This window comes from Panthera tigris, chromosome D3 (genome assembly GCF_018350195.1).
Source record: "Panthera tigris isolate Pti1 chromosome D3, P.tigris_Pti1_mat1.1, whole genome shotgun sequence".
Taxonomy (NCBI): Eukaryota; Metazoa; Chordata; class Mammalia; order Carnivora; family Felidae; genus Panthera; species Panthera tigris.
The window spans coordinates 5,173,813-5,312,389 of NC_056671.1; the positions used below are offsets into that span (position 1 = coordinate 5,173,813).

At 57.4% G+C, this 138,577-nt stretch overlaps 1 protein-coding gene and 3 long non-coding RNA genes across 11 annotated transcripts; 3 read left to right on the top strand and 1 right to left on the bottom strand.

Moving 5' to 3' along the window:
• Nucleotides 1-1,293: 1,293 nt before the first annotated feature.
• Nucleotides 1,294-6,860, top strand: LOC107181032. Of its 2 annotated transcripts, none has more exons than XR_006210128.1 (3): nt 1,294-1,496; nt 5,021-5,104; nt 6,288-6,860. It is a non-coding gene; the product is annotated as an uncharacterized LOC107181032 (long non-coding RNA). The 2 variants fall into 2 exon arrangements; XR_006210127.1 differs by lacking the exon at nt 6,288-6,860 and adding an exon at nt 6,149-6,280.
• A 6,394-nt stretch (nt 6,861-13,254) lies between these two features.
• On the top strand, nt 13,255-82,046 carry SCARB1 (scavenger receptor class B member 1). Of its 6 annotated transcripts, XM_042963041.1 has the most exons (13): nt 18,660-18,874; nt 51,864-52,021; nt 53,695-53,836; nt 56,034-56,237; nt 57,815-57,910; nt 59,368-59,483; nt 61,775-61,941; nt 66,991-67,109; nt 70,080-70,153; nt 73,213-73,264; nt 74,382-74,528; nt 77,181-77,309; nt 81,136-81,234. In XM_042963041.1, the coding sequence occupies exons 1-12, from the start codon at nt 18,749-18,751 to the stop codon at nt 77,307-77,309; spliced, it is 1,530 nt and encodes a 509-aa protein (XP_042818975.1). In that variant the 5' UTR covers nt 18,660-18,748; the 3' UTR covers nt 81,136-81,234. The 6 variants fall into 6 exon arrangements, with proteins under 6 accessions (XP_042818976.1, XP_042818978.1, XP_042818980.1 ...); XM_042963042.1 differs by lacking the exons at nt 18,660-18,874; nt 77,181-77,309 and adding an exon at nt 13,255-13,933 and having other exon boundaries at nt 81,136-82,046; XM_042963044.1 differs by lacking the exons at nt 18,660-18,874; nt 77,181-77,309 and adding an exon at nt 14,496-14,541 and having other exon boundaries at nt 81,136-82,046.
• On the bottom strand, nt 14,953-18,215 carry LOC122232793. Of its 2 annotated transcripts, XR_006210194.1 has the most exons (3): nt 18,112-18,215; nt 17,428-17,987; nt 14,953-16,397 (listed from the first exon to the last, which is right to left on the bottom strand). It is a non-coding gene; the product is annotated as an uncharacterized LOC122232793 (long non-coding RNA). The 2 variants fall into 2 exon arrangements; XR_006210193.1 differs by lacking the exon at nt 18,112-18,215 and having other exon boundaries at nt 17,428-18,032.
• An 18,573-nt stretch (nt 82,047-100,619) lies between the features above and the next one.
• Nucleotides 100,620-102,064, top strand: LOC122232743. Its single transcript, XR_006210132.1, has 3 exons — nt 100,620-100,932; nt 101,181-101,348; nt 101,778-102,064. It is a non-coding gene; the product is annotated as an uncharacterized LOC122232743 (long non-coding RNA).
• The last annotated feature ends 36,513 nt before the right edge of the window (nt 102,065-138,577 follow it).

Here is a 138,577-nt window from a genome sequence, read left to right on the forward strand (position 1 = left end):
TTAAGTCCTTTTTTAATGTTTATTTATTTTTCAGAGAGAGTGTGAGTGGGGTAGGAGCAGAGGGAGAGGGAGACGCAGAATCAGAAGCCGGCTCCAGGCTCTGAGCGGTCAGCACAAGGCTGGTGTGGGGTTTGAACTTGAGAGCTGTGAGACCATGATCTGAGCCGAAGTCAAGAGTCAGACATTTAACCAACCGAGACACCCAGGTGCCCCTAAGATTTTATTTTTTTAAGAAATTTCTAACATCCAACATGAGGCTTGAACTCCGGACCCTGGGATCAAGAATTGCACGTTTGGGGGGTGCCTGGGTGGCTGTCTGTTAAGCATCCGACTTCGGCTCAGGTCATATTCTCACGGTTCGCAGGTTGGAGCCCCACATCGGGCTCTGTGCTGAGGGCTCAGAGCCTGGAGCCTGCTTCGGATTCGGTGACCCCCCCCCCCCCCCCCCCCGCCTCTCTCCCACTCAAGCTCCGTGTCTCTTTCTCTCCCAAAAATAAATAAACATTAATTTTTTTTTTTTTTTTTTTTTAAAGAATTGCACGCTCTACCTACTGAGCCAACCAGGTGCCCCTCCACCGTTCTTTAAAAGCAAGGGCCTCAGGGTGCCTGGGGGGCTCAGTCGCTTAAGTCTCCAACCTTGACTTCCGCTGAGGTCACGATCTCATGGTTTTTGGTTTTGAGCCCCGCACTGGGCCCTGCCCTGAGAGTCCGGAGCCTGCTTGGGATTCTCTTTCTCTCTCTCTCTGCCCCTCCCCTGTCTGTGTGTGCTCTCACTTTCTCAAAATCAGTAAATAAACTTAAAAAATAAAAATAAAAGCAGGAGCCTCACCTGCCTTTTCGTTGCCGTATCTCCGGGGCCACAAACAGGGCTTGGCGATAGTAGTCACTCAATAAAAGTCTGTGAAATAAGTTGGTTCCAACTTGGGGAGACATTCTTACTACAACTTCAAGCCTTTTTTTAAAAAGTTTTTATTTATTTAATTCGAGAGAGAGAGAGCATACGAGCAGGAGAGGGGCAGAGAGAGGGGGAGAGAGAATCCCAAGCAGGCTCTGCACCGTCAGCGCCTGACACGGGGCTCGAACTCCCCAACCGCGAGATCAGGACCTGAGCCCAAATCAAGAGTTGGATACTTAACCGACCGAGCCACCCAGGTGTCCCTACAAGTTTGAGTCTTGTTATCATCCTGAAATACAGTTCCTCATTTCAAAAAATTCTTTATTAGTTATTAGAATAACGGGCATGGTACTGGACAGAGGCGTCGGTCAGTAATAATGTATTTTTTTAAAGGTCTTATTTTTAAATAATCTCCATACCTGATGTGGAGCTCACACTCAGGACCCCAAGATCAGGAGTCACCTGCTCTACTGCGCAGCCAACCGGGCGCCCCGATACTGCATTTCCCAAACAAGCAGAGACAGTACGGCCACATGATGCCTGATCTAATTTATATGAAATGTCCAGAATCGGCAAATCCATCCGGACAGGAAGTAGCCTGGTGGGTGCCAGGGTCTGGGGTGGGGTGGGGTGGGGTGGGGGTGGGGGTGGAGCAGGCAGTAACGTTAATGGGGGCGGGGTTTGATCTGGGGTGATGAAAAGTCTCGGAAATAGACAGAAATGGGGTTGCACAGCGTCGTGGAAGGACTGGATGCCCCCGAACTGTTCGTAGGAAAATGTTACTTTTCTGTCACTTCACCTCAATTGAAAGAAAGAAGCCAGTCACCAAAGGCAACTACCGCCTGATTCCACTTATATGAAGTGTCTAAAGTAGCCGAACTCACTGAAACAGAAAGCAGGGTGGCGGTTGCCAGGGGCTGGGGAAGGGAGGAAGCGGGGGATGTTGTTTATGGGGACAGAGCTTTACTTTTGTGAGATGCAGAAGTTCTGGACCTCTGGGTCCAGCCACGTGAATGTAGTTAACAGCACTGAACTGCGCGCTTAAAAAGAGTTAAGATGTTAAATTTATGTCTTTTTTTTCTTGGTACCATTTTCAAAAAAAAACAAGCAGAAAGAAATACGTCACAATACGAAGACTTATCAGGTCTGGGTGCTAGGTACCCGGTGTGCATGATGCTATACTATATAGCATACTTTTAAGATATTTCACAATCAGGAAAAAAAAATCTGAAAGTATTTCCTTGAGATACAGGGGCAAAAACCGATCTAGAATTTTTTTTTGAGCTTTTGTGCAAATCTTTAGACTTGAACAGCAGCCGTAGGGCTTTACTTATCCTTTAAATTATATTTTTAAACGCTGATCTTTTTTTAAGTTTATTTATTTCATTTTGGAAGAGAGAGAGAGAGAGAGAGAGAGAGAGCATGCGTGGGAGAGGGGCAGAGAGGGAGGGAGAGAGTCCCAACAGGCTCAGTGCTGAGCTGTCAGGTTTGGAGCCCAACGCGGGGCTCGAACTCACAAACACTGAGATCGTGACCTGAGGCAAAATCAAGAGTCGGATGCTTGACCGATGGAACCAACCAGGCGCCCCCGTAAAAGATGGCCCTTTAATTCTCTTTATGAGGTATTAAAAGCATACCTAATATACACACATAATGAAAATGATTCCGCAGGATTGCTTAGTTATCTGTCGCTGCTTAATAAACCGTTCCGGACTTAGGGGCAGGACATCACGCCGTCCAACGATTGTGTGGCTCGGCTCTGGGGGTGACCGGGCTCAGCAGGGCGGTCCCTGCGCAGCTTTGTCAGGTGCTTGGGTCAGAAGTGGCTGCGGAAACCAAGAAGCTCCCTCCCTCGCACGGCTGGCAGTTGGTGCTGGTTTGGGCTGGGTCCTCGGTGGCGGTTGTTGGCTAGAACACAGCACAGAGCATCGGCACTTGGTCCGGGGTCCAAGAGCGAGCAGCCCGTGAGAGCCAGGCGGACCTCATCGCCTGTGCCACATCCTGTTCATTAGAAGCGAGCACAGCTAGAAGGTGCAGGGTTAAGGCTATCTAGAACTTTTTCATCTTGGAAAACAGAAGCTCATTAAACATGAACTTCTCGCTCCCGCTCCCCCAGACCCTGGCGCCCCATCCCCCCAGACTGTAAATCTGCTCACGTAACGGGAATCCGTATTTGACTTTTGTGACTGGCCTGTTTCACTTAGCATAATGTTCTCGAGGTTCGTTCCTGTTGTAGGAGGTGACGGAATTTTATTCCCAACTTTTAAAAAATGTTTTATTTATTTCGGAGAGAGAGAGAGAGACAGGGCGCTAGCGGGGCTCGAACCCATGAACCGCGAGATCGTGACCTGGGCCGAAGTCGGCCGCTTAACCGACTGAGCCCCCCCGGGCGCCCCATTCCAAATTTCCAAGGCTGGATGATATTCCACTGTATGGCTGGAACACATCGTGTTGAGCCATTCGTCCGTCAGCGGGCACTGGGGTTGCTCCCACCTGTCAGCTATTGTGAATAACGCTGCTGTGGACACGCGTGTGTGACTCTCTCTTTGAGATCCTGCTCTGAGTTCTTCGGGGTGTATACCTAGAAGTGGGATTGCTGGATTCCCAATTTCTCCACGCCCTTGGCCGTGCTGGTTGTTTTCTGTCTTTTGGGTGGTAGCCATTCTGATGGGTGTGAGGTCAGATCTCACTGATTGGCATCTCGCCGATAATTAGCGATCCTTCTATGTGCTTGTCGACCCACTTGTACATCATTTTTGGAGAAATTCCTACTCAAGTCCTTTGTTCATTTTTTTTTTTTTCAACTTTTTTTTTTTTTTTTTTTTGGGACAGAGAGAGACAGAGCATGAACGGGGGAGGGGCAGAGAGAGAGAGGGAGACACAGAATCCGAAGCAGGCTCCAGGCTCCGAGCGGTCAGCACAGAGCCCCATGCGGGGCTCGAGCCCACGGACCGCGAGATTGTGACCTGAGCCGAAGTTGGCCGCTTAACCGACTGCGCCACCCAGGCGCCCCCTTTGTTCATTTTTTGACCGGGTTCTTTGATTTGTTGTTGTTGAGTTGCAGGAGCTTTGTATATATTCTAGATATTAACCCCTTATCTGACACACGACTTGCAAATATTTTCTTCCATTCTGTTAGGTTGCCTTTTCACCCTGTTGACTATGTCCTTTCACACAAAATAGGCTTCGCTTTTTCTGGAGAACTGCCACAGGCTGCAGAGATACGTGCTAAAGCCACACAAGTATAAACAGGTCTGGGCAGAAAATAAGTCTTGCCCTGCCCTGGCTGCCCCCCTCGAAGGCAGCGTCTAGTACCAGGTTCTTCTGTGGCTTTCCAGAAGCTTTCCTTGAGGCTTTGAGATGTAAAATTACCATAGGGATTGTACAGGGCTCATATTCAGACGAACTGCAAAGTTGACCTTTCCTCATAGGGTTTGGAGAGCTTGTGTTCTTGGCTTGAAAGGTGCTTGCTTTCTTTTTTTCTTTTTTCTTTTGTTTGTTTTTAATGTTTATTTATTTTTGAGAGACAGAGAGACAGAGCATGAGTGGGGGAGGGGCAGAGAGAGACCAACAGACAGACACAGAATCCCAAGCGGGCTCCAGGCTCCGAGCTGTCAGCACAGAGCCCGACGCGGGGCTCAAACCCACGAACTGTGACATCATGACCTGAGCCAAAGTGGGATGATTTAACTGACCGAGCCCCGCCCCCCCCCCCCCCCGCCCGGCGTCCCAAAAGGTGCTTTCTTTTTTTTTTTTTTTTTCAACATTTATTTATTTTTGGGACAGAGAGAGACAGAGCATGAACGGGGGAGGGGCAGAGAGAGAGGGAGACACAGAATCGGAAACAGGCTCCAGGCTCCGAGCCATCAGCCCAGAGCCTGACGCGGGGCTCGAACTCACGGACCGCGAGATCGTGACCTGGCTGAAGTCGGACGCCCAACCGACTGCGCCACCCAGGCGCCCCCCAAAAGGTGCTTTCTTAAAGGAGAGAGTGTTTGCTCTGAACAGCGTCTGAGTTACTGTTCTGCAGGAAGATAAGAGTTTGTGTTTTGTTTTACTCGAACTCAGTTCCTCTTGTCAGTCCTGTGCTGGGGAAAACTCTCACTTCGGTTCTTTGTTTTTCAGAAATTCCAAGGAACATGAAACGTGCCAACAGGAAGACAGCAAAAGTGCTGACCTTCCCCCAGATTCTTCTTCAATCAGAAACTGGTAGGATATCAGCCATTGGGGCAGGTGGGCAGAAGGGAATATAACGCGGGGAGATGAAGAATTAGCCTCCGGTTACCGTTTGCCGCTTTCCCTTTGAGCTTTGGAGACACCTGAGTTTCAGGGGGCATCTGGCTGTCCAGCTAGAGCTGATGTGTCACAACAGAAATGATTCCGTGTCTCTGGGGGCCAGAAGTGGGTAATCAAGGTGAGGGCAGGGCGGGTGCTGCTGGGGGCGGGGGGGAATACCCAATTCTGAAACCACCGCAGATGGAGAGAAATCAAAGAATTCAAGACCTATCCGTGCAGGAGAAATCTTAGATTCGATGGGGAGGGGCCGTGGAAGGAGAAGGAAGAGAAAAAGAGCTCGACTCCCTGCTGTCCCCCCCGCAGCAAAGCTCAGAGGGTGCGGGTGTCTTGTTTCTTTCCGTGGAGGCTCCTGAGGATTGAGTTTCAGGAGCTGGATTCCCATATGGTGGTAAACACGTTGCCGAAATAAACACCTTCCTACCTGACAACTTTCTCCCTTTCCGGTGCGGGGGCAGGGCCGGGACAGGGGAGCTGGAAGCAAAATGCACTTTTCCCACGGAGCCAGATTGCACTAACCGCGGCTCGGGGCGGGGGCCCTTGGGAGCCAACACCAAGTGCAGAATCAGGTGCCCGGCCGCCTTAGATCTCAGCCGCCTCAAGGAGAGGGTGGAAAGGGAGACAGCCTCGGGCTTGTCTCAGTGAGAAGGAGCTGGAGAATAGGTCAGCGTGGGAGTCCCTCCTGACATTTGGGCTTCTGGAAGGTCCTTCTCACCCCTCCCATGGCCTATCTGGAGTGTTCGTCAGAAGCCTCTGGAAGGCATGTGAAAACACAGATCCCTGGACCTTGCTCGGCATGCCTGAGAGCCCCCGGGATTCTGGTGTTAAGCCAGATTTGAGGTTAACAGCCCGGTTCCTCCTTGTCTATCAGAGGGCGACCCAGAAAGCCTTCCCTGACCTCTCCCGCTGGGGTCAGGTCCCCTATTCACTCACTCACTCACTCATTCATTCATTCCACAGACCATCACACCCCTCGCACGCTGTGGGCCCTGGTGTGAGGACAGGCATACTGGTGAAGGAGACAGACAGAATCAGGCCGGACGATATCTGGGTGTCGCGGAAATAAAACAGGATGATGTGATAAGGAGTGTTTCTTTAGATGCGCCGGCCAGGGGAAGCCTCTCTGAGGAGGTGACATTGGAGCTGGACCTCGAAGGAGCTGCTGTGGAGACCAGTGATGAGTGTTTAAAGCGGTGAGCCCAGCACGTGCCAAGGTCCTGTGGTGGGTGCAAGCCGGGCACATCAGAAGATCCACCAGAGGCTTAGGGTGGCTGCAGCTCAGGGAGTGAGGGGTGGGGAGAGGTGGAGGAGGGAGGTGGCCCAGGCCCAGGGCCTTGTGGGCCCCAGGGAGGGCTGGAGGCTTTATGCCCGGGCAATGGGCACCGACGGGAAACCAGGACGGGGTTTAGGCAGGAAGTAATTCGATCCTGCTTGCTTTGACAAAGGGCCACTCTGTCACCTCTGTAATACACCCTCACTGAAGCGGACTCCTTTCCCTGAGAGCGTTTTTCTTAGGTGCCAGTATAGACTCACCGGTGTGAGAGTAATATCTTTGTCCCTACGGGTCTGGAACCTGTACGAGGCCGCAGCTGATGGGCCCCGTGTCTCCCTTGCCCGTAAGAAATGCTCAGTAGACACAGTTAAACCGACGGTCCTGTGAATGTCCAGCGGTGCCCCCGCCCCTGCTGCCCCCGGGCCCTCTCCCCTCCCCCCTCCTCTCCCCTCCCCCCTCCTCTCCCCCCTCCCCCCTCCTCTCCCCTCCCCCCTCCTCTCCCCTCCCCCCCCCTCTCCTCCCCCCGCCCCCCCCCCCCCCCCAGCCCCGGCCTCTCTCTCCTCCCCCCCTCCGCCCACCAGCACCACCCTGTCCCTGGCAAAAAGCAGTTTCGGATGCTGGCAGTTGTGTCCGGAACGGTGTTGCCATCCCTCGCTTGCTAGATCATATTTTTGGAAGCTGCTTCTACCTAGGTTCCAGCCGCCTCCGACATACAGTCTGGTGGCCAAGGACAGTCTCCCCCTCGGGGAAGAAACAGGCAACTTTGCTGTTCTACGGTTGAGCGAATTTTTAAAGCAGGCGGCGGGCTTTTCCTGTCCCAAAGGATTCTCTGTCCCGACACTGGCCTGCTGTGCCTGGCTGCCCAGGGACCGTCGTCTTGCCCTGATGCTGCGGGACGTGTCCCCGTGCCTCAGCGGGCCCCGGGGCAGAGGAGGGCAGGCTGCTGCCCTTTTCTGGGCGGGGCAGAAAATGTTGCTCCGGCAGGACAGACAGCGAGACAGACAAACAGACGGGGGCTGGGTGCAAATGAGCTGTTCAGTCAGGCCGAAGCACGAAAACTTGGCGATCGTTTAACAAGCCAGTGTGGGGTCAGGCCCCCCCCGACGGTGAGAGGTTAAGTGGTTCTCTTGAGTTAAAAAGAGAAGCCTGAAAACTCAGCCCAGAGTGTAACAAACCGGCGCTCATACGCTTTGGGCCTGGGAACAAAAGCCCTAAGAAAGAGGGACAGGGAGAGAGAGAGGGAGAGAGAGAGAGAGAGAGAAGGAGGGGGCAGAGGGAGACTTGGACTGCGGGCCTTTGGAGCACTTCCAGATACTTCCCCGAAAGCTGCTACCACAACCACGCCAGCCTCACGTTGCGCCTTTCAGGTCCTTGGACACACGAAGTTCACTCTCACCTCAGGGCCTTTGCACCTGCTGTGCTCGCTTGCCTGGAACCCTTTCCCTGGGTCTTCACGTGGCTGGCTCTTCTCTATGCCGTTCTTTGCTCCCATGTTACCCTCTCGGAGAAGCCCTACCCTCACTCTCTCTATCAAACTGCTCGATGCTGTCTCTTTCTGCGCCTTTAGCATTGTCCGAAATGATGCTGTTTGCTCATTCGTGGACTTGCTTTTGTGTCTGCCCCCACCCGCTGGAATGCACCTCGAGGAGAGGAAGGACCTCTCCCATGAGCTCTCCAGTGCCCAGGACTGTTCTGCCACATAGAGGGCACTCAGTAAACATTCCCCGAACGAATCAATCAATAACGCTGTTGATTGTGGCTGCTGGCTGCTTGCCAGAGGGTTTCATATCTGTATCCATTGAGATGCTTTTTGCTTTTTGCTACTAGAAAGCACCAACCCAAACAGTCGGACAATCAAGGCATTTATTATTTCCGGAGGGGGAGAGTCCTCTGATAGGGCCGCTTTGGGGTTCTCAGTCTCAGTGGCCAAGGACGGGTGTCGCTGAGGACCCAGGCTCTTGCCATCTCCCTGCTCCGGCATTTGCTACACGGCAAGATGACGGTCACCCCCCCAGACGTCTGTCCCACTCAGATGGGATAACACCCGCCACCCTCTTGTCTCATTGGCCAGAATTTGGTCATGTGTCCGTCTTGTCTCTAAGCCAGTCATAGCGAGGCGAATAGTATTCTCCAGACCGGCTCGGCACAATCGGGATCCCCTCCTAGGGGGGCGTGGGGTCCCCCTTTTTGAGCCTCGTGGCCACCCGGAAGAAGGTGGGCACTCTGCATTCAGCAGAGAGGGGGGTGGAGAGGAGTTTGGGGAAGGCGGCCAATGGTGCCTATCACACGCAAGTTTAATGTTCCATTTCATTGTCACAAAGATCGTGTCAGCAATTGACCCCTGAGTGCACCATTTTTTAACACCCCACCCTTTAAACGACAATTATTTTCAGTAAGAATAATTATTTTCCGGATTCCTTCTTTAGTTTCTTTCTTTTTTTAAAGATTTAATTGAAAAAAATTTTAATGTTTATTTTAGAGAGAGAGAGAGAGAGAGAGAGAGAGAACGCAAGCAGGGGAGGGGCAGAGAGAGAAGGAGACACAGAATCCGAAACAAGCTCCAGGCTCTGAGCGGTCAGCACAGAGCCCGACTCGGGGATTAAACTCGCAAACCATGAGATCATGGCCTGAGCCAAAACCTAGGTGCCCCAACTAACTAGAACTTAAAGAAAAATTTGGAAAAGAAAAAAAGAGTTGCATGCTCCACAGACTGAGCCAGCCAGGTACCTTCCTTTTTTAGTTTTAGACAAACAGAAAGAAGAATACATTTCTATTTTAAAGATGTTTATTAAAATATTGTGTGTGTGTGTGTGTGTGTGTGTGTGTGTGTGGCACCTGAAGTTCTCTGAACTAAATTCTGTATAGAATACCGTACTTATTAAAGGGCAAATTGGGGCTCCTGGGTGGCTCAATCAGTTAAGTGTCTGACTTTGGCTCTGGTCATGATCGCACGGTTCACGAGTTCAAGCCCCGCGTCGGGCTCTGTGCTGACAGCTCGGAGCCTGGAGCCTGCTGCGGATTCTGTGTCTCCCTCTCTCTCTGCATGTGCTCTGTCTCTCTCTCTCTCTCTCCCCAAAATAAATTTAAACAAAGAAGTAAAGGGCAAGTAACACAAGGATGCTAATTTGAAGCTTCCGCAGATATTGTTAAAACTCAGCAGCAAGGTAGCAATTGTTCAGCATGGGAATTGGTAAGCTTTTTCTGCAAAGGGCCAGAAGGTAAATATTGCAGGCTTTTTGGGCCATAGCGTTTCTGTCACAACTCAACTCTGCCATTGAAGCAAGACAGCAGCGGTCAGTGACATGTAGTGAATGGGCTTGGCTGTGTTCCAATAAAACTTCATTTACAAAAACAGGCTGGGGGTCAGATTCGGCTTGTCGTTTGACAATTCCTGGTTTAGAAAACTTAAAGGGTTTTTTTTTCAGGGGCAATATTTTATCACTGACTTTCTTAGAGTTACTGTTGTGCGGTGATAATAAGCAGACTGAAGGGACGCCTGGGCGGCTCAGTTGGTTGAGCGTCCGACTCTTGATTTCAGCTCAGGTCATGATCCCGGGGTCGTGGGATCGAGCCCTGTGTTGGGCTTTGTGCTGAGCATGGAACCTACTTAAGATTCTTTCTCTCTCTCTCTCTCTCTCTCTCTCTCTCTCTCTCTCTCTCTCTCTTCCTGCTCCTCCCCTGCTCGCACATGCTGTCTCTCTAAAAAAAACGAAAAGAAAAGAAAAAGCTTGGGGCTCCTGGGTCCAACTCTTGATTTGGGCTCAGCTCACGATCTCAGGGGTCGAGCCCCGATCAGGCTCTGTGTTGACAGGGCAGAGCTTACTTGGGATCCTCTCTCTCTCAAATTAATAAATAAACTTAAAAAAAGAAAAGAAGCAGGCCGAGTGGGTTTTATTATTGTTTTTAAATTATCTAGAAGCAATGCATTGTGGGGGACTGGATCCATGGTCTCAGCCTCGTCTTACAGAGGGGGCACTCGGGTCTTAGAGGGGCGTCCCGGGCTTAGGGGGGGGAAATGCCTGGAAAGCAGCGAGCCCCCATAGCCGGCACGTGTCCCCTTCCTGCCCCCCTGCGTGGCAGGGTCCTCTTTCTGGCACGGTCGCTCAGGGGAGCTAGCGGGCTGCCCCCTCACACTTTGCGGGACTTCCCTCTCTGGCCCAGGACGGGCCCAGGAGGGAGGCGGTCCCTCCAGGGTGGGCTTGGTGACAGTTGGGAGGCCCACGGCCCCTCACTCCCCTGGCCTGGAGGCTGCGGAGAACCTCCCCCCGCCTCCCCCCTGCTCCAAGCCCTTCCCACCATATCTTATCTGCCACCTCCCTCCCCAGTTCTTGATCAAAGATCGACTCTCGGGTCCCTCTTTACAGCTCAGTTTCCTGCCAGCCTCCTAGGACGCTCGGCAAAGCTCTAGGCCACAAGCCCTGCGCGTCGTGGGGGCTCCTTCTCCTTCCCTGTGCGGCTCAGACGTTTACCATCGTGTAGATATGTAGATATCATCGTGTAGATATCACGCGGGGTCCTCGGCGGTGAGTACGCTCACGTGTCTGTGCAGCGCCACCTCCGTCCACCTCCAGGGCTTTCTCATCCTCCTGATCGGAGACTCCGTGGCCCTGAAACACTGACCCCCCGGTCCCCTCCCCCAGCCCCTGGGGCCCACCACCCCCCCTTGCCGTCTCTGCGGACGCGACTCCCCCGGGCGCCTCACACCCGTGGGATCATCCCGTATCTGTCCTTGGGCGGCCGGCGCCTTTCATCACGCAGCACACACGTCCTCAAGTTGCGTCCCGGGCGTAGCGGGGTCGGCGCTGCCCTTGTTTTGAAGGCCGAATCATCTCCCACTGCACGTTGGTCCTTCCTCTGTCGACCCCTTGGCTCTCGATGCCGTGGACACGGGTGGGCGAGGGTCTCTTCTCTCCGAGCCCCAGCTCTCAGTTCCTCGGGGGATAGGCTCGGAAGGGGAGTTGCCGGGTCAGGTTTAATTTTCCGGAGGAGCCACTACGTTTTTTTCCCCATAGCGGCTGCAGCGTGCACAGTGGTCCCATTTTCTCCGTATCTTCTTTAATACTTATTTCCTGTTTTGCCTTATTTGTTTGTTTGTTTGTTTGTTTGTTTATTTACTTACATTTTCCACGTAGGCTCCACGCCCGATGTGGGGCTTGAACCCACACCCCCGAGATCGAGACTCCCATGCTCTACGGACTGAGCCAGGCAGGCGCCCCGTGCCTCACCTTTTTAGAGCCTTGTCCTGGTCAGGGGCCATCCTCTTGTCTGCGGCAGGCAGCAAACTACGGGAGGCTTCTGTCCCCTTGTGCGCTGGCAGAAATGGAGCAGAGTTCTTAGCTCACGGCTGCTGGCCCGGTTCTCCCCACGCGCTTCCTTCCACCTTTGTCCTGGAAAGTGGTTTTGTGTTGGAGAATTAGCCCTTGTCAGAGAGGCACTATCTCAAGTCCTGAGAACCAGGGGCAAAGGTACTATTCAGCTGCCAGCTTTTAGAGAAGGAAGGTGGCTGGCGACTGGCAAAGTGTTGAGTGATTCTGCAGGAAGCCGGGATTGCCTGGGGCTGGGCTAAGTCTCCAAGGGGAGGACTGGGCGTTCTGGGGACCTCCACGAATATTTACAAGATTGTAGGGGCATTTTTGCCCATTGACGAGAAACAGCTCTTCAGAAGTCATTTGCATCAGTATGAGAAATTGGCATTTTCATTAAAATCTATCCAGGAACCCTTCTGCCTCAGGGCCTTTGCACTGGCTCTTCCCTCTGGGAAGCCCTTCCTTAGAAATCTGCATGGCTCCTTCCTGTGCCTCCTTTAAGTCTTCGCTCAAATGCCACCTTCTCACAGACGCCCTCCCAATCACCCCATTTAAATGCATTGCCCCCTCCTTACTGGGGGCACTTACGCTGCTCTCTTACCCACCCCCCCACCCCCAAGCACAGATCGTTCATTAACACAGTGCTGTTCAACAGAAATGCAATGGGAGACAAATCTGCAATTTCAAAGTTTTTAGTAGCTGCTTTTGTTTCTTTTAAAGATTTTATTTTTAAATAGTCTCTACAGTCAATGTGGGGCTCGAACTCCCAACCGTGAGATCAAGAGTTGCACACTCCTCTGACTGAGCCGGCCAGGTGCCCCTGCCTATGTTTTAAAAGGTGAAAAGAGGCCCACCCGGGTGGTTCAGTCGGTTAAGCGTCTGACTTCGGCTGCGGTCATGACCTCACGGTTTGTGGGTTCGAGCCCCGCGTCGGGCCCTGTGCGGACAGCTCGGAGCCTGCTTCGGATTCTGTGTCTCCCCCTCCCCTGATCACACTCTGCCTCTTTCTCTCTGTCAGAAATACAATAAAGAACAAAAAGAAACAGGTGACATTCGTTTTAATTGTGTATTTTATTTAACCCAACGTATCTGAATGTTTTCATTGCAACGTGTCATCAATATAAAGACATTGAGATAGTTTATGTTCTCTCCTTCTACCGAGTCTTTGCAACCCGGCATGTTTATGACACATCTCGCTTGGGCTGAGCCCGTCTTGGGCGCCCGGGAGCCCATGTGGCCAGCGGCTACCGTAGGGGACCGCACTGCTCTGACGCGTTATACAATTTACCAATGATTATGTTTATCGTTTATCAGTCTTTTTTTTTTTTATTTTATTTTTTTAACATTTATTTATTTTTGAGACGGAGAGAGACAGAGCATGAGCAGGGGAGGGTCAGAGAGAGAGGGAGACACAGAATCCGAAACAGGCTCCGGGCTCCGAGCTGTCAGCACAGAGCCCGACACGGGGCTCGAACTCACGAACCACGAGATCGTGACCTGAGCCAAGTCGGACGCCCAACCGACTGAGCCACCCGGGCGCCCCTCGTTTATCAGTCTTGCTTGTCTGCTGGAACAGTTGTGCAAGGCCGGCGAGCTTTGTCACGTACGCTGCTGGGTCCCCGGCGCCCAGCAGAGCGCCCAGCACAGAGCAGGTGCCCAGTCAGCAGGGAGAAAGCAGATGTGATCTCTGGTTCCGCCCTCGCCCTCGCCCTCGCCTGGCAGCTGTGGCCAAACACGACTGCTTCCCCTTCCTCAGGAGATTTTTCCTTTTCTCCCGCCCTTGCCCTCACCCCTGTCTTCTCTCCGGCCGGCTGCCTCTCTTTTCCCTTCCTCCGCGTGTTCCTCTCCCTCAGCTAAGAGTCTCGTCCGTTATGCATCCCTCGGGGGCTCGGGAGGCGAGTGCCTCTGGTTCAGCCCCTGCTCCACTGGAAACCAGGACTCTTTGAAACCAAGGCCTTTCTTTCCACGCGATCCGGTTAGTGCTCTTGAGGAGAACGCCGAGACTTCCCGGGCTGGGGTGGGGCAGACGGCATGTGGCTGCTTGCACAGAGCGATGATTCCATCTGACGCGGGCACCTTGCTGAGTGTGTAATCAGGATGAACTCATTTCAAGCTCATGACCACCCCCCGGAGGTGGGCGCGGTTGAGCTCATCGCTATCCCACAGGTAAGGGGGCCAGGGTGCAGCGAGGATCGACGGCTTGCCCGAGGCCACCCAGCTACGCAGCCTGGCTGCACACGTGGATTTTGAACCACCGGGCTCTGGTAGCTAGCGTTCATCAACACATATTGATTGAAAAAAATTTTTTTTAATGTTTATTATTGAGAAACCGAGCGTGAGCAGGGGAGGGGCGGAGACAGAGGGAGACGCAGAATCCAAAGCAGGCTCCAGGCTCCGAGCTGTCCGCACAGAGCCCGACGCGGGGCTCGAACCCACGAACCGCGAGATCATGACCTGAGCCGAAGTCGGACGCTTAACCGACTGAGCCACCGACTGTGGGCCAGGCGCTGTTGTAGGAGTTGGAGACACGGTCACGGGCAGAACAGACAGATTCCTGCCCTTATGAAGTCTGCATTATGTAGTGTGTTGGAGATGATAAGTGCAGAAGTAAAGCAGGGAAGGGAGATAGGGAGCATTGTGGGGTGTGGTTTGTAATTTAAAGAGAGTGGATAGGAAGGAAGTGCTTGCAGCGATGACATTTGAGCAAGAACTCGAAGGGAGAGAGGGTGAGCTCTGTGGGGGTTTGAGAGAAGAGCAATCCAGGAAAGGGACCGGTAAGTGCAAAGGCCCTGAGGCAGAAGCAAGGTGGCAGGTTTGAGGAACACCGGGAGGTCCAGCAGGTGGGCCAGGGGTGGGGGGGGAGGGGGAACACGAGGTCAGGGAGATGATGGTGACCTTGTGGGCTGTCATGTGAACTTCGGCTTTTATTTTTCTTTTTCTTAATGTTTATTTATTTTTGAGACAGAGAGAGACAGAACATGAAGGTGGAGGGGCAGAGAGAGAGGGAGACACAGAATCGGAAACAGGCTCCAGGCTCCCAGCTGTCAGCACAGAGCCTGACGCGGGGCTCGAACTCACGGACCGCGAGATCATGACCTGAGCCGAAGTCGGACGCTTAACCGACTGCGCCACCCAGGCGCCCCAGGACTTTGGCTTTTAATCTGACTGAGGTGGGGGCCGCGGGAAATGTTTGATTTTTTTTTAATGACAGCTAGCTCATGTAGCATACAATGCACTCATTTGATGGGCACAACCCACCAGATTTTAGTCTATTGCACGGGGTCGTGCAAACACCACCACAGTCAATTTTAGGACATTGTCATCATCCCAAAGATATCATCATCCCCCCCCCCCCCCCAATCCCAGACCACCACGAATCTGCTTTCTGCCTGGTGGAGTTGCCCCTTCTGGACATTTCCTGTGAACGGAACCCAACACTATGTGGTGTTTTGTTAACACGCTTCTTTCACTTGGCATCGTGTTTTCAAAGTTCACCCGCACTGCGGCCCATAGCAGCACTGTTTTCCTTTTCGTGCCAAATAACGTCCCGTGGGGTGATACCGCCCCTCTCATTTACCTATTCGTCAGCTGAGGGACGCGGGGGCCACCTCCACCTTGGGGCTGTCGCGGGCAGCGCTGTAAGGGCCACTGGGGCACGGGTGTTTGTGTGGACGCGGATCTCATTTCTCTTGTGTGTGCCCCAGACTGGAACAGCCGGGTCTTAAGGTGAGTCTGTGTCCAGCCTTCTGAGGGATGGCTTCCCCGGGGGCCGAACCATGTTACACCCCCCTCCCCCAGCAGTGTCTGAGGCCACCAGCGTCCCCGCCTCTTTGCCAACACTCACTCTCCGTCTTTCGGTCACGGGAGACTGTGGAGCGGAGCACGAACGTCATCTGACTTGGTTTTCACGGGATCCCTCCGGCATCCACGGTGAAAACATTTTACTCCTTTTCATCCTTCTTTCTCTTCTGCGTTTTTGCTGCCTTTCTTCATCCTGGCAAGGTCTTTCTCTCAAGTGCGATGAAGCTTTTTCTCCTGCTTCTTAGGTCGCCTTAGGTCACCCCCACAAACCTGCCCCCGGCCACCCCCCCCCACCGGAAGTGACTCCCCTCGGGCGAGATCACGGGTCACGGGTCTCAGACAGCCTTTCATCTCCTCTGCCTCTGGTCAGGTGACAGCCAGCCGTGACGCAAGGTCACTCCCACCATGTCCTTGGGCCTGTCTTGGGTAAGCATCACGCACATTTGGACCTTGAGGAGTTCGTAATAAATGCAAGTTAGATCGGGTGAGATGGTCAAGGCGAATGAGCCTCTTTGAGGGAGGAGGGGTGTCAAGGAAGTGGGTGGGGGCATCCGGCCAGGGCAGACCCCAGGTTTTAGTTAACTGGTCAGTTGCCAAGAACCACAAAGTCAATAGAAATAAGACAGTCCCCAAAGCTGATGGCTGTTGAAGACCTTTGGGAATTCGACGAAGTATATTCATTCCTCCATGAGAGACTTGATTAATTACTTAATGCTGTAGCGAGCAAGTTGATTACTTCGTCTTTAGTGCCTATGAAGTACGTGCGGGACACTGTCCCAGTGCTGGGGGTGCATCCGTTAGCAAGAACAGAAGGGCTTCTGCTCTAGAGCTGGGGGAGACAAAGGAAATAGAAAAACGAAGACAACAATTTCAGATAAAACGGGGTGACTTGGTAGAGCGACTGGTGGCTTGGTGTTCCCATTTTGGATATTTAACAGTAAAGGCCCCTCTGAGGAGTGGACTTTGAGCTGAAGCCTGGAGGAGGAGTGAGCCCCAGAAGGATCTGAGGGAAGAGTGTTGTAGGCCTGAGGTACCGCAGGTGCAAAGGCCCTGTGGCAGAAGAAAGCTGAGGCCGTTCAAGGAACAGAAAGCAAGCCCAGGAGGCTGGGAGTAGCGTGAACATGGGGAGAGGCTGGGAGATGGGGACAGAAACGCGGACGGGAGCCAGGTGGGGCAGAGCGAGGGACGCACAGGGCTTATAGCTGTGTTCACGCCTCCTGGGAGCTGGCATGAAGTGCCACCAGTTTTCCAAATCACTGAATCCTCACAACAGCCCTTGGAGAGAGGCTCTTATCCCATGTGACAAACGAGCAAACTGAGGCCCAGAGAGGGCCAAGCCACTTGCCCCCAGGACTCTGCCGTGGGGAACCCCGGAGCACGGGTTTCCCTGGACCTGCTCCCATGGGACAACACAGCCTTGCCCTGGCACCCCTCCTGCACGCACCCTGGACAAGGGCAGGTCTCCAGGCAAGGCTGTCTGGCCGGTATGCAGTGGGTGCCCAATAAATACGGGCTCAGGCCAGGCCACGCTGCTTCAGGATGGGCCTGGGATAAGGCCGCTTCCCTCCAGGGTCAAGTGGCGGTTTCAGAAGGCCCCTTTCTGAGCCATCAGGGGCTGGCTTGCCTTAGCCGGGTGCTGAGGACACTGCCTCCCATCCCGTGTAACCCCTGCCCGGCCCTTGCCCTCTCTGCAGCCCAGTCGGGGAATGAGGGGCTCGGCCTACGTCAGGGCTCCGGAACCCAGTGTGAGGTGGGGGCTGGGGGTCGCAGGCACCCGGAGGCAGGCCAGGCCGGGTGGGGGGCTGCGGAGGACTGCCGGGGAGCCCATGGCCACCTGTTCATTTCCTCCAACTCGTTACCTGCGATTATCCATCGTTCACTCGCTCATCATGTCTCCGTCCTCGTTAGAAAAGCACGAACGTGGATCTGTTGACTTGACCTCTCCGGGCGCCTTTCCGATCTGGGAAATGGAGCCCCGTGTGTCAGGCCCTTAGCACAGCACCCAGCCTCCGTTCATTCTCAAGTGCTTGCTGAGAGCAACCATCACCTGCCAGGCAGTGGGGCAGGACGGGGCAGAGAGACAAAGCGTCCACCCCACAGCATCCCAGCTGGGGCGCAGGGGGGTGGGGGTGTGTGTGTGTGGGGGGGGGCTCAGAACGCAAAGAACAAATGAACGTGTTGCAGGCCAGGTGGTGCTCCGCGATAAGGGGGAGCGCGGCCCGGGAGAGCCGGCGCTATTTCATTTTGCACAAGGTGGCGGGGGAAGGCCTTTCTGATAAGGTGGCGGGGCAGTCGTGAAGGAAGGAGCCCGGCAGATACCCGGGGGAACAGAAATGCCAAGCGAGGGGGGGTGGGGCGCTGTACCGGGCACTGAGCACTGAGGCGGGAGTCTGCGAGGCTGGTTCCGGGAAGAGCGAGGCTAAAATAGAAGGTGTGCGTGGTGGGGACTTGGGGGATAGGACGGGGCGGGGGGGGGGGACTCGGGGACAGAGGCGGGGGTGGCGGTGGGTTCTGGTGTTTCTGGTGAGTTGGGAAACTCCTACCCAATGTGACCAAAGACGTGGGCCGTGACAGAGGAAGTGGGAGAGGAGGACCGGCAGGGGCGCGGGATGGGGGAAGGAGCAGCAGGGGGAGGGGAGCAGGGGGAGGCGGGGGAGACAGAGGAGGAGAAGGAGCAGGTCAAGGGGGGAGGAGGAGCAGGGAAAGGGAGGTGCGGGGCGGAGAGGGGAAGGGGAGCGAGCGGGGGAGCCGGGCAGCGCCGACGCCCCTGCACGCGGACGGCGGAACTGCCCCGCCGCCACCCGCGGAAACGGAAGCGAGGGCGTGGGGCGCGAGACTCCCCCCACCCCACGGCGGGGCGTGTCCTCCAGACCGTCCGATCCGCGCCCCGCCCCGGCCCCGCCCCCCTGGCCGCGCGGGCCCCGCCCCTCCGCCCCCGCCCGTGGGCGCGCGCCCGAATCCCGGTGCCCCGGGCGGCCCGGGGGGCGGTCCAGCGGCGCCGGCGATGGCTCATAAGACCGCGGGCCACCTGCCGGGCCGCTCCTCCGCGCGCCGCGCTCCGGGCCCCGCCGTGCCGCTGCGGGCCGCGTCCCCGGAGTCGGCGCCTCTGTCGCCTCGGTCCCCGTCCCCACCCAGGCGCGGAGCAGCGCGGGCTCCGGGCGGGCGCCAGGGCGCGCAGACATGGGCAGCCGCGCCAGAGCGCGCCGGGCGGCCGCGATGCTGGGCTTCCTCGGGCTGCTGTGCGCCGTGCTGGGCGCCGTCATGATCGTGATGGTGCCCACGCTCATCAAGCAGCAGGTGCTCAAGGTGGGTGAGGGGCGCCGGCCGGGGCCCGCGCCGGGTCGGGGGCTGGAGGGCGCGCAGCCGGAGGCCCGGCGAGCTGCGGCCGGGATTGGCGCCCTGGTTCCGGGCCCCCGAGCACGGCGGAGCCCAGAGCACATCGCCAGGGGCAGCTGGCCGCCTCCCCAGTACCCTCCGCGACCCAGGCCGAGGTGCGGGGCAAAGGAGGCTTCCAGGGACTTTCCCGGAGGCGCGGGCCAGGGTCCGGAAGGCCAGAATGAGAGACCACCCGGAGCCTGACCTCACCCTAAGGGGGTCGGGGGCCCAGGACGGGCCTGGAGTCTGGCCACATTATGGTGCTACCCTCCCGCCTCTTTAGTACAGCAGCCTGAGGCCGCGTCTACTAAAATTAGGGCCGCACTTTGCCTGTTTCCTGTGCGCCCAAGAGGACAGGAACCCTCCATTCATGTGCTGCTGTGACACTCACATGGGCGCCCCGGTCTCCCATTACGGTGCTCAGTAGAGCATTCTCTGCTGTCCAGAATCCACACAGAAAGGCCTTCTCAGGGGCCGAATGCTCTGTCCTCCGCCAGCATCGCCTTCCCGATGCGGATTGGAAGCGATAAGCCGCTTTCTCCCCAGATTGACACAGAGGCAGCCACAAGCCCAAGGCTGCAGACGCAGAGGGTTTTCCTCTGTTCATAACCTTAGGTACGATTGCCCTTTCAACCGTGGAGACAAATGAGCTAGCCTGGGACTAGACTCTGCCCTGGGTGTCTGGACAGCCTGTTTGAATGAGCTGGAGTTAAGGAAGGCCAGGGACACTGCAGAGAGGATCGCAGCTGAGCTAAAAGTGTTTCAGGGCTTCGAAGCCAGAGACAGCACCTGCAGTGTGGGGAGGGGAGACTGAGGCTTGCTTTGCCCAGACACTGAGCGGGGATACAGATGTGGATAATGTCACTGGCTCGTTGATTTCTCTTTTCCCCCTTCGCTGGCTATTTTAAGTGGGTTTCTTAAGAATGAGACTTGTCCTTAGGGCAGCTGGGTGGCTCAGTGGGTTAAGTGTCCCACTTGGGCTCAGGTCATGGCCTCGTGGTCCACGAGTTCAAGCCCCGAGTCGGGCTCTGTGCTGACAGCTCAGAGCCTGGAGCCTGCTTCAGAGTCTGTGTCTCCCTTTCTCTCTGGCCCTCCCCCGCTTGCACTCTGTCTGTCTCTCTCAAAAATTAAAAAAAAAAAAGAATGAGACTTGTCCACATTTCGTGTGTGTGTGCCCCATGCCCAGCACAGGATGCCTGGGAATGAATGAATCTGTGGATGAATGAAGGCTACAATCCGCCTACACCTGCCTGTCCCTTCTTGGGACCTGGCCATCTTCAAACATGCTGCAACGTTTGGCTTTTACCACGGTCTCTGGGGAAGTAGTTGTCTGAGTTATACTGGCCACACTGTGTTTTTCGTTTTTGTTTTCTTTAGTTTTCAGATCTTTTCCCCTTAAGCCCCGTAGCCTGATTCCAAGGAGATCCTGGCTGACGGTGGCACTGAACACCGAGTTCCTCTTCGTGTTTTTTGGCCTCTGGGGATGGCAGGAGAAGCTCCCCTCGAAGCATTAAAATTGCTTTGTTCTCTCCCGCAGTGGCCAAGGGGCTACGCTTTCCAGAGTAGCCGTGAGAGCTTTATCCCAGCGCGAGCCTTCCGTAGACGCCCGCCGATGTTACGGTTCCCGTACGGTGTGCATCCTGGAGACGCTGTCACCCCGGTGGTGGAGGGGGGAGTGTGAGGGCGGGTGGGGTTTAGAGCTGATGAAGAACCTCACCGGCCCCGTCCTTCTCGGACCGGACTTCGGGGTGATTTCCGTCTGTGGACGTTGGTCAGGTTCGGGATGTCGGTTCCACGTGTATCAGCTCACACGCGTGTGCCTCCTAATTCCCGACTCGAACGCTAGGCTTCCGAAGCGGAGAGTGACATCGTCCTCCCTTGTCCCGCAGCTAGAATTTCCGGGCTCAAAGTTGAGCGAGAGCCACCCAGCACCCTATGTGACTCTCCCAAAGGCGATTGGTTTGGGACTGAGTGGCGTGAGGGCAGGAAGGCAACGCCTGGCCCGTGAGAGCCACTTCTTGGGCAGCCCCGGCTGAGCCCTGGCCAAGTGCCTCCCGTGGAAGAAGACTGTCTGTGTTCAGGGGACCTGGCGGGTGGGACCCCAGGAGAGGGAGGAACTTCCTGCCCGCCGGTGTTTTCTTTGGCTGCACAGGCCCCTGGACAGCTTGAATGGCGGGCCTTGTGCTTTTGATTTCCATTTTTTTATGCTTTTTGGTTCACTGAAGAAGTCCGCATGTCAAAGGCATGAGCCCTTGCTTGCACAAAAAAAAAAAAAAAAAAAAAAAAAAAACAAAACCCATTCAAATGGAGGAAAAAAGTTCCCTCCACTTTATTCCCTTCCTCAGATAATACCACCGTCATTGGCCTGTGTCTTTCTAGACTTTCATCAGTGCACGCATCGTGAGCACGTATTTGTACACGTTGGTACATACTTGTTACGTATAGTGAGCTAAGCTATGTGTAAATATTCTGCCGTTTGCTTTTCAGTTCCTGCGTACCTCTTGGAAAACGTTTCCATATCAGAACAGATAGATCTCTCCGGTCTTTGCTGTTGGTTTCACTGCTGCGTGGCTTTCCTTCCAGTGGCTTTGCACTTCATTATTTCCCTGCTTCTCTATTGACGGCTGATTTTCTCTGTCGCGGAGTAACCGAACAGTGAATGTCCTGGCACGTGCCTCTCGGCGTCCAGGCACCAACGCCTCCGCCGGGTGGATTTTCAGGATAGAAGCCTCTAGACCGCGAAGTCCGTTCAGCTTGAGTTTTGACAGTTACCGCCGAATTGCCTTTCTGAAAAGCTCTAGCATTCACACAGCCACCAACAGCATGACAGTGCCCACTCCCCCCACATCCATGCCAATTGATTGTCGTGTTTTGTTGTTGTTAATCTGATGGGTTTGATTTACATGTCTCAGGCTGCCGATGGGGTTGAGTTCGCGATGCGATGCATTTTGAAACCTGTGACGGTTTCCGGAGCCCGGGGGTTGTAGACCCGGGCTCTGCCATTTGCTGGCTGGGGACCTCGCGCGTTACTTCACCTCTGAGTCAGGGGTCAGATGTAGTTTGCCTCCTGGCACGATCACAAAGCGCAAAGGTGATTACATGTGTGTGGAAATACCCTGGATGTGCCTGGTTTCTTACTTGAATCTGACCACTGCCTTGAGAAACAGGCTGAGACCGTGCTTTTGTTCCCACAGATAAGGAAACGGAGGCACAGCAAAGATCGGCAACTTGCCGGGGTTTACACGGCTTGTGGCCGTGGTGGGCCGGCACCCCAGCCTCGAGTTGGGGTATCCACTTCTGGAGGGGCATAGGACATCGAGTGGGAGCCCTCCATCCCATCCGATGTGGGGATCGAACTCACGAACCGTGAGATCGTGACCTGAGCCGAAGTCGGACACTCAGCCGACTGAGCCTCCCAGGCGCCCCAACTTTTTCTTTTTTTTTAACAAAGAGAATATTCGTGTATTATGTGTTTAATTAAACATTAGTGACGAACCCACAACTTTCCCCAGAGAATGGCCCAATGAATTAGACACAAATGGCAGAGGAGCCCTGTGGATTGAGGTCGCTGGGAGAGGTCCAGGGAAGGAAGCGAGACTCGTCCCTTCTTCCCCGCGGCAGGCAGGAGTGGACAAGAGGCATTCGGCCAGACGGCGTGATCATGAATTACCGAGTGCCGGGCAGTATTCAGGCCATCTTTGTAAATGTCCTCTTGTTTGGTCCTGGGGAATTCTGTGACACTTCTCGTTCTCATCACCAACAGTTAGGGAAACAAGCTTCGGAGAGTCATTTGCCCCAGCTGACCCTGCCTGGTGCGTGTGTGTGTGTGTGTGTGCGTGCGTGTGCATGCACGCGTGTGAAAATGTTCTGGAAGAAAACGCCAGGAGAATGGGGACACTTGTATCCACTGCCTAGAACTGATCCTGGCATGCGCGGTCGTCCCAAGTTTGAATGGGTGAGGAATGCACGGTCAAGGTCCCTAAGGGTACATTTCCGGGTGTCTCTGGTCCAACGGCAAAGGCCCAGCGGTGGGAAGGGCTCGTCTGCTGGGCCACCGTGTGTGTTGCTGGGCCCCTTAGCCTTCTTCACATCCCAGAGGGGAGCTGAGTCCCCTCTGCTGTCTTTAAGTTGGTTTTCTGGTTGGGATCAGTCTCAGGTGCTTTGTGCACGAATTTTTCCAGCTGAGGCTGAAGGCTTCCCCCGTGTGTATTTCCATCTCGGGAAATGACGCCTCCATCTCCCCGAGCGCAGAGCTGAAGATCTTGGGTCATGCCCGATATGGTCTATCAGCAGATGCTATTGGCTTTATCTTCAAAACCTAGCTGTGTTTCAACTCCTCAACATCACCCCGAAAGCCTTCTCCAACCGCTGCTTGGACTGGTGCAGTAGTCTTCTCTCTGGTCTCCGTAGACAGCCAGAGGGATCCTGATGAAACACTCAGCAGACCATACGTCCCCTCGCTGACAACCCTGCAAGGTTCCCTGTGTTACTCTGAGTGAAGACCGAGGTCCTCTCGGTGGCCCAGAGGCCCCTGCAGTCTGGCCCTCCTTCCCTCTCTCACCTCACCCGCTCTTGGCCCCGCAGCTCACCTGCCATGCACATCTCCTGGATGTCCTCGAGCCTGCCGAGCCTGGTGCCACCACAGAGCCTCTGGCTCGCGCTCCTCTCTGTCCGGAAGGCTCACTCTGAGATATCTGTGTAGCTCGCCCCGCACGTCCCTGAAGGTAGCCTCCGTTATGCTGTATGTTTATTTGTGTGTCCTCTTTCGCCCTCATGAGCGTGGACGTCTGCTGGGGCAGGGGCCGCGTTGTCGCTCCCACGGCAGCGTCCCCGAGGGCCAGAGCAGCGGGGGGTTCGTGGTACGGTGGGTGACGGAGAGGTGGTCAGGGCCGTGAGGTTGGGGTGTTTCCTCGCCCTCTCCCCTCGCCCGGGACTTGGACCCAGACTCTAGTTTGCTCCTTCTGCCCTCAGCGAGAGCCACCCGGAGAGCCTCAGGAACGCCGTGCCCTGCCCCTGGGTGGCCTTGTGCCCTTTGGCAAATGTCCTCTGCCCATCAGTTAAAAGGTGGGGGCGGAGATGACGGGCAGTGAGTGTATTCGGCAGATGCCGTTTGAAGTGTCGTGCACGTATTACATCATTTCGTTTCGCGTCCGAACAGCGACTGTTGCCTCTCTTTCCTGAGGGAAAGAGAAGCACAGGGCCGTGAAGTCCCTTGCCCCAGGTCACACGGCTGAAATGGCAGAACCAGGATTTCAGTCCAGAGGGCCTCCGGCCCCGAGGCCCGGCCTCCCTGCTGTCTGTATTGACTGCTGTCAATATTTCGCGGTAGGGCGGGCCCCTCCCGGATTCCCCGCTTGGGTCGACCTCGCCTTTGCCTGCGCGGCCGGTGGGCAGCGGGGTCCGCTCCGGCCTTTCCTCCTTATCGGCACCTCCCCCGAACTGTCGGTACAGCGCGCCTCGTGGCTATCTCGCTGGCGGGCCGGTCTGATGGAGCGGGCTGTGTTCTAGAATCACAGATGCCCAGGCCAGCTGGGGAGGGCCGCCCGTCTCGTGCCCGCCGTCGCAGCAACCCTCAGGGTGGGCTCGTGCCTCTGCCCCGGGGTCTGCTGGGCCAGCCCCGCCCGCCGGCCAGCGCCCCCTCCGGAGCTCCGGGAGGCCGCCGGTCAATCTTGGAGGGCATCGTGGTGTCACAGGCTGATCGCTCCTGGGCTGTTTTCTGCAGGCCCCCCTGTGCACCTGGCCGCGTGTGGCAAAGCGGGGAATTGATCTGTGGTGGCCGATGGCGGGCGCCCCCCCCCTCCCCCCCGGGGTGGCTGGGATCGCAGGTGCGCGCTGGGTCTGTCCTGTTTTGCTTCCTCTTTCCCGCGGCGGAACTCGGTTTCTCTCCCTGCGCACGAGAGACCTTCTTACTCCATGGTGACAGCTGGAGACCGGGGGCAATTTTGAGTCTCCCGGAGTCTGTTTTATTTTTGTTTTCGGCTCTGGCTTCACGAGGGTGTGTGTGTGTGTGTGTGTGTGTGTGTGCACGCGCAAATGCTGGCGTGTGCGTGCGCTGATGGCACACGCGTGACTGGTGATGCGCGAACACGCGTTGGCATGTGCAGCCCGTCCCGGAGCACGTGGGTCAACAGGGATCGCGGTGTCCCGTGTTGGCGTAGAGGTGCGCGCGTGTGTTGACGTGTGCGCGCATGGGGAGGCGTGGCACGCGCGGCCCTCACGCATCCGCACGTGCGCACGTCGTCGCGGTCGCGTCGTGCGTATCGCGACGCGTGCGGACACCCTCGCGCACGCATGTTAACGCGTGTCCGCGCGTGCTGGGTGCACGCGTCCGCGTGTGGCCGCGCGTGCCGCCGCAGTCCGGCCTCCCCTCGGCCTGGCACCAGGGGCATGTTCCGCGGGCCTCGCTCTTCCCGTTCCGTGAAATGTTCCCCGTCCCTTCCTGGAATGACTGACACCTGCCAATACCTGCACCCAGTGAGTCAGTGTGATTAGCCAGAACGTGGTTACGTGCAGTTACCCGGAACCGCCTTGTGCCGGCCTTCGTCGGGCACAGCAAACGAGGCAGAGGCCAGTCCCGAGTGGGCGTCGAAGGCGTGCTCCGTCACGTCTCCCTGGGGCACGTCCTGGTCGCCCCGGAGACCCCGCACGAGCGCGTCTGCTCCATCAAAGTCTGTGGGTCGACCCGGTGTCCTGGGTCAGCGGCAGAGAGGCCCCTGGCTCTTCGGCCACCCCCAGGGCTGGTTTCCGGCACGAGGCTGCCGCGGACAGGCTTCGGGTTCCCAGTCGTGGAGGAGTTGGTGCCCCTGCCCTTTGCCACAAAGATCTAGTGGCTTTGGCCCCGTAAACATGTTTATGGTGCAGAGAATTCAGTTGTACGGTTAGGGCCAAAATAAAAAAAAAACACAAAAAACACCCGAGAAACAAAAGGAGTTCTTTCCCGTACCTCGTTTTCCCTTGTCAAACGTGACCTTGGCCTCCACTGGCCCTGGGAATGGCTGGCAGGGGCAGAAACGCAAAGAGGAACAAAACAGTCCGTTCTTGGCTTTGGAGCTTTACAGGGCTCAGCAGCTGGCGATCACGGGGCGTCCCGGATGCTTCTGGTCCTGACGTGAAGCTGCTCGGTCTGCCCAGAACCTCCCTGAACCCAGAGGTCCGGGACCCTGGTGGTCCGAGGCCTGGCTGTCAGTCTCTTGCCCCTTCCCCTCCCCCGCCCCATGTCTTCCTGTCCCTGCTGGGGAGGGGGAAGGAACAGGAGTGGCCCGACCCTTGTTTGCTTCCTGGCATTTTGGGCGAAGTTCCTTCCACCTTTTCTGGAAGCTCCCAGAAGGACTCTTAAGACACTTGAAATATCTGTTCCCTTACCTCCTGGCCAGCTGCTCCTTTGTCTTACGTGTTGGGGCCTCGGCCAGTCTCAAGCAGTGAGGGGCGTCTTTGTCCTGGCCGCTGATACCCCACGCCCAGACCTTTCTCCCGAATTACAGCCTCCGGCAGCCAGGGGCCAACCGCGGATCTCAGTTCAGGCGGCCAGAGGCTGCTTGCACTACCCCGGTGGGGGGGTGCCCGACCCCTCATCGCTGCCCCCCCCCCCCCCCCCCCCCCCCCCCCCCCGCCTCAGGCCTCCGGCCGTACCCCCGTCTCTGTCGGTGGTTTTTCTCTCCCACGGCCGTCCAGGCCGAGAGCCTGAGCCCCAGCCTGGCTTCCCCCTTCTCTCTCTTACTTCCTACATTGAACCAGCGGGACGGTTATAGTTTTCATCTTCACAGTACGTCCGGGATCCCACCGCTTCTCGCCGTGCCTGTGGCCACCGCCCCGGTCCAAGGCTGCATCGCGTCTCCCTGTCTCTGCCTTTGCTCCCCGGCCGGGTTTGCTCCACGCAGCGGCCACACGGAGCCTCTGAAATCTGCAGCCGGACCACCATTCTCTGTTCCAAACCCCCCCCCCCCCCCGCAGGGGGCCTGGCTCATCCCCCCCCCCACCCCCACCTCCCTTGTTTGAATTTGCCAGCCCCCTCCCCATCCCCTGTGCTCCCGTCCCTCCTTCCCCTGCGGTCACTTCTGGAGCCCTGTCACCCCGTGAGATGCCGCATCTCTCACCTGTGTGCGTCCTGTGTGGTGTTTATTGTCTGTGTCTCCCCAGGAAACCATGGGGCCCGTGAGGGCAGGGACCTTGGTTTTGTTTTTTGCTGTGTCCCCAGCACCTGGAATGATGCCTAGCACGTAATCACAGGTTCTCAAGTATTTACTGAATGGGGGTTTAGAAGACAAGGGTGGTTCACAGGGAGGTTTGCGACCAGTGGCGGGTGGTGCTCCCGGGCGGGGACGTGGGGTCGGCTGCCCTTCCCCCCTGCACGGCCCCTGCTGTAGCCCGAGCTGCCCCTGCCTCCTCACCGTGCCGCCCGCCCCTGCCTGTCTGTCCACCCTGCGGGCAGCTCTTTCTGCTGCGGCCAGAATGCTCTTCGGAAAATGCAAGTTGGATCATTTCACTGCCCTGATTAAAAACAAAACTTCCCCGGGGTGGTAGGAAGCCTGTCTGTCCCCACGGTGGCGCTTCTTCAGGGCCCCTGCCTGCTCCGACTCTCAGATTTCTTGCCCTTGCTCTAGCCCCACAGGCTTTGCTTTTCCTGCAGGGCACTGTGTTCTTTCCTGCCCCTGGGCCTTTGCATGTGCTTTTGTGTTTCAGCTCCAATGTGACCTCTCGAAGAAGATACCCCCTGACCACCAGCCCTCCCCGTGAGCCCCACTCCCACCGTGTCCCCCGTCTGCGTTAGAGCCACCCGTGTCATTCCCTTCCGGGCCTCTGCCATTCTCCCAAGTTACGGCGTTCGTTTGCTTGAGGTTCCGTGAGGCAGGGACCTCGTCTGTCTTGTTCTTGACCGTATCCCACGGTTGGGGACCCTGGTCCAGGGCGGGGACCTGGCTGGCATGGGACTTCGGGCTGAGTCAGGGAAGGGATCCTACTGGGGATCCTCAAAAGCCTGGGCTTTGGAGCCTGACTCCTTAGATTCCGGTACCTTCTCCTCCACTCCTTTCTGCGCGACCGTGGCGAGTGACTTAACCTTGCGGTCCCTCACTTTCCCCAGGCCCGCCTCTGAGGGCCGTGCCACAGACAGTGCTGTGGAAGAGCCCGTATTAGCACAGTGCCTGGCACAGAGGAGCCCCGAGGAGCCACCGGGAGCCTGGTCTCTGAGATGCGTTCGTGGATTCAGGCGGGGGCCCTGGGACTTCTCTCTCATTCCAGTGACTGGGTGTTTCCCTTGGCCGATGTCTTCTGATTGACCCCTTCTCCGTCCCAACACGACGACGGAGTGGCCAGGAGGGACACAGATTTACAAAGAGGTCCTCAGGGCCGTCTGTGAGCGGCGGGTAACCACGCGGCACCTGTCCCGGCATCGTGGCCCCAGCGGGCGGCTCGCTTGGGGGGAGGGGGCTCCCTTCCTGCTGCATTTAAGCAGAAGTTGAGCGTTAAAGTGGAACCATTTGTGTGTCGTCTCGGGTCCTCACCCGCAGAAACTGTGTGAGGCGGGAGGGGAAGCAGCAGGCCCGTTCTGCTGCTCATTTTACTCTGAAGGGACCGGAGGCGCGGCTCACGGGCACGGTCACTGTCGTGCAGTCACGTGCCTGCACCCGGTGAGCCACCTGAGGGCGCAGGGAGAGGGCAGGGAGGGAAGCTTTGCTGGCCCTACCCTTCTTCCTGCGGGTCCCACAACGCAGCACCTGGTAGGCTGCACGCAGTCCCAGAGTTCAAGGTGAATGTCTTTGCTGTGTGAATCCCTATCACTCACCAGCAGCTTTGTCTGGGGCTCGGGATTGGTCTCCTGCACTATGGGGGGGGGGCTGGAGTGGGGGAGAGCGGCTGCTTTGCAGAGGTCTCCCAAGGGAACCTTGTGGAGGGACCTTTAAGGGTAACTAGAGAATTTTCCCGGTGGCTTGGATCACATGTGCATCCCTGGAGCTGGGGAAGGAGTTTCCTTTTTCCCCAAACCGCAGGGAGTGGGGTGGGCAGGTGGTGCCCTAAATGAAAAGGAGGCTGGGTACGGAGTAGGGGGCATGGAAGATGGGGACGCGCTAGCAGAAGGAGGAAAAGGAGACAGGCAGCAAGAAATGGTTGAAGGGCCCTTTGCCCCAGAATAGCCCCCCCTGCCCCCGCTTCATCTCGTTGCCTCAGTGACATTGGCCGTTACAGTGCTAGAGATTATTTTGTTTGGCTCCACCTAAGACCTCTTGAGGAGGCGGTCGCTTATCAGCTAATTGTTTGTATCGGGGAAGGTTTCATAATCTCCCGGATCGTTAGATCTGGAACTTGGGTTTTACTCAATTGCACTTTTTTTTATTTCTCCTTCGGGGAAAACCAAATCCAGAGGGAGCACGGATTTACGTAAAGCCACGGAGCAAAGTGGCAGCGAGGGCTGCCGGCGGGGCCGATGGCCCCCGGTGAGCCGAGGAGGGGGATGCCGGGTGGAGGCCAGCTGGGCCGGGGGAGGCCGGACGGTTGCAGGAGCAAGGCCTTATAAACTGGGAGAGACGTCAGAGCTGGAATGTGCCAAAGTTCAGACGGCCTGCCCCACGGGTGGGCGACTCCCCGGGCGTGGCGAGCGAGGGGTGAGCCCGGGACCCTGTGGCCTGTATCACCGTCTGCCCGCGTCCGTCAGAGGGGTGGTTGGGGTGAAAGCCGTGTAGCCGGCAGGTACATTCCGCAGGGTGGCCGAGCACATCTGTCAGCAGCAGCATCCAGGGGCACAGCCTTCTTGAGCCAGGACAGTGTGGGGGTGTGCGTGGGAGGGGCCTGCCTGGGCGGCCAGGCCCGGGGGGGGCCAACGGGAGCATCTCTGACGGAGTGCCGCGCGTGCCCACACGGTCACCTTCCATCTGGGTGAGAGGCCGAGTGCGGTGTGGGGGCTGGGAGGTGGTACCCGGGCCGCCAAGGTCAGTCAAGGTCAGTTCTCAAATGCCCAGCCCTTGGCCAGGGTTGTGGCGTCCAGGAGCTTAGGTGGACCCAAGAGCGTGGAGTCTGGAGCCAGACGGTCCGGGTTCAGATCCTGCCTTTCCCCCAGCTGTGTGCCTTTGGGCAAGCGACTCGACCGCTCTGTGCCCTACTTCCTCCTCTGTGAAGCGGAGTCTAAAGTGTCTTCTCTCTGGGGCTCTTCAACACTGGAGGAGCACTTAGGATAACAGCTTAGCAAGTGTTACATAAGTGTTTGCTCTTGCCTCCCTCTAAACCTCATAGACACGTGCCTAGAGGATCAGGCTGCCTTCATTTCCCCTGAGTGGGGCCGTGCCGTTTTCCTGCGTCTTGCCGTTCTCACCCCGTCGTCGCTCTCTTTTCCAAACCTCCCCGGCTCGCCTGGGTCGCTCTCGCCGGTCTGTCTGGCGGACTGGGAAGGTTCCGGAGCGTGGACGTCCCAGCGGGCCCCACAAAGGGGCCGTTCGGCCTCGTGAAACAACCACACCGCGGTCCGTGCGCCCTGTTCCCGACCGAGGTTTTGCTTGGAGAAACTGCCAGGACCGTGCGGGCGACGGGCCTGAGCCCTGTCCCCAGCTCCCCTGGAGGCTTACAGTTTGTCCGCGAGGGGACCAGGCCAGGATTTTTGACAGCTTGCCCCTCGGTTTGGATTTGTCTGATCGTTTCCTCATGAGCGCGCATTCTCTTCCGACAGATTTTGTCGTGTAGCAACACAAAAGCGGCCTTGTGTGAATCAGATGGGAGTAGGGCTCTTCTGGCCGAGTTGGGATGGGTGTCTCGACCCCCCCCCCCCACCTCCGGATTAACCCCAGTACTGCGGACGGGTGACTGCCCGCGGGACGGCCGGATGGTCGCCTCCTCCTGTTCTGGGCTGGAGAGCTGGACGCTGGGGTGGTGGATGGGGGCTCCCCTCTGTTCTGGAGCCCCCCCTCCCCCAGCCCTCTGAGTCCTGCAGGAATCTCGTGCCCCGTCAGCCCGGCCCCATCTGGCCTGTTGGCCGGCGGTGGAGGTCATGGGCGTTACTCGGCAGAGAGCCGACTGCAGCCGGAATCCCTTGGCAGCTTCGAGAGCCTCTCCGGTCCCCGGGACTTCCTTCGACTGCGCGTTCCCAGCCTTCGTGGATTCCACCCATCAGAGCCTCCTGCTTCCTCGTGTCAGCCCCGGAGACTTTGATTTCTTTCTGCTGTGAAATATCGTGCACTTCAAGGAAACTGCCGGAGACACACGCGGTTAAATAGACACCGAAGACGAACACCTGTGTGATCACCCCCAGACGGAGAAGCGGGACCTCGGACGCCCTCCAGAAGCCCCGGCGGACGAAACTGGGCTCGTTCCCGGCCTGCCGTGCTTTTTATTCTGCTCCCCTGAGCACGACGCTCGGTTTCCTCTGATTCCGAACTCTACTTGAAATCAGTCATACTGCCGAGGTCTGAATGTCTGTTTTCCCCAAACTCCTGGGTCGCAAACCCCGCGCCCAGAATGCTGGTGGGAGCGGGGGCCTCTGGGAGGTGACCGGAGGTGAGGGTGGGGCCCTTAGGAAAGTGTTAGTGCCCTTGTCAAAGAGTCCCCGGAGAGCTCACTCGCCACTTCGGCCACGCGAGGACACAGCAGAAAGCCCACGACCCAGGGGAGGGCTCTCGCCTGCCCACGCCGGCACCCGGATCTCAGACTTGCAGCCTCCAGACGGTGAGAGACGCGTGTCCGTCGTTCGTCGGCTGGGGCATTGAGTCCTCGCAGCCCGGATGGACTAAGGCAGAAACGGTACCCGGAGTGGGTTGCTGCTGTATAAACACGCCTACGACCGGGGAAGCGGCTTTGGAACTGGGTGGCGAGCAGAGTCCGGGAGAGTTTGGGGTGCACGCCGGAGGGAGCCCCCACTGCCACGAACGGACGGTTGCGGTCGGTGCTGGTGAGGGCTCAGAAGGAGAAGAGGGGAGGGAGCCCCCATCTTTTTGCCCAGCTCCCCCCCCCGCCATGGTCGCCAGCGGAGTGTGGTCGCGGGCCGAAACGGGGGCCTGCTTCGAAGCTGGAGGAAGGGCGATCCTTGGTCTAAAGCAGCTGCGTTGTGTTTGCGTCCTCGTGTCGTGTGGAAGGTGGAGCTGGCGGGCGAGAAAACTGGGTACCTGGGGGGGCCGGGGCGGGGGGGGGGCTCCGTAAGCGCAGCGTGGAAGGCGTGGCTTGTGTGAGCCCTTACAGGGGAGCGAGCGCAGAGGAATGACACAGGGACCGTTCCTCAAAGGGAAGTAGAAGGTAAACATTTGGAAACGTCTCAGCCTCCCCGTGCTGGAAACGAGAGAGCCGAGGAGGAGAAGGCCACGGGTGTGGCCAGTGACCGTTTGATAAGGAGATACGTGTGGGTGTGAACCCCAGTTTGTTCGCCCCGTGGGAAGGTAGCCAGCCCGACCCGAAAGGGAAGGACGGGGCAGTGGGGGAAGGCGGCCGGCACCCTTAGGATTTAGGGCCCTGCGGGGGCACGCGCGTCGATCCTTTGGACAAGGGAAGGACCCCAGGAAGGACCGGAGGTCCTCGGGGCTCCCTCCTCGGGGCGGGGCGCCACCTGGGTTTCAGCAGGCCCGGCTGGCTTCTGCCCCAGGAGCTGTGGGCGCGCACCTTGGGCAGAGGGCGGCCGCCAGGCGAGGCGGCCGCCCACGCCCTGTTGGGGTGACGCCCGGCAGAGCCGTGGGGACGGGGCAGCCCCGGACCCCAGGCGGGTGGAGCCAGGGTTGCGCGTCTCGACCCGGGAGAACCGCCGAGTGGGCCGTGCCCGGCGAGCGTGGGGGGACCCCGACCCCAGCCACAGTGGGTCGGGGAGGCAGGACGGCGGCCGAGGGGGCCTCTTCTTGAGGCTCGGGGCTCAGGGTTCTTTGCCGCGTTGGGTTTTGGGTTCCCCTTCGACCTGTTCCCCCTTTTCCCCCTTTCGGAACGGGAGTGTCACATGGGATGTCACAAGCCCTAGACGGTTGTGATTTCACAGGCGCACAGCTGGAGTCTCACTCATGCCTGATTTCGATACGTAATTGTTTTTAAATTTTTAATTATTTTTTTGAGAGAGAGAGAGAGAGAGAGCAGGGGAAGGAGAGAGAGAGAGAGAGAGAGAGAGAGAGGAAGAGGGAGAAGCCCAAGCAGGCTCCACACCCAGCACAGAGCCGGACGTGGGGCTCGATCCCACAACCGTGAGATCGTGACCTGGGTCGAAATCAAGAGTCGGACGCTCAACCGACTGAACCACCCAGGCGCCCCCCTGATTCAGATACTTAGATGGGGCTTTGGGCTCAGACTGGTGGGCGGATGCCACGTGAGAAGGGCGTAGATTGGGGGGGCCAGGGTGGCAATGCTGTGGTCGGCATGTTTGTGGCCCCCCTCCCCCCTCCCCCCTCCCCTGCCAAATTCCTGCATTGAAGACGGTGCTGGAGGTGATTTGATCACGAGGGCAGAGCCATGAGGCGCCACGGATGGGAGACCCCAGGGAGTTCCCTGCCGCTTCAGAGGGGGGCTCTTCCCCGACCACAGTGACGCCCTCAGACTTCCAGGCTCCCAGCTCTGAGAAGCGAGTGTCTGTTGTTTATAAGCCACCCTGGCTGTGACGTTTTATGACAGCAGCCTCGCCCAGGCGGACTGAGACACACATAGGTATTTTTTTTTTTTTTTTTTTTTTGGTCTGTTTTTCTTCTCATTATGTTTGTGAGATCTGGCCTTTTTTTTTTTTTTTTCTTTTTTTAAAAAATTTTTTATTTATTCTCGAGACAGAGAGACAGAGCATGAGCGGGGGAGGAGCAGTGAGAGAGAGGGAGACACAGACTCCGAAGCAGGCTCCAGGCTCCGAGCCGTCAGCCCAGAGCCCGACGCGGGGCTCGAACTCACGAGCCGTGAGAGCGTGACCTGGGCCGAAGTCGGACGCTCAACGGGCTGAGCCCCCCGGGCGCCCCGGGATATGCCCTTGTGGTTGCAAGAAGCCACACCTCCTTTTTCGCGGCCGTGTAATATTCCACGGGGCCATCCTGGGGTGTCGGTCTACTCATGACGGCCGTGAGTCCCTGCGGTGCTGGGTCGTGCACGCTCGCGGCCCCCGCCCCCAGGCTGTACACACCGAGGTCGCTGAGGGTCCAGGTGTGTGCAGCCTCAGTTTTGCCCGGACGTGCCGCGCTCGTTTCCGGAGCGATTGCACCAGCTCTCGCCCCCTCGTTAATTTTTTACTTAATAATTTATGGAGGCGAAATTCACATAACATATAATTAGTCACTTCATTTATTAAAAAATTTTTTTTTTAATTTGAGAGACAGAGAGAGGGAGAGAGCGAGCATGTGCACAGGAAGAGAGGTACAGAAGGAGAGAGAGAGCATTCCAAGCAGGCTACGTGCTTAGTGCAGAGCCGGACACGGGGCTGAATCCCACGACCCTGGGATCATGACCCTGGGATCCCATGACCCTGGGATCGTGCGCAGCAATCAAGAGTCGGACGTTCAAGCGACTGAGCCACCCAGACGCCCCCGACTAGTCGCTTTAAAGTGATCCATTCGGTGGCATTTAGTACCTTCACGGAGTTGTGCGGCCGTGACCTCTGTTCTAGAACATTTCCGTCCCTCCAAAGTGAAGCCTGCTCCCCCTGGGCCGTCACTCCCCATTCTCTCCCCCCAGCCCCTACACAGTCACGCGTAGCGCTGGGCGTCCGCCCACACGGCAGGGGTCAGGAGCACGCTTCTGGAGCCAGGCAGGAGGTGTGGGTTCAAATCCTGGCTCTGCCTCCGGTTCTCGGGGCCTCTGCCGGGACGTGCGGGGTCGTGGGGCGACGGGAGCCAGCTTCCTTAGCTGTGCCTCGCGGTCCCTCCCGCGGCCACGCCAGCGCCCCATCCCTTCAGGCCTTCCCCGGTGGCTGTGGTTGCAATGGCTGCTGTTTTGATTCGCCTCTGTGACTTGCAAGGTTGACTTGCCTTGCTTTTGTGCGTCAGTGGGCGTGCAGAGTCCGAGGCTCAGAGTTTGAGGGGCCTGTTGGGGAGGGGGGTCACGCAGCAAACTGGGGCTCGGGCTCGGTTTAATCACAAGTCTGGGGCCCCTGGGGGCGCCCGGGTGGCTCGCTGGGTTAAGCGCCTGACTCTGGGTTTCGGCTCGGGTCGTGACCTCGCGTTTTCGTGAGTTCGAGCCCCGCGTCGGGCTCTGCGCTGACAGCGAGGAGCCTGCTGGTGATTCTCCCTCTCTCTCTGCCCCTCCCCTGCTTGCGCGCTCTCTGTCGCTGTCAAAATAAATCAACAACAACAACAAAAGAGTCTCGGGCCCCTGATGAGTAAGGGCAGCTAACCCTGGAGTGGCAGAGAACGTGAGGTTCTTCTCCGGTGGGAGCCCTGAGTGCGAGGTCGGCGTGTATCCAGGACGGGGAGAGAATGTGGGTGACCCCCCCCCTTACCCCCCCATTCCCCACCCCCCCCCCGCCTCCCCAAACCAGCTTGGGCGTTCCTTGCCTGCTGACAATGCTGTGCACCTGTGTATGGGTGTATTTATTTTCTAGCGCCTTTGTTCCTACACGGCCATCCCCTCCGTGTGTCTGTGTCCTTTCCTTTTCTTTCAAAGGCACCTGTCATTGGATTTAGGGCCCCCCCCCGCCAGTCCAGGACGACCTCATCTCCAGACCCTCAACTTGATTCCACCTGCAAAGACGCTGTTTCCAAAGAAGGTCACGTTCTGGGGTTCCGGACGGACGTGAATGCGGGGGGCGGGGGGAACACTGTTTACCCCACCGCAGTGTGTGTGTGCCCGATGCCTCAGACCTGCAGATGCCCAGTTCACAGCCAGCCCCTGGGTCTCGGGTTCTCTGGGAACTCGATTTTCCCCTGAAAGCCACTTTCCACCCGTGCGGTGGGGGTGATTTTGTCAGCTCGCGTGGCCCCCGACGGTCATGTTCCTCGCGACAGCTGGACTGGCCGTGCCCTGCAGGGCCCACGCTTGCCCTGAAAGCCCCTGCTGGCATCGGAAAGAAGGTAGAGAAAGAAGCGAATTTAAAAAGAAGGGGACGATTAAAAACGAAGCGAAAGCGTACAAAACACCGGCACAGCCTCAAAACGAAGGCACAACGTGCAAACCGCCGCTCCCAGGGCCGACGGTGGGTCCTCGCTGCCGCGGGTCCTCGCTGACTCGGGCCAGTAGTTGCTTCCTGAAAAACAATGTTTGTGTCCCCAGGGACCGGCACATCCTCCCTCCTCTCTCTCTGCCCCTCCCCTGCTCGTGCTCTGTCTCTGTCTCTCTCTCAAAAGTAAATAAACATTAAAAAAAATAAAGCAACAGAAATACATTCTCTCACAGCTCTGGAGGCCGGAAGCCTGAAACCAACGTGTTGGCTGGACCGCCTTCCATCCCGAGGCTCTCGGGGAGGAGCCTGCCTCTTTCTTCTGGTGGCTCTGGGTGGCCCTTGGCTGGTGGCCATATCACTCCAGTCTTTGGCTACCTTTCCACACGGCCCTTTTTTGTAACTTCTCTTCTGTGACAAGGACGCTCGCCATTGGATTTAGGACCCACCCGCGTGAGCCAGGGTAATCTCATTTTAAGATCCGTGATTGCCTCTGCAAAGACCTTTTCTTCCAAATAGGGTCACGTTAAGGTTCCAGGTGGACAGGTCTTCGGAGGGGCCCCCGTTCAAGTGGCTGCAGGGAGCCCGACGTTAACGGCAGCGGCGTCGATGGGGTGTCCCCTGTGAGCCTGGCTCCAAAGCCGCACAACAGCTTGTCACATCCTCACGGCCCCTCAGGGGTGCGGTGATGCGTGTTTTCCAGGTGGAGGCACAGGGGCTCAGAGAGGTTGCCGGACCTGCCTGAGGTCACACAGCTGGTGGTGGGAATGGGCCGTCTACTTTTGTCCCAGGTCGTAGCCCAGCTGCTCACGGACCCGGACCCGGCTGGAGAGGTGTTTTATGGGGCCCACACGACAGTTAAAAAACAATTACTTAAATAAATTGGTCGTCAGCATTTAAAGACGGGCAGGTTTATACGGAGCTCCAGGTTTCTGGACACTCGTGGTAGTTAGTTGACGTCTGTTCTAGAAGCAGCCTCACCTCGCCAGGACGATGCTTTCCGGCCGTGTGGCCGCGGGCGAGTGACTTGGCTTCTCTGGGCCTCGGTTTCCTCATCCGTAAAATGGGGCTAGCAGTAGGCCTGGCCACGCAGGTGTTGCTTCGAGGGATAAACAGGTTGGTAAATAGGGCGCGGGTTTGCCCTGCCCCGTGCATGTGCAACTGAGCAGTGACATCGTTGTGATCAATTCCCAGGCTCTTTCTGGAATAAATTCAGAGGCCACCGGGGTCCCGGGTGATGCAAGGGTGCCCAGAGGACATCCGGGCCATCGGCAGCCGCTGGGGGTTCTGATGCCGCCTGAGGTCTTAGGCGTGAGCCCCCTGCCTCAGTTTCCTCATCTGGGACAGCACCTTTCTGTCTCCCTGGGCAAGTTGGGGGGATTCAGAAGGTGGCCCCAATTCCTGGCCGTATGTGGGCAGTGACCTCAGATCCTCCTCGAGCCTCAGTTTCCCCAGCTGTGAGGTGGGGGATGTGAGCTGTCGTGAGGTCGGAGAGGTGGGGAGCAAAGTGCCCCTGGCGGGAGCCCGGGGATGGTGATGGGAGAGGCTGGCGATGCAGGGCGTGTCCACACGGCCCCGGGGGGTGGGAGCGGAGGGGCGGGGGCGGGGGGCCGGGAGGCTGTCCTTGGGGGGCAGCCTGGCCCTCAGCAGCCTCTCCCGCAAGACGCAAGGACTGACATTGCTGACCTCCACGCTCCCTTGTGGCCGGGGAGCGGAGATAAGTGTGGTGGGGCTGTCGGCCGTCACGGCCACTTGTGTCCCGGTCGGAAAGGAAGGAAGGCCGGGGTCTGGGACAGAGTCCAGCTGAGGCCCGAGGCGTCCTTCAACCCTGGGGGTCAGTGCCGGGAGGGGCCTCTTGAACCCTCTCGATGGTTTTGGACGTGACACCAAGCAGCTTTGCGTTTCCGCAGCATCTCTGACTTTTCGGGGAGTTCCCACACCTGTGGTCTGGTTGACCCGCCGCGGGACAGGCTGGGAAAGTTCCGGGTGTCTCTGCCACGTGGTCAGGAGCGGCAGAGGGCCCCCTCCTCCAGCCGGGGGTGGGGGATGCTTTGCAATTCATCACCGGCTGCTTGCTTAGACACCCCGAAGGATTCGGGTGGTTGCAGTCCCCGTGGGCACGTGGGACAGGCGGGTGGAGAATCGGCTCCGGGCAGCCCGGCCCGAGGGAGCGGTACCGACGGGAGGGGGCCGGGCTCCCGGGTGGCCAGGAAGGTTGCTCGTTCCTTCAGCATGCACCGTGTGCGGGGTGCTGTGCGGTGTGGGGGCTGCGGTTGTGGACGGAGCTGACCGGGCCCTACTCTCAACGTCTGACGTCGTGGCGGGAGGGGTGGCCCGTGAGTAAGCAAACAGAGACGCTCACGAAAGGCGTCCGAAGGGAGCAAGGTGGGGGAGTTGACATCGGAGACTGCCCGGGTGGTCGGGCGGGCTTTTCCGAGGAGGAAGGAGTCGGGTGCTGGAGTGGCTTCCCAGGAAGAGGGCACGGCACGTGCAAAGGCCCAGAGATGGGAAGTTGCTTCCTTAGTGGTGGGACAGCAAACAGGCCAGTGGGGCTGGGGCACGGTGGGGGGACGGGGAAGGGGGCGGTGATGAGGCAGGCTGGGGCTTTGTAGGACATGGTGAGGGGTTTAGATTTGGTTCTCAGTTCATTGCGATGCCTTTGGAAGACAGAAACAGATTGGAGATTTCTTCTGCAGGGAGAGCCACTGGGTTGTGCCGACGGGCTGTTCTAGGCGTGTGAGGGGAGGAGTCCAGGATAGCTCTCAGACTTTTCTGTGGGAGGGACTGTGAGTGCGGGGCTGTCTTCCAAAACGGAAAGACTGGGTTGGGGGGGTCGGGGCAACCAAGACCAGATGGAGAGCGTCGGCCTTCAATCCGGCCTCAAGTTCCTGGTGGAACAAAAATTAAATAAAATGGGCCAAGGACTTAATAGAGATTTCTCCGGAAAAAGCATACAAATGACCAAAAGCTCGGCATCACTGATCCCTAGGGGAATGCACATCAAAACCACAGAGATCCCACCTCCCGCCCATCGGGACGTGCCACCAAAAAAGCAGAGAATAGCCAGTGATGACGAGGATGCGGGGAAATCGGAACCCTGTGCCCTGTTGGTGGGGACGTGAAATGGTGCAGCCGCCGTGGAAAACGGTGCGGAGGCCCCTGAGAGAACTGAAGACGGCATTGCCCTGTGACCCAGCACCTCTGCCTGTGGGCCTATCCCCCGAGGAACTGAGAGCTGGGGCTCGGAGAGAAGAGACCCTCGCCCACCCGTGTCCACGGCATCGAGAGCCAAGGGGTGGGAACGCTCCGAGCGTCCGTCGACAGAGGAAGGACCAACGTGCAGTGGGAGATGATTCGGCCTTCAAAACAAGGGCAGCGCCGACCCTGCTACGCCCGGGACGCAACTTGAGGACGTGTGTGCTGCGTGATGAAAGGCGCCGGCCGCCCAAGGACAGATACGGGATGATCCCACGGGTGTGAGGCGCCCGGGGGAGTCGCGTCCGCAGAGACGGCAAGGGGGGGTGGTGGGCCCCAGGGGCTGGGGGAGGGGACCGGGAGGGTCAGTGTTTCAGGGCCACGGAGTCTCCGATCAGGAGGATGAGAAAGCCCTGGAGGTGGACGGTGGGCCTGGTTACGCAACGACGTGAATGCTCTTCACGTCACTGAGACTCGCACCCTTCAACGTGGCTGAAATGGTAACTTTTATGCTGTTCACGCAAAAATTCGTGGTGGGGTTTAACCCGAGGGGGAGCGGGTTTGTAGCTGTGGCCAGATCGCCCAGCCCACCGGCCGTGGTCAGATTACAACATGCTGAGCCTCTTGCAACAGCTGGAGCCTTTGAAGGAGGCAGCCCTGAGCTCCTGATTCCTGCAGACTCAAACCACTGTTACCCCATTTGATGAGGCCTTGGCAAGTCTCACCATGTGTGCTTGAATCGCGGCCAAGGCGGGCCGAAGGAAGGCTCATTTAGTAATAGTCCTTGGGACGCGTTCACACCTGGCTGCCTTCTCCAGAGCACGTCCCGGGTCACTTTATTCTCTCTGCACACTGCCAGCTCCAAGGAAGCGGGAGGAGGGATCCCTGTGGCCGGGGAGGGGGCCGGGGTGGGGAGGACGGGGCTCGGCAGGCCAAACAGGTCCTGTGTCAACCCCCGGCCTGCCACTGGGGCTCAGAAGCCGTCACCAGGGATGGCCCGCCCCTGAGCGGGTGAGGCCGCCGCGTGCATGAAGCTTTATTTGCGGGCCTGAGATGGGGATTTTATGTAAATTTCATGCGTCCTGAAACAGGGTTCTTTCTGCTTCTTTTCTTTTCTTTCTTTCTTTCTTTCTTTCTTTCTTTCTTTCTTTCTTTCTTTCTTTTTCTTCCTTCCTTCCTTCCTTCCTTCCTTCCTTCCTTCCTTCCTTCCTTTTTCTTTCTTTCTTTCTTTTCTTTCTTTCTTTCCTCCTCCAAACACCCAAACATTATTAGGAAATGTAAAAGCATCGTTAGCTCCTGGGATGCGTGGAAGGAGGCATCGGGACAGATTGGACTCTTGGGCCGCAGTTTACTTGAAAACACCCTGCTTTGTTATGGGAGTGAAGTTAAGCAATGGAAGGAATCGTTGTCCTCTGCCTGACTCGGTGGAAAAGCGGGGCCCTGGGCTGGTCTGTGCCTGCCAGAAAGAGTGTGGATGGGACTGCCAGATTCCAGCATGGCGGCGGAATTAGGGGGCCCGGATGAGGTCATGGGAAGTGGGATTGGGCTCGATCTCCCCCCCCCCCCATCCCAGGGACGGGGGTCAGGACGGTGTGTGCCTCCCAGCAGTGTCCCCACTCAGCTGTGATCCTTACTCCCCCACACCTGGAGGGGGGGAGCCTGCCCTGAGGGCAGTGGGTGTAGTGGTCAGACCACAGGCTTTCAGGCGGACTGGAGTTCAAGACCCCTTGCCGCTGCTGGGTTTGTGCCCTTGGGCAACTAAGTAGCTTAAAAAAAAAATCTTACTGTGCCCCAGTTTCCTCATTCATAAGTCAGAACATGTAATGGTATCTACCTCACAGACCAGTTGTCAGGTTTAAATGAAAGAGTGTTGATTCAGATGGGATGCCCTGGCCTGTAGCAACATCGAACCTGCTTCCGAGTGGCCGGTGTAATACAGATGTTTGTTATTGTGCTTCGTATGAGACTAGAGATGGTAGGTGTTTCTAGATGTGTTTGGCAGTTCAGTAATGTCAGGGCACTAGGTCAGTGTCTGTGTGATTTCTTAAACGTTGACCTCATGGTCTCACAATGGCTGCCACAGCACCATACATCACGCAGGTACCTACGTCACTCAGAGCCAGAAGGAGGGATGGGGCAGTGGCAGGGTTCTGTTCTTTTATTGGGAGTGGGATTTTTTCCCCAGAAGGCCCCCTTTCTTTCTCATTGACTAGCATAAGGTCATGGGCCCAGACCAGAGCTGGACCCACCTTCCTGAAATTCAGGGCCGTGTACCCCAAACTGGAAGCAAGTCAGAGTTCTCTTAGTTGAGGGAGGGGAGAGAGGTGGGCTTTGGGTGAGCAGTAACACGCTCTTATTTAGCACATGGCCCAGCACCCAGATCAAGAAACAGCAGCACCCAGAATCCCCCCGTGTTTCCCCTCTAGTCGCCACCCACCCCAAGCGTGACCACCACCCTGATTTCTTAGAGCGTCGATTGGTTTTGTACTTTATCAGAATGAAATCACCCAGCAGACAATCCTGCCCGCTGGCTTCTTTTCTTCCCTGTTTTTTTTTTTTTCATTTTAACGTTTTAATGTTTATTTTTGAGAGCGAGAGCACGAGCTGGGGCAGAGAGAGGGCGAGACACATTCGGAAGCAGGCGCCAGGCTCTGAGCTGGCAGCACGGAGCCCGACGCGTAGGGAGCGACGTTCGAGGACCCTGAGCTCCTCGGACTGACTGCCTGAGCCCTTTCTGATTGGCAGACCTTCTCTCTCACTTTGTGCTCGGCTCCTGATTGATGAATGTTCCCCCCCCCATAACTAAGCACCAGCTTTGAGCACGTGAGACGCTCAGACGGGGTCGGAGCGAGCGAACGAATGAATGAACGAAGGAAGGCTGTTTTGTCATCCGCTGCTGCTGTGTATAGGACGGGGATTGTGGGTAGATTCAGATCCCCACGGGAGCCCTGCAGGTACCAGAAGCAGGGGTGGGGGGGGTGCGGGGACAGCCTGGCATGAACTGATTTGGGAGCCGCGGGCCTGTGGCCGCGGGAGCGCAAACCCGTCTGAGGAGTTCCGTCCCGACGGGCCGCCGCCTCGTAGGGATACAGGCGCCGTGCTGGCCCATCTCCCAGGTTGTCAGAAGGTGCCAGAAGTCCAGAACTTACCTTGCCATTCAAAAAACACTGTTGACACATTCACACGTTTGAAATCCCGCGTGATGATCCGAAAGGCAGCCTCTGGCCGAAGCTGGCCCGTGGGTGGACAGCTGGCTTCGGGAAGACAGCTGTGGGGCCAGGCTGTGGGGTGTTTTGGGGGTGGGGAGGGGGTGGGAGAGGGCAGTTAAGACATTTGGGGCGATTTTAACTTTTTTTTACTTATTTTATTTATTAACGAAGTTTTTTCATGTTTAGTTTTTGAGAGATGCAGAGACACAGAGTGTGAGCAAAGGAGGGGCAGAGAGAGAGAGGGAGGCACAGCACAGAGCCCGACGCGGGGCTCGAACCCACGAACCGTGAGATCGTGACCTGAGCGGAAATCAAGAGTCGCACGCTCCACCGACGGAGCCGCTGTGGGTGAATTTTTACTCGGGTCTGCACACTTGCCGAGCTCGCCCAGCACCCGCGGGAGGTTCTCCTGCACCCTCTGTGTCCGCACCCCCCTCCCCGCGGTGCCCCCGCCTCTGTCACCGGAGCTCAGCGTTGCACGTCCGCCAGAACGTCGCCGACGCGGGCTCCCAGGGCACTCCTCCTGCGTGTTGAGCTTCTGCCGGCCGGCGCTGTGTTTGTGGTTCATCTGTGTCGTCGTGGGCACCCAGCGTCCGCTCCTTTTCCCCGGCGGGTGGCATCCCACTGTGTGAACCTGCCCCCTCTTGTCATCCTTTCCCTCGTTTGTGGACGTCTGTGTTTCCAGTTTGGGGCTTTTCTGAGAGACGCTGCTGTGAGCGCTTGCCGATGCTCATTCGTGTGCGGACGGACGTAGGTTTTCGTTTCTCTGGGGGAAAGCTCTAGAGTGGGTCGCTGTATCGGGGGGTACGAGTCTGTTCCGCGTTAGCAGATGATGCCACCCGTGTCCCAGCGACGGTCGGCCGTGCCTGTTAGACTTCCCCCAGCGGGGTGTGAGCGTTCTGGGTGCTCCGGTCCTCATCAGCGTTGTTATCGCCGTCTTATTTGTGTTAGCCGTTCTGGGGGAGGCTGTCGGACCTCACCGTGAGGCTAATGGGTACCTTCTCTGATGACCAGGCTGCCCGGGACTGGTGGGGTGCCTCCATGAAGTCGTGGGGATCTAGTCTCCCATCTTTCCACTCCGCCGTCCTTTGTTTGTGGCTTCCATCCTCAGGGCAGCCTCACGATCCAAGGTGGCTGCTCTGGCTCCATCCCTCACGACTGCAGTCCAGGCAGCAGGGGGACTTGTCACCAAATACAGGGGAATTTCTGACGTCGATAACGCCAGGAAGGCAAAACGGGGTGATGGATAGAATGTGACTATGTTAGAAAGGATGGCCTTCTTCTCCTTTTCATTCACTGCTATATAGTCCCCAGACTTAGAACAGAACCTGACATGTGGTGGGGGAGCTCAGTAAATATTGTTGAGGGGATGTAGAGCCCTCAGGGAAGGTTGCACGGAGAGCGTGAGTTTAGACCTGAGAAGCGAGGGGGTCACCAGGGAAGCCGTGGAAGGGAAGGAGCAAGCAGTCTGTGCAAAGGCCCTGTGGCAGAAGCTTGCCCGGTCGGCCGAGGAACAGCGAGGCCAGTGTGGCTGGAGGGAGTTGATGAAGGGATAGCTGCGGGGAGCCCGGTTGCTCGAGATCTCGTAGGTTAGGGTTAGGGTTCTTGTTCCGGGGTAAACCGGAGGCCACTTGGAGGCGGCCGCAGCCGACCTGTCTTTTAGGAGCCGAACTCTGAGCCCGTGGGGAGAGCCGAGCAGCGGCAAGAGCTGAGGCAGGAGAGCCGCTGACCAAGTGAGTGCGGCCGTCCCGACGGTCCGTCCGTGCCGGGCGCGGGGTGGTGTTGGGGAGAAGCGGAGGGTCTCCGGGGGGGCGCGTCGCGGGGCGAGCGCGGCCGAGATACGCTGGCGCCGGGGCGTTGGGTGGGAGGGAAGCGGACGCGTCGGCCAGAGATGGCTCGACTTCCCGGCTGAAGAAACCCGTCCGCGGTCTTAGCAAACCGCTCGGCTTTCCTACGAAAAGCACCTTGAGAAGCAAAGGAGGTCGGAACCCGAGCCAAGGGCGCGGCGTTCCCAGGTTCCGCGCTGACTCAGCCTGCGCCGGGGTCCTCCCCGAGCCCCCGGGCCGCCTGGGGCAGGGCGCGCCTGCGAGCCCGGGGTGCAGAAGGTGGCAAGAGGCCCGCCGGCCGATCCGGGGCGTGCAGGGGCCGGTCCCGTCGCGGGACTGGGCTCGGAGGTGTGTTTCCTCCGGAGCCTGTTTCCTCCTCTCTTCTCGCCGGGGGAGGGATTCGGTTTTGCAACTCGGGGGCCAGGTCAGGTTAATGGTTATTCTGCAGGGCTGCCCGGAGCCCAGTGGGTGAGAAGGTGTAAGGGTGCCGCGGGGATGTGATTAAGGGCCCCGCGGCCGATGGGTCTCCCCCGCTCCCTGGGACTTCGGGGACGCGCTCGGCCTCCCCGCCTCGGTGTCTGTGTGTGTTAAGTGAGCCTTCGAGAACGTAACGAGGTGAAGCAGGCAGAAGGCCGTTGTTACCCGGATGGGGCCGTACGGGGAGGGTCGATACGATTCGCCTGCTCTCCGCTTGTCCCCCGCCTCCTCGGGGGCAGCGCGGGGTGGGTGGTTGTGCACAGGTGGCACCTAGGGAGCGGGGTTTTGGACTTGGGTGGCAAGGGCATCCTGGGCACCGGGGCAAGGGCCGTGGGAGGCGGTGAGCTGATCTGCCTTCCCGGAGTGCACTCGTGTGTGGGAGAACACGGCGAGGCCTCGAGTGCCAAGGGCGGGAATTCGTATCTGAAGGTGGACCCAGCGACGGTCACGCTCACGCTGAGCGCCTCCCATATGCGCTTGCCGTGCACCGGGTCTAAATCTCATCCGCGGCTCTGCCCAGGAGGGGCTGTTAACTGTTCCCATTGGACAGCTGAGCGAGCCGAGGCACCGAGATGTCGCTGGAGGCCGCACGGCTAGGAAGCGATGGACGTGGGGTCCAGCGAGGTCCGTCCACACCAGCGCTGCCTGTAAAAAGCGCAAATCATGAATGTGAACGCCCTGTGTGATTTGAAATTTTCTAGGAGCCACGTTAAAAAAGAGCCACCTGGGGCGCCTGGGTGGCTCAGTCGGTGAAGCGTCCGACTTCGGCCCAGGTCATGATCTCACGGTCGGTGGGTTCGAGCCCCGCGTCGGGCTCTGTGCTGACGGCTCAGAGCCTGGAGCCTGCTTCCGATTCTGTGTCTCCCTCTCTCTCTGCCCCTCCCCTGCTCGTGCTCGATCTCTCTCTCTCTTTCAAAGATAAATAAACATTAAAAAAAAATTTTTTTTCTTAACACATCAGGTGCTTCTGGAGACTGTAATTTCTCCTTCAGAGGAAGGAGAATATGGCCTCCTCCGAGAGGCCTTCCTGGACTGCCCTGTTTGACGCGACGGCCCTGTCACTCTCCACCTGGCTTTATTTTTCCCCAGTAAGCGTCAGGGCCTGAAGCATTTCCTGCAAGGATTTGTTTGTCTGGTGCTCACCAGTGGCCTCTGCCCCGGGGCCATCACCTCCGCCAGTGCGGGGACCTTGCTGGCTTATTCTCTGCGCTCAGGATGCCGAGGGGCCCCGCAGGTGCCCCGGGAGTTTTGGGGGGTGCTGGTGAATGGTTGGGGCGCGTGGTGCATCTTTCCACGATCGTCCGGGAGCCCCGACGTCGAGCCTGAGGAGCGCCGTGGGGTCCGGTGGGTGTGCCGAGGGGCGCGGAGGTGGGCCCACAGCCTCCCTGCCGGATGCTGTCCCCGTTCTCCCTGGTGCCAGGGGACCGAGGACGTGAGCTTTGGGCCAGGATGCCATCCTGGCTGGGTGTGGGTTCCGGTGACACTCTGGTCACTTAGCTTGGCCTTGGCCCCTGTATTGGGCTCCGTAAGTGTCCCCCACCCCGCCCCCCCACCAAAGACGTGTGAGTTCTAACCCCAGTTACCTGTGAATGTGACCTTATTTGAAAATAGGATTTTTGCCGATGAAATTAAGGTAAGGACCAGATGGGCCCTAAATCCAACGCGAGTTTTTTTTTTTTTTAAGAGGAGGGGGCACACAGGAAAGCGAGGTGACAATGGAGGCAGAGTTTGGAGGATCGCGGCCGCCGGAGGCCGGGGAGCAAGTCGGGACCCCCCTTCCAGATTCCAGAGCGATCAGGGGCAGCATGGCCCTGCCCACACCTTGGGGTCAGACTTTGGCCACCCCCCTCCACCTGTGAGAGAACAAATGTGTGTTGCTTCAAGTCCCCCTCCCGCCCCAGGAGTGACTTCGTCCGAGCAGCCGGGTCGGGGGGAGAGGGGCCAGCTGAGGCTTCCGGAGTGTGGTTTCGCCTGGGGTCTTGGATTCCCTGGCTCTTGGGATCTGGCGAGCGATGCTTTTCCGGCCTCTGGACTGAGGTCCCGAGCTTTCGCCACCGCCGGCCAAGGGTGACGGTGAAGTCCCCGGGAGCCGTGGGGCCCTCTCGGCCTCTGCCCACTCCTCAGCTCAGAGCTCATCCCGGCCGCGCGCTCGAGGCCAGGCTGGAGGTCTGAGGCCCTGGAGCAACAGCCATGTGGCCCCTGGCCTCTTCCTGCCTTCCTTGGGCCTCCGGTGAAGCGCGGGGCTGGCCCAGGGCCCCCCATCTCCCAGGCCCCTCTGGTGAAGCGCGGGGCTGGCCCAGGGCCCCCCACCTCCCAGGCCCCTCTGGTGATGCCCGGGGCTGGCCCAGGGCCCCCCACCTCCCAGGCCCCTCTGGTGATGCCCGGGGCTGGCCCAGGGCCCCCCACCTCCCAGGCCTCTCTGGTGAAGCGCGGGGCTGGCCCAGGGCCCCCCACCTCCCAGGCCCCTCTGGTGATGCCCGGGGCTGGCCCAGGGCCCCCCACCTCCCAGGCCCCTCTGGTGATGCCCGGGGCTGGCCCAGGGCCCCCCACCTCCCAGGCCTCTCTGTGAAACGTGGGGCTGGCCCAGGACCCCCCAGCCCATCCCCCGCCCGGCTGTCCCTCCCTGGGCAGCGTCTGAAGCACCTCCCCTCCTGGCCTGGGGAGGCGATGGGGGACAATGGAGGAGCCCGTGGAGACCACCCTCGCGGTCTGTGACATCCATGTGTGACCTCCATCGGTCTCGGTCCCGGCGCTGCGGCCTGGCCCGTGAGGTGGCGGCTGGCTAAGCCTCAGAATGCGATCACGACTGATTTTACAGATTGACTTCACCGAAACAGAGACCGATAGCCGAAAGTTAGCGTGAACGAAACGTTCATTTTTGCCATCCCGCGTCCCCTGGGCCGCTGTCCCGGCCCAAGCTGGGCCCCAAGGAGGCCGTGCTGTGTACTTTAAAAAAAAAAAAAATCTCGCTTAAGTAGGAGCTATTTGAAATATATACAAAGGAGGGGCGCCTGGCTGGCTCAGTCCGTTAAGGATCTGACTCTTGATCTCGGCTCTGGTCGTGATCTCACGCTTCGTGGGATCGAGCCGCGCCTCGGGCTGTGCGCTGACAGCTCAGAGCCTGCTTGGGATTTTCTCTCTCCCTCTCTCTATGCCCCCTCTCCTTCAAAATAAATAAATAAACTTAAAAAAAATAGGTGTACATACAAAGGAGGAAGCAGATAGCCGCTCTCTGGTAGACGTTTCCATGTTCCAGGGCTCATGTTGCTTGTTGACTCAGCAAAAATTTGCTGAGTGTCCGCTGGGTGCCAAGCACTGTCCTAGGCCCTGGGGATACGTCAGTGAATCCATGAACAGAGCAGATGAGGATCCTGTCCTTGTGAGTTCATGACCTAGCAGGGGAGACAGAGAAAGAACAGTGGACATAGAGTATGCTGGAAGGCGACAAGGGCCATGGGAAACACAGTTTCAGGGAGATCAGGTGAGAGATCTGACTATGTGGTCACCTTAGGAAGAACATTAGAGGTAGAATAACCAGTGCAAAGGCCCTGGGGCAGAAGTGTCTGCCAGCCGGCCAGCATGACAGGGTTGAGTAAATGACAGGGACAGGACAGGACGTGAGTCCTGGAGAGGCCACAGGGGCCAGACCAGGTGGAGGGACTTGCCGGCTGGGGTGAAGACGACAGCTTTTATGTTCATTGTATTTTCAAGAAATAAAAGCTTACACAGTATGTTGTACGTTTGACAAATCGCTGTGAAAAGGTCCCAACCGACTGTATCTTTCTGCGGCTCGTCTTTTTTTCCCAAGTCGATCTGTTCGTGCTCTGTCTCTCAAAGATAAGCAAACATTAAAAAAATTAAAGAAAAATACGTTTTAAAAACATATTCGCTGTCGATGGACGTTCAGGTAAGCCGTGGTCCTCAAGGCGTCCTGCCTGTACACGGGCTGCGTCCTCTGCTGGGAATGCCCTCTCCCGTCTTCCTTTCCCGGCAAAGCCCAGCTCACTCTTTCGGTACTGGGCTCACGTGTCCCCTGTTCCGGGCGGCCTCTCTGACCGTCCAGGAATGGGCTCCTGGCGGGTCTGGTTCGGTGAGCGGCGGTGGTGCCTGGCAAGGGCTCACCTTGGCCCTCTCTCCCAAGTCTTTGTGTTCCGGGCTGTGATCTTTGACCTTGGGAGGAGGGGGAGGGGGAGGGGGCTAGACTCTGTCATATCAGGCAAAAGGCCGTGAGCTTGGCTAGCGCTGCTGTCCAGATGCCTCTGTCCCGATGCCGATCAAAACCAGTGCAAAGTCTGCCCCCTCCTGAGGGTGGGGGGTGGGGCAGCGACAGTGCCGGGGAGGAAGAAGGGTCGGTCACTTCATGCCGGGTGACTGCTTGGCTGACCTTCCGGATGCCCCGGGCTCTGCCATACCCTGTTCTGAGCACTCTACCTCTACAGACGCACGTAAGCCTCACCCCAGCTCTGCGAGGTGGACCCTACCCTCGTGCCCATTGTATGGATGTGGAGGTTGAGGGTTCGCAGAGGAGCGATGACTTACCCACCGTCACCCAGCCAGAAGGCAGAGCTGGGTCATCGAACGTTCCCTGTGAGTGAGCGGGTGAATGGGGTGGAACCCCAGAACTAGAAGCCCCTTCTGCTGGAGAGAGAGAGGGAGGGACACGTGGCTTTGCCTGGAGGTTCATTTCTTGGGTCGTGATTTGTCCCCAGGGCAGGGTGAGCTGGACAGCGGACGAGGAACGTGGGGTGGGCTTCTGGGATGCTGGAGTTCCCAGGGCTTCTCCGGGTCCGGCTGAGAAACAGGGCTGGGGAGGGAGGGGAGGCAGGAAGCGGAAACACTCTTCGTTTTTTAAAACCCCTCGCTTGAGGTATGATTGACGTTCTAAAGAGCTGTACGTACGTATTCAGCACGTACAACTCGAGGAGTTTGCGGGAAGTGTTCGCCCTCCAGCCCGTCGCCGCGCTGTGTGTGGAAAGACCCCCCCTCCACAACTTTGCTGCTGTTTTCGTTTCGCAAGCCCAGCAAGCCCGGCAAGCCCGGCGATCTCCCACACGCCACAGCGTTTCCAGTTAAGAGGACTGCGTCCTCTCCTTAAATATTTGCTAAGAGGGCAGATCTGCTGTTACATGTTTTTATCACACACACACAGGAGGAAGGAGCTGGGACCGACGTCGCGTTCTCTCCTGGCGGAAGCCAGGACAGGCAGGGACCCCTGGTCACTAGCCCCGTGTGTGTCTTTTCCGTTGGGGGAGGCGATGGCTGAGACGGCCGCGTCGGGACTCCCTCCCTGTGGGCCTGTTGCAGATTTGAGGATTTCCACGCTGGGCGACCCCCCGCTCCCCCCCAGCAGCCTCTCGCCCAGCCCGCGCCCACAGGAGCTGTGGGGCCGCCCTCCTCCAGACGGTGCCCCGGCGGGCGTGGCACAGGGGTGGCCCGGGAGCCAGCGGTGGCCCGAGGTGTGTGATTTGGCTCCCAGGAGCGTTTGATTTTGAAAAAGAAATTGTCGCTGTGGAAGCAGTTCGGAGATGCCACGGAATCCTTCGCTCAGATCACATTTGTGAGTCAGCGCTATTTGCGTGTATCACGGGTCGCGTCATAAACATGGTCCCTGTGGCTTCCGTGGCTGGTAGGGAAGATGTGTTTGTCAACAGGTGATTACGACAGCCTGAAATCCAGATTTTGTGGTCAGTCTTCCGGTTTTTTATTCTTGGCAATGAATTCAACCCGTCTTCATTTCATTGCCATGTCGGTCAAACGAGACACAGCTGAGTCACTGGCGCCCATTGTACAGATGGGAAAACCGAGGCTCAGAGATGACCGTCTTGCCCGCGTGGTCCTGGGATCCGGCTGCCTTCAAATCCGCTCCTCTCCCGAGTCTGCCTGTTGGGGACAGAGGGCGGGGCCTGGCTGGCCAACTCCCGCCTTCTGCCTCCTGGACCCGAACGTGCGGCTGTAGCCTCTGCCTGTTGGTTCTGGCTGTTTGGGCACAGATGGGGGGTGGCTGTCCTTGTTCTGGAAGGCCATGTTCAAAGGAACGTGGAAGGTGACACATGCCGTGTTGTACCTAACTTTGTGACATTGGGCATCTGTCTCATGGGCTGGCTCCCTGTGACAGACCCAGGCTCTGAGCCTTCAGGGGCCCGTGATGTGGCCGGGCCACGTTGGGGGGTGGGTTGGGTGGTCCCGGGGGGACCTCCCTGTGACACTAGAGCAGGGCTTGCAGAGCTGAGGAGGGAGGCAGGGATTAGAGGCCAGTGCATCTGACAGACAGACTGCAGACCTGTTTTCTTCGGCTCTGTCTCAGCACCTCCCTGCCTCAGGGCCTTTGCACTGGGCATTGCATCTGTGTGCCGTCCTCCTCCCACCAAATCCACGCGTTCCCCTCGCTGCCCTTTGTTTTTATTCTGTGTTTGTTTTTGTTCTATCTTTGCTGGCGTTTCACCTGTCTGCTCCGTTTAAAGTTGCAATCCCCTTCCCTATCGCCGCCTCTCACACGGCCCGCCTTTTACCCTCGTGCGCGATACCTGCCTTTCCCCGGCTAGGTCAAAGAGGCCACGACGCTGGGCATTGGGGTCTGTCTTGTTCTCTCTGGTATCCCCAGCTCTTAGAAGAGTGGCTGGTGTGTAGCAGGTGCTCAGGAAAAGTTTGTTGAATGAATGAATGATGCCTTTGGCCCCATGGAGCCCACGAGTCTGCAGTCCAGCAGCAGGCCCCTCCTGGCCTGTTACTAAAACACACATGGAAAATACCAGCAGGGGCTTCCTGGGGGGCTCAGTCGGTTAAGCCTCCGACTTCGGCTCAGGTCACGATCTTAACGGTTCATGGGTTCGAGCCCCGCGTCGGGCTCTGTGCGGACAGCTCGGAGCCTGGAGCCTGCTTCGGATTCTGTGTGTGTGTGTGTGTGTGTCTCTCTCTCTCTCTCTCTCGCTCGCTCGCTGTGCCCTTCCCCCACTTGTGCTTGCTCTTTCTGTCTCTCAAAAACAAATAAGTAAACGTTAAAAAAAAAATCTTTAAAAAAGGCAAAAACAACAGTAGGAGTATCTCGCCGATGAACGAACACTCCAGAGCAGTGGTGCCCGGGTGCGGCCCGGCGGTGGGTGCAGCCTGGCTCCGGGCCGCTGTTCTAGCCGCCCGGTGGGGTGGGCACCTGTGGGGACCCGGGTCACGCTCCTCACGGACGTGTTCGTTTTGCCCCCCAGAATGTGCGCATCGACCCCAGCAGCCTGTCCTTCAACATGTGGAAGGAGATCCCCGTCCCCTTCTACCTGTCCGTCTACTTCTTCGACGTGGTCAACCCCAGCGCCGTCCTCTTGGGCGAGAAGCCGCAGGTGCGGGAGCGCGGGCCCTACGTGTACAGGTGAGGACGGAGGGGACTGGGGGGGGGGTTCCGGGTCGTCACCCCATTTGACAGTTGAGGAAACCGAGGCCCCCGGGAGCGGAGAGGCTTGCTTAAGGTCGGTCTGGCTTTCTCCAGTCCAGTGCCCGAGTGGTTGGGACCGTGCACTCTGGGGAGACACCTCCCGGGTTTAAAAACTGGCTTTCTGATTGCAGGACGGGGCGGTCTTTCCTCGTGCCTCAGTTTTGCCGTCTGTAAGTTGACGGTAACCGTTTCCACCCTGGGGTGGCTGTGAGGTTTTGAGGACCGGACGAGATCGCGGGGGGGCCCTTCGGACGGCGTCTGCCCAGTAAACGTTAGCTGCTGGCGTATTATTACGGTTGCTGCGTGACCCTCTTCGATGGGTCATGGTCTTTGGGAGAGCGCGGCTCGTTGAATCGGCCGGAGCGGTTTTCCGAGAGACGAGGGAGGGCTGTTCCAGCGTGAGACCCGGTTCCCGGCTCCTGCCCGTTCTGCCTTCTGGGACGAGTCACGTCGCAGAACTGCCGACCGGGCTGGTCCGTGAAAGGCTTCGGGGCCGAGCCCGCTTTGCCAAAGTTCCTACTGATTTCTTCCTTCCGGAAGCATTTATTGAGCAGCCCCTGCGTGCTGGGCACCGTGCCAGTCGCTGTGAGAGGCAGACCCAAGCCCCTGCCTCGCAGAGCTGACGTCCAACGAGAGTAAACATGCGGGCCAATCAGGTGGCCGTAAGTGTGGTGAGAGCCACGCAGGGGAAGCCTGGAGAAGTGCTGGAGGGATGGGTGTGGGCGGGGTTGGCCTAACTGGAGGGTCACGGGGGGGGGGACCTCTACCAGTGGAGCGCTTCCCGAGGCCTGGGTGGTGAGAAGGGGGTGCCGCTATCTGAAGATCTGGGGGGAGGAGGGCCCCAAGCAGAGGCGGCGGCAGGTGCAAAGGCCCTGAGGCAGGCAGAGTCTGGTAGTCCGGGAAGGAGAAGGCCTGTGTGGCTGGCCTGGTGTGAGTGAGCGGGGGAGAGTGGCAGAGACAAGGGCAGAGCATTGGATGGGGTTGGGTGTCGGGGACCTCGGGGGCCACGCTAGGGGCTTGATTTTACCTTGTCCGCAAAGAAGGCTTGTTGGGGAGAGAGTTTCCACTTTTCAGACTTTGTCCGGGTGCCTTGTAGAGAATGGGTTAAATGGGACAATAACGGATCGAAGCGGCTGAGACTTACGTAGCGTCTCCTGTGCTTTGGGCCGCTGTCGGGTGGGTTGACGGGCACCGACCCACTCAGCCCTCACACAGCCCTACGAAGCGGGTCTTGTCATCGCTCCCGTTTTATGGACGGGAAAACCGAGGCCCCGGTAGTAAGTGACAGAGGCAGGGTTCGAGCCTGGGCCCTGTGTCCCCAGAGTGCACATTCCCAACCACCGCGCCACACTGCGTCCCTCGGAGAAGCAGCCGCCTGCCGGGGGCGGTGGGGGGAGGCTGTGAAGGAGGTGGCACTCGGCCAGGCCGGTGTGGGGGGTGTGTTGGGATCCGGGTGCTCTTGGGGGTGGCCCCGAGGAGCCCCGCGGAGGCTTGGGCGCCCGTTCTCACGGTGGGCTCGGGGAAGGCGGGCCGGGGGCCCTGTGGCTCCCGGCGGGTGCTGCGTCCCCCGTGCGGCCGGGACCCGCTGACCCCGACTTCCCCGCCCACAGGGAGTTCAGGCACAAGAGCAACATCACCTTCAATGACAATGACACCGTGTCATTCCTCGAGTACCGCAGTTTCCAGTTCCAGCCTGACAGGTCCCACGGCCTGGAGAGTGACTACATCGTCATGCCCAACATCCTGGTCTTGGTAAGGCTGCCCCGGCCGCGCCCCCCGCCCCCGCCGCCGGCCCTCCTCCCCGTCCCTGCGGGTCTCCGTCTCTCTTCTCGCCTGCCCCCTGCGCAGGGCTGTCCTGCGTGGGGCCCGGCTCTCAGCCCATTGAGTTTCCCAGGTGCGTCCTTTCTCTGGCTTGGGGGGCCCGGCCCAAGTCCTTGTGTGTCCTTTCTTCGTCTGCAAATCTAACATCTCCAAACGGAGGTGCTGGTGGGGGACTTCCTCGGGCTGCAGCCTTTGCAGGCGGGGCCTCCGTCCCCTGCAGCTGGGCCACAGTCCTCGCCGGGCTTGCTGACTGTGTGCCCGTGGGCTGGGGTCCCCGAGCCCGCCTCCAGGCTCGCCGACTCCCTGGGAGGGCTCGCGGGAGTCCACTGTGATCTGTTGCGGAGGGAGGGTGCGGCACAAAATCAGCAAAGGGAAAAAGGCGTGTGGGGTGGAGGCCAGGACTCCCCCACGTCCCCCGGCAACAGGCTGTGACAGTGCACGTGAATGAAGGCTTATCCCCCGGGAGACCTGTAGACACTCCGTCCCCAGGGCTTTTCTCGGGGGCTGGTCACGGAGGCACCTTCTGCCTGGCACCCACCGAAATCCAGATCCCCGGAAGGAAAGCACTGGTCGGCGTAAATCATACTGTTTGTACAAGGAGTCCAGGCACAGAGAGCCCCCCACCCCCACCCCTTATCAGTCAGAGAGGGGTGGGAACCCCTGCAAACCCGAGTTCCCAGATGGCGGCCAAGGGCCAGTTTTGCCAGCAGGCCTTTCTAGAGAGAGGGGGCTCACGCCTGTCGTGTTAATGCTCTGCTAACACGTTAGTGTTGATGGGCCTTACACACGTTACCTTGTCTACTTGTCGGTGATCTGGGGGCCGGCCCTCGGCTGGGCCCTGGATCCGAGGCGAGCTCACCTGCCGAGTCCGTTGGACGGACGGGACAGGGGAATGAATGCATCCCGAAGCTTCACAGCTGCCTCCCCCAGAGTTAGATCCTTAAGCTTTGGCAGCGGAGACGCTTTGCCCCACCGATCAGGTGGGCACAGCCCTCCCGGTAACTCCCAGGGTTCGTGAGCATTCGTGGAAACGGACACGCTCACGTCCTGCCGGGAGGAACTGGGAGGGGCCGTCGGAGGGCAGTGACTTTAAATAGAAATTGCACCTTGCTTCCGACCTCAGAAGCTCCACGGGTAGGAATGTGTCCTCCTGATAGCCTAACACACACAGAAGATGTTTGTACCCGCGGATATTCATTTTGGCAACCTCGTCAGAGCAGATTCCAGAAACAACCTAAATATTGTTCCATCGTGTGCGGTTTCGTTGCGGTGGTTTATTGCAGCCAGGCGGTGCTAGGACCTGGCCCGGCAGCAGGGGGAGGGGATGCGGGCGGTGGGCGGGGACGGGGACCCGGGACCGGGGAGTGGGGGGGGGGGGCAGGGGGCGGGGCTGTAGGTGGTGGCTCAGAGCAGTCCCTAAGGAGTATCCAAGGGGGAGAAAGGCGGGTACAGAGCACAAGCAGCAGGCTATCACCATTTATAAAGGAGCGGGAGCGGGCCTTGCATGCACACCCCACTTACACACGTGTGCTTTTACGTGTTTTGAACAGGGGAGCAAACTTCTGTAACGGGCCAGATAGTAAATATTTTAGGCTCCGAGGGCCACGTAGTCTGTGTTGCAACCGTTCAGCTCTGCCTGCCAATGCACAAACAGCCAAAGACAACACAAATGGGTAGACGTGGCTACGTTCCAATGAAACTTTGTTTCATATGGACACTGAATGTGCGTTTCCTATCATGTTCATTGTTTTGAAAACTCTTTTCTTCAACCGTTTGAAAACGTAAAATTATGGGGCGTCCGGGTGGCTCCGCCGGTCAAGTCTCCCGACTCCAGCTCGGGCCGTGGTCTCGCGGTTTGTGAGTTCGAGCCCCGCGCCGGGCTCCCTGCGGTCAGCACAGAGCCTGCTTCGGAGTCTCTGTCTCCCTCTCCCTCTCTCTCTCTCTCTCTCTCTCTCTGCCCCTGCCCTGCGGTCTTTCTCTCAAAAATGAGTAAACGTGAAAAATATACAAAAATGTTCTTGGCTCTCAGACCGTACGGGAACAGGTGGCGGGCTGGCCTGGGCCCGGCGTGACGTCCAGGGTGGACGGACCCGTGGCATCTAGCCTGTGGTGTCCCTGGGCTCTGCAGGGTGCGGCGATGATGATGGAGAACAAGCCCATGAGCCTGAAGCTGATCATGACCTTGGCGTTCAGCACCCTCGGAGAGCGTGCCTTCATGAACCGCACTGTGGGCGAGATCATGTGGGGCTACGAGGACCCTCTGGTGCACCTCGTCAACAAGTACCTGCCAAACATGTTTCCCTTCAAGGGCAAGTTTGGGCTCTTTGCGGAGGTAAGTGCGGCTCGGCCAGCAATTCGGGGGCTTGGGTCGTGTCCTCGTTGCCACGGCCTGGAAGATGGGTCAGCGGCCTGCTTTTCGGGCTGGCCGGGGACCTGGGGGCATTGGGTTGTCAAGGGCAGAAAACCTAACTCAAAGTGGCTTAGGACAAGCAGAGAGTTTGCTGGCCCATCAGACTGGAAACTCCAGGCCTGTGCTCAGGTGCGGCTGGACGCTTGCGGCTGCCGGTGGACGAACGGAGACCGGCGGCCGGGCAGGCGGGTCAAGAGTGTTGACCCTGACGCTGCCCCGGGCTGCCTGCTTCCTCTTGATCTCGACCCCTGATAGTCCGGTAGGGATTGGGCTCCTGAGCCCTGGGCCGACGGACAGCCTGACCTTGGCTCCCTCAGCCGCAGGTTTCAGCGAGCCCTCCGAGTGGCTCCAGCCTCAGCCTCCCCTTTGGGCGTTGCTGCTCTGTGTTGGGGGGCGCGGGGGAGGCAGGCTGGGATTCCGCCCCTGGCACGTGATAGACACTCACTACGTTTTGGCAGGTCCTGAGTGGGTGGGTAAGCTGGCAAGTTTGGGGTGAAGTGACATGATTCCTTTCAAAGCGTCTTATAGACTCGTAAACAAGTGAGAATTATTGCGAAGCGAGTAGCAGCCGCGTAATCTATGTTTGCGTATGACGGAAACGCCGAAATAACATCCCAGCAGTGACTGTTCAGTGTTGGTGTGGTGTCTTCATAGCCTTCAGGGATCCAGAGTGTTTTCCTACTGCTCTGCTCTCCCATCCTTACGGTGTGGTTTTCGTACTCCAGATTACCACATGGTCCCGTGTGGCTGCCGGAGCGCCTGCGGTCGCACCCACCCTCCGGGAAGCAGAATGGGAAGGAAGGAGCGGTTGGGGATGGAGAGGCAGGCAAGGGAGTTGAGGACGAAGCAACATGACCCAGCTGTCTCCTTCTTTGGGAGGGAGGAAACCGATTTCCACTTGCTTTCCCTTGGCCAGAACTTCGTCAAGTGGCCGCGCCTAACCGCAAGGGAAGTGGGGAAACGCAGCCGAAAAGGCTAAAGGCCGCAGCTGCTGCGCTGATGCCCTGAGTAAGGTTTGGGTTTTGTTACGAAGGAGGAAGGGGAGGCTTCTAGATTTCACCCCACGGTCACTCATTTCTTTGTGTGCTTTGCGTGTGAATTAGAAATCTGTTTCTAGGAAACCTCCTCAGAGTGCCAGAGCCTGGGGCTTTCTGTCCAGAACCTGCTCGATAACAAACATTAGGTCCTGTATCCGTTAGGATAGACCAGGTTATGCTGTGTAATAAGCAGCCCCAGAACCTCAGAGGCTCGAAACAGTAAGTTCGCTCCTGGCTTGTATGCTGTGTCCAGTGTGGGTGACCAGGGGGCCGTCTGCTCTTTTTGGCCACTTCAGGGACCCAGGCACCGGGAGGCAGCAGTGAACAAGATATCGAGGCCCCTGTCCCCTGGGTGAAGCGGGGAACGGCCTCTAAATAAACGGGTGTGCTCGAGGGCCGGGCCCCGGGGCCTCTGCCCCTGTCGCGAGGCTTAAAGACGCTGTTCTCTGTCCTTGTCCGCAGCTGAACAACTCCAATTCCGGGCTCTTCACCGTGTTCACGGGGGTCAAAGACTTCAGCAGGATCCACCTCGTGGACAAGTGGAACGGACTTAGCAAGGTGAGGGCAAGGGGCGGTGCCCCCCTGCTCGGGGGCCGGGCGGGAGCCACAGAGGCCACCTGTGCTGGCCTCCCTGTTTCTCTTGGAACTCCGGAGCGTGTTCCCCTCTGGAGTGGAGACCGTTCTCGAAGTCGGGGATTTTGCCTGTGGTCGGGGTTCAAGTAGCTCTTGGTTCTGAACGGGCAGGTGGGGAATAGAAGCTCTACTTATGTAGCACCTAGTGTATACCAGGAAGGGAGTTCTTTCTTTCCTTTTGTCGAATTTACAAAACCACTTCAAAGAGACTACGCTGATCCTATAACCACCCATCGCATTAAAAGATATAATTACACTAGGAACACGGGAAGACGCTCACATTAAAAAGATAAGACAACAGAGGGGCGCCTGGGTGGCTCGATCGGTTAAGAGTCCGACTTCGGCTCCGGTCAGGATCTCACGGTTTGTGAGTTCGAGCCCCGCGTTGGGCTCTGGGCTGACAGCTGGGAGCCGGCTATAAAAATTAAAACCGAGAAACGACAAACCAGTAGAGACAGATTAAGTGCCCCTTGCACCGCTCCACACGCCGGCCCCCCTGCCCTGGGGCACAGCGGGGAGTCCACGGTGTGCAGTATGGGGTCTTCCTGTCCTCCTCTGTCCCTTCCACGCCCGCGTGCAAGGTGGGTGTGCTCCTTCGAATGTGACGAGATGTGTTGGCCCGCAACTTGCTGTTTTCCACCTTACTTGCCTTTTCTTGGTACGGATGCAAATGTTGTTCACACCTGCCAAGCGCTCACCGTGACCTGGGGGCCCCAGCGATCCCCCCCCCGTCCCCCTGGTCCATGCCCGGAGCGGCCAGATCACCATTTGCAGCCGGTAACAACCCTTCCCAGCGGAGGCTCTCCGCCTTCTCTGGCTTGTGTTTTCAACGCACAGATACGCGGGTGCACACAACAGAGGGCCAGAAGGGGAGGGGTCTGTTTTGTTCTTTCCAGGCCTCACTTCCCAGAGGCGGCCGCTGGGTTGAGATCGCCCCCTGGGGGACGGGGGCACCATTATGATTTTAAATATTTTGCTTACCGTAGATGTTTCACAGTAAATACGGTAAATATTTTACTTACCCCCTCCCTTATCTGTGTTCTGGTGACGTCCTCTCTGAATGGTGAGGATGCCAGAGTCTCACCTCTCACCTCCCTCCTCTCCTGCTCACTGTGCCCCTTGGAGATGGGGGTGATTTTACAGATAAAGTCACCGAGTCCCCGGGGCAAAGGTGCCCGTTCGAGGGTCCGTGTTAGCGAGCGGGGAGCCACAACCGACGCTCTCTGGCTGTCCGTGCGGCCGCCCGCTCGCCTCCCCGAGGGGACCGGCTTCTGGAATGGAGTGGTGGGTGCCCTTCTCCCCGGGGCCCCGTGCGGTCGCCGCCCCAGGTCGGGTGTGGTCATCGCGGAGCTCAATGGGCGCGTCCGAACGCTTCCCCGCAGGTCAAATACTGGCATTCTGACCAGTGCAACATGATCAATGGGACGTCTGGACAGATGTGGGCGCCGTTCATGACTCCTGAGACCTCACTGGAATTCTACAGCCCCGAGGCCTGCCGGTAATTGCTGGGACATCCTGGGTCATCCTGGGCCTTCCCCGGGCAGCGGAAGTTGGCTTTGTGGACGCTCACGGCCTAACCGAGTGGCTTTTCGCGTGTGCTTGGGAAGCTCTTTGTGTGTTCCTGGGCCCTTGGCACGGTCCGGAACCCTCTTTGGTTACACCGTGAAGGGCCACACCCCTCCTGCACCCCGAGAGGCTGCGGGCAGGGGTCGGCATGCTGGCAAGGGGCAGGAAGCCATCAGGTCCCGAGGGCTGGGAATGGGGTGAGCACCGGTTCCCTGCGGCATCCGTCCAGCTGCCCTGTTGTCCATTTGGACGCTCAGATCGCTAGACGCGCGTCCGACAGCCTCTTTGGGCTCCAGAGTGTGGCCTTGGAGGCCCGGTGGATTCTGGGGGCCCCAGTGAGGGTGAGAATAGACAGAGCTCTCCTCTGAGAGACCCCTCTGCTGGAGTCGCCTTTGCTGTGCCTCTGTTTACTTCTTAAAACGAGAAATTTCAACCCAGAGAAAAGCCGCAAGCAGGTGCCATTTCCCTCAGTTTTGGCGGTCATTTCTCTCCTGCCCCATCCGCTCTCTCTCGTCACTGCTCAGCCCCCGGGACCGTCCGAGAGTAAGTTGGACGCCTCAGTACCTCAGGGAGCGTTTTCTAAAAACAAGGACGTTTTCTTGCGCGACCACATTACCGTCATGAAAATGAAGAAATCTAGCGTCCACCTTAACACTGTTGTCTGGGCCGCTGCTGTCCCCTAGGAACGCGAGTCCTGTCTGCAATTTTAGATTTTCTAGTGGCTGCGTTAAAAAAAAGTAGCAAGACGGACACGAAGTTAATTTTAACGATAGGTTTTATTTGACCCAACTGTACCCAAAACGTTACCACATTGGCCTGTAAGCAACGTCGAATGTTACTGAGATGTGTTACTGTTTTTTAAAAAAAATTTTTTTGTAACAAGCTGTAGAAATGTGGAATGTGTTTTATGCTTACGGCGGGCCACACCCAGACTCGCCCCATCCGAGGGGCGTGTGCGACAGATGGCCTCCGTGGACAGCATGGTTGTAATCCAGAGTCCATATTCAAGTTCAGAAGTGCCTTCGAGAAACACGGCAGGGAGAACAGGGTGGGGGACACGGTGCCGCTGGCTGAGGCCGTGGTGGCTCAGTCACCACGTGTGTGCAGAACTGAAGCTGATGTGTGATCAGCCCGGGGAGGCCGGATGGAGGAAAAGGACCAGGGGCAGGAGGGAGCACGTCTGAGCCACAGCCAGGGGGCCCGTGGGGTGCTGTAAAGGGGCTGGACCCCAAAGAGGCCTTTGGACCGTCGTGAGGACAGCAGATCGTATTCTAGATAAGACTGGAAGCAATTGATGGGGCGCCTGGGCGGCTCAGGTGGTTTAATGTCTGATTTCAGCTCAGGTCATGGTCTCGTGGTCTGTGGGTTCAGGTCCCGAGTCGGGCTCTATGCTGATGGCTCGGAGCCTGGAGCCTGCTTTGGATTCTGTGTCTCCCTCTCTCTCTGCCCCTCCCCTGCTCACACACTGTCTCTCTTAAAAATAAACATTAAAGGGGCGCCTGGGTGGCTCAGTCGGTTAAGCGTCCAGCTTCGGCTCAGGTCATGATCTCGCGGTCTGTGAGTTCGAGCCCCGCCTCGGGCTCTGGGCTGACAGCTCAGAGCCTGGAGCCGGTTTCGGATTCTGTGTCTCCCTCTCTCTCTGCCCCTCCCCTGCTCATGCTCTGTCTCTCAAAAATAAATAAGTGTTAAAAAAAATTAGAAAAAAAAAATACTGGAAGCAATTGCACTTTTTAAAATGTTTATTATTTATTTTTGAGAGAGAGTGTGAGAGGGGGAGGGGCAGAGAGAGGGGGAGACACAGAATCCGAAACAGGCTCCAGGCTCCGAGCTGTCAGCACAGGGCCCCACGCGGGGCTCGGACCCACGAACCGCGAGATCGCGACCTGAGCCGGGAGTCGGACGCTCAACCGACTGAGCCCCCCGGGCGCCCCGGGAAGCCATTGTGACTTCACGTGGGGACGTGACTGTGTTCTTATTTTAAACTGCCATCTGCTTGTGGAGACCAGATGGGTGTGGGCGGGGAGGCAGGGGGAGCGATTGGCAAGCCCCCGGCTGAGAGACGGAGGCAGCTGCTGGGACCTGGGGGCGGTGGGGGGTGGGGGGGGGTGGCAGTGCAGGTGGAGACAGTGCAGTGAGGAGGGGCTCAGCTGGGGCCGCCTTCAGCGGGACCGGTCTAGCCGCGACGTGCGGGACGTCATCCTGTACCCCGTCTGTCCCCCACAGGTCCATGAACCTGGTCTACAAGGAGTCAGGGGTGTTCGAAGGCATCCCCACCTATCGCTTCGTGGCCCCCAGCACCTTGTTTGCCAACGGCTCCATCTACCCGCCCAACGAGGGCTTCTGCCCCTGCCTGGAGTCTGGGATTCAGAACATCAGCACCTGCAGGTTCAGTACGTGCCTCTCGTCCCCCGGGAGGGTGGGCGGGAGGGTGTAGCCCGACGCCGCCAGGCATCTCTCTGTCCCTACGGGCCCCCCGCCGTCTGTCTAATCTCTGGCCTCTTTACTCTTGATAATTCCATTAATTGGCCGGAGATAAGGAGGGCAGTAGACAGATAATCTGAAAAAGCAATACGCCGCGTAGATTAGTGGCTGTCGGCACGAATTCCCACAACCTTAGGGGCCGAGAGCGACAGCCTCTGACGCCTCTGACGGTGCGACGCAGGCCTCCCCAGGCGAGGGCCCAGATGCCCGCGGGCTGACAGCTTCCTGGCTGGACACTCGAGGGGGGAGCCACGGGCCGCTGTGCCCTTGGGAGGCCCCCGGGATCCCTTGGTTCCTGGCTCCCGTCTCCAGCCTCACCGCCAGCGACACCACTTGTCTCTGGCCCCACGTCCACGATCATCTCTGATCCCACATCTCTCCTGCTTCCCTCTTCCAGTTTGAAGACCCCGGAGACCATCCCGGGCCCCCCGGGGGGTAATCCGGGCCACACGCCCTGAGTTAAAGGCTAGCCGATTAGCAGCCTTAATTCCACCTGCGTCCTTCGGCCCCCTTGGCCGTGGGGAGGCTAACGTTTTCACGGGCTCCACGGACGTGTTTGGGGAGGGCCTCGTTGTGCCTGCCACACCAGGAGACGTGCCTTGAGGACGCGGCCTCGTGGGAAGGGCCCTTTGTCCGATGTTGGGAGGAGAGGAAGCCTCTGCTTGTGGATGGAGCAGTGAAGGGGGTCCGTCCTCCCTCCCGGGACCCCGCCTCCTCGCGGTCCGGGCCCCTCCCTTTGGCCCCCGCCACGTCGCACTGCCGTCACCCCACGTACCAACTGTTCCCCAGTCTGCCCCGTGCGGTCGCTCCCCACTGGCCCCACGGGGCTACGTAAATCGAAACGGGTTTGAATGCAACCAGGTTGAAAAGGTGGTGCCTTAGTCGCACTGGCCGCCTTTCGGATGTTTACCACCCGCGTGTGCCTGGTGACCTCCGTACAGGACGGCCAGCACAGAAGGACGACACGTTCGTCGTTGTGGAAAGGTGTGTTGGATGCTGTTCGAGAGAGCAGCCCGAGGGACCTTTCCAAAACACGGATTGCCAGCCAGCCCTTTGCTTCGAATGTCTAACAGCTCCCCGGTGACATATGCCGGAGCCCTGACCCTGGTCTCCGTGCTCTGCGGGATGTGGCCCGTGCCAGCTTCTCTGACATCGTTTCTTCCTCTGCTTCCCCCACCAACTAGTCTTCAGCCCCGTCGTCTTCTCCCTGTTTCTAGAGTCTGTCAAGCTTGGTCCTACCTCAGGCCCTTTGCATCAGCTGTCCCATTGCCTGCAGAGTCCTTTCCCTAGATATCCACGTGGATCTATGTGGATCATTCCCTCCCTTCCTTTTGGTCTGTTCAGATGCCACCTCCTCCACGTGGCCTGCCCTGATTTCCATGCTGAAGTTGCCCCCGCCAGCCGCTCTCTGTCACTTCACCCTTGATTGCGTTCTTGGTGCTCGGCACTCCCTGTAATCCCTGACTGTGTGTTTTGTTTTATTTACGGTCTGTGTCCTTCACTAGACTGTAAGTGTTCTCGGCAGGGCTCTGTCCTCAGCTTCTAGAACTGTGGCTGGTGTGGAGCATTTGAAGGTACGGGTGTGTGGGTGTATCCTGCACTTAGGACACTGGGGCTCAGGGCTGGGACATGCCCGAGGTCACACGGTTGGTGGGACAAGAAACCACTCCTCACATGACTGGGTCTTGCCTCCTGGGGGCCTGTGGGGGGCCGAAGCCGCATTTCCAGCTGAAGATGGGGATCCGAGAGGGGTGGTTTGCAGCAGGGTTTGTGGGAGGGAAGGACTGTCTGCGGGTTGGACGACGTCCCCAAGCTCAGGCAGAATGGGGTGCTCGGTAGGTGACGGGTTTAGAGCTGGGGGCTGGAAATGCCCTCTGTCGTGGCCTTGTGTGAGCCCCCCTGGCCTTGCCCTCTGTTGAATTCTTCCTTCAGTGGGGTCCGTGGGCATGGCTCCAGAGATCAGCTGTCGTCAGAAGCTGCCTTCCGCCCCGTGTGCCAGCTCGGTTTTCTTCCGGGCTGGCTTTGCTGCCAGGCGGGCTCTCCCCTCGGGCCCCAGGCTCCCCTGCTCCCCTCTGGGCGTCCTGCACAAAGGGGGCCACATAAGACCTCCTCATCCTGCAAAAGCTCCCAGGGTTCACCCTGATTGGTCCACCTTGGATCCACGGCCAGCTGTGACCCAATCACCGTGGCCAAGGGTTATGCCGATTGGCCAGGCTGTGTCACATGCTCAGCCCCTGATTCCGTGGGTGGGGCCAGCACTCGCCTAGCCTGTGAGGGGCGGGCTGGTTCCAGGGTTGGGGTCTAGGTTGCAGAAAAAAGAGTGGGTGCCCGGCAGGCGCAGACCGTATGTCCATCCGCTCGGGAAGGCTAGGGACGAGGTTGGCACGGTCTCATCTTAGCACATCTGCCCAAACGACCTCAAAAGTGCAAGGGAATTTTAGGGGCATCCGGGTGGCTCAGTGGGTTGAGTGTCCCAGTCTTGATACGGGCTCAGGTCATGATCTCCCAGTTCATGGGTTGGAGCCCCAGGTGGGGCTCTGTGCTGGCAACGTGGAGCCTGCTTGGAATTCTCTCTCTTCCTCCGCCCCCCCCCCCAAATAAATAAATAAACTTAAAAAAAAAGCGCAAGGGAATTGAAACATAGGTATAAATAAGATTTCTCCCTTTTGTGTTGAAATGAACATGTGTACCGAGAGGTCCCCAAGCAAAACGTGCAGTTTGAAATTCCACAAAGCGCACGGACCCGTGTAACCGGCACCCGGATCATGACTCTCGGCTCCTCAGACTTCCGTGCTGTGTAAGGTCCTCAGACTTGCTCAGCAGAGCCTCTTAGTCATAATCTGTGGCGATCCTGGGCTTCCGTCTGGCTGGGGGCACCACAAAGCTGTAAATGGCTGACCACTCATTGCCCGTGCCGTTTGGAAATCAAATAGAAAGGGTCACGTGCATGTGTGCTTGCCAGGAAAAATCAAGCGTGCTTAGCGTCCGAAGCAAGTGATGGCACGTTGGTCTCACCCACTTTAGGTTTCCCCAGGCTTGGACGCACGCGGGGGCTTGTTTGAGATTTGAGACCCTCAAGGGCCTGACGAGGTGACTGCCCCCCTTACTGAGGGTCCCGCTTCTGCCGTCTGTAAACATGGGGTCCTCGTGTTTGCTCTGGTCGTTTCACGGCAGAGATGGGAGAATGGGAAATGAGGTTTTCCGAATTGTGGGATGTTGTCTCTGGGGGTGGGGTGCTCAAGGTAGCTTCGAAGGTCCCAGGAGGTGGCTTTAAGTGACATTGGCCGACGTGGGAGAGAGGCTTCGTGCTTTCCCAGTCCCTTACCCTCCTTCCAGGTACCCCCAGCAGAGTCTCTGTCGGTGCTAAGAGGCCTTTCCAGCGCCCATCTTTTTTTTTTTTTTTAATTTAATTATTATTTTTTTTACATTTATTTTTGAGAGACAGAGCACAAGTCAGGGAGGGGCAGAGAGAGAAGGAGACACAGAATGTGAAGCAGGCTCCAGGCTCTGAGCTGTCCGCACAGAGCCCGACGCTGCGCTCGAACTCACGAACCGTGAGATCATGACCTGAGCCGAAGTCCGACGCTCAACCGACTGAGCCACCCAGGCGCCCCTCGCCCATCTGTCTTTTTAAAAGATTTTTATTTTTTTTATTTTTTAAAAGTTTATTTATTTATATTGAGAGAGAGTACACCAGCAGGGGAGGGGCAGAGAGAGGGGGAGAGAGAATCCCAAGCAGCCTCTGCCCTGTCCGGACGGAGCCCACTTTGGGGCTCAGACTCACGAACCACGAGATCATGACCAGAGCCAAAATCAAGAGTCAGACACGTCACCAACTCAGCCACCCAGGAGCCCCTAAAATTAACCATTTAAAAATGTTCAGTCCAGGGCTGCCTGGGTGACTCAGTCGGTTAAGTGTCCGACTTCGGTTCAGGTCATGATCTCACGTTTCGTGAGTTCGAGCCCCGCATCGGGCTGTCTGCTATCAGCACGGAGATCCTCTGTCTCCCTCTCTCTGCCCGTCCCCACCCCCCTGTCAAATTAATGAACATTTTTAAAAATGTAAAAAAAAAATGCAGTTCGGTGGCATTTAGCACATTTACAATATTGTGCACCTCCCGTCTCTGTCTAGTTCCAGAATGTTCTCATCCTTCCGAAAAGAGACCCATACCCATTACCAGCCACTCTCCATCTCCCCTCCCCCGGCCCCTGGCGAGCTCAGTCTGCATTCTGTCTGTAGGATTTGCCTCTTCTGGATCCTCGTGGGTTTTTGACAGAGACTCATTCTTTTCCTCGTCAACTCATTGTCCGTCAGGCCCTTTGTACGTTGTCCTGAGCATACGAGGATGCGTTGGTGTTTGCCTTGCTCGATCAGTTGATGGGGAGGTTCAGCCTCATGTTTCTCAGCATCTCCGATGATTGCCGCGTTGCCTGCAGAATACAGCCTGGGCTGCTTGGCTTGGCGGTCGGGATACCCCTTCCCCACCCAAGTCCAGATCTGGCCTCGACTTGCCTTTCTCTCCTCAACTCCTGTAATTCTCCTCCACGCCCTGTCTGCTCCGTGTGCATTTCCCCACCTCCCCGCCTTTGCTTCTGCCAAACCCTCCCCCTGAAATGTCCTTCCCTGGCCTTCCCTGCCTGGCGTATTTTAACCATCCTCCTTTCCTTCCTGTGACCTCCTCACCCACGTCAGCAGCTCCTCCGTTCCCACCCCTGGGACACAGGGCTCGTCTCTTCCCAGTGCCTGGCATCTCTTGGGCACTTGACAGGCATTTACAGGCCGGATGAAGGGATTCTCTCTGTCTAGTTATTGTCGTTTGCATTTTGTCATCATCCGCGGGCTCTGTAGGCAGCGGCTCTGTTTCATCCCGTGAGCCTGGCACGAAAGCAAGCCTTGGACGTGCTGACGCTCTCCCTTGTCTGATGCCCCCCCTTCTCTCCGCCCCTCTGCCTTCTAGATGCACCCTTGTTTCTCTCCCACCCTCACTTCTACAACGCCGACCCGATGCTGGCAGAGGCGGTGCTTGGCCTCCACCCCAACCCAGAGGAACATTCCTTATTCCTGGACGTCCACCCGGTGAGCCCTTGCCTGTCAGCCTGTGGGGGGCGGGATGCCAGCTTCTCCCCCTTCCCTCCCCCCAGGCACTGAGCTATTCTGGTGGTGGGGTAGGGGGGCGATGGGAAGCCTGGCTTTCCTTGGCATTGATAGCTTCTGGAATGCCAAGCTGTCAGAAGTCCCTACTTTGCCCTGACTCCATAGTTCAAGGGATTCATTATTTCGTCACAAGGGAATTGTCTTTCTGAAAGGACCATAAGACAGTAAATCAGTTAGAATTATCAGCATAGGAGTTAGCCAGAAGAGCCCTCTGACTGTGCCAATATGTCATAAAGATGTCTAGGTCCCGACAAGAGCCTGGAATATCTTGTAGATAAGTTGGGTTCTGGGGAATTTGTCCTCTGTGACATTCTGTCTGCAGGTGGGGACCAAGAGAAGAGGGTAGCAGGCCCACAGAGGTGGCCCTCCCGTGGGCCTATCTTTACCTGATTGCCTTATCTCCTAGTATCGCTGTCACTGTAAAAGGTGCCCATTTGGACCTGGCGGCCTTCACTGTTGATTAAAAATCCTGCGGGTTTCTGTCTCCTGCATGGACACTCGTGGCCTTCCGGACAGGCCTTTTTCAAACCTCTTCTGCCTGACACCGTTCCACGTCGTTTCTCTGCGTACCCCTCGGATTTTCGGAGCTCCTGACTCCGTTCACCAGCCCCTGGCACTCCACCTTCTCCCCCTGCCCCGCCCCCCTCTCTTTTCACTAAGAACCCAGGCTGGTTAAGTCAACTGTCTCTCTCTTTTCACTAAGAACCCAGGCTGGTTAAGTCAACTGTGTCCTTCTCTCTCTCTCTTTTCACTAAGAACCCAGGCTGGTTAAGTCGTCTCTCTCTCTCTCTCTGTCTCTTTTCACTAGGAACCCAGGCTAGTTAAGTCAACTGTGACTACATGCACTTCACCTCCAGCAAATAGTGCTTGCACACTCATTATGGTCCAGACACCAGCCGGATACTTTCACATGCAGTAACGCAGTAAATTTGCACAATTATCTGGGCAGGGAGCACTGCTCCTCCCATTGTACAGATGGGGAAACTGTGGCCCAGGTAGGTCACGTGATACAACTAATAAACGGGATCGTTGGCTCCACAGAGGAAAGATCCATTGTGTTCCGTTCATCGCTTGACTTCTAGCCGTTCGCATAGAGGAACTCAGTAGGTACGGGTTTGATAAGTGGGCATAAGTAAGCGGCAAAGCTGAGTCCAAACACAGGCCTTCTGACGCCCCCACCTCATGTCCTGTGCTAATATCTAGTGAATTTTAATGAGGTTAATTTAATGGTATTCGTTAATTAAATTGGTAGTAATTAATATTAATATATTATGTGTTCCATTGAAGTTCGTTCTTTCTTGTTAGAAATGTTAAGGCTCGGGGTGTCTGGGTGGCTCAGTCGGTTAAGCATCCGACTTCGGCTCAGGTCACGATCCCACGGTTCGTGAGTTCGAGCCCCGCGTCGGGCCCCGTGCGGACCGCTCGGAGCCCGGAGCCTGCTTTGGATTCTGGGTCTCCCTCTGTCTCCGCCCCTTCCCCGCTCATGTTCTGTCTCTCTCTGTCTTGAAAATAAACATTTAAAAAAATGTAAAAAAAAAAAAGAAAAGAAATGCTAAGGCTTTTCCACATCGTCTTAACATTTCGGGGTCTCCGAGACCACCCCCGAGTCTGACGATTTGCTAGCAGGACTCCCAGACTCAGCATATGGTGGAAATCACGGCTGTGATTTGTTGCAGAGAAAGGAGACGGAGTACCGTCTCCCAGGGGGGCCGCACAGCACACACTTAATTCCCTCAGCAGTGCGGTGAATCATCCCCCAGGGAAGCCCGTTAGAGACAGCGCCCTGGGTGTTCACCGGGGACTGTTCCCAGCAGCACCCTCTGCCTGGTACCTCCCGAACTTCCAGACTCCCGCGGGGAGACTGATGGTCGGCATAAATCACAATGTTTGTACAAACAGTCCAGGCACAGTGAGCCCCCCTCATCAGTTAGGGAGTGAGGGGGGGGCTCCCGAAATCCAGGTTCCCGGACACCAGCCGCCGACCAGCCCGGCCAGCAGGCCTCTCTGAGGAGGACAGCCTCCGGCCTGCTGCCTCATCACTTTTCCACCCGCGGGTGGACTCCCTCCCAGCCTGCCGGTTCTTGGGTCCAAGCTCTTCTTGGGAGCACGGCCTTTGTGCTGTCCCTCTGGGCCATCGGGGCCCGGAAGGCCTACTTTTCATGGAAGATATTTCCCTTTCCCCCAATGTGCGTGATCGTCACGCAAGCGTTTATGGCCCGGAGTGTGGCTGTTTTCCATCCCTTATTTCGCCCTGCAGTGAGATGGCGGGAATGAGCCCCTTTTGCAGATGAAGAACCAGGCCTCAGCTAAGAGGCGACAGTTCTGGCCTCCCGACCTCCAACCTCGGTCCCTTTCCTCTTCGGGAGCCACCTCCCTGAGTTGGGGCCTACGTGTGTGTCGCTTCTCCTGCTGTCTGCTTACCGCTTTAAAAACTCCTCTCTTAGAAGAAAAGGGTAGGTTTCGGCACAGAGGAAGTTTCCTGTCACCACCTCGCGTCGGAAATTACAAATTTCTCGAAAAAAAGAAGGCGGCAGCCATAAAAGTGAACACAAGGATAAAACATTAGGTTTGAGACGGTCAGGGCAAGTTGTGTGATGGAGAGCGGCTTTATTCACATGCAAATCTGTGTTGTTTGGTCTGGAGGAGGGGGGAGGGGTGGGCAACCAGTGGCAAACGTCACTGTGCACTCAGAGAAGCGTCGTGGGCACAAGAGCCTTCGGGGAAGCTTGTGTCCCCCCCCCCCGCCCCCTCGAAGGGCCTGGAGCCAGCGGGGAGGCCCCGGTGCCCCGGCAGTTCAGCCCTGACGCCTGCGCTCTGAGCGGGACCAGGGACGCGGGTTTGGGGGCGTTCCCGGGGCGCGAACCCAGACCCCTCACCGTGCTGTTCCTACAGGTCACCGGGATCCCCATGAACTGCTCTGTGAAACTACAGCTGAGCCTGTACGTCAAGGCCATCAAAGGCATCGGGTGAGTGGGTCCGGGAGGAGGGGCCGCGTGGCTTGTTTGGGGGCGGGGACTTGGGACTGGGGTGGAGGGGGGACACGTCCCCAGGGACCCCGCACGTGGGGAGGGAGACGCTCCTCCCGGATGTGCCGGCTGGTCCCCGCCCCGGAACCCCCGCTTTTTCTGTCTTAACATCTGTCCCCCAGATTCAGCAGACTCTTCTGTCCAAGCGGTTTCCCACTCAACAGAAAACTGGGAAAAAAAAAAAAAAAAATTAAATCCTGGCAAAAGCAAGTCTTTGAAAATGGAAACGCACCCAACAGGCATTTTACAGTGTGACTCTTCCCTTTGTGGGAGGAATATTTTAAGCCCTGATATTCCTTTCTGTTTCGCTTTATTTCCGTGTCGCATCGTGGCCTTACCGAGATACAATTCACATACCGTTACGCTCACCCTTTTCAAACGTACAACCCGGTGACTGGGGGCAGATCCGTGGAGTCGCGCAGGGCCGTCGCAGTCCGTCACCCCCAAAGATACCCCGTGTCCGTTAGCAGCCGCCCCCCGCCTCCCCCAGCCCCTGGCAGGCCCTGACCTACTTTCCGTGCCTCTGGATTTGCCTGTGCCGGAAACGTCCCATAAATGGAAGCGTAGGAGCCGTGGCCTTCGCCGTCTGGCGTCTCTCACCGGCGTCGGGGCTCATCCGAGGCGTAGCAGGTGTCCGAGCGTCTTCCGTTTTATGGCCGAATCCTGTTCCGTTGGACGCACACGGCGTGTTTTCTCGCTCAGTTGAGGGGCATCTGGGTCTCTGTCGCTTTTGGCCGTCGTGAGTAGCGAACGTGCCCGTATATGTTGCCGGTGGGTGCACACGCTTTCGATTCCCTTGGGCAGACACGTGGGGGCGGATCCCTCGCCGGGCGTCGCGGGAACTCTGCGTTCAGCGTTGGAGCTGCTGTTTTGCACGGCAGCTGCCCGGTCGGCCTTCCCGCCGGCAGCGTGGGAGCCGTCGGGCCCGCACGATCCTCGCCAGCTGCGGTTGGAACGAGGGGGCTGGGCGAGGGGCTGCGCCGGTTTAGTCGTGGTGGTGGGGTCTGGCTTCTGTGGTTTTGTTTTGTTTTGTTTCTTTACGCATATTTGGAATAGTTTCATTAAAAAAAGCTTCCCCTACAAAGATTCCTGGGCTGCAGGAATGTGAGCATCTATCTCGCCGGCTTTGTAAAATGCCTTTCAGCTGGAAAGAACACGCTCCTCTCTTAGGCTCCCGCCCTGGCTTTTTATCTGGGTGTTTGGGGGCTGTCCGAGGGTGTGCTAGGTGGTGAAATGGCACAGGGGGTTCACCAGGCGCCTGCCCTCCCCCTGACCCCGGAGCTCCGGCTCTGGGGCCTGCATCACTTCGTGGGGGGCCGGCAGGTGACTAGGAGAAGCCGGGCAGGCCGGTGGGGATGGGGCCCAGGACCCGCCCCTCCCCAGCACCAGGGGGCTCACGCCGGCTGTGGGCCCCATCGGGTGCATTTTCAAAGGCGTTTCTCAAAATCTGGATTTTAACCAGCACTCTCTTAACTTTCACCTGTGGGAAGTGAATTTGAATCCCCGACAAACGTTGCTCAAGTCAGCAGGACCCCCGGGGGCCGCTGGATTCTGCGTGGTGGGGACTCCCGGGCCTCTACCCTGACCTGACCTCTCTGGGCCTCTGGGTGTGGGACGACACAGCTGTCTGACCCCCCCCCCCCCCACTCCTTCTGGCCTCGAGGGAACCGGTCTAACAGCGGTGCCTCCCGCCAGCCCCGAGGGCCAGTGGCCGTGGGAAAAAGCCAGAGACACAGCTGCCCGCATGGAGAGCTGTTTCGCTGTGGCTCGTCCGGGGGACTCTGGCGCCCCATCCTCGCAAGATCCCGACAGCTGGGTTGCGTGCTCTTTGCCCTGAACTTACACCAGTTCCTACAAACTCAAATAAGAAGGGGCCAGCGTGGACTTCCTGTTGTGTTTCTCTAGTGTTTTCTGTGTGTTGCCTCCGCGGCGGGTGCCGTATAAACTCGTTGCCCTGCACGACACTCTGTGTCTCAGGCGGCCCGAGAGAGTTCTGAGAGTGGTGACTGAAGGATTTTGGCCATTCGTGCCGACTCTGGTTCTGTCCCCCTGGTGGGTCCCCTTTCCCCTCCGTCCGGCTGTGCCTTCTTTAAGCAGACCCCAAAACGGTGAAGCTGAAGAATATTTTGGCCCGTTTGTTCGCTGGTAACGAACAACAGCGACGACAGTAACGAGCTTGGAGTGGTTTCTATAGGGTGGGTGTTCTTCTGAGCACTTTTCACGGGGCCGCATTCAGTGCCAGTGCAGTCCCCGCTTGGCGGAGGAGACACAGGGAAGGTAGGTCGCGTGCCCAAGGTCACACAGCTAGTCAGTGCTGTGTCGGGGGGACCCCAAGACAGACCACCGTCCGGTTCGATGATTCAGTGGGGACACCCAGGACCCCGAACATAGTTGTACTCGTGGCTGTGATTGATTACGGAGGAAGGAGTCAAGCAAAATCAGCGAAGGAAAAGGTGCGTGGGGTGAAGTCTGGGGGAGCCAGGCAGAAGCTTCCAGAACCCTCTCCTGGGACAGTCACATAGGACGCCCTTAATTCCCCCAGCATTGAGTTGTGACAACGCATGCGAAGTGTCTTCTACCAGGGAAGTCCATTAGGGACTCAGCGCCCAGGGTATTTATTGGGGCCTGGTCACGTAGACACCCTCTGGCGTGGACCCAGCCTCCAGACTCTCCAAAGGAAAGCAGGAGGTGCTGGGTGCATTACCATCCCGAATTAGTGTGGGCTTTTGTTTCTAAAAGGCACCGGTGGGCATCAGCCAGGTCGCTGGCAGTCCCCCCGGCCCCCCACCGTGTAGGTGACGTGAGTTTTTAATTCAAAAAGACGTGAGCAGATCGCCGAGTTGCTCCCTGCCAGGAAATACCCCTCTCTCAAGCCGGCACCAATCCAGTCCTTGCAAAATCAAATCCCTGCTGATCTGGACCCTACGATCACATGTCCAAAGCTGCCTGACATAAAAAACATGCTGACAAAACTCACAATGTTTTGGTCTTATTTCCAGACAAACAGGGAAGATCGAGCCAGTAGTCCTGCCGTTGATGTGGTTTGAGGAGGTGAGAGGCTGTCTCACGTTGCCTGCGGGGGAACCGTTGGGCATGGTGTCTGGGACCCCAGGGAGGGGCCGGTGTGGGCTTTGAAGGAGGGGGGCTGTTTGTGGAGGAGGGGAGGCTGGGCTGGGAGCTGGAAGGGGGGGGGGCGGCTATAAAACCATCTGTTAGAAGCTTCCTGAGGTCCAAGCGCTTTGTATCAATTATCCCACGGAGTTGAAAGGATCACTTGAGGTGAGGAAGACAGAAGCTGCATGAAAATGTGAAGCTCTATCTGGCCCAGGGTGTAATTTTGTAAATGCACTTGACCACTTCTCCGGAGAGGGAGGAAGTTGCTTTTCAGAGTGTCAGCTTTTCTTTTTTTAAAAAAACTTTTTAATGTTTATTTTTGAGAGAGAGAGAGGACGAGGGGGGGGGGAGGAGCAGAGAGACAGGGACACAGAATTCGAAGCAAGCGCCAGGGTTTAAGCCCTCGTCGGGTCTCGAACCCACGAACCTTGAGATCGTGCCCAGAGAGCCGAAGTTGGATGCTTAACCAACTGAGCCCCCCAGCCGCCCCCTAGGGTATCAGCTTTTCCCTTGAACTTTCTCTCCTCCCAGCTTTTCAGGGTTCCTTCTGGCCAGCTTGTTTTTTTTTTTGTTTTTTTTTTCAATCTATGAAATTTATTGTCAAATTGGTTTCCATGGCCAGCTTGTTTTCAATCAGGCAGAGCTCACCTCACAGGCTGGGCCGGTTGTGGGAGGCGGAGCTCTGCCTCATGGCCCCGCCCTCCCGGGGAGCCTCAGAGCCCGTCACCTTCAGGGAGTTAGGACAGAGAACTAGAGAATCCGCGGGCAGGTGTCTATGGGCCGGCCGGAAGTCGCGGCATACTGGGCCCGCCTCCTGTTGGCCGGAACACGATCACGTGGCCCTGTCCGGCTGCAAGGGAGTCTGGGAAATGTAGTCCCGCGTGGGGCCCCGAGGGAACGGAGGCCCCCGCAGGCTCCATCACAAGCTCTGGGAGGGGGGCGGCCGTGAGACGGGTAAGGGGCGGGGGGCCTGGAGGTGGCGTGGCGCGGCCTCCGTGTCCCGGGGCCTGCCGAGTGCGGCCCAGCCTGTTAGTCTGTTGTTCTCCATCCCCAGAGCGGGGCAATGGAAGGTGAGCCCCTGCAGACCTTCTACACCCAGCTGGTGTTGGTGCCCAGTGTGCTACACTATGCCCAGTACGTCCTCGTCGGGCTGGGCTGCGTGCTGCTGTTCATCCCCATCATCCACCAGATCCGGAGCCAGGTAGGTGGCGGCTGGAGGGAGGCCCGGGCCGAACGGCCCCCTGCTCGCCTGTCGGGGTAAGCGGGACTCGGATGGGCTCGCCCGGCCGTTCCTCCAGTCGCTCCCGCAGACGCCCTCAGCTTGGAGCCCGCCTTGGGCAGCGGTGCCATGTCTCTGCCTGGGGCAGGGGAGCTGCCCTGCGTCTCTGCCTCACTCGCGTCCCGCATTTACCACTTTTTTCTGCCTGTCCCGGGAGGCCTGGGGACCCTCCCTTGGAGGGGCTTTGGGTGGGTTCTGGTCATGAGACCTGGTCCTTGAATGGTTTGCTCGTCAAGTCAGCACCTGCTGGGTGCCAGGTTCACGGCCGTGAACGAGACAGACACGGTCCCGCCCTGGGGGCACGTGGCTTGCGTGTTGGCGAGACAGAAGACGACCAAGTAAATAGAAAAGATCACTCCGCCGATGATAAAGGTGGCGGGACACGTGACAGGTTAGCGCTGTCCGCTAGAAATCCGTGAGCCGCATCCGGGATTGGAAACTTAGATTTTTTTAGTCGCCCCATCCAGTAAAAAGAAATCGATTTTAATCCTAGATTTTGTTTAATCCGGATAGGCCCGAAATATGGCCGTATGAACATGCAATCAACACGAAAAATACAAATTTAACTGTATTTTACATTATTTTTTTTTTACGTTAAGTCTTTAAAATCTGCTGTGTGTTTTAACACTTACGGCAGGTCTTGAATCGGACTCACCCCATTTTTTTATTTATTTATTTTTAAATGTTTATTTATTTTGAGAGAGAGAGAGCAGGGGAGGGATAGGAGAGGGTGAGAGCGAGAGAGAGAGAGAATCCCAAGTAGGCTCTGTGCCCAGCGCATGGAGCCTGACACGGGGCTCGATCTCTTGACAGTGAGACCGTGATCTGAGCCGATACCAAGATTTGGACACTTAACTGGCTGTGCCACTCGGGCGCCCCTAGACTCACCCCACTTAAAAGACCTAACGGCCCTGTGTGGCTACTGGACCAGGGAGCGTTGTATTCAAGAGGGCTGGGGGCAGCTATAGAGAGCATCCGGAAAGCCTTCCCCGAAGAGGCAGAATTTAGGCTTAGATGTGAATGCTAATGAGGCAGTCAGCACAGAGTCACAGACGGAGTGCTTCAAGCACAGGAATAGCCAGTGCAAAGGCCCTGAGGTGGGGATGGGCAAGGCGTGTGGGAGGGGCCTTGGGCCCCCGCAGCACCTGCTTTCTTGCTTCAGCTTTGGCAAACAACTCTTCTGTTTTCTCCTCTTTTTGGGGGGTGGCTTGCACGCTTGCTTGCTCGCTGGGGGCAACGATAAACCTTCCCAGGCTCCTAACATAGGTTTCGGACCCTTAACCCGATGTGCCTTCCAAATTCCCCATCCTTTAGGGGGAAAGGTTGGCCCTGGTGCCAGGGTGCCAAGGCCCCGGAGCTCTCATCGTGCCAGTGCTCTGGTGTTTGAGTCCCTGGTGATCGAGGGGTGTAAGCAGCCTGTTGGGGGCCCAGGGAGACCGGGCTGAGCAGACCTCGTGCTCTAGGGAGCGCAAGGAAACTCCCTATAGTTTTTTGACTGATTTACGCTAGGAGGGTGGAGGGGACCAGAAGCCAAGGCTCCCAGCTTGTGGATCCCTCCTTGGGTGCTTCCAGCAGTGAAGGTGTCCTGTCACAGCCAGGGGACCCAGTGGACTGGCTGGATCTGTCCTCTCTGTCTCCTAAGTGTCCGTCGGAAGCCAGAGGGGGAAGGAGAATGAGGAAGCACGTGTGAAATCGCTGGCTAAGGCCCCTTCCCTCCAGGCCTCCAGGCCTCACCGCCCTCGGACCCAGTAAGGATGTCTGTTTTCACTGAGGACGCAGTCCCTACAGGTGTCACTGGAGGCCAAATAATGGAAATTTATCCCATTATGTATTTTTTTTGCGGGGGAACTTAGCAGGCATTAGGCCTTATGTGTTTTTTTTTATTTTTTTAATGTTTATTTTCGAAGGAGAGAGAGACAGAGTATGAGCGGGGGAGGGGCAGAGAGAGAGGGAGACAAGGAATCCGAAACAGGCTCCAGGCTCTGAGCTGTCCGCACAGAGCCCGACGCGGGGCTCGAACTCACAGACTCTGAGATCATGACCTGAGCTGAAGTCGGACGCTTCACCGACTGAGCCACCCAGGCGCCCCTAGGCCTTCCGTGGTTTTATGTGATTTGTCCTGATTTTAAGAAAATAATCATCATCCCATGCTGGTGAACTCAGCACATTTTAATTGCCGAGAAATTTTTCTTCTCAAGTTGTTCTTTTCAAATAGCCAAGCTGTTTCTGGTCCCTTTAAAACGCCACCTGCTCAGCCCGCGGGTTCTTGGCCAATACGCCCTGTCCACCGTGGCCCGTCTCCCCACCCTGGCTCCCGTCCAAAGCCTGAATGTTCGGGCCGACAGCCCCTGTTCCTGCGTGGCTAGTCTGTCCGACCAGGCGTGTTTCCCGAAGATACCCGCATTTCTGTCTCTGGTGAAGGGCACCCACTCCCCGCCCCCCACCCCCAATCTCAGCCTCTCTGGTCGTTAACGGTTGTTGGACTTAACACCCCGCTCTTTGCTTTTCGGCGATTGAAGAACCTTTTGCGTTTGGCTGCGGAGTCAACTATAAATTAGCTTGGTTATCTTCTAGGAGAAATGCTATTTATTTTGGAGTAGTAGTAAAAAGGGCTCAAAGGATAAGGAGGCCATTCAGGCCTATTCTGAATCCCTGATGACATCAGCACCCAAGGGCTCTGTGCTGCAAGAAGCAAGATTGTAGGTGGGTACCAGGTAACGCCTCGCCCCTCCCCCCCTCCCCTCCCCTCCCCTCCCCTCCCGTAGCAAATAGAACTCTGGCGGCTTGACCCACTTTGGGCCTCACCCGTTTCTTCAGCCTAAACTTCTCCTGGGGTGTCTGCAGACCGTAAATTCGCACTTGTAGATTTTGCGGGTGGGGAACCCGCCCTTCTGACGTGAGGAGCAGTGCATGGCAGTTTCTTTGGCCCCCGGCGTGGCAGGGGACGGTGGAGGGCGATCGCGTTCCGCGGGCTGACGTGGTCGTTGCCCAGGTTGTCTTAGAAACGTAGGGTCCAGGTTCAGGCCACAGGTGCTTCTCAGACCTCTGGTGCAGGGGACTCCTCTGGGAATTTAAGCGGTTGGCTCAAAATTGAGACATTGAGACCCCTGCACATCCTTCTAGAACTCCCCCCCCCGCCCCCCTGCCCTGGAATAGAGTCACACGGATGGAGCCCCGGGATCTGTGTTTTCATGGACCCCCCCCCTTGCCCCCCCCACCCCCACGACAAGGGGATTCTGATGCGGACGATCCAACATTTGAGAAACACGAGTCTCAATACATCTGGGAGGACTGACCGAGAAAGAAAGAACGTAAGCACCAAGTGGGCACCGACCGGGTACCCAGGATTCAGCCCGAGAGGGTAGCTTGGCCAGACGCAGCAAAAACAGACGCACAAACACGCCCCCCGCCCCCACAGGAAACAGGAACGACGAAGGGGTCCCGGTGAGAGGTGGACGTTCGGTAAACGGTGACTAGGGTTTAGGGTAGGTGTGTCCCATGCCGTCACTGGGACGCACGTGGGTTTTGGACCTCTGATAACAGCTGTCACTTTGGCTTCTCAAAACTGCACCGCCCCCTCGAGCTTCTGGGGCTGCGCGGGCTCGGGTTGAAGTAGGCTTCTTGGGAGCCACGGAAGGAGGGGGAGGCCGCCGCCCTGCTCTTTGGGGCCAGTTGGCTGCCTCCAGTCGGCGTCGTTTGCCAGGGCCGGAGGCGGAAAGAAAATAGAAAATGCGAAGTCGTGAGCGCAGGCCTGTTTGTGTTGACAGGTGCGAGGAGGCGGAGGGAGGGGCAGCTGTGTCCCCAGCCAGGCCCCGGGGGGGCTCCTCCTGGCAACTGGGGAATAGGAGGCTGGGGCCTGAGCACGTCAGGGTGTCCCAGGGCTGGACGCCCAGGACACGGGGTGTCCTCCTCAGGACACGGCCCCCGGGCTTGGAGACTAGTCCCCCTTTCCTTCCAGTGTCCCCCCACCCTCTTCCCAATAACACAGAAACAAAACTGGGGTCTCCTCTGTATCTTGCCCCCAGAATCCAGTTTCCAAGTTGTTAGGGAAGTTTCTGACTTAGAGAGATTCTAGTGCCCTGCCTCGCGGAAGGCAGCTCGGCCTCCAGGCCAGATGACACTGCCTCTGCCCCTGGTGGGGTACTTGGGGAAAGCAGTGCCCTGTAGGCTCTGGTTTGGGGGCCGGGCACCTGGGAAGTGACCATGGTCCTGGAGACCTGGAACCCCGGCATGGTGGCCCCAGCCTGCACGGAGCCTCAGCCTGGGTCCCTGGAGGAGGCCCCCCACCTTGCCTCGTACCTGGGCATGGGAGTGGTCTTGAGGGGCGGCCTTGCCTGGGAGAGAGCAGGACACGGGGCCTCCACTAGCCCGGAAGGGTGTTCTCATGTCGAGAAGGAAGACGGCCACTCTTGGGCGGACCTGGCCAGCTCTAGGGCAGAGGGCTTGGCAAACGGAACATGATAACCCATTTGCCGTGCCTTTGTCCAGTGAACATCTTAGACAACCGTACATGGAAACCCTTCAGGGAAATATTCCTGGACCTGTCCTACCTTCTCAGTGATTTCTCTCCTGTTCTAAGTCTTCACTCCTCAGCTAAATGAAAGTGGAAGGAAATAGGAAGAGGAGGAATGTGGTTCACCTTCTGGTTCCTTGCGGATCTGTTACACGTGTCTTCCTTGGGATGGACCAGGGCCCCTGTCACAGCCTGGGATTAGTTTCCCTTTGTACTTCTGAGCAAGGCTTTCTTAAGTTGTGACTCTTTGGGCCACGTTGCTGAGGTTCTGGGCACCCCTGGGTGTCCCCATGCGGTCTCTCTGTGGTGGAAGGGAGGGGTGCAAGGCTGGTCTCACTCTGGCCTGGCCTCCCCGCCCCTCCCCCCATTCCTGCCCCTGGCTTGAATGTGGCTCAACCCTGGTAGCCTTAGATCCGTCCCAGAGGGAGGGAGAGGGACAGGGGTGCAAGCCTTCCTTGTGTCCTGCCCACCTGGGGGTGGTAGACACGGGAGGGCGGGAAGGGGTTGATTTTCTTCACTGCCCGGAGAAGCAAGCCCTTGGGGTTTGGGAATGAGGCACAAGTGGCCACAGGCCCTCAGGGTGTCCTGGCCACACTGCTGGGCCCCGAGGCCTCTCTCTTCTTCAGGGCTCAGACGGATGATAAGCCTCCTATCAACGTTGCTCTTTTTTTTTTTTTTTTTTTTTTTTTAAACTTTTTTTTCCCAACGTTTTTTATTTATTTTTGGGACAGAGAGAGACAGAGCATGAACAGGGGAGGGGCAGAGAGAGAGGGAGACACAGAATCGGAAACAGGCTCCAGGCTCTGAGCCATCAGCACAGAGCCTGACACGGGGCTCGAACTCACGGATCGCGAGATCGTGACCTGGCTGAAGTCGGACGCTTAACCGACTGCGCCACCCAGGCGCCCCTTTTTTTTTATGTTTATTTATTTTGAGGGAGAGAGAAAGAGACAGACAGAGCACCAGCAGGGGAGGGGCGGAGAGAGAGGGAGACCCAGAATCCGAAGCAGGCTCCAGGCTCCGAGCTGTCAGCACAGAGCCCGATGCCGGGCTCGAACCCATGAACCATGAGATCATGACCTGAGCTGGAGTCGGATGCTTAAGCGACTGGGCCACCCAAGCGCTCCTCAGCATTGCTGTCTTTTTTTTTTTTTTTAATTTAATTTTTTTTTTTTTTTTTTTTACCATTTATTATTGAGAGACAGAGCGTGAGCAGGGGAGGGGCAGAGGGAGAGAGATTGAGAGAGAGAATCCCAAGTAGGCCCCGTGCTGTCAACGCAGAACCTGATTCGGGGCTCGAACTCACGACCGTGGGACCCTGACCTGAGCCGAAATCAAGAGTCGGACGCTTAAGCGGTTGACTGAGCCACGCAGGCGCCCCAACAGCATTAACTGTTAACATTTCGTCCTGGTTGTTCACCTTTTCCCCCAGAGGCAGCCATTGCCGGGAAATTGGTGCCTGGGCTTTTCCCCTCTAAGTCTGTACACATATATCCACGAACAAGAGACGACTAACAAAGTTGTCCCCCTGCTGTCATGGCACATGGGTCAGTCTGCCGCTGGCTTTCCTTTCCTCGGGTTTCTGTTTGTGAAAGCTGTCCGGGCTCAGTGCCGTCCTGTGACTGTATTTTAAAAGTGCGTTTCTTCTGTCGGTGGACATTTAGGTGGTTTCCAGTTTCTGGGTAACAGTATGGCATGTAAGCCCTGGATTCCCGGCCTTGCCCTTCTCACTGTGTTAGGCAAGTCCCTTTGGGCCTCGGTTGTCCCACCTCTGAAATGGGGCGAGGGCAGTGTCCAGTGAGGGGGGGGGGGCCTCGTAACCGCGTTCCGGGGGGGGGGGGGGGGGCGCTGTATGTCACTCCGGGCTTTTCTCCTCTCCGGCTTGATAAGTGGGCGCTGCGGAGGGGGACACGGAGGGAGACACGGAGGGGGCTGTTTCCGTGCGGGAGGGCGTGGGGGCGGGGCCGGGGGTGTGGGCGGGGCTTGGTGACCCAGCCCCCCGCTCTCTCTCCACAGGGTCCCAGACCGGGTCCCAGAGACGTCACCAGCCAGCCCAGCGTGGCCACTGAGCCGGACCGGCTCCCCAGCCCCTGCACCCCGCTTCTTCAGGACTCCCTCGGCGGACCGCCCACCAGTCCCAAAGCCTGAGCCCCCCAGTTGCCACACGCGTGTCCGCGCGCTGCACACCCCCGGCACGTGTCCACACGCGAGTACGCAGGCGTGCGCAGACACACTCAGGGATGGAGCCGCCGCTGAGGAGACTCAGGGCATCGTCATCTGGAACCTTCTGTCCGGGTGACCCACAGTGCCGCGGGCACCGGGTCCCCTCCCCCGACTGAGCCGGGCCCCGGGCTCCTGACGACTCACGCCTCCCCCCCTCCCCCCCTCCTCCCCGGGGCCCCCTCCACCAGCCACGACCCAGACGCCCGGTCCCTGCAGGACACGCCTTTCACTACTGTCCCCAGACCCAGCCCGGGAAGGCAGACTTCTCGTGCCAAAGCCGTGCGGGCCTGGGGGGGGGGGGGGGGCGCCCCGAGCTTTGGCCGCGCGCGTGCCCCCCGGGCTGCGGGCCGGGCGGCGTCACGCGGGCCCCAGCAAGCGGCGTGACCGCGACCGGCCTGTCCCGGTTCCGCGGGCCGACCCGGATCTGCCCAGAGTTGCCGCGGGGGCCGCCCGGGCCGCCCGGGGCCCCCTCCTCCCGCCTAAACTGACGTCATCCTGTGTACTGAGCCGGCCGCTCCCGGGTGGGGGTGGCGGGGGGCCCTGCCCCGAGTCGCCCCGCACGAGGGCCCTCGGCCCGGTCGGTGTGGGTGTCCCGTCTGGTCCGGGGCAGGCCTCTGCCTCTTTTCTACTGCCAGAGAAATGAGTTTTATCGTCTTTTAAAAGTAATTCACTATTGAAGTAATAAACCTTTTGTAAACGTTAAAGCGGACGTCGGTGACAGCCTGTTTGTGGGGGAGTGAGGGGCTTCTGGAAAATTCTGGGCTCTTCCTGGTCAATAGCCCCTTCCTGGTAGCTGTTGTCTAGGGGCTGGGCTGCTACCTGCCTGCCTCTTTCTCTGTCTCCCTTCCTTCCTTCCTTCCCTCCTCCTTTTCTTTTTTCTTTTCTTTTCTTTCTTTTCTTCTTTTTCTTCTTTCCTTCCTTTCTTTCCTTTCCTCTTTTTTATTCTTTCTTTCTTTCCTTTTTTCTTTCCTTTCCTTTCATTTTCTCTTTTCCTCTCTCTCTCTCTCTCCTTTTGTCCCTTCCTTCCTTCCTTCCCTCCTTCTTTCTTTTCTTTTCTTTTCTTTCTTTTCTTCTTTTTCTTCCTTCCTTTCTTTCCTTTTCTCCTTTCTTTCTTTCTTCCTTTCTTCCTTTCTTCCTTTCTTTCCTTTTCTCTTTTCTTTCCTTTCCTTTCCTCTTTTCCTCTCTTTCTCTCTCTTGCTTTCTTTCTTCCTTTTCTTTCAATGTTTATTTATGTTTGGTGGGGGGAGTGGAGAGAGAGAACTCCAAGAAGGCTCTGCACTGCCAGCCCAGAGCCCAATGTGGGGCTCGGGCCCCACTAACGGTGACCTCATGACCTGAGCCATAATCAAGACTCGGACGCTTAACCCCCTGAGCCACCCAGGTACTCCTCTTTTTACTTTTCCATCTGAGAGACAGAGAGACAGAGAGAGAGAGAGAGAGAGAGAGAGAGAGAGCAATCGCAAGCAGGGGAGAGGGGCAGAGAAAGAGAGGCTCCATGCTTAACGCAGAGCCCGACTCGGGCTCGATCTCGTGAACTGTGAGATCGTGACCTAAGCCAAAACCAAGGATCGGTTGCCGAACCCACTGAGCCACCCAGGTGTCCCCGGATGGGATCTATAGACGATACTCCCCCTGAAAAACATTCACAAACGAGGTCTCCTTGTCAGATGCCTTTTTAATGTGTATCTCCTCCTCCCCCAGAAGTTCAGCGAAACATTATATAATATACGCCTTTAATCATTCTCTTGTACTTCTTTGCAACCCAAGTGTCTCTGGAAATGCAAACAGGTGTTCTGATTTCTTCTTGTGACCACAGAGGTTCACATTTTTGGGGGCTGGACCGCCATTCCATTGTAGGTACACAACTGACCAGCAACATCGATGGGTCACATTTGTTATCTATCACAAAGCCGTAAACCTTATTGGAACGCATCTCCTTTTTTATACGTATTTTACGATGTTTTCAGTGTGCAGAGTGGAATTAACGTGTGTGTGCAGCTCCAGGAATTGTAACGCCTACACACACGTGAGTGACTACCACCAACCCGCTTAACGAACAGCTTCATTTTCCCTCCCGATTCCCTCCTGCTTCTCCTCTGTGGTAAAACCTTCCCCTGAGGCCTAACCTCTGGCAACCAGGTAGTTTTGCCTTTTTGCGAATGTCCTATAAATGGAATCGCACAGTATATGGTCTTTTAAGATCGCTGCTTTCTCTTGGCACAACGTCGTGGGATTCACGCAAAGCCTTGCACCGATCAGCCGTCTGTTTCTCTTTACTGCGGAGCAGAATCCCGCTGTTTGCACATGCCGCGGGGATTTGGGCGAGTCAGGACTCGCAGGGCATTTAGACGTGTTTCCAGTTTTGGGGCGGCTTGGATGACTCAGTTGAGCGCCCGACTTGGGCTCGGGTCGTGATCTCGCGGTTTGTGGGTTCGAGCCCCGCGTCGGGCTCTCTGCTGTCAGCGCAGAGCCCGCTTCGGGTCCTCTGTCCCCCTCTCTCTCTGCCCCAACCCGCTCGCACTCTGTCTCTGTCTCTCTCAAAAATAAAGAAACATTAAAAAAAAAAAAAAGTGTTTCCAGTTTTTGGCGATTAGGAACATCTAGGAGTGGGGTTGGTAGGGGCCGTACGGCAATTCTGGGGTTAGCCTCTTGACTTTCCGCCAGATAATTTTCGGAGCAGCAAGGCATGAGAGTGTCACCTGCTCTGCGTAACGGCCAGCCCCTCGGTATTTTAAAACCTTTTAGTCATTCGGAGTGGAATCTCCTTGTGGTTCTTACTTGCCCGGAAATACACCTCCTGAGGAGGCGGATGAGGCTTCTGCGTCCTCCCCCATGAATTCATGTGTCCTTGACTGACAAAAACTTTTTGCCAGGAGACCACATTTGTCATCATTTCCATTCTTATCTTCGGAGATGGAAGACGGAGAAGCCCTGTTTACATGAATAAGCAGCCGGGGGGCAGAAGGAATGTCCTGATGGCGGTGTCACTCAATTCTCATAGTCGTGAGTAATGAGCAAAAGTCAGAGAGCCGTCTGTCATCAAAAAGTATTTTTGCTGATGTGTCAGCTGACCGGTCCATTCGACCTTCCTGCACATGTGTGGAAAGCAACAAAGTGGAGGTCACCCATTTGCAGCAGGATTGCTCAACCTTTAGATTAGTTCTGTAAACCAGTATTCGGTGTCCCTCCGGTGGGGACCCGAGGGCAGCGGGGGGACTCTGTCTGCCCGCCGCAGAGCGGGCGGTGGGGAGCGGGGCGCTCACAAAGGGGCGGAGAGAATGTTCTCCACGGCCTGGGCCTGCTCTCGGGTAGACCTACAGGCCGAAAGCTCGCGGGGAGTCCAGGCTTCCGAGACGGTTCCCTTCAAACCCACATTTATTCTCCTTGGGAAGCAGAGCCCAAGGACTCCCGAACCGGAGTGCGATGACCTTTGAGGACCGGACACTTGGGCCTGAGCCTCAACACAGACGCGTTTTTTTACACGTGTGCACAGAGCTCTACGTGCTTCTAAAAAAGGGGGAAAAAAAGGCAACATCCAGAGGGCATTCCGGGGTGTGTGTGTGTGTGTGTGTGTGTGTGTGTGTGTGTCCCTAGGGAACACGGGATGAAGAAGCAGATTTGCCCTCCACGTGGCTCATCGTGTGAACAACTTCCTTCTGAATGTCTTTGTCACGTTTCGGCCGATTCGTTTTTTGGGTGCAGCCGTGGAGCCCAAACACATCCGATGACTTCATCCAGGGCTCCGCGAGCGAAATGCCCCTGACCCTTTGCCAGCCTTCAGGGTGGCCTTGGTCTAAGGAATCCCCAAAAGCGTCCCTGGCTCAGACTTTTCCCTCACGCGCGCACTCGACACCCTAACCCCCACCTACCATGTAACCCTGTTAACTTCATGCTTTTCTAAAATTTGACTCATCTTTTAAAAACGAATTCTCTTTTGAAAACAAAAAAAAGCGGTTGTATCTCAACTTGCGGGTCCAATGGGCAAGTTACCTGTTTTCCAGGATCCAGGAAAACAAATCACACAACTACTGAAGTTTAAAGATGTTCCTCCGGGGGCGCCTGGGTGGCTCAGTCGGTCGAGCGTCCGACTTCGGCTCAGGTCACGGTCTCGCGGTCCGTGAGTTCGAGCCCCGCGTCGGGCTCCGGGCTGATGGCTCGGAGCCTGGAGCCTGCTTCCGATTCTGTGTTTCCCTCTCTCTCTGCCCCTCCCCCGTTCATGCTCTGTCTCTCTCTGTCTCAAAAATAAATAAACGTTAAAAAAATTAAAGAAAAGAAAGATGTTCCTCCAGGTACCACGAGACCTGCCGTATGTGGGAACTCTGCACTGTTCCTTACTGTTCCTTACTGTTCCTTACTGTGTCCTGCATTCTCCCATCTGCCCACTCTGCTCATGGAATAAACGTTACCCTTGTATGGAAGCTTTCCCTCCTGTCTCACTCACTCCTGGCATCACCCAAGGCTCCATTCCAGCCAGGCCCTCTCCTCCAGGAAGCCTCCCCGATCACTTCTGCTCACTCAGCTATCCCCCGCCTTGGAATTCCGGGGACACTGTGTCTGTACCCTAGATGATGCTAGAATGTTCTAGAACAGTAGAAGTCCCGATTCTACTTGCTGTAGCCCCAAACCCCAATGCCAACGGGCTGTGGTGTGACCCCCGGTCCCTACAATCGTGCAGGAACTGGAATATTCTTAACTGAGATGGTTGCACTCCTCTGCAATTCCTTTGTTTGCTCAGACCGTCCTTCTTTCAACCACAATGTACTGAGTGCTCGCAATGTTCTTGTGAATAAAATCCCGAGGGTGGCTTCCCTCATCTGAAAAAAAAAATGGGGATAATTTAATACTTGCCCTGCGGGGTCAAGTGTGGATCTCAAAAGAGTTGGTGGCGTCACGTGAAAGGCTCAGGGCTGGGGACGCTGCACTCAAGCCCACTGTTTTGGGGCCAACCTGACGGATGCCATCGGGGTCCCCCACCTGGAGGCTCGGCCGGCCGGGTCCTGGCTCCCATGCAGGTCCTGCGAGGTCCTTTCTCCGTGCAGTGGCTCGAGAGGTGTTTCTGAGGTGTGAACTACCAGAAGGTTCATCCCTTGCTTAGCCTGGACTGTTCTCCACACTGAGGATCAAGTCCCCCCTCCTGGGGGCTGCCCGGAAAATCCCTTCTCTCCTGCAGTGGCGCCGGCTTCTGGGCAATTCCAGGATCTGCCACTGGGGGGCGAGCTGTGCACACAGGTGGTTCGGAGGCCAGGGCTCTAAGAGGTGCTGCGGGTCGGTTCTCAGGGTGTTCCTTAAATTGGGGGAGTGTTCCCTGGGGCCACAGCCTGGCTTCCGAAGCTTGTAACCTCGGGGCGCCTGGGTGGTTCGGTCGGTTAAACCTCTGACTTCAGCTCAGGTTATCGTCCCGTGGTTCGTGGGTTCGAGCCCCGCGTCGGGCTCTGTGCCTGCTTCGGATTCTGTGTCTCCCTCTCGCTCTCTGCCCCTCCCCCGCTGACGCTCTCCTCTCTGTCTCTCTCTCTCTCTCAAAAATAAATAAACATAAGAAAAATTAAAAAAAAAGAAACTTGTAACCTCAAGAAGTTGCATTTTATGAAAATGGGCATTTTGGGGCGCCTGGCTGGCTCAGTTGATGGAGCATGCGACTCCTGACCTTGGGGTTGTGAGTTTGAGCCCCACATTGGGTGTGGAGATTACTTAAAAATGAAATTAATTAATTAATTAATATTTAATTAAATTAATTTAATTAATTAATTAATTTAATTAATTAATTAATTTAAAAAAGGCCCTTATTAATTAATTAATAAGGGCCTTTTTTTTTTTCTAGGAAGCTTTTCCTTAATATTCTTCAGATTTTCAGCGGGGCCTTGACCCTTTCCAGGGGTGTTGGAGGCGAGCGTCACCCCTAAAACGAAAACCGGAGTCACGTGATGTTTGCTTTTCCTTTGTACGTACTGCAGGGGGTGCCAACCTCTGTCGTGGTCCAGCGGCGGGGCAGCCTTAGAGAAAAACTGTGGCCTCTCGGAGCCTTGGGTTGCCCACCCGTGAAAGGGGAGGTACGGATTCCCGCTCCGTGACTGGGAACCCCCGCGACGGTGGACTAGAAATGACGCGGGAACGTTGTCCGTGGGGTCTCCAGCAAGCATTTATTAGATACCGACGGTGTCGGGCGCTTGCTGGGTACCGAGAGGGAGTCGGGCTCTGAGAGGACCGTGTTCACTGGGTCCTCCATTCCTGGGAGCGCACTCATGTGTCTCCTGGGAGTTGTCTTTGGTTGGGTCCCTCGGTTGGAGCGGCTGAGACAAAGGGGTGTCCCGAGCCACGGGGCGTCCCAGGAGGACAAAGGGGGGCTCTCGCAGCCCAAGGGTTTGGGCGTGGAAGTACACGGACTCCAGCGGTGCACAAAAGCAGTCAAAAGGGACCTATTGGATGTGTCAGAGCACCGATGTGCTGTGCCTCAGAAGTGTGGGGGCAAATAAAGCGGGAGCGGTCCCTGCCCTCCCAGGCTCGCGTTCTGGTGGGGGTGGGGGTGGGGGGCAGCAAACAAGTACAGGAAAAGGCAAGATACCTCCAGAGAGTGATGAATGCCAGGAAAGACATAAAAACAAGGTGGCATGATGAGAAGTGTTTTAGAAGTGTCCCCTGAGAAGTGCCATTGATGCTAATTTCCGAGGGATTTGAAGGACTCGCGAAAAGAGCACTTTAGGAACTGGGGACCGCATGTGCAAAGGCCCTGAGGCAGCGACCTGCAGACCAGAGACCAGTGGGCTGTGGCTGCAGCTTGGTCAGCTGTGCGGGTGGGGGATGGGGAGGGAGATGAGATGGCGAGTTAGGCAGGGACTCAACCAGGCGGGGCCCTGTAGTTTGGATTTTAAGCACAATGGGAACCACTGGCGGGTTTTAAGCTGGGAAGCGACAGGATTGCTGTTTCTGCTGCGTGGGAGTCGCAGTGGGGACAGGTGTGGGGGCAGAGGGATCCAGCAGGAGGCACTCTATACAGTAACACCTCCCCTGCCCCCTGCTCGTGCCCGGGGGCCCTCAAAGCACCCCTGCGATGTCTGGGGCAGGAGAACTCGGCCGGTTTTACAGGAGAGGAAACTGAGGCATGTTCCACGCCTCTCCTGCCCTCTAGCTTCCTAAGTGACTCCTCTAGGGGAGGGTGCATGCCCTCACTCTCACGAAGAGCGCTGGACCTCCTTCCTTAGACTCCGCGCTCCCGAGGGGAGGGTGGGCACCGGGTCTGTGGGGGTCCCCGCTGCGTCCGCAGCCCCTGGTCAGGCGTGTGTGCAAATGAGTCTGGGCTGAGTAAAGGAAGGAATGACCGAGGCTTAGTGGCCGGAGAGAGAGAGAGAGAGAGCGAGCGAGTGCCGGCCGCGGCCACCAGGGGGCGCTGCGGGACCGCCGTGCGCCTGGCTGCCCCGGTTCCCGCACCCGGGCCTCTCCGGCCGCCCGCGGCACCCCGCCACGTCTGTATTGTGAGGTTCTGGATAAATCACACGTAAAAAATGAAAAGTTGACGGGCCGGGGCTGCACAATCCGTGTCCCTCTGTACGTTCACGTTGAACAAGCCAACCGTTTCCACACCTAAACATGCCCTGCAATCTACCTGTGTGAACTTAGTGGGGGAGGCTGAAAATAGGAGTTAGTCCTGTGGGCAGAAGGCAGGTTTGGGTAACGGGAAATGATTATGAGTCTTTGGCTCTGGGTGTCGGGACCGGGCTTCCACAGCGGCCCCTGAGTCTGACTGTGGAACTCTGGCGAACTCAGGGCCTAGCCCGGTCCGGCCGCCCTTGGTCCCCCAGGGATGGACGCCAGTAAGATCAAAACTTTGGATGCCCAGCAGATACAAAGTGTCAGACCAGAGGGGCGCCTGGGTGGCTGAGCTGGTTAAGCGTCTGGCTCTTGGTTTCAGCTCAGGTCATGACCTCAGGGTTTGTGGGATCGAGCCCCGCATGGGGCTCTGGGCTGACAGGCAGAATCTGCTTGGGATTCTTCCCTCTCCCTCTCTCTGCCCCTGTTCTGCACACATGCTCTCTCTCTGTCTCTCTCTCAAAACAAATAAACTTAAAAAAATTAAAAACTGGGGGCTCTTGGGTTAAGCGTCCGACTCCGGCTCGGGTCACGATCTCGCAGTCTGTGGGTTCGAGCCCGGCGTCGGGCTCTGGGCTGACAGCTCGGAGCCTGGAGCCTGCTTCGGATTCTGGGTCTCCCTCTCTCTCTGCCCCTCCCCCTGCTCTCTCTGTCTCTCTCAAAAATAAGTAAACATTAAAAAAATAAAATAACCAAAATAAAATGTCAGGTTCAGAGGGTGCCGTGTGTTACTTTAAACCCTCAGCGTGAGCTCCCTTCATTTTCCTCACGATCCAGGTGGGTGCCCCGCCCATCATCACTCTGCTTTTACCGACGAGGAAACTGAGCCCAGAGAGGTGAAGTCAATGTCCAAGGTCTTACGGCTGGGAATCCTCAGAGAGCCCAGATTGGAACCCCGGGCAGCTGGATCCAAGGCCTACGTGCTCGGCCGCTGCCCTGCATGCCTCCTTGTCGTCCGGTTGACCAGGACTCATATCGGTGCCTGTAGCCAGAGACCGCTCTCTCGTATCCCTCCTGGAATCCCACTGGGGAACCGGCTTCGTTTCCGACCCAAGGGACACACAGGTCCTGGTTCTGGAGACTCTGAGAAGCCGGGGGGCGGGGCGGATGGCAAGGCGCACTCCCCACAGAGACAACCCCAAGTCCGTCTAGAAGGAGGCTCTGTATGCCGCGGACGTGCCCGAGCCTCCGTGGAAGGGCTCTCGGGGGGGAACATCCAGGCTCCTTCCAAAAGAAATTGAAGATGGAAGGGAAAGATGGGGAGTAAGAGTTAACATTTCTAGAAACAGTGCGTGGTCTGCAACCCCCACAACAAAACTTGAACGAGAGGGCAGCAGATGGGGGGTGGGGAAGCAGCCGGGACTTTTGAAAAAAAATTTTTTTTTTTTAAGCGTTTATTTTTGAGAGACAGCATGAGCGGGAAAGGTCAGAGAGAGAGAGAGAGAGAGAGGGAGACCCAGAATCTGAAGCAGGCTCCAGGCTCCGAGCTGTCAGCCCAGAGACCCACGCAGGGCTTGAACTCACAGACCGTGAGATCGTGACCCGAGCCGAAGTCGGACGCTCAACCGACTGAGCCACCCAGGCGCCCCGGGACTTTTGAATAAGGTCCACCGTTTCGTTTTCGGCTGGGGTCCCAGGTCGCGGACCTCCCTCCCTGTGGTTCAGGAGCTAGCTCCAGAAGGTTCCGGGCCTGGTGTTTCTCCCAGAGGGTGAAGGCCAAGTGGCAATATCTTGGAGTCTGGAGTCACGGACGCGTCCAGATTTCACGGCACCTTGGCCACAAAGCCACAAAGCCTTGGGCACGGCTGACCTGACAAGATCCAGTCTGAGAAAGGCGGGGCCTTTGCGAGGGAGCCGTTTGAATTCGGCTCTAAGGAACAGATGTCCGAACAACGCTGGCCAGAAGGCACATTTCTGCAAACTAGGTCTCATTTACCTCCTCAATTTCCATCACGGAGTAGGACTTCCTCTCCCCTGGGAAAACATTCCGGCAGATGGGTTCGAACCACGTTGCTGTGGAAGGCACAAAAGTGGCGGCCGGGCCCGCGGCAGTTTTCCAGAGCTCTGGAACATTCTTCTGGTCTCTGGGATCTTCTGTCTGTTTCCATGACCCACCCCGTCTGCTTGTCCCCGGGCTGCAGGATGTCTCCCGTTTTGGGGGACGGAGGCTCTCTGAGGAGACACTCACGTGTCTGGGCCTGCTTCGTGGTACATTCGGCTCTGTGGTCTCAGGCGGTGGCCACGGCAGCCATCTGACGGAGGGACACGGTTTCTTCCATGAGCTCAGCCTTGGGGATCAGGCAGGCGGCAGGGTTTGGAGCTGTTTGCGGCACAGGCCTGATTCACCGTGTCCCTCGGGCAAGTCGCTGGGACCCCTCTGCGTCCCTGCCAACAGGAATTAGAACTCCTGCCCCCGTTCATTTCGCAGCTCCTCACGAGGGCTGTAAAGAAGGAGCTTCTACGCACTTCGGGCTGCAAATAGCGTAAGACTTTGACATCTGTTCGCGAAGCAGTCTGGGAACCGACCCTAGCACCCAGAATGCAGTTCACCTTAACGAGCGCCTGGTCTCGTGGGGCTGAGCTGTAATACCGGGCGCCACCAGGAGGTGTCACTGTCAAACACGCCCTGGGCATCCTCACACCGCTGTGTCTTTGGGGGGCTTTGTGTGTAAACCCGACTTCTTTAGATGATGGAGGTCAGTGCGGGTGAGTTCAAATGCCCACAGAACCACGCAGCAGTGGATGCTTGGCCTCCCTCAAAGGAACATTTTGACAACACTTAAAAAAATTTTTTTTTAATTTTATTTATTTTTGAGACAGAGAGAGACAGAGCATGAACGGGGGAGGGTCAGAGAGAGAGGGAGACACAGAATCCGAAACAGGCTCCAGGCTCCGAGCTGTCATCACAGAGCCCGACGCGGGGCTCGAACCTACGGACCGCGAGATCGTGACCTGAGCCGAAGTCGGACGTTCAACCGACGGAGCCACCCAGGCGCCCCCCCAAATTTTTTTTTTAAGTTTATTTACTTATTTATGTTCGAGAGAGGGAGCAAGCAGGGGAGGGGCAGAGAGAGAGGGGAGAGAGAGAATCCCAAGCGGGCTCTGCACCATCGGCCCAGAGCCCGATGCGGGGCTCGGACTCCTGAACCATGAGAGATCATGACCCGAGCCAAGACCGAGAGCTGGACGCTTATCCGACTGAGTCGCCAGGCTCCCCTAACACTTCTGAAGTGATACAGGTGACACCATTTGGAAGACGGATGACGTTTCACGAAAGCAAGACGGCTGGGATGTCAGATCCGAGCTCCAAGAGAGCGGTATTTCGCGGGCTGCGCTCTGGGCGAGTGACGCCCCTCCCTCCACCCGCGGGCCCAGGCTGCCTTCGTGTCACCTGAGAACCTGGCTTTGCCTTCAGTCGTGCCCGCAGGCCGCCTCGTTAGGCTGGATGCAGGCTATTGTGGCCAAGTCGTCTAATTTTTGGTTTAATTTTCAAAAGGAGATGGCTTTGAAGAAGGTGAAATTTCCCAATTTTTAATTACTGGCAACGAATCCCAATTAAATAAAGTACTACGTGGGCCAAACGAAACACAACTTGGACAAGACTCAGTCTGTCGGTTTCTGAGCAGTACTTGCCTTTGTGTGTTAGTTGTATAATTTAGGCATGCGTGTCTGTGGCTATAAACCCCTTTCTGGAGGCGTGTAGGTGGGTGCCTTCCATCAGCTGAAGTCATGGGATGCGTTTATCTTCTGCACAAACCGGGTAAAATAGATCATACTCTGGTGTTTGTAAGTGGTAACAGCTGAGACACTGGTTTTTGGAGTCAGAACCGGGTACGAATCCCGGCTCTGCGAGTTGCTAGCTGTGTGACCTTGGGCAAGTCACTTGACCTCTCTGAACCTCAACATCCTCATCTGTAAAAACGGGGGCCATAAAAATCCCAGTGTCGTAGCCCCGAGTCGCGTGTCCACCACAGATTTCTAACTGTCACCTTCCGGGCACACGGAGAAGGCTGCTTTGCTGGCAGCCTCGTGGTTGGATGGGGTCGTGAGATCCTCACGAGAGCGGACGGTTATCTGTAACAATCTGTGGACTGTGGCATTTAACTGCTGCTGTGACAACCTTCAGAACTCCTTTTCCCTCTGCCCCGACGGCGGGCGGCGTCTGAGATGCTGACGCTTCCATCAGCGTGGGTCCCAGGATGAGGACTTCCCCAGGACACAGCCCCCGAGCTGACTTGTGTAGAATGAGCACAAAATAAACCTCGGTTGTCGGAAGCTGCGAAGATCCGGGGGACTGTTAACCGCGGCGTCCATAACCTAGACCATCTCGACTGTCACGACCCGCCTCCGGGAATGTCGTGGGGGGTTCAACGAAATGATGGATCGGAGGGACTTAACACAGCACCTGGCACACAGTGACCAGGCGGGAACTGGTAGAGTTTTCTCTCTTAAGTCAACAAATATTTGTCGAGTGCTCACGTCTTGCCGGGTCCTGTTCGAGGCACGGGGGACAGAGTAGCGAGCAAAGCAGACCCAGATTCCTGACCCCCTGGGGTCCCGTGCTACTGACGTGGCGCGTTGTCTCCTCCCTCGGCTGGGTGCGCGAGGAAAATGGGGCCATTCGCTTTGTTCTGGGCCCACGGGGGGATGGAAAGCAGGTCTGGAGATACCATTGGTGGCAGGCAGACAGGGACTGGGGGAGCCCCTCCCTCCGAAGGAGGCAGCAGGCAGATTGTGACCGTTTCAGGCCAGGTCACCCCGGGCGGCCCGCGGTGACGTCAGTAACGGCGCCAGGCCTTGGGCAGAGGCCAGTATTGACTTTGCCTGGGGAGCACATCTGCACCTAAATCAGAGACTGCGCTGAAAAGGGGGGATCTCGGGCATTTCTGAAAGGCCACCACCGTTTTCCAAATGCCTTTTTGCGTGCGTAGTGCTTGCCTTATGTCTGCGAGTCCCTACAGATTCCTCCTAGGAGGAAGAATTCCCTGCATTTTACAGATGAGGAAGTTGAGGCTCAGAGAGGTTGAGTGAGCCGCTCCAAGCTGCACAGCAAGGTAGCGCGGGAGCCGGGATTCCGACGCAGCTCTTCTCCCCCAAATCCTGTGTGCGTCCCCTGTGCTGATCTCTCGTGACGCGCTTGGGAACCAGACGAAGAAACACACAGCGCCGTCCCGGGCTTCCTACCCTTCTCAAGGCGACTTCCGGCCAAGGCGAGCTTTGTGCTTTCTGGGTCTGATTGTCTTCACCCTGTTGGCTGAGAACCTACTGTGTGCCCGGCCCCGCTAAACACCCTACCTGCGTCCCCTCGTCCCACGCTCACCACGGCCGTGACGGACACTATCCTTATCCCCATTGTACAGGAGAAGCCCTCGAGGCTCGTGGATGTGACCTGCGTAGCCAGGTGGCCAGCTGGTCTAGGGCAGTTCTGTGGCACTGATGCGACACAGGGCTCTGGAGGCAAAGAGCGGGGTCAGCGGGAGGCGGAGGGTCATCGAGCTTCAGGTGCGTGTCCCCTGGGGGCCCATTGGCAGGGACCTGCCGTGGCTTGTTGTCTCTGGCCATGACCCCAGGGCAGTGCAAGTTCTAGGGTAACTCCAGGTCATGTCCCAGGGGGAAGGGATGGCCTTGGACCAGACCAGGGGGTGCAAGCTAGTGGCCCACAGACATGTTGACTTTGGCTTACACCGTGTGCAGGGGGGAGACAAAAACTAAACTAGCAGCCAAAATTTCGAACTCGAGGGAGTTCGTACAAAACCTGCTTTTCAGCTACTTTTGCAAAATCAGAAGATCTGGGCACCCGGGGGCCTCGAGCCTGCCTGTCCGCGGTGCCCTGGGCGACTGCTGCTTTGAGAAAGGACGAATATTCTGTGTCACTGCCGGGCCGGCCTCGCTGCCGAGATGCTGCCACGCCCTGGTGGCATTGGAGCCCGCGACCCTGCACCGAGCCTGACCTCTCGGGAACAGACTTCTAGAAGCTGGCGGAGGGCTGTCCTGGCCACGGCAAACACATCAGCAGTGTGTGGACCACCCCGGACTGTCCCACGGCCCAGCAGCCCCTCGTTTCCTCCCTGCTGCCGCTCGAACGTTACCCCTCGAGTCCCAGCGCTGTATGTGGAGGAGCACGGAGAGGGGGAGACGGAAATCGTGACGGTGACGACTGTGTCCCCCCTCCCGCCGAAGCCTGGGGGAGGCGAGGACCTGACCCGCAGACCCTGAGAACGTGTGACCTCACATGGCAAAGTGGCTTCACAGACGCGGCTCAGGGAAGGATCATGAAGCAAGTAGCTCAACCCAGGTCATGCGGGTGGCCCTGTGTGGTCACGAGGGTCCTTCCAAGAGGGAGGCCGGAGGGTCCGAGGCCCGAGAGGACGGAAGCAGAGGATGCCGGGACGCACGGGAGCCAAGGGGTGTGGGCATCTCGAGAAACTGCGACAAGGACCAGACTCCGCCCCCCCAGAGCCTCCCGAAGGAGCGCAGTCCTGCCGACGTCCTGATTTTGACTTCTGGCCTCCGGAACCGTGAGAGAACAAAGGGCGGCCGCTCGAAGCCGCTGACCGTGTGCTCGCTGGCTGCGGCAGCGACGGGAAACGAACACGGTGACGCGGGGCCGTGTGGCTCCGACGGGTCCCCGCCCTGGCCTAGCGTATGTGCCTCTCTCCGCGAAGTCATTCGGTCCCGGCAACGCGATGAGAAAGTGAGGCTCAGAGAGGGCGAGCCACTGGCCCCGGGTCACACAGCCCGTGGGGCTTCAGGTCTGCTTTTCCTGCTGTGCTGGGCATTTTTCAGTCATCCTCCAGTCCCACCCCGTCCCTCTCCACTTTGCCCTTGTCCTGGAGGGCGACCGGGTGGCGGCCCCTCCTTGGGCTACCGGCCGGGCTCAGCCCATGGGCGGCGCTGGTGGAGGCGGGAGGCGGTGGGAGGCGGTGGGAGGAGGAGGGCCCTGCAGCCTCCAGGGCCCTCCCGGCTCCCACTGCCCCTGCCCGGCCCTGCCCGCCTCTCTGCCAATAGCTCCCTTGATTAAAACCTCTCCAGCCACTGGTCCCGGATTCCACGTCTCGCTCCATGTTCGGGGGCCACCGCGGCCGGTCCACACGCCGCCCTGTGGAGTGGGTTTAAGAGCCCATTTTACAGCAGAGCCAGAAAAAGGCCCAGAGAGGTTGAGTTGCTCCCCCAAGCGGACCAGCTGGCTAGTGATACGGCCAGGATCTGAGCCCAGGCCGCCCTCTGCCCTGCACCCCGTCTCCCTAGCTGCGGCTGTGACTGGGCATGTCCCCTCCCCGCCAGCCCTGGGTTTCCTCCCCTGTAAAATAAAGAGGAAGTGTAGTAACTGCCCCAAAGGATGGATGGGAAGATTTTTCTCCTTCTCAGCTGCAGATGCAGGGTCTGGTTTTGTATTTACCGCCCCGCCCCCTTTCCTCCACCCATCTAGAAACTATGGATTGTGTTTCATTAGTTTCCAGGCTGCCCCTCGATGTTGAAGCTAAGTAGCTATTTTCTTCCCAGAGGTGACCCCTGGTGTCCTCACGTTCTCCGGCGGCCCATCAACGCTTCCCTCTGGGAACCGGCAGCTCTCGGCCTTTGGGCCGTCCTGGGCCTTGTCACGCGCTCAGTGTCATTCGTGGCCTCGGCCCAGTAGACGCCAGCAGCACCCCACCCTCGCCTGTGAAAACCAAAAGAGCCACTACCACACCGAGCCGGGTGTCCCCTGGGGGCAAAATCACCCCTGCTCGGGAACCATCGGTTTGAGTCTGAGTTTTGACTGTTTTTGGAGCGAGGAGGCTTTTCAAGATGTGACTCAACTTGGCCCGCCTCGCCCCAAAGTGTCCCCAGAAATGTCCATCGCGTGAGCCCCACTCGTGGTTGGTTGCCCTCGAGTCTCCGAAAGCCCTTTCCGTCGGTGTCTGCTGTCTCTTTCTCTGCCCGTTCCAGAGCCCCTGGAACCCCTCCCGGAACCCCGTTCCCCGGGAACTCTGGCAAATGTTTCTTCTGTTCTTGAGGCCCCAGAGGAACGGCAAGGGGGGATTTCCTCCAGACGCCCTTCCCTCGACCTCCCTGCCCCTGGAGGGAATTAATTTCCGGCGGGGGGGGGAATCACTGCCTGTCTCCTCTGTGCTAACCACACACCGTTTTTGCAAGTTTTGCAAGACTGGAGTTAGCGGGTGTCACTGGGTGTGGGGGGGGTGGAGGCCCCCTGATTGGGGGGAGGGGGGCGGCGGGAGGGGGCTCGGGGACGGCTGCCGCCCCGGAGTCCTGCCTCCCTGCCACGTCCTGCCACCCTGCGAGCTTCGAGCTTTGTCATTGAAGAGGCAGGACGCATACGGGGCCCCAAGATACCCATCTGTCTCCCTCATTTGCAAGCCCTGAATGAAATCCTTCAGCATTTCCCGACAGGGCAGAATGCGGCAACTCCCAAGAGCTATTTATGGGCCATTTTTTTCAGCATTACTTGCATATTATAATTAAGAGATAATGTCAGTGGAATAGAACATTGTCACCGGGTAATGGTCTCCCGCTGCTTCCGAAATGTCAAGGCAAAGTCACAGCATTTATCAAAAATAAATGTTGGCGGGAAGACGCGACGTTTGTTTTCACAGCAGGGACATTAATCCCGGGACAACGATATGGCAATGTCTTGATTTCTCTTTTCCGGAGTGATGGATGCCAGGGGACGGTCCCGGCTGATGGATGTAGGGTCTTGCCGGTGGGGGGGGGGGGGGGTGGAGGCTGGCTGGGGACAGAGGTGCCGGCTGCCTGGCCGGGTGCGGCTGGCGGGAGGGTGCTGGCTGGCTGTCCCCGGCCGCTGCCCAGAATCCGCAAACTCACGGGGCGCGGACCTGGCTCCCGATTGGGCAGGGGCGTCTCCTGCTGCTGGTGGCGGCCTGCTCATTGGGTAGGCAGAGGACGGACATTTGGCGGGGATCCTCCTTCCTGCCACCACGCCGGTCCCTGGGGAGTGGGCTCGATGACGCAGAGGCCTACCCCGGGGCGGCCTCCGTCTCCCCATCGCTGCCCACGAGGGGGCCCAGGGCGGCAGGGGGCAGCCAAGGCAGCCGGCCACCGGCCGCCGCTGGCGATCGGGGACCCGCCCCGCCACACTTTGCCACGGGGACCTCTAACTGAAGTCGGCCTCCACGGCTGCCCCGAGGGATCTTTCCCAAGTGCACGGCCAATCCTGCAGCATGAGGCTGAACTCCCCGTGGGCCCTCGGGACAGTCTCGCCCCCCTGAGGATGTCAGCACAGCCTTCCCAACGTCCTTGCCTACCGTCTGAGCAGCCCGGCTCTGTCCCCCCACGGGCCCAGGCCTTCACCCTTTCCTTCCGCCTGGGACTCCCCTGCCCGCTCCTGCCTACACACAACCCCTAGCCTGGCTGTCTCTCACTTCTCCGGGCCTCCGTTTCATCGCCTCCTCCTCCAGGAAGCCTTCCCTGACTTCCCAACCTGGGACATGTGCTTTCCCTGCGGTCTCTAGGCTTCAGCCCTTCCCCGGATCATACCAACATGAGTACTTGGGTCTGAGTCTGTCTCCCCCCCCTTCTCAACTGCGGGTGCCGTGAAGGCAGCTCTGTTCCTGGATACAGGGAGTAGGTGTTTAACGATAGGTATGTGCTGGAACAGTTGGATGGTTGGAGGCCTTTCATGTGAGTCTGTATGAGTTACCTACTGGCAGAATAACGCCGCGTAACAAGTGGCCCCAAATATCAGTGACCTCAACCAGGAAGCATATATTCGAGCCATGAGTCTGCGGGCCGGCAGTTGAGGCTGGGCGAGGGTGGAGGTCTCCTGTCTCAACTGGGCATATGCACGTGCCCGGGGTGGCCGGCCGGTGGCTGCTGGAGGGGCTCTGTGTCCCCTGGTCTCTCCTCCAGCCAGCTTGCCCGGGGCGAGAGCCTCGGTGACAGCAGAGGGGTGGGAGGGCAGGCAGGAACGCACCCCTACTCTCATTGGCTGGAACCAGCCTCGAGGCCCGTGAAGGGCACGGAGACGGGTCGGGGTGTGGAATTGGGACCTTCAGGGCAACCTGGCACAGACTGAGTCAAGTTCTTACGACATCCAGCCGGCTGCACACCTCTCACGGTGTGCGAACGGTCTCGCGGCGTTCGGTATGTTCGCATCATTGTCACACGAGTCTCTGGAACTCTCAGCTGTCAAACCTACCTTCTGTCCCCGAGAAACACTGACTCCCCGGTCCCCTCCCCAGCCCCTGGTGCCCACCATCTACTTTCTGTCTCTATGAACGTGGCTCCTCTGGGCATCTCGTGTAAGTGCGGTCAGGCCGTATCCGTCCTTCGGCGGCTGGCTTCGTTCACTCAGCATCGTGTCCTCCAGGCTCGTCCATGGGGGAGCAGGGGTCAGAAACAGGTCTCCTTTTCTTTTCTTTTCTTTTTCTTTTCTTTTCTTTTCTTTTCTTTTCTTTTCTTTTCTTCTCTTCTCTTCTCTTCTCTTCTCCTCTCCTCTCCTCTCCTTTCCTTTTTCTTTTCTTTTCTTTTCCTTTCCTTTCCTTTCCTTTCCTTTTCCTTTTCTTTTCCTTTCCTTTCTCTTTTCTTTTCCTTTCCTTTCCTTTCTTTTCTTTTCTTTTTCTTTCCTTTTTTTTTCAACAGGTCTCCTTTTTCAAGGCTGAATAATACTCCATCGTGTGGCCAGACCACATTTTGCTTATCCATTCGTCCGCAGCTGGGCACTTGGACGGCTCCCGTGTTTTAGCTACCGCGAATCGCGCTGCCACGAACATAAAGCGTACAGATACCTCTTCAAGATCCTGCCCCGACCCTTCCGGGTATACGCCCAGAAGCAGGACTGCCGGACAAGAGGACTGCCGGACAAGAGGTAGTATGTTGTCGCCTGGCGGGGAAAGCCTCTGAGGCAAGAACAGTGATCACACGTTTGACAGGCGTCAACTGGGCAAGCTCCAGGGTCCCGGGGCCTGGTTTGGATCCCAGCTCTGCTGATTCCTCGTTGTGTTTTTGCACATGAGTTGCCTGCGCTGAGCCTCAGGGTTCTCCTCTGTGAAATGGGGATAAGAATAGTATCGATCCATGAAGGGAGAAGGGAGAATGAGAGCAGTGCCTGGCACAGAGCCCACGCTCAGCAGATAAAACCCACGTGTTGTTTTAGGCAAAGTTCTTGTCTGACGATCATGCCTGTGACACCTCTCCCCCCTCTCCCCCGACCCCGGGGAGGGGTGGGGGGTGAGGAGGGGGAATGTGTTGTAGCTGACCTGCCTTTAAGCTCTATAGGAACACACCCTGAGTTTTTCTGCCCCGGGGAAGCCCGAGGGACGGGCTGGGTTGGAGTTTGGTGGCCAGCCCGGCCGGGCTGCGGGAAGGGTGAGGGCTGGTGACAGTGTGGCCGTGGGCAGGGCAGGAGGGAGGTTTCCTGCCTTCACAGATGTTCAGCTTCCTGATTCAGAGGCCTCCCCAGCCAGGCCTCCTCCTCCCCTGTGCAGATTGCAATTTCGGCCCGGCAGGAAGAGAGAAATGAGCTTGCATAATAGAGGAACATTTGGTTCTTTCGGCTGGGCCTGGAGAGGGGGAAGGTTTTTGTGCTGAGCGCGGGGGCAGACTGGAGAGGTTTCCTGCGTGCTGGGCGGCCGTGGGGGAGGCCGGGCCACCAGGAGGGAGGGCTGTGCGGAGGGCCAGATGGACGTGGGGGGGTGTGGGGAGGCTTCCTCAGGGAAGAGCAGACAGGGAGGGGGCCGGGGGCTCTGCAACTTTGCTGTTTTCAAGAGATAGGAGAGAGCGCTCTGGGGAAACCACACGGGGCAGCACTGTGGCCTCGGGGACCCTCGGACAAGCACGCAGCCGTGGTAGGCTGTCCCTCTGTCCTGGGGCCCTTCGGGACACTTCCTCCTCAGCCCAGAGAGACCTGTGACTTCAGCACACAGCCGAACCTGAACTTCCTGATCCAGGGGGATGGGTTTGAGCCGCCACGGTGGGGCCTCCCCAGGATCCCCAGGCCGGACGAGAACGAGAGACACAACTGAGCACAGACTGGCCGAGGTCAGGAGGCAGGTCCCCAGATGTGACACCCCCACCCGCAATTGGCTCTGTTGTTTATCAGGGGCCTGAGCTGGGACAATCCCCGAGTAGGGGGAGCGGATTCCAGGCCAGGGTATGGGGTACAGGATCGGGACGAACTCTCGGAGGGATCTTGTAATTCTCGACACGTCGTTCACGTCCCTGACCTGGGTTTGTCCTCACGACGGTGCGGGGAGCTCAGTCTTTGCACAAGTATTTGCTGAGCATCTACTCTGTCCCAGGCCTGTTCCAGGTGCTGGAGCTTCCGCAGTGAGCAGAGCAGATAAAGGGCCGTGCACCCCGGGAGGTTCCGTTCTAGGGGAAAAGGCAGGTGTGCAGCAAGGAAACACGTCGCGCCCGCGTGGAGGGCGCACGGCTGGCCTCCGCTCTTCTCCCTTCCCCACGAGAGCGTAAGTCCCCTGCTCTGACCTGCTTTGGCCGAATGAATGAAGTGTCACTGATGCTGTGCCTGGCCCTCAAGGGACTTTGTCCTTTTCTGCACCTTTGCCATCGTGTGGGACAAACACTGATCCACGGGGGTTGAGAGACAGGTGGGCCAGCCAAGCCGGGCCTGGATCAGCCCCGGGTAGGGGTGTAACTGATAACGCGTGATGGTTTATTTTACAATTGTATTTTAAAGTAATCTCTACCCCCCACGTGGGGCTCGAACCCCAAGACAAGAGCCACACGCTCTACCAACTGAGCCAGCCAGGTGCCCCGCGTGATTGTTGTTTGAAGCCACTGAGTTGAGGGGCCGCTTGTTACGCAGCCGACTGGTGACGATGGCTGGCTGCCGAAACCTGCTATTGCTAAGTGCTGTTATTAACCTCATTCTGTAGACGAGGACGCTGAGGCCCAGAGTGGGGAGAAGAGCCTCTCAACATTATAGTTCACGTGTCCAAGCCCGGACAAGAACCCGGCTGCCTTGACTCCAGCTGGCTTACTCATTCCTTCAGCACGTTTTTATTGAGCACCTACTATGAGTGTATAATTGTTTTGGGAGCTGGAGATACCACAGTGAAAAGGACATCCCTTCTGCAAGCAACGTTGGTTTAGAAGAACTTCTCCTGGGGCGCCTGGGTGGCCAGTCGGGTGAGCGTCCGACTCTTGATTTCGGCTCAGGTCATGATCTCACGGGTCATGAGTTCGAGCCCCGCACTGGGCTCTGCGCTGACAGTGTGGAGCCTGCTTGGGATTCTCTCTCTCCCTCTCGCTCTCTGCCCCTGCCCCGCTTGAGCTGTTTCTCTCTCTCTCTCTCTCAAAATAGATAAACATTTTGAAAAAAAAGACTACTCTTGTCTTAGGGTTTCGACAGAAGTAGAGACTTGATAAGCCCCATCACGTGGTACGTATACCCACCCGGAACCTCTCACGGCCGGGCCGGGGTGCGGGGCTCCAACTGGCCAGGCCGGATCATGGGTTCACCCTCTGTTGCTGGGGGAAGGGATGGCCTGACCTGAACCATATGGCCTGAGAGCCCAGGAGGGGTTTTTTTTCCCAAAGAAAAAGTGGGTGCTGTTCACCCTTAAGGAGAGGAAGGAGATGCTGGGCAGAGAAGAAAGCAATGCTCACGCCAGACATCTGGGGTCCCGATCAAGACCCCCCCCCCCAGTGGGTCTGTGGTCCTCAGAGAAGACCGCCCCCCCCACCCCCGGGGCCACAGCTGCTCCAGGCCTCCCCCTGCCTCTGACGTCCTCACGGGAGCTCTGCCCGGCTCTCGGAAGATCAGATGTGATTTATTCCTGGCATCTGTACCGCCACTCGCTGTGAGGTGCTTTGCAGTGGAACAATAAGTTACAGGGCCATTTATCTTGTTGGCGGCTTCTGATAAAATGCACAGCCCGAGCAGGCAGGGCCTTTAACGAACACGATCAGGGCTGTTCATTTAGAAACCAGGAGACCTTGAAATTGGCTTTAATTGAAGGGGTTAGCAGAGAGGGGTGTGGCTGGCTTTGTTCAGGCTGGAGCCACCTCGTCTCCAGAAAGGTCGCAAGCGATGGGCAGACCAGGCTGTGAGTCCTGGCCGTGCCTCCACGTTTGACTCTGGGCAGGCTGCGTGGCCGCTCCCAGACTCGATTTCCACATCTGTGAAATGGGCACGTACCGGTCGGCACCAGCTCAGTTACGTTGTAGTAACAAGCGCCCCCCCCCACCCCCCACCCCTTCAACTCTCGTGGCTTTTGACACAGCCACAACCCAGTTCTCCTTGCTGCTGCGTGTGTTCCGGGGGTCGCTGTGGGCTCCGCGTTTCCTCACCCGGGGGGGCCCAGGCTGACGGAGCAAGCATCCCGTCTACGACGTGCAGCGTTCCTGGGCACGGGGCGAATTGCGCCCCGGTTCTTACAGTGCCTTCTCGGGACCAACTGAACTCACTTCCGCTCCTGTCTCCTTGGTCCGGGCCAGTCGCGTGGCCTCGCCTCGCTTCTGGGGGCGGGGCTGGGAGGACAGAAAAATCCTACTGGGTGACTATAGGCAGGGAAGCCAGAGGCGTTATCGTTTATCAGGGAGAGCGATTCTGCGGGGCCATCGTAGAAGTCAGGACGTTTTCTCTGCCTCCTGGAGACGCTGATTTCTGCCTCTGGTCCCCCCTCCCCCACTCGGCCCCCTCGCCCCTTCTGCTACAGACTTCAGTGAACAGCAGTCGCCCTGCCTACTGCTAAATTTTAAAGCGGGTCAGGCTCACAGGCAAAGGGCCCCTGGGGTGGCCACTCTCCAGGGACCCAACTCTGGCCCAGAGCGGGCTGGGACCAGGCATTGACTTCTGACCGTACCCTCAGAATCTGGAGCGGTGCCTGGTGCACGATGGGCGCTCAGTAATTACTGGCTGCAATTACGAAGCGATCACGTGCCCTGGAGAAGGTCAGAGGCAGGATCCTCAGTGCTCGGCGCTGCTGTCCCCACGGGTCACTGCCATTTACTGGGGATTCGCCGTGTGCCAGGCCTCCTGAGCCGTCTGCCCTGCGTGCGTTAACCCCTTACCCCTCTACCCACCCCCCACTCCACCGTGGAGCAAGGGGGGCAGGGAGGGGTGCCCCCGGCTCAGCGGCTATGGCCCCGTGGAAGTTTTCTCACAGCGGGACAGGCGGCGTCCTGAGCGAGAGCGGGAGAGAGATTTCCACACGCTGGGGGCTGGGGTCGGCAGGAGGGAGGCAGTCCTTGTGACCTCATTCCGCGGGGCTGCCCCAGGGAGGCGACAGGATCTAGAGGTTGCATCATGCACCGGGGAGGGGGTGCCCTAAGCAAAGCGGTCCCAGTGTAGACAGGCCCCTTCCTCCCGCGCAACAAGAGTTCCACACCAGATGGGGCCGCATGGTCCTGGATCCCAAGCGTCTCAGGGTCCTCGGTGGTGGCAGCGGCCGGAGGGACCTCTCAGCCGTTCGGTGTCTGATGTCACCCGGCGTGGAGGAGCCCGAGTCTTGCAGCGGAGACGGAGTTTTCTATCATCTTGGAAGAATGAGGGCTTGGAACGGGCTGTATGTTGACTGGAAGGAAATAAAAGTCGGATGTCCCTGTTTCACTGAGTGACGAGATCTGCTCCGAGATGCCAGGTCACCGGCCCCTGGTCGCACAGCACGTCCATGATCACGGTGGGATTTGGAACGGAGCCTGAGGTTTGCACCCCTCCCCCGCACACCATTCGTGCACCTTCCGGCCCCGCTCGGGGTACAAGTACCGCTTGGGGCTTGGGTGTAGGGCAGCAGGGAGAAACCGGGGCGGGGGAGGATTCCGGGCTCCTGGTGGCCGTGACGTGTGATGTAGGTTTGCCGGGAGTTCTAGAAAGTTCAGCAGGCTGCCCCCCCCCGGGAAGCCTCTCGGAGGCTCCACAAGTAACGGCTGTTTTCCGAACAAGTTGTCACCCCCTGTCATCTCCCCACCCCAGGCTGGGCGGGAAGAGGCTGTGAATTACCCAACGCTTTTAGGCCAGGCTGGTTAATCCACCTCTCTGAGCCCCGGTGTCCTCGTCTCTGAAATGGACCCCACGACACGGTTGCAGGTACAGTTCAGTGAGAAGTCAGGTGGGGACTTAGCCCCGGGCCCTGGAGCAAACAGAAAAACTCGATGTGACGCTGGCATCTTCTCGCAACGGCGAATCTTCCTGTTCCGCCCGACTCAGCGACTCTTCTCTCAGGGACACGCCAAAGTGACACTCGCGCGCGTGCCCCAGGCCACGCGTACAAGGAGGTGCGTGGCAGCCCTGTTCACCGTGGCAAAATCTGGAGCCAACCGTTCCGCTCACTGGAAAGAAAACGGGTAAGCGAATCGTGGCTCGTTCACACAGAGGAACATTACGCAGCAGTGGAAACGAACACGCGTCGTCTTGCTCGAGGACAGAGCATGGGGCGGAGTTTCCAAACTTTGACATATTATTTTTTCCCCGTTGTCCTTTTCCAGTAGCTTTAGTGAGACGTAATTCGCGTGTGATACAATTCACCCTTCTAGAGCGTACAGTTCGATGGGTTTTACTCTCTTCAGAGAGCCCTGCCATGACTTGTGGAACATTTTCAAAACCCTGAAAGGAAACCCCCAGAGCGCCTAGCCCTCTCGCACCGTTTTCCACCCGCACGGAGAGGCCACAGTCTGTTTAGGTGCTCGTCGGTCGATGGGCGTTTGGGTTGTTCCCGCTTTTTTTTTCTTTTTTCATGTTTTTCGAGAGAGAGAGGGAGACAGAGGAGGGGAGCCGGGGAGGGGCAGAGAGAGAGAGGGAGACAAGAGTCGGAAGCAGGCTCCAGGCTCTGAGCTGTCAGCACAGAGCCCGACGCGGGGCTCGAACCCACGAACCATGAGATCACGACCTGAGCCGAAGCTGGATGCTCAACCAACTGAGCCACCCAGGAGCCCCTGGGGTTGTTTCCATTTTTTGGCTTTCGCGAATAGTGCTATACTGTGAATATTTGCATACAGAGTTTTGCGCGGACATATGCTTCCATTTCTCCTGGGACAAGTTCACTCTTGTTCCCTGGTGCGGGGGCCTGTCCTGCAGGATGTTCATCAGCACCCCTGGCTCTCACCCACCAGGTGCCAGGAGCACATCGCCCCCCCCCCCCCCCCCACTGGTGACCATCAAAACCGTCTCCAGACGTTGCCCAGTGTTCCCCCCGGGAGGTAAAATCGCCCGTGCTTGAGAATCACTGGGGCAGGATGAGAAAATCTGGTCACGGAAGGCTACAAAGGACACCACACCCTTGGTAGGAATTTGAACACAATCACAGCTCGGGTGCCGCAGTATTTAGGGCAATGTTTCGCAAAGTGTGGTCCCAAAGCAGCAGCATCCTCTGGGGGAACGTGTTAGAAATGCAGATTCCCGGGCCCTCCGGGGGGTGGGGCCTGGAATCTGTTCCCACAGGCTTCCCAGTGTTTCTGAGCACACGCGTGTGAGAACCACGTTAGGCACACACACACACACACACACACACACACACACCTGCATGTAGAAACGCAGGGGACTGATGAATACACATTCAGGATCGTGTTCCCGGCCCAGAGTGAGGACAATATAACTATGCAGTAAATCAAGGAATCGTGCTCCCTTCTGGGGGGTGGGGGGACGCACGTGTACCTCCATGAGTCGTGTTCTTGTTCCGGAATGGGGGGAGGACAGTCAGGAGTGTCCGTTACATTATGGAACAGGAAATTTAAAAGTACCAAAAAAAAAAAAAAAAAAAAAAGGTACAAAGAGAAAGACAGACACAAAGCTGTGAAATAAGACCAGGCACCCATCCATGGTGGGAGTGAGTCATGAGATTAGAATGGACCTGATCATGTGCCCCTGACGCCCTGGAAGAACCAATGCTGGGCCCTACCGCCGCATCCAAGTTCGTTTGCTGAAAGGGGGGTGGGGGTCTCAAACAGCCCCCACGGGTAAGTCCTGGGTTCTGCTGCCTGGCCGGTCCCCGTGAGTTTTTCAGACCATCTCGGCTCTAGAAATCAGGAGTAGTTGCTACGGTTTATTGAGCAGCTACTGCGTGCCAAGTCGCTGTTAGCTTAAGCACACACAGTCACGTTGGAGTTCATGGTGTCCCGTTTTATAGATGGGGAAACCAAGTCTCAGAGATTAATTGACTTGCCTGGGTGTCCAACGGCTTTTGGAACTGGAGCCTCGGTGCAGGTCTGTCTTTTCCCTGGATCTTCAGGGCCTTGGGCAGGGTCACTCTGAACACCCAGGCCAAGGTCTCACTCCAACAAAAGCCAAGTTCAAGATGTTTTGGTTTCTCTGTGAATGGCCCTAATCCTCTCCATTACAGGCCTGGCTGGCTGGGGCTGTTGTTTTCTTGAAGTTTCCAAAAGATGAGGTCACAAGGCCCAGAGAGGTGAATACATCACCCAAGATCCCCAGCAGAGGAAGGATGCACACCTACCTCACCTCCTCCAGGAAGCCCTCCATGCCTGCTGCATTGCCTCAACTCCTCCAGAACTTGGGGGCTCAGGGACACATCCCCAGAGCCCGTTTGTCTTCTAACACAACTCAGGTGGTGGTCAGCCCCTCACAGGCAGAGCGCAAACCTTCCACTGTTTTTTATGTCTCTTCCCTTACCTCCCTGCTTCTCCCCCATCAACACAAGATGGGCACACACCAGACCTTCAGTGGGGTCCGCTGGATGTGAGTGGGCAGAGTAGGCACAGCCCTGGGGCTCATGAGAAGGCCCCCCTGAGTATGTGCCCCTTTTCTTCCCCACTTCAAAGCGGTCTCGGGCCGAGACACCCAACTCTGCAGAGTCAGCTGAGACCAGGAGGCTCTAACTCCCCAAACAATGACTCGAAGGGCGTCCGTGCCCAGAACCCTGCCTGGATGAACGATCCTGAGCCGCCTACAGCCTTTCTCATCTGTTGTCATCCCTGTTTTACAGGTGAGGAAACTGAGGCCCAGAGAGGGTGACAGACTGGTCCAAGGCCACACAGCTGCAGAGGAGCCCGGATGTGGGCGGAGAGACTCCAGTTAGGGCCATATTTATGGCTCCCATAGGAGAGGATGTGAACCCGGGCCACAAGGCCCTTTACGCTGTTTTTAGGTTTCGGTCATGCAGATTCTCCCAGGTTATGCAGCCTGGGCCGGCAGCTCTAATCCGGCCAAGGAATGTCACAGCGGCTCAGCAGGGCCAGGATGGGGAGGGGGGCTGGGCAGAGGAGGGAGTGGAGTCTTGGCCGCAGTAACAAATAGAAAGCAGATTGTGTTTCCCTTTGCTTCCAGGGAGGGGATGTGCCGGAACCCAATTACCCCCTTACAATGGATGCTCTATTGTCGGATGAGGCAAGGTCAGGGGCAGGCGGGGCGGGGCAGGGCCCCGCCCGGGGCACAGTGTCCCTGGCACAGCCAGTTGGCTGGGCCCTGGCTGACCTGGCTTCCTCCCGCCAGCCCCACCTCCCCCCTCTCCCGGCTCACAAAGACCCAGCGTCTCTTTCCAAAGCTGAGTGCTCCCCTCCAAGTAACCCTGACGCTGTAGGTCCTCTCTAGGACCTTCCGTAGGAACCAAGCCTCCTTCATCGCGCCCCCCCCCCCGCCCTTCTCCATCTATCTTGTTAATGATCTGGAAATGTCGATCCATCAGGCAGCTTTGGCTCCCGCTTGAGAGTCATTCGTTTCTTCACCAGCTATTTGTTAAGCACCTACTATGTGTGGACACTAAGGCCATGCTCATTTACCAACTATTTGCGGAGCGCCTACTATGTGCTAAATGCTAAGGCCATGTGCATTCACCTGCCAAGTGTCTGTGGAACACCTACCACGTGTCAGGCGTTCGGGATGCCGCGGTGAACAAGACAGACGTGGTCTCGGGCATCTTACAATCTGCTGGGGGCAGACACTCAACAACAGTTTGACTCGAGGGGCGTTTATTGCCCACCGACTGCATGCGGTGTTGCTAGGCTCTTGGAGGACAGGATTGGAAGTAAATGCATGAGGGTCAGTGCGGGTAGCGGGAGGATGAATCGACTTAGGACGGGAACCCTGCCTCCATCATGAACGAAGTTTGTAACTTTGAGAGACTGATTTTACCTCCAGGGTCTCAGTTTACTCGCCCGTGAAATGGGCGGTAACGAGACTTAGCAAAGGGGCCTGCGAAATGTCATCCGTTTTCTGTGGGGGCAGCGGCTGCCTTTGATGGCTCAGTGTCTGTTCCTCCTTCTGGCAGTGGCCTCCTGATCTCGTTGGGGGAGAAAAGTTCTCTTCCTTCCTCTCAGCACCTGCAGACCAGGTGGGGCTGACTCCTCCCACCCCACTCCTGGGAGAGCACGTGACTAAGCCTGGCCAATGAGATCCTTTCAGCCCCTGGCCCCAGTCGCTGGTTAGAGGGGAGGTCAGTGATCCAGGAAGGGTGCAATGAGACTCAGTTTGGGAACTATCGAGGACACCACATCTTTCCGCTGAGGCTGGCACGCGGGGGAGACGCGGGCCCCTGGTGCCACCTGCCTCATGAGGGGAGGGCCTCCCTGAGAATGAAACCAACCCAGAAGAAACAGAGGCAATGAGTCCTGATGGTGCCGTTTTGAGCCCCTGGATCCAGCTATGCCTGAAGGTTGTGCAAATTCTGGACTTTTCAGTAACACGAGCCACTCAAAAGTCTTTGTTGCTTTAGTCACCTTGAATTGGGATTCTGTCACTCGAAACCAAGAGCCCTGACTCGTAAGTAGGCCTTTCCTCCCCCACTTATTTCATAGAACAGAAATCCCACTAATCCTGGCATACCTGAACGCGGAAAATTAATTCCCTTGCTCCCTAAAAAGCTGATGAGAAATGGACAGCGAGAGAGGCCGCGCGAGCACTCCTTTCTTTTTGGTGTGTGAGGACATCCATCCTCCCGTGGCCCCCGACCTCGCCTCGCTGAGCCAGAGCAGAAATCGCTTAACCTTCTGGGCCTTGGCTTTGAAAGGTTTGTGATGGATGGCGCTCAGCCTCGCGGGCAGAAATGGAAAATTCTCGGCTGTCTGGTCTGTCCCTTCATGCTGCATTTCCCAGCCGGCCCAGGCCAGGAAAGCTGTCGGTGAGCGAAACCTGGTGAGATTCCGAGGCCGCCGACTTTTTCCGTAAAGGGCCAGATAGTGAACGTGTCAGGCGTCGTGGGCCGTAAAGGTCCCTGTTACACATTCTTCTTTGTTCTGTTTGTTTGTTTTCTTTTCTTACAGCCCTTTAAAAATGTAAGAAGTTTAAAAAAAATGGAAGAAATCATACGTAGGCTGCACAAAAACAGGCCACGGAGTGGATATGGCCCATGGTCATAGTTTGCCGACTCCTGGATTAGATTATAGTTATGGAAACCTATGGTCTCTTTTCTCCCTCCTTCCCTCCCTCCTTCCTTCTTTTCTTTTCTTTTCTTTTCTTTTCTTTTCTTTTCTTTTCTTTTCTTTCTTTTCTTTTCTCCTTTCCTTTCCTTTCCTTTCCTTTCCTTTTCTCTTTTCCTTTCCTTTCCTCTCTTTTCTTTTCTTCTCTTTTCTTCCAACAAAACCTCCTTCCCCCAAAACCCAGGAAATATTCTGGAAATTCTAACACTTTGGTGTAAAAACTCAGATTTACAAGTAGCCCCTGTCTCCTTGGTCTGCCCCCTGTCTCCCTGGCACTTATCACAATTTGTAACTACACAGTTTATTTCTTTGATTATTTTGGGGTCCCCGCCTCCTTGTTCTGGATGGAACATAGGCTCCATGAAGAAGGAAAGCCCTGGGAGGCTCAGGGTCTGGGTTCCTGGCAATTTGGGACTGATTTCAGTGACCGGGGCCAGGCCAGAAGGTGTGGGGAACCCGACAAGAGCGGAGATGCTGGCTTCCTGCTGTGTGAGCAGAGCTGAGCAAGCAGGTGGCTGCTGGAGGGTCCTCTCTGCACACACTCAATCCACCATCCTGACCCGTGAACTCGGGGAGGAGTGAGCACCCCGTCCCTGGAGGTAAGACGCCAGCTGCCTGCCAGGGCCTGCTTGCAGATGGGATGCCTGTCTCCAAAGGCAGGCCTCTCCTCTGCCAGAAGACGCCCACAACGCCTCGGCCTCCTCGAGAACTCCTGGCTCTGATTTCCCGAGATCCAGATTTGTTTCTTAGGATGAGGTTGTGGCCGGGAGTCAGCCCGGGATCTCACGCTTGTCAAGCAGACCCGGAGAGACACGTGGGTTCGGAAGTCCTCTCTGAGCCCAGATCTCTGGGGGAGGGAGCCTGGGCTCGGGAAATTCCAGCAGCCAGGCTTCTAAAATCCTGAGCCATCCCCTTGCCGCTCACAGGGCCACTGCCTGAGTCCGGGCCGGGGAGAAGCCAGAGCCCAGCAGAGATCAGGCTTCAGAATGTCCCCCCCCCAGAGTGGGGAAGTCAAGGGTGCTCCCTTCTGTATTCTCTGGGCTTGGCAGCCGCCTTCCAAGATCTGCAAGCAGTTCTGGTAACTTCCTCACCCTGGGCACCTGGTTTATGCCTGGAAGATCCGCCCCCAGCCCCCCAGCGGCGTTGACGCATCCATTCCACGATGGTGCTGGGGGTCGGAGGTGAATGAGGTGCCCCCACCCCACCCGACCCCTATCCTCACAGAGCACAGGGGCTTCCAGGGGCCGGGGGCGGGGGGGGCACAGCAGGAACTTGGTTAAAATCCGGGGGTCCAGAAAGCCTTCCCCGAGGACCCTAAGTCCCAAGTCGGCACCGCTCGGGGGTTAAGCAACCAACCCTTGTGGACAGCTCCGGCTGCCATTTGCCAGTTGTGCGAGTTTTTTAGGCTTTGGGTGAAGATTAAGTAATTTATGCATATCTAGAGCAGACATACGGGGCAGAGAGAGAGAGAAAGACACAGATCAGAAGCAGGCTCCAGGCTCCGAGCTGTCAGCACAGAGCCCGACGCGGGGCTCGAACCCACGGACCCTAAGTAGGACGCTTAACCGACGGAGCCCCCCAGGCGCCCGCAAATCAGGCCCTTTCATGTGAGGCGGGAAAGGAACAGGCAGCCGTGTCTGGGGTGGGTGCAGAGGGGAGGGAAGGAAGCCTCCCTCGGGCCTCGTTTCTCGGGTGCGTGCGGACAACAGTCACGGGGGAGCCTGTTGATTAAAATGGTAGTTCAGTTCTGGGGACCAAGATGCGCAGGTGTTCCTGGGAGATTTGCCTTCAGTGCCTCTCCTGCCTCCACGGAAACCCTCCTTGCAGCGGCAGAAAACGAGGAGTCTGTCTTTTCCGGTGTGCAGAGGGGCCTGCCGTGACTCTCATGTAAGAGCGAGGTGCTTCCTGACCACAAATGACTCAGAGAGATTTGTTGGCGGAAGCCTGCTGCTGCCACCCTGGGGTTAATTTGGGAGAGTGCTGGCCCAGGACGGCGGGGCTGCTGGCTGCCCGCGGAGGCCAGGCCTTCTCTGAGCCTCCTGTCTGGGTCACTCTCGGGGCCTCTCTCTGAGGAAGTGGCCAGCTCCGGAGAGGAAACGACTGGCCTGCAATTCACCCTTGGAAAATTCTGCTGAGGCTCCTCTCCGCCCTCTTGTTCCAGCGATGGCCGCTGAGGGAGGGCGTGTGGGAGGGCGTCTACTGGATTGTTCACCCAGCAAATTGTTACTCCATCAACACACATTGGCTCAGCACCTCCGATGGGCCAGGCGCTGTGCTAGGTCCGGTGACACAGAGTTAAATAAGGGCTTGTCTCTGCTCTCAGAGGGTTTCACATGAGACAGAGACATGCAGGCTGGTAATTATTCATTGTGACATCCTTACTCGTTGAGACTTGTATGAGGCCCTCTTTCTGCGAGTAATAAAACAAAACAAAAGCCTCAAAGTAGCTGGGGCAAGAAAAGGTCATGCAATTGTCGTCATGCAATCGAAAAGCTAAGCAGATCGCTTCAGGTACGGTTTGACTCAGGGGCTCAAAACATTTACCAGGATTTACTTTTTCTCCACCTCAGCACCTGCTTTCCATGGTCTGGATGTCTGAATAATGGTCCCAAAGATACCTATGTCCCCATCCCAGCAGACCCGTGAATCCGTGACCTTCCATGGCAAAAGGGACTTGGCAGTTGTGATTCAGTTAAGGATCTTGAAATGGCGCGCGTATCTTGGGTCGTTGCAAGGGTAATGCAACACAGCGGTCCCCAGCAGTGAGACAGGCCGCTCCAGGTCAGAGAGAGATGTTAGTACAGAAGTAGAGACCGAAGGGCTCCACAGGGGGAAGGGGACACGAGCCACGGAATGGGGACAGCCTCCAGAGGGGCTGGGAAAGGCAAGGCGCGGATTCTCCCTTGACCCGCTGGGAGGAACACGACCCTGCTGACCTCTCTATTTTAGCGCAGTAGAGGCCCGTTTCAGACTAGTGGAAAAGACGGGCTGTTTTCTCCCTGGTAACTCTTACGAAAGTCCTAGTAACACTATGATTGGCCAGACCTGGGCTCCGCCCCTCGAGGGGGTGGAGCCCCTCCTGACCTTCCCCAGTGGAGAGTCTTGGTAGGTGGAGGAAATCCCAGGATTAAGCTGGTTACAGACGGGAATGAATGCAATGTAGCTAAAAATAGCCACGGTTCTGTACAGCAGAGGAGGGAGGAGCCTCCCTCAGCTCCAAGGAAGGAGGGAAGAGCGCTGAAGGGCATCGGGAGATTGGGTGTTATTCCCAATTTCCTGCCTCATGAACTTCAGGCACGTGGTGCTACCTCTCCGGCCCTCTGTGTCCTCACCTGTAAAATGGGGCTAATGGCCATGGCCTTGCAACTTCCGGGGGGTCGGGATCTTCCTTGAGTGACAGGCCAGCTTTGAGTCACTCCTGAGTTAGGGTCAAGCTAACCCCGGGATCACGGATGGTGGGCGTGTGTGTGTGTGCGCGCGCGCGCGCGCGCACGCGCCAGGGTGGGTGGGGGTGGAGGGGTCCTTGAGTTTTTCCCACTGGTTTTGCTTTATTAGGACACTAAATGGAATCTTCGGCTGGTGACTCAGACTTCAAAGGAGATTGAACTTCCGGGCAGATCCTCCCTGCTCTGTGGGCGGGGTGTGAGAAAGAAATGTGGCTCCTTTGGTGGTCTTGGGGCTCCCGACCTGTGTGCATGTATCTCTTGCCGACACGGTGGCAGCCGTGACAGCAAGGGGCAGGGCTTCCTGGCAGGGGAAGGCTGGGATTTAGCCCATTTTTTGAGAAGGAAGGGGCCAGTTTATCCCCTGGATGACTCAGAGTGGGTGCACACGGTCCCATGGCATCTTAATCAGGCCTTACTGGCGGCAGATGACAAAAGTCAAATCAAATGGGTTCAAATCTCAGCCCCACCTCTTACTAGCTGTGTGACCCTGGGCAAGTCACTGAACCTCTCTGAATGGCAGTTTCTTCATCTGTAAAATGGAGGTACCCTTTTGTGGGCAGCTGGATTTGCTTTCTATTCACAGGCCGCAGCCACTAGGAATCCCTGCGGATCCCCACATCCCGAGGGTGCTGGCGAGAGGACCCAGGCCCTTCCTTTTCTTTTCCAATACCGTTCTTATCGCGGCTTCTAACTTTGTCTCTTGGTTACAACATGGCTGCTGTAGCTCCAGTCATCGTGTCCACATGTAGGCAGGAAGTGGGGGGAAGGGGAAGGGGCAAGGGCAGATTCCATGGGTGACCGGATAAATACACCGAAATATATCCGTATCCATGCAGTGAAATATTATTCAGCATTAAATAAGAACGAGCTTAACCGCTGCATACCACCACGTGGGTGAATCTCAGATTCATTTTGCTGTTTAGACATTTAGACGGATTCTTAATTGCTCTATCTGGCTCCGCGACCTGGAGAAAAAAGTGAAACTTCCCTACCAAAGCCCACAGACCCTTCCGGGCCTAGACTTAATATCCAGACTGAGACAGAGCCGAGTACGGCCGGCCTCGGCTGCAGCCTGCCCTTTTCCCCTTGCGCTGGTTGGTGGGCTCGCACTTCCGGGCTTTTGCACGCTTTCTATCTGGAACCAGGTTCCCCGAGCTCTCTGCCCAGCTGCCTCCTTCCTACCCAGATTTCAGCTCCGATGGAGGCCGTGTGGACGGCCTTCCCTCCTCGCTCGGCAGAGGAATCCACGCATCACCGGCTTTGCTTTCGTCCCAGCCTGGGGCGTTATCTACAATCGGCCCCTGTGTTTGTCCCTGTATCTTGTCTCTCTCCCCTGCAGAGCGCAGGCCCAGAGATGGGGGAGCTGCTGGGGGCCTCAGGGGGCACCAGGCCTGGGTGGGTCCTTCTCCGATCCCGGCCCAGTGAATGGGGGCAGGCACAGGGCACACACCTGTCACAGGTGTCCGTGCCCCCGGACACAGACCCACGCGCACACCCCTGAGCGGCGCAGCCGCAGGTGCAGACTGACCCCTCCCCCCAACCCGGCTGTGCCCACGCTCCCGCCTCGGGCAGGGTGGAGCCGGCATTGGATTAATCCTGTTCCAGGCTGGCTTTCCTCTTCAGGGCTGCTTCTGGGATCGCTGAGATGTTTCCCACAGGGGAGGGAAAAAACAAAGGGCTTTGAAGGGGTTGGGAGGCGGGGTGCTGGTTGAACGCCAGCCTGCTGGGCTGGGGCCGCTGCCAGGGAGGATCGGGGCTGTCACCAGCCCCCAGCTCTGGTCCGGATGTCTCAGTAGGGGTGGGGAGAGGGGGCCCGGGACCCTCACTCAGAAAGCCTCAGGGGTGGGCCTCTCCAAGCTGGTGCCTTGTTCCCAGCTGTGGCTTCCACTGGGCCCTCTCGCAGGGAGAGGGACATTTGAGAACTAAGGTTTGGAGTTTGAGATGAGGCCCCCTAGACTGCTGCTCGGCTTTTGCCCTGTCACCTCAGGTGACACAGCTAGATAGTCCCAAGATGGTGGCCGATTCAGTTAAACAGTAATCCGTGCGCCGGGCAGGCCCTGGGGGTCACCTTGCCAGACACTGTTCCCTCCCTTTTCTTTCCAGCAAAGCCTGGGTTTTATTCGGAGGGTGAGCTGCCTTGTTCTGGGGGATTAATCAGATAGGTCTAAGGAGATCCTATTTTGGGTCGACCCAAGGTGAGCCTGCCTGAGATACAGCTCTAGCCAATGAGATGCTCAGGGAAGGTGCTGGGGGCCGATTTCCCCCTTTTAGTAAGAGAGAGTGAGACGAAAGTCCCTCTTACTGCCTCACCTTCCTTTCCGCATGGTTCACTGTTGTGTGAGGGAGTGTTGCCTGGAGACACAGCAACCATTTTATGACTATGAGGCAAAACACAGCTGACCCTTTGAGGATGGTGGAGCGGGAAGTCAATGAGCTCCGAGGTTTGTGGAGCCCGGATCATCTGGAGATCGGTGCTCTCCTGGCTTCTTATTTTATGAGATAAATTTCCGCACGGCTGTTACCCGCAGCCCATAGAGTCTTCACTCATTCGTCGGCATTTGTATGCAGACTTCTTTTCCCTGCGTCCTCCCCACTCAGCTAGGTAGTACTCAGTCATTCTGCAGAGCCTCGCTCACATGCCGCTTCCTCAGAGGAGCCTGCCCTGATTTCCTCCCCACCAAGAGTAGATCCCACTTTCCTGGTTCACACTCCCGTCCGGCCTCCTTGCCTGTAAAGCCTCGCAGTTGACAAATGTCCGGCTCCTGCGGGAACTGGACCACGTCACACTCCACAGGCCTGCTCGTTTCTGTTCACAGCTGTGCCTGGAGTCGGGCCTGGTGCTCAGCAGGCGCGTGGCAAATATTTTTGAGCGCAGGAGTGGGAATCCTGGACCTTCAGGGTCTCACAGTCCCAAATCAAGACGGGATACCACTGCGCACCCACGAGAACGACGGAAAGAGACGGACCGTGTCAGGCGTGGGTGAGGATGTGGAGGCCCCGGGGTTCTCCCGAGAGTGCGAAACGGTGCAACCACTTTGTTTTTTTTTTTTTTTTTTTAATTTTTAATGTTTATTTTTGACAGAGAGAGACAGAGCATGAGCGGGGCAGGGCAGAGAGAGAGGGAGACACAGAATCGGAAGCAGGCTCCAGGCTCTGAGCCATCAGCCCAGAGCCCGACGTGGGGCTCGAACTCACGGACCGCGAGATCGTGACCTGAGCTGAAGTCGGACGCTCAACCGACTGAGCCACCCAGGCACCCCTAGTGCAACCACTTTGGAAAGAGGTCAGTCACGCGCGTACCTTGTGACCCAGCCACCCCCCTCCTGGGTATTCACCCGAAAGAGACGAAAGCCTGCGTTTTCTCCTCCACAAGTGTCTATCGCGGCTTTCTTGGTAAGAGCCACAAGCTGGAAAGAGACCAGCCGTCCACCAACAGGTGAATGGGTAAATAAATGGCTGGCGGTCTATCCACACGACGGAACCCCGTTCGGCGGGAGCAGAGAGTGAAGTGTGGATGCACCCCGTGGAAGAAGCCAGGCAGGAACAGCCAGCTGAGGATGGGTGGGGGTGGGGGGACGGTGCGCTGGGGACCAGGAAGGAGCTTGTCACTTGAGAGCAGAAGCCCGAGTCCTTACGACGTCCCACGAGGCCCACAAGATCTGGCCCCGAGACCCCTCCGATCTGATTTTCTCCCTCTCCCCCATCCACTCCAGCCCCCCACCCCCGGCCTCTGCCCTGCTTCCCAAACCTACCAGGCAGGTTCCTAAGCAGGCCTTTGCCCTGGCTGCTCCCTCTGCCTGGGACGCCGTCCCCCCAGACCTAAACATGGCTCAGGCCCCCTTGTCAGTCTTGCCTTATGCTTGACCTCCTCGTCGGCGCTTACCTCCATCTGGTAAAATGGCAAAGCACACACACACGAACAGCAACGTGGATGGCTCTCAGAATAATTACGCTCAAATGAGAGAAGTCAGAGGAAAGAGACGTCCCGCGTGATCCCATTACGTGAGATGATTTCATTCATACAGATTTTGATCACCTCTCGCCTGCATTCCGACCTGCACCGTCCCGAACGATAGCCAGTAGCCACGTGTGGAATGTGGCCGGCGAGACGGAGGAACTGAATTTTCAATTTTTACTTTATTTCAATTAATTTAAATTTAAAATGAAACACCAAAGCGGCTTTGAAGGTGTGGATGCAAATATGAAAGGGAAACGCGTTTTTGATGTTCAGCGCCCGGAAGACTGGGTCTCTGTGGAACGACTCGGGCAGGCCAGCCTACCTTTCCAGCCGTCGGCTTCATGAAATCTAAGTACAGATCAAGTGTTTCCGATGGGAATTTAGCAGCCACCGTGGGACGGGTTGCAGGCGTAAAAGGCACAGTGCATTTCGAGGCGTGCGTGTGCAAAAAACAAAAAAAAGAATGTAAATATCTCACTGATGGTGTTTCATGTGGATACGATGCTAGAAACGATGACGCTTTGGGCCGAGTAGGTTAAATAAAATACGACACTTAATTTCATCTGTTTCTTTTTCCTTCATTTTTTTTTTAAATGTGGCTACTAGATTCTATTTATTTACTTATTTTAAAAAAATTTAAGCTTATGGATTTATTTTGAGAGAAGCAGAGACAGTGTGAGTGGGGGAGGGCGGAGAGAGAGAGAGAGAGAGAGAGAGACGGAGAATCCCAAGCAGGCTCCGTGCTGCCAGCACAGAGCGTGGCTTGAACTCACGAAACCGTGAGATCAGGACCTGAGCCGAAAATGAGAGTTGAATGTTCGCCCGACCGAGCCACCCCGGGCGTCCCGAGGAGATTTTAAAATTCCACACGCGGCTCACTCGTGTCTCCCCGGAGCAGCGCTGACCCGGAATGCTGATGGGGACCGCCAGCTCGGCCAAGCCCGCGTAGACCGCACACAGCCCCGCTCGGGGCGCACTTCATCGACGGCTCCTAGAAGCTGGCCCGCCCGGCCCGCCGGTCGAAGGGCTCGTCCTCGATCTGCTGAGCGTGGGCTTCTGTGCACGGAACCGGGGCATTCCCACCCACAGGAGGTATGCCAGTTGCCGGGAGGGCCCGGGCGGGATGACTCAGTTCCTGCCCCGGGAGGGGGACCTTGGGCGTCTGCTCTTGCCCAGGTCATGAGTGTGCCAAGCGCCTTTCTCCCCCGCCCGCCCCCGGCCGGCCTGGGAATGGTTTGCATCATTATGTATCCGAGGCCCAAGGGCATCTGAAGTTCAGATGTGCTGGAAGGAGATCAGCCTGTGCCTTGTTCTCCCCGCGAAACACGAATCAATACGGCATTGATCCAGAGAAGCCCGCCTTCCTTACCAAGTGCCTCTGAGCCGCAGGGTCCAGACCCCGGGGTGGGGGGAGCGGGGTCAGAGATGGGCCGCTGCTTGGAGGAGGTTTGGGGCAAAGTGGCTCTTGTTGGGTTTGTTTTTTTTTTCGACATTAAAAAATATCATGGTGAGAAAGAAACCGTAACGTAAAATTTACCCTTTTCATCATTTGTATTTTTTAAAAACCTTTTTTAATGTTTATTTATTTTTGAGACAGAGCACAAGGTGGGGGTGGGGGGGCGCAGAGACAGAGGGAGACACAGAATCCGAAGCAGGTTCCAGGCTCTGAACTGTCAGCACGGAGCCCAACGCGGGGCTCGAACCCACGCACCGCGAGGTCATGAGCTGAGCCGAAGTCGGACGCTTAGCCGACTGAGCCCCCCAGGCGCCCCCTTTACATCATTTTTAAATGCACAGGTCAGTGGTAGTAAGCACATTCACATTACTGTGCGACCATCCTTCCCCCACTCATGGGCTCTCAGACTTGGGGAAGGGCAAGGCGGGTGCCGGAGGGTCATGGGAGAAGGCAAGTGTCTCAGCCCGGACTGGATTTCCTCTCCGCATCTCTCTGGGGGCAAGACCTCGGGAAATGTCACATGGGTCACGTAAGGGTAATTCCAGGAGGCCTTATAAAGAGGCTATTTGCAAAGACGTGGGCAGGCGTGTGGGGAAATCCTGGGCTAGAAATGGAGACGTTCCCACCCTGGGCTGGAAGAGGGGAGGGGAGGGAGAGTTCCAGAAACCCAGCAGGAGAGAGGATGTAGGAGGAGGGGTGCCCTGGGGTGGAGGGAAACAGTCAGCCCCAGGGACCCCTTGACGCACTCTCCTCCAGGGCCCTGCAGGGGCTCCCCTTGGGGGGAGTCCGTCCAGAAGGTGGACAGTGGCAGGCTGTGGATGGCGTGGGTCAGCCTCAGGGCAGAGGGCCGGGGCAGGAAGGAGACAGGTGGGCAAACGGAAAGAGCTGGGACACAGGGCTGCTCCGTTTCTCGGTGTGGTGTAGCCGCACCGTCACCTCCAGGGACAGTGACGGGATGTGGCAGAAAACCCCTGGCAGCCATCTTGCCAACATGCGGCCTCTGTGAATAAAACCAACGTGGAGGAGAGAACAGACCAGAGAGAGAGGGGGAGGGACAGACTCAGGCCTGATGACATTACCTAAACCCCTGGATCCAGCTTTGCCTGAAGCGGAACTACTCCCGGAATGTTAGTTACTTGAGCTAAAAAATCCCCTTTTTGCTTAAGCCACTTTGATTCGCACTGGCTTGCAAGAAAGATTCCTGACATCATCAGTTTTGTTTTCTTTTGTTCCCCACTTTTTTCTTTTCTCCTCCTCCTCTTCCTCCTCCCTCCTCCTCCCCCTCCCTCTTCCTCCGTCCTCCCTCTCCCTCTTCCTCCCTCCTCCTCCTCCCTCCTCCTCCCTCCTCCTCCCTCCTCCTCCCTCCTCCTCCCTCCTCCTCCCCCTCCCTCTTCCTCCCTCCTCCTCCCCCTCCCTCTTCCTCCCTCCTCCTCCCCCTCCCTCTTCCTCCCTCCTCCCTCTCCCTCTTCCTCCCTCCTCCTCCTCCCTCCTCCTCCCTCCTCCTCCCTCCTCCTCCCCCTCCTCCCTCCTCCTCCCCCTCCCTCTTCCTCCCTCCTCCTCCCCCTCCCTCTTCCTCCCTCCTCCTCCCCCTCCCTCTTCCTCCCTCCTCCCTCTCCCTCTTCCTCCCTCCTCCTCCTCCCTCCTCCTCCCTCCTCCTCCTCCTCCTTCCTCCTCCCCCCCTCCTCCTCCCTCCTCCCTCCTCCCCCTCCTCCCCCTCCTCCCTCCTCCTCCCCCTCCCTCCTCCTCCCTCTTCCCTCCCCCTCCTCCTTCTCTTCGTTTTAAGCAAGCTAAGCTCTGGTTCTGGCATTCTCTGGGATTTTTATTTATTTTGTTAAAGTTCGGCAAGAATGCGGAGCGAGCGGCAGACGAGGAGAGCACCAAGCCGTCTTCTGCCCCCGGCCTCTCGGGCCAACGTTACGTCGGCGTAGGGGCGGCCGCGGGCCCGGGGGGTGGCGGCTGGGGTCCGTCGGGGCCTGCCCTGCCAAGCCGGGCGCGGCCCTCCGAAGGCAAGACCCGTTCGTCCGGCGCCTGGCGCCAGGTGCCCCAGGGGCAGGGCGGGCCGCCTGGTGGTTAGAACACGGGCTGCGGGTCAGCCGTGCGGCTCTTCTGCGCGGCCGCGGCGCCCTGCGGAGGCTGCGGCTGCCTCGGCACCATGGGCTGACGCGGGAAGGAGGGGGGCCGATGCCAGGGCCCGGCTCTCGGCGAGGCCTGGAGAGGCCGCGGAGGGCAGGGGGTGGGAGCACAGGGCTCCGGGCTCGAGTCCCGGCTCCGCCACCGCTTGGCCGCGGGGCCCTGGGCACGTCACCGCACCTTCCCGTGCCTCAGTTTTCTCGCCTAGAAAACGGGGCTGGTGACAGCATCTCAGAGTGGTCACGGGGACTAGCGGGTCGCGTTTAGACGCAGCCGTTCGGAGAGCGCCGGGCGCACAAAAACCTGGTGTTCCTGCTGGCACTGTCCGTGATCCCTCTCTCACACGCTTGGCAAGTCTCTACAGCATCTCCCGGACTCCCTCCCGACGTATCTGAAGACCATTTGGCTCCTGCTTCTGGCCCAGCGTTACCTGGTCAAGCTGTGACTGTCCCGGGTTCCTCACTGGCAGAGTGGAGCGTGAGCAGGGCCCCCGCCAGGCTTCTCGAGGCCGTGCTGAGCACAGTGCGCACCCCACGCGTCCGTGGGACGCAAGGCGCTGAGCCATTTTCAATAACAGTGTCACCACCCCCAGCGAGATCTCAGGGGAAGAAACGCCGGGGCTCATGCTGTTCCAGGAGGCACCGGGGCCCAGACAGCCGGTTCCTTCACCTCGTGCCATAATTTTACAGAAAACGGCACATTAAAATGTATCTGCACCTGTGGTTCTCAAAGGAGAAAGGAGGTGCTGGAACGTCCCGTGTTTGTAGCAGAACGACATCAACGAGGCCCCCCGTGTCGGCCCCTGCCCTCCTTCTAGCGACTTCTCGACATTAACCGGCCCCTTGAGACCCGACAAAATCTCACTCACTTCCTCGCTGGGTTTGAGAGGTCATATGGGTCAGTGACGTTGCAGGCTTTGGTGTCCCCCAGCCTGGTCTGAATCCCAGGCTGGCTGGGTCAGACTGGGTGTCCTTGGGCAAGGCGTGAGAACAAGCCTCGACATCCTCATCTGGAAAATGGACATAATTTTACTTACCCTGTAGCATTAGGGTGTGCATCAGAACAACGTTCCTCAAGAGACAGCAAGGTGGTTTCTCCATCCCCCCCCCCCGCCCCAATGCAGGACTTATCAGTGCTTTTAATATGCCCAGTGTGCTTCTCTAAGCAGGGATGAGAACACGCAGTTTTCCGTGAAATCCCTTTCTCAGAGGCGTCTCTGTGCTTCAGTGAGTCTGCTTCACTCTGGGTTCAAGATGAGGGCCGTGAAGGCATTCGCAGGATGGGGTCTATTGCACTGATTACGTCACCTCTCTGACCCTCACCCTCAAGCTGCAGTTAGGAGAGAACAGCCATCTCGTGTGGCTGGAAGGAAGGTAAAGACTCAGCAAGCAAGCGAGTGGCGCGGCTAACGAAGCACGTGAAAACACTTTGCCAAGACGAGACTCTATACCGCCTAGTGCAGAATGAGTCATCAGGTGAAGCAGAAGGGGAACTTGAAGCTCTTCTAGAAGAACATCCAGAGAATTTGGAGACAGAGCGTTCTGTGCTGGAAAGCCGCGGAGTCGGACAAGCCTGCCTGCCGACTCAACGCATCAGTTAGCCGTGTTGTGTAACAAAGTACCACCAAATGAGCAGCCTAAACTGACACACCAGGTTTCAGCGGCTCGGGAGTGTGGATGTGGCTGGGCTGGGCGCTGGCTCATCTGGATGCCCGACTGGGGACGGGTCTGCTCGCGCACTCACGTGGTCCTTGGCACGATTCAGATCGTTGTAACCTGCCGAAGAGCGTAACCAATAGTTACGGGCAGGATTGCGTTCCCCCCCCCCCCAAATTCATACGTTCGAGTGGTAACCCTTGATACCACGGAAGGGGACTGGAATCGGACACGGGGTCTTTGAAGAGGGGATTCGGTTAAAATGAGGCCACTAGGGTGGGCGCTAAGCCCATAGGGCGGGTGTCCCTACAAGAAGAGGAGATCAGGACACAGACACGCACGGAGGAAAGGCCCGTGAGGACAGAGGGAGAAGACGGCCGTCTCCACGCCAAGGAGAGAGGCCCCGGGACAAACTAACCCTGCCATCGCCTCGATTGCGGACCTTCAGCCTCCAGAACGGAGAAATAACGTTTACGGGTTTACTTAAGCCTCCCTAGTCTGTGGTACTTGTCACGATCAACAGCCCGCGCGGACTGGTGCTGACCGTCCCAGTTTGCAAGAAGACCGGACCTCCGGTTTTATTTTATTTTATTTTATTTTATTTTATTTTATTTTATTTTTAAAATTTTTTTTAACGTTTTTGAGTCCTAGCGGTAACAAATGACCCCTAAATCCCAGCTTCACCATGACCGCGCCCCGTAGGTCAGAGCAGAGAACTGCACCCTGGGGAAGCAGCCAGCATTTGAAGGGAAGCGAATGTAGCGAATGGTGGTGCGTGAGGCACGGGCTCTTAGAGGGACACATGTCACTTCCACTGAGTGCCACGGGGGTGGGGAACTGCAACCCCACTGTGTGCCCGGGGCCAGAACCGGAAAGCCGGCCGCTGGCTTAGGGAGCCAGCTAATCACTGTCCTGCACCCTCCACAGCTGTTATGTGTAGCCCCCTTTTTCAGATGGGAAGATTGAGGCTCAGAGACATGAGGCAACTCGCTCAAGGACACACAGCTTTTAAGCAGCTGAGCAAGGACATCATCCCGTGGCCTTGATAAAACCGCCACATTTCTCACTCATTCCAGGTCTGCTCAGGGGCTACTCGGGGACACACACACACACACACACACACACAGGCTGTGCTGTGGGTGGTGGTTTGGAGCATGCCGGGCTGCGCGAGGGCCCTTCCAGCGTCCCCCTGTTCCCCTCCGCAGCTCAGCTGAGATCACTGCGATTTCCTGTTACTTGGTAATAATTTATGGCAAATCTAATGTGCCTGCCGCTGTATGAGCTCATCCGAATCCCCGTCTATTGTCTGAGCCTCATACGGGGAGACATCCTCTGAGGGCCCCGGTATCATCGCTCGGTGATTTATGGCGCCAGCTTCCCCGCCAGTTGAGGCCGACCCAGTTGGAGGCTCGCCGCGCTCAGGGGAGGCGGCAGAGAAGGATCTGGTCGGTTTGTTTTATCCCCAGAGGGGAACGAACCTGAGAAGGGAAGATTTTCAGAAGCTCAACCCAGACAGTGCGTTACATTTTCCTGCGGCTGTGTCCTTAGAGAAAAACCTGGCGGGGCCGCAGACGGTTCACGGGCACATCCCGAGCCGACTGCGTTTAAAATCGACCTCAGACCTGTCCCTCCAGCCATCTCCCCATCTCCGGGAACGCTAGCCGCCAGCCCGGCAACCTCGGAGTCGTCCCTGACCCCTCTCGTCCTCGCGGCCGCTATAGCCATTTCACTGGGACACCGTGTTGTTTCCATCTTCAAAACAGATCCAGAGTCCGATCACTTTCATGGCCTCCACCGCTCCCCCCCCCCGCCCCCGCCCACCGTCCTCTCTTGCTTGGACTGGTGCAGTAGCCTCCTTCCCGGAATCCTGGCAGATACCTCGGCCCCACCGAGTCTAATGCCCACGTGGCAGCCAGAGGGGTCCTATGAAAACCCTAGTCACGGCTGGCCACTCCTGTGCTCAAAAGCCTCTCATGGCTCCCACCTCCCTCAGGATAAGAACGAAAGTCCTCACTGTGGCCCCAGGGGCCCGCGTGCCCTACCCCCCTTCCCTTTCTGCCCTCACCTCCCAGGGTCGCCCTCTCTGCTCACCCAGCATCAGACACACCAGCCTCCTTACTGTTCCTGACGTGTGTCGGATACATGCCAGCCTCCTGGCCTTGGCACGGGCTGTGCCCTCCTCCCTCGGATTCTTGTGGCTCACTCTCTCACCTCTTTTAGTTAAAAAAAATTTTTTTTTTTACATTTATTTATTTTTGAGAGACAGAGCACGAGTGGGGGAGGGGCGGGGGGGGGGTCACAGAGTCCGAAGCAGGCTCCGGGCTCCGAGCTGTCAGCCCAGAGCCCGACGCGGGGCTCGAACTCACCAGCCGTGAGATCGTGACCTGAGCCGAAGTCGGACGCTCAACCGACGGGGCCACCCAGGCGCCCCACCCTCGCCTCTTTTGGAAACTTGTACCCCCTGGCATTCCGTGTCCCTGCCCTGGTTTATTTTCTGTCCTTAGCACTTACCGGTGTGCTAATGATATAGATCATCCGTCACATATAGGTATATAGATATATTGTTGAAATTGCCCGTCTCCCCCTGCTACTCGAATGCGGGCATCTATAGGAAGGGGATTCCTTCCATCCGGCTCACAGCTGTATCCCTTCCACCTAGAAGAGCTCCCGGTACATAGTAGGTGCTCACTAAACTTTTTCCGCGTGTGTGCATCCAAAGGGCAGTTCAGCATTTACTGTGGGCTCTCTGGGGTCACAGCAGAAAGGCAGCCTGGTGCGCACCGGCCAGTGATGGAGTCGGGAGAAGGCAGATGGGTCCCCAGTGTTCTAACCCACGTGACCAGGGCCTCTGTTTCCTCACCTGCGGAGCGGCGGCGCCCATGGATCGTCCCCCCCACCGCCTTGCTCTGCCACGAGCACAACGGCCTTGGCGCGGCACCTGCTCCTGGTCGAGGGGAGGTAAGCGTTCAGCGTCACCTCGTTCCGCTGAACTGGTGCGAGGAAGAAGGCGAGGTGCATCCCCTCCACCTTTCCGGAGGCAGCGGTCCCCGCCGTTGTCACGCGTGAAAGCGGGAACCCCTAGGAGTCGCTCCGAGCGGCAGTTGACTGGTTAACCAGGCCGTACGTTTTTGGCTTCTGCCGGGATCCAAGTCGACAGCTCTTCGCCTCGATTCTTACCACCGGCTTCTCTACCTCGGAGGCAGCACAGGCCGCTTTGAAGGCCTCAGACGTCGTCACCGGCCCTTGCAGCCCGCAGGCGCTGACGGCCGGGCCCGCGGGGCTCGCTGCGGCCCGGACCCGGAGGCTGGGGTCCCGCGAGCCGCCTGCCCGGCCCCCCTCCGTCTCCCCCTGCCTCTCCCCGACCCCGTGCCTCCCCCGCCAGCCTCCCCAGGCCTCTCCCCTTGGGCAAGCAGTCCCCACCTTCGTTGTAAGGGCTTTGCACCTGCTGAGCCCTCCTCCCAAGATGCTTTTCCCTTCCCTGTTCGCCAGGACGCGATTACTGCCATCCGTCACATTTCAGCTCCAACATTCTTTGCCCGCGGGGAGCCTTCCTCACCCCCCCCCCCCCCCGCCCAGGCTAGATCAGCTCCCTTATGACTGGGGGGGGGGGACCCCCGCAGCAAAGCGCCTCTCGCTTGGAACCCGAATCACGGCTGACATTCGCGCGCAGGGCCTCGTTTCGCGCCCTCCCCCTCCACGCCCCGAACCGTCTACGGGGGCGGCGACTTCTCCGCCTTTGTTCCCGATTGTTTCTGCAGCGCGCACTGTGCGGTTGCACAGCGCCGGCTGGCAGGCACTCAGTAAATATTTGCGGAATGTACGAGCAAGCAGCCCACACTCGCTGTCTAGTAAACAATGGCTTCTTGAAGCAAATAGCACCGTCTGGCGCCGGCAGCGCCAGATCAGCTCCGGCCTTCACCCTCCCCGTCTTCACGCCTTCCCGGCTCCCCCCACTCGCGGGGGCGGGGCTGCTTCCCTGCCCTTCGACTTGGGCTTTGACCCGGTGCCAGGCCTGCCGTGGTCCCCGGAGACCCGGCTCGAGGTTCGGTGCTCGTCCGCGGCCACGAGGAGGGCCGCCGAGCTGCGGCTGGTCCCAGAGGGAGGAAGACGGAGGCGTGAGGCCGAGCCGCGCCCCCCCCCCCCCCCCCCCCCACCCCCAGCCAAGCTGCAGCTCCCCAGGCCCGGCCAGGTGGTGTCCACAGAGCCTGCCGGGTGAGCCCCACGCAGCTGGCCCGCCACCTTGCAGACACACGGGCTGACGCGGCGCTTGTCCTTGACGCCCCGGGCTGCTGTGGCTGTTTGTTAAGAAGCTTATAGTAGGTGCTCAACGAATGAATATTGGTTGAGTGAACACACAGCCAGAGAGCGATGACAGGCATCGGAATAAAGCACTCAGCGCCGTGTCTGTCACACAGAAGGTGTTCGGTCATGCTGTTCCCTTCTTCCTGCGGGTGTTGCGTGCATGCTGTTCCCTTCTCCCTATGGGTGTTCCACGCATGCTGTTCCCTTCTCCCTGCTTCTTCCTCGCAACAGTGGCGGGTCCCGGAGGCCCATATCGGGTCGGCTCGGCAACCTTCACACGGGCCACGGTGGACTCTCACGACGGGTCACCCCGGACCCAGCAGCCACCCCACGGCTGCCTTTGGCCAAACGGGGCCTGTCGCTTCTCACAACCTGCTATGGCAGAGACTCCTGTCCCCGGGGTGAAGAAGCGTGGCTCCGGAGGGGAGGAAGCCGCTCCACAGCCCCACGGGGCTCCAAATGTGGAAATCTGGAATGTTCTCCCCGTCTGACTTGGCTCCTGCTATGTACTGTAAATAGTCAAATGAGATCTGCCCCCTCCCCCCTCCCCTCTCACGCGCAAAAACCATAATTATCTGCGTGCAATTCCCTGTCACCTGAAGACACAATCTGTCCGGGGCACAGTGACTGTTTCAGCAGAGGGCGGAGAAGAAACCTGGGCCGCGTCTGCTCAGCCTTTGCCACGGAGAAGTGGTCCCACGAAGCCGGGCCCTTTGCTCCTGTCCCGCTTCCGGCTGAGCCCGGTGGCTTCCAGGGCTCGCAGGTCAGAGTCTGGCTCAGGCACGCATAACGATGGATTCAGCGAGACGCGGGCTTCCTGCGAGCTGGGCCGGAGGTGAGGGGCCACCTCCTGTTTCCTGGCCATTGCTGTCAAACCAGATTTTCCAGAAGCTTCTGAAGCACTGCTGGCAGCCTCACCTCTCACCTAGCCGGCTAGGCCAGGCAGGATGCCACGGGCTGTGGGTCTGGGCCCCCCGTGGGGGCCCCCTGTGCCCTCCTCCCTCGGGGGTAACCTCGGCCCTTGCGCACCGAGTTCCCGCTCCTCTGAAAGAAGAGATCTCTCTGAAGAAGAGATCTTTGACGATATCTGCTCGTCAAAGCTGCTGGTGCCCACGGGCTCCTGTCCAGGGCTCACCTCGCAGCGAGGCCTTCCGATCAGTTTATTTTCAAGTCGCAGCGATGCCTGGGTGGCCCAGTCGGTTGGGCGTCCGACTCCGGCTCAGGTCTTGATCTCACGGGTCGTGGGTTCGAGTCCCGCGTGGGGCCCTGTGCTGGCAGCTGGGAGCCTGGAGCCTGCTTCCGACTCTGTGTCTCCCCCTCCCCCATTCTCTTTCTCTCTCAAAAATAAATAAGCGTTGAAAACATTTTTTTTTTTAATTGCAGCCCTCCTGACTTAGATCAACTTTCCCAGAAGCAGCGGCTGAGACAGGGATCCTGAGAGGGATGATTTGTTGGGGAAGAAGAGGCAGGATTGAGCCCAGGAAAAGTCAAGTAAGCCAGTGCTCTTGGCTGATGACCAGCCTCAGCCCGGGGACACACGGGCCCTGGACTTGGGAGGGAGATGCTACACCAGGGGCCCACCGTCTTCAACCAATGGGTCAGTGTGTGTGTGTGTGTGTGTGTGTGTGTGTGTGTCTGGGTGCAATACTGGGCTTTTTGCTTTATTTTTTATTGTGGTAAAATACACATGCTGTAGACTGTTTCCCCTGCAAAACCCATATGTTGGAATTACACCATGTTTGTCCTTTTGCGTCTGGCTTACTCAGCCATGTTTTTTTTTAAATCTTTTGTTTAGTATTTTTTTAATGTTTTTTCTTGAGAGAGAGAGAGGGAGAGAGTGACAGAGCATGAGTGGGGGAGGGGCAGAGAGAGAGGGAGACAGAGGATCCGAAGCAGCTCCAGGCTCCGAGCCGTCAGCACAGAGCCCGACGCGGGGCTCGAACTCATGAACCGTGAGCTCACGACCTGAGCCGAAACCGAGAGTTGGGTGCTTCACCCACTGAGCCTCCCAGGCGCCCCCCTTCCTATATATTTTAAATAGACTTGAATTTTTAGTTTTAGGTTCACAGCACCTGCACTCCTTTCTATGGCCAAACAGTAGTCTACTGTACATAGAAGCCATGTCTCATTCATCCGTTGTTCCCCTGATGGACACGGGTTGCTCTAGCCTTTTGGCTGCTGTGGATGGTGGTGCCATGAACAGAGGCATGCGGGTATCTGTGCGTGTCCCGGGTTAGGGGGCCCAGGCTTTTGCCCCCTCCCCCATCCACCACATCGGTCAGTTATGGGCCCCTGAAGGGCGGGGGACACCCGAGTGAGCAGCCAGGGTGAAGGCCAGTCCCCGGAAAAGGTCGCGGCTGAGCCCCTCACAGACAATGCTCACGGCAGCCGGGGAAAGGGAGCCCCGGCCGGGAACGGGACCCGGGGATGGGGCGCCAAGGGTGTCCCCTGCACCTCCCACCCCTCATCTGCCTCTTTGGCCTCTCAAGGACTCACCGCCCTGGTATCGGCAGTCACACACTCACTACCTTGTGTCAGGAGCCCAGGAGTGTGCACGTTCTGCACGCGACCTCCCAGAATTCTTGCCCTAAGTCTGCGACGGCGGCTTGGCGATTCTACCTATTTCACAGAAGGGCACACTGAGTCCGGGGATGTGCAGTGAATGCCCCACGGTCACAAGGCTTATGAAGGGGCAGAGCGGGGACATGAATCCAGGGCTGCCACACTCCCCAGTGCTTGCTGAGACACTTGGTCCCTTTACGTTATGGAGCGGACTCGTCAACGTGTGCTCGTTCCTGCTAATTCCGCTGTGCAGCTGGAGAGAGAAATTTCAACGGCCAGGCCATCTCGCGTAACGAGCAGGGCTGAGGGGCAGACCTACTTCTGCGGTTTCCGTAGTTGGTGCTGATTTCCCTTGTGCCCATCTATTTATTTTTATTTTATTTTATTTTATTTTATTTTATTTTATTTTATTTTATTTTTTATTTTATACTTCATTTTATTTATTTTTAAGTAGGCTTCATGCCCAGCGCAGAGCCCAATGCGGGGCTTGAACTCACGAGCCTGAGATCAAAACCTGAGCTGAGATCGAGGGTCAGGTGCTTAACCGACTGAGCCACCCAGGCGCCCCATTACATATATTTGATGTAACGTGGTACTGAAACACGGTTAAAATGGGTATCCATCCGGGTCCAATCAGGAAAACAGAAGCCACTGTAGGTGTTCCAACGAAAGGGACTTAATGCCGGGAATTGGTTGCACAGGAGAGGGAGGAGCTGAGAAGCCAGGAGTCAGCCCAGTGACCTGCAAAGGCAGGAAGTCACTGCCACCGCTAGGCGGGAGGGACAAATGGAGGAGGCCGTGGTACCAGAACGAGAGGTGAGGGTTCCCCGAGCCTCAGCAGAGTGTTTCAGCGGAAGCCGCAGATGCAGGAGAGTCAGAGACACAGAGAAAAGACCTCAGGAGAAAGAGCTGGGGAAATACCCCGGGAGCTCCCTCCCTCCCACCCTCGGATTCCAATCGGCACCTCCCATTGGCTGGCCCTGGGTGGAAGCCCGCTGATTGGACAGCCCAGCAAATAAGGTTTCCACACCAGGGCCGGAAGGAGCAGGCACCTGCGGAGCCCCTGACTCTGGGGCGCTGCCGGGCGCTCAGTAAACGCTCAATAAATGCTTGTTTGCATTTCTTTCAGGAGCACCTGGGGCTGGTGCTCCCAGTCTCAGGAGCGCATTCTGCGTGAGCCCAGGCCCGCAGTTTTAAGGATGAGGATATTTAGTATTGACCGAAGGAACCCTCAGCAAACGGACAAGTGGCTTAACAGTCTTCCTGCAGAGAAATGGCAGGCAGAAGATAATTCTAGTAACATGAGTGCGGGGGAGCCGCGAGAAGACAGCTGAGTAATAGGGAAGGGCATGTGCAGAATTTACAAGCTAGGAACTATTCATATCATGGGGTCTGGTGCTCAAAACTTATTTTTATTGTCTTCCAGAAGCGTCTGGAACGCATCATGGGGTCTGGTGCTCAAAACTTATTTTCGTTGTCACGGGGTACGATCAGAAGTGTCTGGAACACTGTGGTTTGGCGGGCCTTCGAGGAGAGCAGGGGGTCACAGAGCCCGGTCCTCGTGGGACTGTGTCAGAGCGGGTTCCCAACTGGTAGCACACCTTTAGGCAAACACAGCACGATTTTGGCTGGGACACAGTTCAGCTTTTTGAAAAAAAAAGATTTTTTTTTTTTGAATAGTTACACGTGTATCGTAATGTGTACTCGGGAAAAATAAAATAGCAGCTATGTCTTTGGGCAATCGTGGTGGGAAAAAAGTGTCCCCAGAGACCTGCATACTCCCCGTGGGTCCAGCAGTCATACATGAATTCTTGTCGCGTGATGGCTTCAGCTCCGCACGAGCAAATATTCAGAGGAATGAATTTAGTTAGAATACGAAAGTGGTTTTTATGACTGCGTCTTGTTTATGGAGACCTTCTGTGTAAGAGAAGTGTTAAGACACTCACCACCAACCCCCCCCCCCCCCCCCCCCCGCAAGGTTCGGAGGCTGAGAGGGGAGGGAGGACCAGTGGGAGAAGGAGGATTTTAGCTGGATCTGCAACCTTTTATTTCTGTAAAAAGAGAGATCTGCCGCACATTTAGCAAAATGTGAGTACGTGTGTCACCCGAGCCGGTTGGATACACAATCTGTTACATTATTAACTTTACCCTTTGATTGTTTGAAATCGTTTGCGGTTTTCGAGATATTGAGAAAGTGAGTTTGGAACGGGGATGGTGTAATAACCGTGGGAGTCTGGTTTGTTATTTGAAATATGTTTCCCCCCGCGGGGCATGCTGGACATGTTAGAAGGGTCTGAATCACGTCGTCTGTACGCGTGAGTTCAAAATATACCGTACAAGCGTAGCGGGCTCTGTCTGTCACCTCTGTGATCAGCGCTAAGGCCTCGGGAACAGTGTCAGAAAAGATCACCTCCTCTCAACCAAAACAAGGCCACCTGGAGGCTCTCCCAACCTCCCTTGGAAACCTGTGACTACTCAGGCCCTTTACTGCCGTTAGGAGTTAGGAAAATATTTGACAGAGAACCCCAGTAACGGGGGTTAAAAAAACCAAAGGTTGACTTCTCAGAGGTAAACAAAGTGAGGAGGGACTCCTGGCTTTCATCTTGTGGTCTAAGAGGCTGCCGGGGCTCCGGCCATCTCATCTGCATTCCGACCAGCAGAAAGGAGGAATAAACGACTTCCATTTACAGTGGCCAGTGCCGCGTGGTTTGGCCACACCTGTCTGCAAGGGAGCCTGGAAAATGTCACCCATTCTCACCAGCTGTGTGCCCAGCTAAAAATCAGGGTTTCTGTTACTGAGGAACAGGGGCCATCAGGTACGGGGGAACAACTCAAGAAGTCTTTGCCACGGGGCTGTGGGGGGTGGAGGAAAGGTCCGGGCCCGAGGCCCTGTCACTGCTTCCTCCACCCCTGGAGCTCAGGTGAGGACCTGGGGGCCGTAGCCACAGAGTGCCATCGTGGCGACCCTGCCTTGCCCGCCACACGGTTCTTTGCTAAGTCCTTAGGTTGGGTTTTGCTCGGTGACCCCGGGCGGATGGAGCTGATCCAGGGATTATCCAATAGAAACAAAAGAAAAAAATTTTTTTTTACACCTGCGTCACAATAGTAGGTATTCATTATATTAAACAGAAAGGAGAAAATTGAAACGTGGAAATGTAAAAGCTTTACCCCAAGTTTCACCATCCAGAGGCAATCAGTACCCTTAACATGTGGTAACCCGTGGGGACTTTTCCTTCTAGACTTCTCTCTCTCTCTAATTGCGACGTTTCTTTTTAGCCTGGTTATAATCATACGGTGTATTATGCGTTTTATTTGGTTTCTTCGTTTAGCGGTGTCACATAAGAGCTTTGCTGCCTCCTTGAAACCTCGTTTTTTATTTAATTAAATGTATTTATTGATTTATCTTTTTCAAACGATATGTATTTTTGAGAGACGGAGAGCGCGCGCGCGCGCGCGCGCGTGAGCCGGGGAGGGACAGCGAGAGGGGGACAGGGAATCGGAAGCCGGCTCAGCAGCGAGCCCGACGATACGGGGCCCAGATTCACAAACCGAGAGATCGTGACCGGAGCCCAAGTCGGACGCTCAACTGACTGAGCCACCCAGGCCACCCCCCCACCTCCCCTGCAGCTCTGTTGGAAATGACTGCCGTCTGTCCCAGCTGGCGGCTGTCTCTTGGTTTGGTGGGGTCCCGGGGACAGTCCTCTGGTCTTCTCCCCCTTCCTTACTCTATCAGACTCTCATTTAAGCCTTTTGCCTCAGGGAAGGCATATGGCAGGGACAGCCTCCGAGTCACTTTCTGGAGCTTTGGGAGCCCTTACAGCCCCGGTTACCAAAGTGGGGTGTGCCCAGGGGGTGGCCAGGAGGATGCGCTGGGGACTCGGGAGATTTTTCCCGGACAGATCTCCAACACTGGCCCGCTGTTATCTCTTTGCACAACCCATTCCAATCCTCTCTCTCTTGCTTTCCCCTATCAAGAGCTGGAAAGCTAAAAGTTCACCTTTCCAGACCTCCGGGCAGCAATCGTGGCCGCGGGGCTCACTTCCGGCTCGTGAGAGGTAAGCAGAAGCGGGCTGGGGGTTGCTTCTCCAGCAGCCAGCGCCCCTCCGGCCCCCTCCTCCCGGCATCCTCAGACGGTAAGAACTTTCTGTGGCCCAGGAGTCTGGAGCCAGAGCCTGAGTCCTCCAGCGCTCCGCAGCCCCCGCCGTGCCCTGTGGATCTCCCATCGCTGTGGCTGGACACTCAGTGTCTCTCGTGAGACTGTCAGCTCCAGGACGGGGAGCCTGGATCCGTGCCTGACACAGAGTCAAGCGCTCGGTAATCTTTGTTGAGTGACTGATCTGGCACCTGCTGGGTCCGGGCTAGGCACGCGGCTTTGCAGCCCCGCATTAGAGCGTGGCTCTTCAGGTCGTCAAAGCAGGAAAGAATAATAATGATTCCTGAGTGAGGCTTTGAAGGCTCCAAACCCTCCCCCCCCCCCCCCAGAAGGCAGCGTAACTTAGCGAGTTAAGAGCAGAGGCTGGCAAACTTTTCCTGTAAAGGGACAGATGGAAATATTTTTGGACTTGTGGGCCACCACTGGCTCGGGTTGCAACTTCTCAACTTTTACCGGCCTGGCACGAAAGGAGCCGCAGACGATATGTAAACGATCGCGCCTGGCCGGCTGTGTGCCGATAAACCTTTATTGACAAAAACAAGCAGCGGGCCAGATGTGGCCCGAGGGCTGTGGTTTGCGGACCCCCTGGTCGTAGAGGGTGGACTGTAGAAGCAGACCGCCTGGGTTCAAGTCGCTCTCTCCTCCGCCCACTGGGAAGCCCGGCTGGAAGCCAGAGGGAGCCCGGGTCAGCCTCCTGACGCCTAGAGCCCAGGGGAGTGTGGGTGCCCGGGGCAAACGGAGAACATCCAGCACCGAGGCTGCTAATGCACGACATCACGGCTGGAATGTTTTCATCGCAGCGTTGCTCCCGAGAGTGAAACGGGGAAGCCGGCCGCCAACGGCGAGATGGGTAAGTAAAATGTGGTCCGTCCGTGCGGCGGGAGTATTACTCAGCCCCGAAAAGGAAGGAGGGCCTGACACCTGCTCCAGCCTGGGGGACGTGACGCTGAGTGAGAGAAGCGGGTCGCAAAAGGACACGTGCTGTGTGATCGCACTGACACGGGGCTCCCCGAGGGGTCACGCTCCTGGAAGGTCATATCCACAGGTTCTAGGCAGACATAAATTCGGGGGGGGGGGCACTATCCGCCCGGGGTCATAGGGTTCGCGGGAGTCGGTCTGTGCACCTGCGCAGGGCGGACACCTCACTCACCAGTTGTCACTGTTGTTATTCCACGGGAGAAACAGGAGTCCTCCTCTCAAGTCGCTTCTGGGGGGGGCGGGTCTGTCCTGTGAGGCCCTAATAAGTGCCTGACGGGGATATGCGTGGCTTTGTGCCTGAGGCCGGCCGGAAGCCTGCCCCTTCCAAGGATCGTCCTCTATCTCCAGCCGCCCCCCAGCCCCCTCCGCACCCCCTCCCAGCATTCAGCTGCTTAGTTCAGCTGGGGAGGGCGCAGGCTGCCTTAAAACAGAGGAAGCTGCTCCCATTCTGGTTTCCAACAAGGAGGGCTTAATGAGGCAATTAAGCAGAACTATTTTCTCTTGATCTCCCTTTCCATCTTCCTGAGCCTGGAGGGCCCTCCGAGAGAGAGGAGCCTGCCTCCCCCCTCCCCCGCCCCAGTTTCAAGAACAGGAGGAGAGGATTCAGAGAGGGGCAGTGGCTGGGCCAAGGTCACACAGCGAGTTGGTGGGACCGTCAGAGCCGGCACACCCCGGGGCGCCAGGACCCCGGCGGGTGAGGGGGTGGGGGATGAGCGAGGTGGGGGATGGTGGCATACTGGGACACCCAAGGCCTGGCCGGGGAGTGTGGTCACCGTGAGGCCCCACTGGACCATACCCACGCGGGGGACAGGGGGCCTGTGTGACCAAGTCAGCTGAGTTTCCAAGAGAAGCTAAAATCCACATTTGTAAGGAACGCCACATAATAAGTCCAAGTTCTGGAGAGCCCAGTATAGGCCAGACAAAGAGGTCCTTGCCGGGAACAATGTCTGCACTCGGATATCGGATATCGCAGCGCCCGGGGCGGACGGCCCAGAGGCTGGATGCGGAGGAGCGAGTGTAGGGCCCGGCAGGGTAGGCACTGGCTTCTCCTCGTCCCCTGAGTAGTGAGGTGGGATCTTCCTGGACTGCCTACATTACTGTTCCCTCCAAGATCTCCTTACAGCCAACGGGTCTGTAGCAGCCCGGCCATGCACAGTGTATATGTTGCGCACTGCACGAGGGCGCCCAGGAAGAGGTCATCGGGGTGATTTCAGGCCACGCTTGGCTTGCTTGGCTGCTGGTCCTGGAAGGAGTATCCACCACCTGTCGTAACGCACCCACCCAGAGGAGCTCCATTTTCTAACCCACCCAGGTTGGGTGCTCCAAGGGGAGATCAGATGTGTGAGAGTTGGGCTGACGGCAATAGCTCTGAGGGGACAAGGGTGGGGGGAGGAGGCAGGAGGGCCTTCAGGCTGAGATGCCGGCCTCACCTCTGTGGAGGATCAAGACGCGGAAGAAAGGTTGGGTAGGAGGGGCTCTGCACGGCCGCGAGGGAGTGTTGTTCAGGCGGATGTTCAGCCGGAGCCGAGAGGCGCCATCAGGGGTGACCCTCATCCTAGCAGAAGGGGCCTGCGTCGTTTCGCTTCCATGCTGGGTCGTGGGCGGGAGCACCCGGGGCTCCCCGTGTACTTCTGCAGGTCAGAAGTCCGAAGGGAGCCTTACGGGCCTAAAATCATGGGGTCCACAGGGCTGGCTCCTTCTGGAAGCCGCCGTTCCTTGCGTCTTCTAGCTTCTAGAGGAGGCCTGCGTTCCTTGGACCACCGCTCTTCCTCCGCCTTTAGAACCGGCTCGTCCGTGTCTGGGGGGAGCCGCCCCTCTCCTGTCTTCGTCCACGTACTTCTCGCGGATCTGACCATTCTCCTGTCCTCTCCCCCTCGAGGATGAGTTGGAGGCACTCAAGCCTGGCTCATCAGAGTGGCTCGTGACCTTGGCCAGGCCAACGAGAAGAGCTTGGCCTGGGGTTTGGGGAGGGCTCTTTTCCTGCAAGGTGGCGACACCAGGGGAATGAAAATCTGGAGCGGCTGGCGGGCCTCCTTCCGCCAAGGACGAAGACCTTGCTTGAGAGTCAAGTCCACGCAGAAGAAAGCAGACTAAGAACCAGAGAAAGGCCGATTGCTATCGGCCTTGAGACCTGGATCCAGCTGTACCTGAAGCTAGCGAATAGGTCCTGAGGTTTTCAGACGCTGAGATCATAAATCCCCCTTCTGGCTTAAGCCGACTCACACTGAGTTTGTAGTTCTCGTGACTGGGAGCCCTGGCCGGCACTCCCTTCTCCGATCTTGGACACCCAGCTCGAGACTGCAGAACGAACGCGCCAAATTCACGTCAGCCTCCCTTGCTTCCCTTCCTCTCCCCTCTCCCTCTCTTCCCCTGCCAGCCACGCTATTGGGCGATACATCCTAATGTATATTTAACAGTGGCTCAAAATCAAATTAATTTAGATTGGTTAATAAACTGTAACATCCGTTTCTAAATCAAGCTACATTTTCCTCTTGAGCAACTAAATTCATGCCTGTTGGTTTAATTTGTTGCTATTGTAATCCTTTAACGCTGATGAAATTATGGAAAGGTTTCTAGTGAAATTATCCAGATTTGATTAGGGTCGGACATATTAATATTTTTCCTTCCCGGTCGTCTTTGGAGAGAGATCGGCTGAGAGTGTGCACGTTCCCACGTGCTGTGGACTGTGTTCTCAGAAGGCAGACAGACGCCTCCTGTCCCTTAGCAGTTAACCCTGCTTTGGGTGTGCATTTATCGAGCGCTGGCTGTATGCACAGCCCCGGATGGTAACGTTCTCAGTGGAGGGCTGAAAGAAGAAAAGCTTCTGGGCGTCTCTGGAACAGTTGCTGTGAAGGATGTAGGGACCCTGAGGGTCCCCTTAACTTTGCCTCCTTGTGGCCCCCACCTCCAATTGTAACTCCAGGGCTACCGAAGTAAGTGCTCACGAGCAACTCAGTTCGACCTGGAGCTTGACCCTGAAGAATTTCCTGAGGACAAACCACACCTCTCCAGGACCTTGTAGCAAACTGAAGCAGGTGGGGGCAAGAGAGGAGGGGAGGGGAAGGTCAAAGCCGGACCCAGCCCCACAGAGAGGAGTGACAGCCGGGCAGGTGGGTTTCCGTCTGTACCCCCTCCCCACGCTCCCTGCTGAGGCTGTCCCGCCCACCTGCTAATCCATTTGTTCTGGAATGTGCCAGGCCTCACCCAAATAGCACAGAATCCGGGGGGAATCTGAAGTGTGCTTCTGGGTTCTCTCCTTCAGGCAAGAGCGGGTTGGGCCTGGGAGGCATGGAGCCCCCCCCATAGGAGGGTCCCCCCACGTCCAGTGTCCAGTCCGTCTGTGGGGAGGGGGGTTCTCCAGAACGCCCTATTCCTCGACCCGCTGGCATTCTGGTGGGTGGTTTCTGTGCCTGGCGGACTTTTCTAGAAGGGCCGCTGCCCCTTTCTTCCACTTGGGTGAGCCATGTAACAACTGTGTGGGCAAAGTCTCTGTGCCGCTCCGGATGCCTTTCAGATCCCCAGATGGACAGAGCAAAGTCTCACTGCCAAGCCTTTGTCCGCGCTGTGCCCTTTTCCGCTGGGCCCGCCCTTTCGCTGCCTCCTGCCTGCTCCCCCTTTGTGCCGGGAGCCCAGGGCCCGAGTCTCTTCCTCCTCGGGGAACCTCCCCTTCTCCTTGGAGTCTGCTCTCCGGCTCTGGGTTCTTCCCTTTGGTCGACTCAACCACAG

Bases quoted from the DNA above. Each gene is read 5' to 3' on its own strand.
- SCARB1 (XM_042963046.1), top strand. From the start codon at position 18,749: ATGGGCAGCCGCGCCAGAGCGCGCCGGGCGGCCGCGATGCTGGGCTTC. The intron at 18,875-51,863 runs GTGGGTGAGGGG...TTTGCCCCCCAG, and splicing joins TCAAGCAGCAGGTGCTCAAG to AATGTGCGCATCGACCCCAG. The intron at 59,484-61,774 runs GTAATTGCTGGG...TGTCCCCCACAG, and splicing joins TACAGCCCCGAGGCCTGCCG to GTCCATGAACCTGGTCTACA.